Source organism: Mesoplodon mirus, assembly GCF_964341445.2.
Source record: "Mesoplodon mirus genome assembly, chromosome: X".
In the NCBI taxonomy this organism is placed as follows: Eukaryota; Metazoa; Chordata; class Mammalia; order Artiodactyla; family Ziphiidae; genus Mesoplodon; species Mesoplodon mirus.
The window spans coordinates 62,784,563-62,928,062 of record NC_138981.1 but is presented as its reverse complement, the minus strand read 5'-3'; the positions used below and the strand labels follow the sequence as shown (position 1 = coordinate 62,928,062).

Here is a 143,500-nt window from a genome sequence, read left to right as displayed (position 1 = left end):
ACTCTAGGTCCATCCACCTCACTACAAATAACTCAATTTCGTTTCTTTTTCTGGCTGAGTAATATTCCATTGTATATATGTGCCACATCTTCTTCATCCATTCATCTGTCAATGGACACTTAGGTTGCTTCCATGTCCTGGCTATTGTAAATAGATCTGCAATGAACATTGTGGTACACACCTCTTTTTGAAGTATGGTTTTCTCAGGGTATATGCCCAGTAGTGGGATTGCTGGGTCGTATGGTAGTTCTATTTTTAGTTTTTTAAGGAACCTCCATACTGTTCTCCACAGTGACTGTATCAATTTACATTCCCACCAACAGTGCAAGAGTGTTCCCTTTTCTCCACACCCTCTCCAGCATTTATTGTTTGTAGATGTTTTGATGATGGCCATTCTGACCGGTGTGAGGTGATACGACATTGTATATCACATTGTTTTAATTTGCATTTCTCTAATGATTAATGATGTTGAGCATCCTTTCATGTGTTTGTTGGCAATCTGTATATCGTCTTTGGAAAAATGTCTGTTTAGATGTTCTGCCCATTTTTGGATTGAGTTGTTTGGTTTTTTTTATATTGAGCTGCATGAGCTGCTTGTGTATTTTGGCGATTAATCCTTTGTCAGTTGCTTCATTTGCAAATATTTTCTCCCTTTCTGAGGGTTGTCTTTCCATCTTGTTTATGGTTTCCTTTGTTGTGCAAAAGCTTTTAAGTTTCATTAGGTCCCATTTGTTTATTTTTGTTTTTATTTCCATTTCTCTAGGAGGTGGGCCAAAAAGGATCTTGCTGTGATTTATGTCATAGAGTGCCTATGTTTTCCTCTAAGAGTTTCATAGTGTCTGGCCTTACATTTAGGTCTTTAATCCATTTTGAGTTTATTTTTGTGTATGGTGTTAGGGAGTGTTCTAATTTCATTCTTTTACATGTAGCTGTCCAGTTTTCCCAGCACCACTTACTGAAGAGGCTGTCATTTGCAGAAGCCATTCTTTTTCTTTCCCCCACCCCACCCCAAAGTGTTCCCTTCAGTTCACACTATTGGTGCATTTGATTTTGAATTCCTTATAAGTTAACTGTCCAGCATATATTAACTATGCCTGGCTTAGGCCTTATTTTCTGTTTAAAATACCAGTTTATAAATCAGCCTAGAAACTCGAGTGGGCAAGATTCCTAACCCTGACATCTTTGTGGATGACTGAAATATCTACTTACAACTGTTTCAGAGAGGTACTGTGGGACCCACTTGAAAGCACGCTGTGATTTACAGCATCCACCCTCCAATCACCAGTACTGTATACACACTTTGATTGCACTGAAAGGTTAATGTGAGCTGTCAGCATGGCCCTGAAAGGAGGAGGGAAGGAGAGATGCCTATGGATTGATGAATGGACCAATAGGTGTCTTGAATATCTATCTGTTTATGGGTCACTGGACTAGGCTCTTTTTTCCCCACATTTTTCATCTTATTTGATACTCATAACAATTGGGGGGCAATTGGATATTTGCATTTTATCCCTGAAATAAAATCAGAGGTTAAATGATATGCTCCAGGTCCCACTGCTAGTACTGGTCATCAAAAAAAATTTTTTATTGGAATCTATGTCCCAAATACCATTCCAGGTGTAGAGGATACAATGGTGAACAAGACAAAGGCCCTTGCCTTCATGGAGCTTACATTCTAGTAGGGAGAGGCAGATACATTTGTAAATATAAATGAAGACAGTGACTAAATGCTGGGGAAAATAATAAAATGGTGTGATGTGATTGTGACTGAGATGGAATAGGGTGGTTGTAGAAGACCTTTCTGAGGAGGTGACACAAGCTGAGAACTGAATGAAGAGGAAGCAGAACATTGCAGTCCCAGAAAATGAGCTCTGCTCATTATTTAGAGGGAGGAAAAGGATCAATGTTGGAGGGGGGAAGCTGTAAGAGATAAGTAAGGGCCAGTTCATGAGGGTTTTATAGCCCAGGGAAGGGAGATATGATTTTATTCCGAGACGAGAAGCTGTTGGGGTCTTGATCATGGGAGTGAAGTGCTCTGACTTTAACTCCTAAGTGGTAAAATCGAAGACAGACCTGACTCTAGGGTGGCTGCTGCAAGTTCCATGATAGCACAGAAGACTCTCTCTTCCCTGCCCCTCTCCTTCCAAATGTAAGTGCTGGGAAGCTGAGTCCACAGTACCCTGGAGATGGCTCTGCAGTGCTCTAATCTTTTCACTTATCTTTCCTTGTTTTCCCAACAATTTGGCTCTTTGTGTTATTTTATTCTAATCTGATTCGAATGACCCTTTTCTGCCATCACTGAGAAATCCTCAGGTAATGGAACCCAATGCCACAAATGAAGTGGAACAAGCTCTTCTCACTGAAAACTGTGCCAGCATTGCTCCGTTTCTCGTTGCTAATACCTGTAGAGGGCAGTGTTGTCCATAAAATGAACCAAAGAGACAACTGGGTTAATTTTTTAAAGAGCTGACTGTTCAGATACTTTTCATTGGATGCCTCTTTGTGACTCTTTACTTGTCAGTGATTTTACCGATGTGTAGGCTAAATTCAGCAAACTCAGATGAATCTAGGAAAGTTAACATACATTTATGGATTAGCTATTATTCCCTGGCATTTTATGATTGACAGTCACCCAGTTCAACTGCCTGCATCTAGGCAGGTCTACATTCAAACCATCCCAAGAGCTGAAAAACTGGAGACTCTGGATTGAAAGATTCCACTTATTGATTGGATATAGGGCCTTAACCTAACCATGGGAAAAGGAGTCCCAACCTCAGTGTCCAAGTTACTAGTTCATCTTCTGGGTTTCAGATATAGAAGCAAAGGGCCAAAGGAAATAGGGTCAAAGGAAAGGCAGTCTGGGCTACCGCATGGGAATCAGACCAAGCTACATGGAAACTGGCTCCTTTTCCTCTTGTTATGGTGGCATACATTGCTTCCTTAGTCTAGTAGATCCTACTACCTCATCTCTCTGCCATGCCACCACTAACTGTTGGGATGGGTCTAATGGTGACTTCGTAGCCACAATCCCCCTGGACCCAGCCAAGTCCAGAGATGTTCAGGGCGGTAGGTGAGTGCACATGGAGCCTGGCTCATTTGCAGAAGTATCTCCTCAGGCTAAGCAACCAGTTTTGGGAAAAGGCCCTAGTGCAGTTGCTGATTCTAACCTTGCCCTAAGTTGATGAGACAAAGTGTCCTGCAAACAGCATATTTGACGTGGACCCTAGTCCTGTGCAAGAAAGACACTTGCCTAGGAAGATTACCTCCTGACAGCTTTTCCCCCACTGAAACTTCCCTCTGTCTTTGTTCCTTCAGAAGAATCTATTCACCTGGAGATCCACCTGAATAATTAGAATTGTGTCCGGATAAGGACACACAGCCCTAGGAACTTTAAGAGGCAGTATAAGGATAAATATATTCATGCATAAAAACAGGCAATATAAGTGTTCAGGATCTTACCAGTAATAAGCAGCAATGATCCTATTGAGCCAATGGCCCATGGGAGAGGTGATTTGGGGACCTAAAGTTGCAGTGAAAAGAATACAGGTTTACGAGCCAGTTAGATTCATATGCCTCTTACAAGCTGTGTGGTTTTAGATGACACATCTTCTCTGAGTCTCAATTTTCCTTTCTGCAAAGCAGGACTAATGGTGCCTACTTTGTTGGAAAGCTTAGTGATCACGTAGGGAAATTCCCTAGCACTTTAATGGGAGGGACATTCTATTGAGATATTAATAAGATAGGAAAGCAGCATTTCCTAGAGTGGGAGAGGTGGCTGAGCCAACCTCCAATGGCTGTGAAATCTGTACATCTAATTTTTTAAATTAATTAATTAATTTTTAGCTGTGTTGGGTCTTTGTTGCTGCACGCAGGCTTTCTCTAGTTGCGGCAAGCTGGGGCTACTCTTCGTTGCTCTGTGCGGGCTTCTCATTGCGGTGGCTTCTCTTGTTGCAGAGCACGGGCTCTAGGTGCGCAGGCTTCAGTAGTTGTGGCACGTGGGCTCGGTAGTTGTGGCTTGCAGGCTCTAGAGCGCAGGCTCAGTAGTTGTGACGCATAGGCTTAGTTGCTCTGCGGCATGTGAGATCTTCCCAGACCAGGGCTTGAACCCGTGTCCCCTGCATTGGCAGGCAGATTCTTAACCACTGCACCACCAGGGAAGTCCCTGTACGTCTAATTTTGAGACGTTTAAAAAGCACTGAGCTTGTGGTCTGGGAAACCAGCTTCAGTAAAGAGGAATGCATCATCCCAATGTTCTTTGGATGCTCAAAGAAGTCTACTAGGTGTATGAAGGAGACAGGCAGGGGACAGACACAGTTTTTCTAGAATAAGATGGGACCTGTCCATTGTGAGACAGCAGGAAAAAAACAAAAAAAAAAAACCCAAAAAGCCCATGTAATAGGCATCTGCTTTACCAGGTAAACTAGGATTACACCTAATTGCCTGTGAAGCAACAAATCAATGGCTAAAGATTTGTTGCTATGGTAACTTTTTTGTGTGTGCTTATTCAGCATCTAGCCGCTATTTAGAAGCTACAGCAGGGCCTGGATAGGCAAGTAATTAGATATACCAGGTGCAAAACAAATGAAAAAAAAAAAAAAACACAGTCTAAAAAACAACCCTCCAGGGAATTCCCTGGTGGTCCAGTGGTTAAGACTCTGCACTTTCACTGCCAAGGGCGTGGGTTCAATCCCTGGTCAGGGAACCAAGATTCTGCAAGCCGTGCAGAGCAGCCAAAACAAAAACAAAAACAAAACCAGAAAAACCCCAAAATCTTCTGGTAAAATAGGATAAATGGCAAAACTTGCATGCTTCTTTTAAAACTTGCATGTGGCTCAACAAAGATTCCACACATGCTGAGTGACGCTTAAAAAAGAAATTTTTGCTACAGTTGAAAAAGGTTGAAAAAGAAAAGAAATGTGGAAAGTGTGGATTGCTAAGGGCCCAGCAAAAGCTTTTGTCAGAAACCAGTGACTCCCAAAATCTTATCTAGAATTTCTTCTGTTTCCCCTCTCCTATAATTTAGGGGTCCTCTTCACTAGGAGCAGCAGCCCTCAGGTATCTTTTAGCAACATTTTAGACACTATATGTTTTATGCTTTATGTTTGTAATCAGAATCCCCAGGTCTGAGATGAACTGCGATTTTCCTTTGTTCTTCTAAAAGGAGTGAAGGTACTTCTAGGTCAGAGACAGCCAGCAAAAAAACAAAAACAAACAAACAAACAAACAAAACAAAACAAAAACCAAAAAATGCTGAAACAGTTCATCCAGAGGGAACCCCTCCTCGCATTACCGCCCCATCACACAAAGGCCTGCTACTTTTCCTCAACATGCTTGGGAACAGTTCAAGGCTTCAATCATCAGAGATCATAGCTCAAAGAAAAAAGCACTGTTAGACCCTTTGTTCTTCTCTAGTTAACACTGTTTGACTTTACTCACCCCCGTGGTATTTTTCCTTTATGTAAGAATTGTTTATCTTATTACAGAAGAATTTCCCCATGGTTTTAACTATTCTCCATACCCTGATGACTCATCAACCTATATCTCTAAGGTCTGATCTCTCCTTAGAAATTTAGACACTCTTTCCCCCCTCCCCCCACCCCAGTTGTTTGTGGGGCATCTCAATCTGAATATTTTATAGACACTTGTTTTATGTGGAATATCCTCCTTTATTTCTTTAGGTGGTACCATATAGTGATCGACAGTGGATTTGAACTACTAGGCCCAGTTAATGAGTGGGCCATTTCTCAACAGAGGAGATCGTAAAATAGGCAAGAAGCTTCTAAGAAATCTTGAACATGACTGAGCCGGATCTTAAGGTTTAGTGTGAAGAGTTAGGAGTAAGGGTTAAAAAATCCACCTTAGCAATAAATATTTAAGTGTATGGCTGCTAAAAAAGGTTAAGCCATCTAGAGGGGGGAAAACCAGTAAGGAGGAAGACTCTTAAGGGAAATCTGACCCACAAGAAAAACTAGAACTTTGATATAAGAGAATGCAATGGAACTGTGGGCAAGTCAACATTGGAAAGTACACTGGTGAAAGTTGAGTTTTGAGAGTCCCAAAGAAAGATAGATCTCAGGACAGTAATAAAGGTTGCAAGGTCTCAGTGCTGCACCAACTAATTGTGAAACATTGGGCAGTCACCTGCCCTTTTGGCATCTCAGTTTCCCTATTTGTAAAATAAGGGATTTGGATAAGTTTTTTCCAGCTAACTCAAGTTTTAAATTTTTTATTTTTGAAATAATTATAAATTCACAAGAGATTGGAAAGCTAGTAGAGAGAGGTAATATATGCCCTTCACCCAGTTTCCCTCATTAACTACATCTTAGGTAACTGTAGCACAAAACCAGGTATCAAAACCAGGAAATTGATACTGGTACAATGTGCATGTGTAATTTTAAACCATTTTATCACATATGTAGATTTGTATAGCCAACACAACTATCAAGATATAGAACTATTCTATCACCCCAAAGATCTCCCTTGTACTACCAATTTATATTCAGAATCACACCTGCTTCCCCCCACCACCTTTAAACCCCTGGCAATCACTAATCTCTTCTCCATCTCTATAATTTTGTCATTCCAAGAATGTTATATAAATGGAATCATACAGCATGTGACCTTTTAATTGGCTTTTTGTCATTCACCATAATACCCTTGAGATCCATCCAAGTTGTTGCATGTATCAGTAATTCGTTCCTTTTTATTACTGAGTAGTATTTCACTGTGTAGATGTACTACCCTTTAACTACTCATCTATTTTAGGACATTTTGGTTGTGTCCAGATTTTGGCTATTACAAATAATACTATGAACAATTGTGTAGAGGTTTTATGTGGACCTTTATAAGTTTTATGTAGAAACTTTACAAGTTTTCATTTCTCAGGAGTGCAATTGCTGAGTCTCACGGTAAATGTATAATTAGCTTTTTAAGAAAGTGCCAACTTATTTTCTAGAGTGGCTGTAACATTTTACATTCCCACAGCAATATGAGAGATTCAGTTTCTCCACATCCTAGCCAGCATTTGGTATTGTCACCATTTATTATTTTAGCTGTCCTAATAAATATATAATGGTATCTCATCATAATCTTAGTTTGTATTTCCCTAATGCAAGAAATGTTAAACATCTTTTCATGTGACTATTTAGCAAACATATATCCACTTTGGTAAAATGTCTCTTCATATCTTTTGCCTATTTTCTAACAGAATTGTTTGTGGAGTTTTTTTCTGTTGAGTTTTATTTATATATTCTGGATAAGAGTCTTTGTTAGCTACGCAGTTTGTAAATATTTTCTCCCAGTGTGTAGCTTGTCTTTTCATCCTGTTAACAGAATCTTCTGCAGAGCAAGATTTTACTTTTCATAAAGTCCAATTTATCAATTTTTTTTCCTATGGATTGTACTCTTCTTTTTTCTTTATACCTGATATTTGTTTTTTGGGGTTTTTTAAAAAACATTTTTATTGGAGTATAATTGCTGTACAATAGTGTGTTAGTTTCTGCTTTATAGCAAAGTGAATCAGTTATACACATACATATATCCCCATATCTCTTCCCTCTTGCGTCTCCTTCCCTTCCACCCTCCCTATCCCACCCTTTTAGCTGGTCACAAAGCACCGAGCTGATCTCCCTGTGCTATGCGGCTGCTTCCCACTAGCTATCTATTTTACATTTGGTAGTGTATATATGTCCATATATACACTACCAGTCTCACTTTGTCCCAGCTTACCCTTCCCCCTCCCCGTGTCCTCAAGTCCATTCTCTAGTAGGTCTGCATCTTTATTCCCGTCTTGCCCCTAGGTTCTTCTGACCTTTTCTTTTTTCTTTTTTTTTTTTTTTTTAGATTCCATATATATGTGTTAGCCTACAGTATTTGTTTTTCTCTTTCTGACTTACTTCACACTGTATGACAGTCTCTAGGTCTACCCACCTCACTACAAATAACTCAGTTTCATTCATTTTTATGGCAGAGTAATATTCCATTGTATATATGTGCCACATCTTCTTTATCCATTCATCTGTTGATAGAAACTTAGGTTGCTTCCATGTCCTTCCTGGCTATTGTAAATAGAGCTGCAATGAACATTTTGGTACATGTCTCTTTTTGAATTATGGTTTTCTCAGGGTATATGCCCAGTAGTGGGATTGCTGGGTTGTATGGTAATGCTTTTGCACAGCAAAGGAAACCATAAACAAGATGAAAAGACAACCCTCAGAATGGATTGTACTTTTGATGTCATGTCTAAAACACTCCTCTCCAAGCCCTAGATCCTGAAGATTTTCTCCTATGTTTTCTTCTAAAAGTGTTATAGTTTTGCATTTTGCATTTAAATCTATGATCCATTTTGAGTTTATGTTTGTATAAGGCATGATATTTAGTAGGTTGAGATTCTTTTTGCCTATGGATATCCAATTGCTCTGGCATCATTTGTTAAAAAGATTATAAATTCCTTTTGTACCTTTGTCAAAAATCAATTGATCATACTTGTGTGGGGCTATGTCAAGGTTTTGTATTTTGTTGCATTGTTTTATTAGGTTGGCCAAAAATTTCGTTCTTTTATTCCCATAAGAGCTTATCCGAATGAACATTTTGGCCAAACCAATATATATCTAGCCCTCTACTAATACCACACAGTCGTGATTACTATAGCTATATAATAAGTCTTGAAATCAGATGGAGTGATCCTTCTCACTTTATTATTGCTTTTCAAATAAGTTATTCTATTCCTTTATCTTTCCATATAAATTTTAGAATAATCTTGTCCATTTTTACAAAAAAAATTCTTGCTAGGATTTTGAAAGGAATTGAGTTAAAACTACCAGTTTGGGGAAAATTGCCATCTTTACTATGTTGAGTCTTCCAATCCATGAACAGAGTATGCCTTTTGATTTATTTAGCTCTTCTTTGACTTCTTTCATTAGCATTTTGAAATTTTCAGCATACAGATTCAGTACGTGTTTTGTTAAGTATATACCTAAGTATTTCATTTTCTCTGTAATGATTGTAAATATTACTGTGCTTTCAACTTCAGTGTCTGCATGTTCATTGATAGTATATAGAAATGTGATTGATTTTTGTATGTTGATCTTGTCTACTGTGATGTTGCTAAACTTATTAGTTCTGTAAGGTTTTTGTAGATTCCTTGGGATTTTCTATATAGACAATCTTTTTATCTGCAAATACAGTTTTATTTCTTCTTTTCCAATCTGTATACATTTTAGGTATTTTTCCTTGTCTTGTTGCAGTGGCTAGAATTTCCAGTACTATGTTAAATAACAGTAGTGAGAACGGGCATCTTTGTCTTGTTCCTGGTATTAGCAGGAAAGCATAGAATATTTCCTAATAAGTATGATGTTGGCTGTAGATGCTCTTCATCAAATTGAAGTAGTTCCCTTCCATTCTCAACTTTCTGAGAGCTCGTAATCATAAATTAGTGTTTTATTTTGTCAAATGCTTTTTCTGCACCAATTGATAGTATCATATGATTTTTCATTTTAACTTATTGATATGGTACATTATATTGATTGAATTTCAAATATGGAAACAGCATTATATACATGGAATAAATCCCATTTAGGCATGGTGCACAATTCTTTATATTATTGGATTTGGCTTGATAATATTTTGTGGAGGAAATTTGCATCTATATTCATAAGGGATATTGGTGTATAGTTTTCATTTTCTGTATTGTCTGGTTTTAATATCAGGGTAATGCTGTCCTCATAAAATCAGTTGGGAAGTTTTTTTAATATTTATTTATTTATTTATTTTTGGCTGCATTGGGTCTTCATTGCTGCACGCGGGCTTTCTAGTTGCGACGAGGAGGGACTACTCTTCATTGTGGTGCACAGGCTTCTCATTAGGTGGCTTCTCTTGTTGCGGAGCACGGGCCCTAGGTGCATGGGCTTCAGTAGTTGTGGCTCGTGGGCTCTAGAGTGCAGGCTCAGTAGTTGTGGTGCATGGGCTTAGTTGCTCCATGGCATGTGGGTCCTTCCCAGCCCAGGGCTCAAACCCTTGTCCCCTGCATTGGCAGGCAGATTCTTAACCACTGTGCCACCAGGGAAGCCCGGGAAGTGTTTTTTTGTCTTAAGTTTTCTAGAATAGAATGTGTAAAATTGCTGTTAATTCTTCTTCGGGTGTTTGGTAAAATTTTCCAATGAATCCATATAGGCTTTTCTTTTAAAGGAGATTTTAAATTACAAATTCTATTTCTTTAATGGTTATAGGATTATTCAGGTAATCTATTTCCTTTTGGTTGAGTTCTTGTGGGGTTTGAGGAGTTTGTCCAATTTTTCTAGTTATTGAAGTTATAAGTGGAAAGTTGTTCATGGTATTCTCTTATTATCTTTTTAATAGCTGCAGGATCTGTAATATAATCCTGTTTCACTTCAGATATTGGTGATTTGGATCTTCTCTCTGTATTCATTCTTACTAGAGGTTTATAAATATTATTGATTTTTTCAAAGAGCTAAATTTTGTTTTATTGATTTTCTCTATTGCTTTCCTATTTTCAATTTTATTGATTTCTGCCTTTTATTTCCTTCCTTCTTCTTGCTTTGAGTTTATTTTGCACTTCTTTTTCTAGTTTCTTGAGGTAGGAACTTAGATTATTGATTTGAAACCATTCCTAATTTATAAGATAAGCAATCAGTGCTATAAACTTCCCTCTCAGTACTGCTTTAGCTCTGTCCCATGTATTGTGATATGTTGTGTTTTAATTTTCATTCAGTTGTCTATATTCTTAAAAATTTATTTTTAGAGTTCCTCTTTGATCTATGCATTGTTAAGAAGTATATTGCTTAATTTCTACTTGTTTAGAGATTTTCCTGTTGTCTTTCTGATTTTGATTTCTACTTTGATTCTATTATACTGAGAAAACAGATTATGTATGATTTCAATTATTTTAAATTTGTTGAAGTTGGTTTTAGGCTCAGGATATGGTCTGTTTTGGTGTACGTTGCATGGGTGCTTGAAAAGAACGTGTATTCTGCTGTTGTGAGGCAGAGTGCTTCTTTTTCTTAATTAAATACATGTTTATTTAGTTATCTATTTTTTACATATTAGTGTATATATGTCAACCCCAGTCTCTCAATTCATCCCACCGCCCCCTCCCCTGCTTCCCCCCTTGGTGTCCATATGTTTGTTCTCTACACCTGTGTCTCTATTTCAGGCAGAATGCTTCTTAAACTTGATTAGATCTCCCTGGTTGATAGTGTTTTTAGTTCTTCTATGTCCTTACTGATTTTTCTGTCTAGTTTTTCTATCAGTTTTTGAGACACAGTGTAGGAGTTACCTACTATATTATCTATTTCCCTTTTATTTTCTCAGTTTTTGCTTCAACTGTTTTGTAACACTGTTTAGGATTGCCATATCTTCTTGGTAGTCTAACCCTTTTATCACTATGTTTGTCTTTTTCTCTTTTGGTAATTTTATTTGCTCTGACATCTACTGGCATACCTTTTCCCATTCTTTTACTTTCAACCTACCTATCATTATATAATTGAGGTGAATTTCCTGCATACAACATATAGTTGTGTCATTTAAAAAATCCACTCTGGGGTTTTCAGGATGGTGGAGGAGTAGGAGGACATGGAGTTCATCTCTCTCCACAAATGCATCTACAGATGGAACAACTCTCACACTACACCAGCTGAACACTAGCAGAAGACCTTGGACACTGGACAGGACAATAAAGGACCTTGCATAACCAGGTAGGAAAAAAGAAAGAAGGGAGAAAGAAGAGGAGAGGAAGTGGGATGGGACATGCACCCCTGGGGGGGGGGAACTGAAGCAGAAGAGAGGGTCCTGCATCTGGGGAAACCCCTCACTGATGGGGAAATCAGTTGGGACAGAAAGGAAGCATCTGAGGCTGTCAGAGGAGGGTGAAACAGCTGGTCTGTTGCAGACAGGACAGAGTGAGAACTACACAGATGGTCCATGCTGCAGCCCTGCGTGGCCCGGACTGGGACATGTGTCCACCGGTCCACATGGGGGCTGAGAGCTGGAATGTGGGGATTGGAGAGCAAAACCCAGGGGGAGGACTGCTGTTGGCTGTGAGGAGACAGCTTGAAGGGACAGGAGGGAGGAAATCCACAACTGGGAATGCCTGTGGAGGAAACCCGGACTGCCATGGAAACAAGGTGCCACTGTTGAGTGATACGCAGAAGGTGGAGCCACCATTGTAGCCTCTCTCTCCCCATGTGCTGGCCCCTGCCACACTAGCCCCCAGCACTAGGAAAGGGCCCTGCCAGGGCTGGCCCTCATGAACCTGCCTCCAGGCACTAGAAAAGGCTCCCACTGGGGCCGAATCTCTCTCGCCCATGGCTGCTGGCTTCCCTGTGCACCTGTCGCCACTGGGGCTCCTGTGACCCAGGCAGCTGTGCCACATCCATGGCCTGTTCTCACCGAGGCAGACCCGAGTGCTCTAGGGCAGCCTTGGGAGCAGACTCCTGTGGGTGACCCACATCCAGAGGTAGGGCTAAAACCACAGCTGAGCCCCAGGGGAGGGACAACAAAGGAAGAGGAACAAAAATCTTTCTGTCACCCACACAAGCTGCAGATTAAATCCCCATAATTGGCTTGGTAGACCCTGCGCCTGTGGAATATCTGAATGGATGAGTGTTCCCACAAATGAAACCAGTCTAACTCTGACAGCTCTGGACTCTGGGGGCAAGAACACATGGGAGTTGGGCCAGATCAGAATCTGAGCTGTCCCCAAAGAGCCCACAGCAGGTCCAGAGACCAACCTAGAGACATTGGAGGGTCTCCTGGGGAGGTGGAGGTGGGCTGTGGCTCACAGCAGGGGCAAGGACACTGACAGCTGAGACCCCATGAAAATGTTCCTATTACTATTATTTTTCTTATGTTTTGATTAGTTCTGTTGTTTGGTTTTTTAAATTATTATTATTATATATTTGGGGGGGTTGTTTTTTCTTTTTAAATTCTTTTTAATATATTTTTTATTTTTTATATTTCTATTTTTACTTTGCTTCTTCACTGTTCTGTGTTTTTTCCTTTTTTTAAATCGTTTTTGTCTGTTTGTTTACTTTTCTTTGCTTTATTCTTCAGTTTGCATTCTGCTTTGTTTTGGTTTGTGTTTTTGTTAGTTTTGTTTTTAATTGTTTGATTTCGTTTTGGGGTTCTTTTGTTTGGTTGTTCTCCTGTTTTCTTTGTTTTTGTTTTTGTGTGTGTGTGTGTGTTTGTTTTTGTTTGATTTTGCTTTTACCATTAGACTTTTTTTTTAATTGCTGTTGTTGCTGTTTGTTTGTTTGGTCTTTGCTATTTGTCTTGGATTTTGTTTCTCTTTTTATTTTTGTTTGTTTTCTTCCCCCACTTCTTTTCCCTTTATTGTCATGACATGTGGCTTGCAGGGGTCGGGCCTGAGCCTCCAGGGTGGGCGTGCTAAGTAAAGGATGCTGGACCACCAGAGAATTCCCGGCCTCGGGGAATATTAATCAGTGAGAGCTCTCCCAGAGCTCTCCATCTCAAATCCAAGACCAGCTACACACAACTGCCTGCAGGCTCCAGTGCTGGATGCCTCATGCCAGACAACAAGCAAGACAGGAACACAAACCCACCCATCAACAGACAGGCTGCCTAAAGTTGTACTAAGCTCACAGACATCCCAAAACACACCACCTGAAATGGCCCTGCCCATCAGAGGGACAAGATCCAGCTCCACCCACCAGAACGCAGGCACCAGTCCCTCCCACCAGGAAGCCTACACAAGCCACTGGACCAACCTCACTCACCAGGGGCAGACACAACCAAGAGGAACTATGACCCTCCAACCTGTGGAAAAGAGACCTCAAACACAGTAAGCTAGACAACACGAGAAGACAGAGAAATATGTTGCAAATGAAGGAGCAAGGTAAAAACTCACAAGATCAAATAAATGGAGAGGAAATAGGCAGTCTACCTAAAAAATAATTCAGAGTAATTATAGGAAAGATAATCCAAGATCTCGGAAGTAGAATGGAGGCACTGATCGAGAAAATACAAGAAATGTTTAACAAGGACTTGGAAGAACTAAAGAACAAACAAACAGTGATGAACAGCACAATAACTGAAATTAAAAATACACTAGAAGGAATCAATAGCTGAATAACTGAGCCAGAAGAACGGATAAGTGACCTGGAAGATAGAATGGTGGAATTCACTGTTGCGGAGCAGAATAAAGAAAAAAGAATGAAAAGAAATGAAAATAGTCTCAGAGACCTCTGAGAGAACATTAAACGCATCAACATACGAATTATAGGGGTCCCAGAAGAAGAAAAGAAAGAGAAAGGGTCTGAGAATATATTTGAAGAAATTATAGTCAAAAATTTCCCTAACATGGGAAAGGAAATAGTCAAACAAGTCCAGGAAGCACAGAGAGTCCCATACAGGATAAACCCAAGGAGAAACACAGAGAGACACATATTAATCAAACAAACAACAATTAAATACAAAGAAAAAATATTAAAAGCAGCAAGGGCAAAGTAACAAATAACATACAAGGGAATCCCCATAACATTATCAGCTAATTTTTCAGCAGAAATTCTGCAGGCCAGAAGGAAGTGGCAAAATATATTTTAAATGATGAAAGGGAAAAACCTACAACCAAGATTACTCTACCAAGCAAGGATCTCATTCAGATTCAACAGAGAAATGAAAAGCTTTAGAGACAAGCAAAAGCTAAGAGGATTCAGCACCACCAAACCAGCTTTGCCGCAAATGCTAAAGGAACTTCTCTAGGCAGGAAACACAAGAAAAGAAAAAGACCTACAAGAACAAACCCAAAACAATTAAGAAAATGGTAATAGGAACCTTCATTTCAATTATAACCTTAAATGTAAATAGATTAAATGCTCCAACAAAAAGATTCAGACTGGCTGAACGGATACAAAAACAAGACCCATATATATGCTGTCGACAAGAGACCCACTTCAGACCTAGGGACACATACAGACTGAAAGTGGGGGGATGGAAAAAGAGTTTCCATGCAAACGGAAATCAAAAGAAAGCTGGAGGGCTTCCCTGGTGGCGCAGTGGTTGAGAGTCCGCCTGCCGATGCAGGGGACACGGGTTCGTGCCCCGGTCCGGGAAGATCCCACATGCCGCAGAGTGGCTGGACCCATGAGCCATGGCCGCTGAGCCTGTGCGTCAGGAGCCTGTGCTCCGCAACGGGAGAGGCCACAACAGTGAGAGGCCCACGTACAGCAAAAAAAAAAAAAAAAAAAAAAAAAAAAAAAAAAAAAAAAAAAAAAGAAAGCTGGAGTAGCAATACTCATATCAGAAAACATAGACTTTAAAATAAAGACAGTTACAAGAGACAAGGAAGGCCACTACCTAATGATCAAGGGATCAATACAAGAAGAAGAAATAACAATAGTAAATATTTATGCACCCAGTATAGGAGCACTTCAGTACTTAAGGCAAATGCCAACAGACATAAAATGGGAAATTGACAGTAACACAATAACAGTGGGGGACTTAAATACTCCACTTACACCAATGGATAGATCATCCAGACAGAAAATTAATAAGGAAACAAAAGTCTTAAATGACACATTAGACGCGATAGACTTAATTGATATTTATAGGACATTCCATCCCAAAGCAGAAGAATACACTTTCTTCTCAGGTGCACACGGAACATTCTCCAGGATAGATCACATCTTGGGTCACAAATCAAGCCTCAGTAAATTTAAGAAAGTTGAAATTGTATTGAGCATCTTTTCCAACTACAATGCTATGCGATTAGAAATCAATTACAGGGGAAAAAGTCCTGTAAAAACAAAAACACATGGAGGCTAAACAATATGCTACTAAATAACCAAGAGATCACTGAAAAAATCAAAGAGGAAATTGAAAAATACCTAGAAACAAATGACAATGAAAACATGACAACCTGAAACCTATGGGATGCAGCAAAAACAGTTCTAAAAGGGAAGTTTATAGCAATACAACCTTACGTCAAGAAACAAGAAAAATCTCAAATAAACAGCTTAACCTTACACCTAAAGCAACTAAGGAAAGAACAAACAAAACCCAAAGTTATTAGAAGGAAAGAAATCATAAAGATCAGAGCAGAAATAAATGAAATAGAGATGAAGAAAACAATTCAAAAGATCAATGACACTAAAAGTTGGTTCTCTGAGAAGATAAATAAAACTGATAAACCTTTAGCCAGACTCATCAAGAAAAAAAGGGAGAGGACTCAAATCAATAAAATTAGAAATGAAAAGGAAGAAGTTTCAACTGACATCACAGAAATACAAAGGATCATAAGAGACTCTTACAGGCAACTATACGCCAATAAAATGGACAACCTGGGAGAAATGGAGAAATTCTTAGAAAAGTACAACCTTCCAATAATGAACCAGGAAGAAATAGAAAATATGAACATACCAATCACAAGTACTGAAGTTGAAACTGTGATTAAAACTCTTCCAGCAAACAAAAGTCCAGGACCAGATGGCTTCACCAGATTTTATCAAACGTTTAGAGAAGAGCTAACACCTATCCTTCTCAAGCTCTTCCAAAAAATTGCAGAGAGAGAAACACTCCCAAACTCATTCTACAAGGCCATCATCACCCTGATACCAAAACCAGACAATGATATTGCAAAAAAAGAAAATTACAGGCCAATTTCACTGATGAACGTAGACACAAAAATCCTCAACATAACACTACCGAACAGAATCTAACAACACATTAAAAGGATCATACACCATGATCAAGTGGGATTTATCCCAGGGATGCAAGAAATTTTCAATATTTTCAAATTAATCAGTGTGATACACCACATAAACAAATTGAAGAACAAAAACCATATGATCATCTCAATAGATGCAGAAAAAACTTTCAACAAAATTCAACACCCATTCATGATAAAAAAAAAAAAAAAACACTTCTCCAGAAAGTGGGCATAGAGGGAACCTACCTCAACATAATAAAGGCCATATATGACAAACCCACAGCAAACATCATTCTCAATGGTGAAAAACTGAAAGCATTTCCTCTAAGATCTGGAACAAGACAAGGGTGCCCATTCTCACCACTCTTATTCAACATAGTTTTGGAAGGCCTAGCCATGGCAATCAGAGAAAGAAAAGAAATAAAAGGAATCCAAATTGGAAAAGAAGTAAAACTGTCACTGTTTGCAGATGACATGACACTCTACATAGAAAATGCTAAAGATGCCACCAGAAAACTGCTAGAGCTTATCAATGAATTTAGTAGAGTTGTAGGATACAAAATTAATGCACAGAAATCTGTTGCATTCCTATACACTAACAATGAAAGACCAGAAAGAGAAATTAAGGAAACAATCCCATTCACCATTGCAACAAAAAGAATAAAATACCTAGGAATAAATCTGCCTAAGGAGAAAAAGTCTTGTATGCAGAAAACTATAAGATGCTGATGAAGAAAATCAAAGATGACACAAACAGATGGAGAGATATTCCATTTTCCTTGATTGGAAAAATCAATATTTTGAAAACGACTATACTACCCAAAGCAAGCTACAGATTCAATGCAATCCCTATCAACTTACCAATAGCATTTTTCACAGAACTAGAACAAAAAATTTTACAATTTGTATAGAAACTCAAAAGACCACGAATAGCCAAAGTGATCTTGAGAAAGAAAAATGGAGCTGGAGGAATCGGGCTCCCTGACTTCAGACTATACTACAAAGCTACAGTCATCAAACCAGTATGGTACTGGTACAAAAACAGAAATACAGATCAATGGAACATGATAGAAAGCCCAGTGATAAACCCACTCACTTCTGGTCACCTAATCTATGACACAGGGGGCAAGGATATGCAATGGAGAAAAGACAGCCTATTTAATAAGTGGTCCTAGGAAAAGTGGACAAGTACATGTAAAAGCATGAAATTAGAACACTCCCTAACACCATACACAAAAATAAACTCAAAATGGATTAAAGACCTAAATGTAAGGCCAGGCACAATAAAACTCTTAGAGGAAAACATAGGCAGAACACTCTTTGACATAAATTGCAGCAAGATCCTTTTTGACCTACCTCCTAGAGTAATGAGAATAAAAACAAAAGTAAACAAATGGCACCTAATTAAACTTAAAAGCTTTTGCACAGAAAATGAAACCATAAACAAGACGAAAAGACAAACCTCAGAATGGGAGAAAGTATTTGTAGACAAAGCAACTGACAATGGATTAATCTCCAAAATATACAAGCAGCTCATGCAGCTCAACTGCAAAAAAAAAAAAAAAACAAACAAACAACCCAATCCAAAAATGGGCCAAAGACCTAAATAGACATTTTTCCAAAGAGACATACAGATGGCCAATAGTCTCATGAAAAGATGTTCAACATCACTAATTATTAGAGAAATGCAAATCTAAACTACAATGAGGTCTCACCTCACACCAATCAGAATGGTCATCATCAAAAAATCTACAAACAATAAATGCTGGAGAGGGTATAGAGAAAAGGGAGCCTTCTTGCACTGTTGGTAGGAATGTAAGTTGATACAATCACTATAGAGAACAGTATGGAGGTTCCTTAAAAAACTAAAATTACGGGCTTCCCTGGTGGTGCAGTGGTTGAGAGTCCGCCTGCCGATGCAGGGGACACGGGTTCGTGCCCCGGTCCAGGAAGATCCCACATGCCGCAGAGAGGCTGGGCTCGTGAGCCATGGCCGCTAAGCCTGCGCATCGGGAGCCTGTGCTCCGCAACAGGAGAGGCCACGACAGTGAGAGGCCCGGGTACCGCAAAAAAAAAAAAAAAAAAAACCTAAAATTAGAACTGCCATATGACCTGGCAATCCCACTACTGGGCATATACCCAACAAAAACCGTAATTCAAAAAGATACATGCACCCCAATGTTCATTGCAGTGCTATTTACAATAGCCAGGATATGGAAGCAACCTAAATGTCCAACAACAGAGCAATGGATAAAGAAGATATGGTATATATATACAATGGAATATTACTCAGCCATAAAATGGAAAAAAAAGTGAGTCATTTGTAGAGACCTGTATCGACCTATAAAGTGTCATACAGAATGAAGTAAGTCAGAAAGAGAAAAACAAATATCTTATATTAACGCATATATATGGACTCTAAAAAATGGTATAGTTGATCTTATCTGCAAAACAGAAGTAGAGACACATATGTAGAAAACCAACGTATGGATTCCAAAGGAGAAGCAGGGGTGGGATGAATTGGGAGATGGGGATCAACATATATACACTATTGATGCTATGTATAAAATAGATAACTAATGAGAACTTACTGTATAACACAGGGAACTCTACTCAGTGCTCTACAGTGTCCTAAATGGGAAGGAAGTCCAAAAAAGTGGGGGTATATGTATACGTATAGCTGATGCACGTTGCTGTACAGTAGAAACTAACACAACATTGCAAAGCAACTATACTCCAATAAAAATAAATTTTAAAAGGAATGTAGGATTAAGTAGATGACCAGAAAAGTTTAAGTATTTAGGGTTAATTATTAGGTTTATTAAATAACCATATTTCTTTCAAAAAAGTCCACTCTGCAACTCTCTATAGTTGATGTATTTACACCATTTATACTTAATGTAATTATTTATATATTATGGTCTAGTTCTGACGTTTATTGTTTGTTTTCTGTTTGTTCCCTCTGTCTTTCATTTATGAATTTTATTCCTGCCTTCCTGTGGGTTAGAATTCTATTTGATTTTCGAGGGCATCTATTTGCACAGCTTCTTTAGTGGTTGATCTACATATTACATTATATGTACATAACTTATCACAGTCTATCAGAGTCGGTATTTTACCAGTTTTAGTGAAGTGTAGAAAGCTTACCTCCTTTTTTGTCTTTTCACCATCCCCCATTTATAGTATTGTCTTAGTTCCTCTACATACATTGAGAGCTACATCAGATATTGTTATAGTTTTTGCTTCAATTGTTAAACATAATTTAGAAAGCTCAAGATGATAAGAAAAACCTGTTGTATTTTTGCTCTTTTCATTGTAATTTCTTCCTTCCTGACATTTCAAGATTTCTTCTTTTGTCACTTCTTTTCTGTTGGAAGAGCTTCCTTTAGCCATTCTTTTAGGGTAATTCTGCTGGCAACAAATTTTCTTAGTTCTCTGTCATCTGAGAATGTCTTGATTTCCTCTTAATTCCTCAAGGATTTTTTGCTGGATAGACAATTCTGGGTTGATAGTTCTTTTCTTTTAGTACTTGAAAAACTTATGACTTCTTCTAGCTCCGTCCATGGTTTCTGATGAGAAATCTACTGTTGTTCTAATTGTTTTTTCTCCTATAATTAAGGTGTCATTTTTCTCTCACTGCTTTCAAAATCTTTGTTTGTTTGTGTTTAGTTTTCACATTTGACATGATGTGTTTTTGCATAGATTTCTTTGAGTTCCTCCTGTTTGGGTTTTGCTCAGTTTTTTGAACATACAAGAATATGTCTTTTACCCAGTTTGAGGAGTTTTCTGCCATTAAATAATGACTTTGAATACTTTTTCAGCCCAACTTACTTTCTCCTCTCTTTCTGGGACTCTGATGACATGAATATTAGATCTTTGTTGTAGTTTCAGCAGGCCTCCTCTAACAGTGTGCCACTGAGAGAAAGTGTGCACTACCTCATTACTGTCAAGTCGAAGTAGAAGTCCAGGATTCCCACTGGGCCTTCACTGACACCCAGGTGTTGAGGGGCTCCTCATTACTGCTTTGCAGGGGTTGGAGTTCAGGTACCCACTAGGCTTCCTCTGATACACACAGGGATGCAAGGGACTGGGATGCCTCATTACTATTTCCTACATTTTTCTGCATGTCTGGGATGAAACTCTGGGCTACATATTTGGCTTTCTGTGACACCACCATGGTGATGGCGGGGAAAGGTGCTTTGTTATAGCATGATGAAGGTGGAATCTAGGCTCTCCACTTTGCCTTTGCTGGTTGGGGTGGGGATGGGGCCACAATTTGTCCATGGTGTTTGACTGGAGTGGAACTGTAATTGTGTAAAAGTTTTCTGTCTTTCTAGACTGTCCCTTTCCTGATTCTTTGACTAGAGAGAAAAAAAAATTTCCTTGGGCTTTTTATGTCAGTGCCCATTGCCATTTCTGGGTTTCTGGCTTCTCCATCACCAAGTCTGGGATGTGTAAGGCAAAAAGGAAACCTACAGCACTCACCTCATGTGAATCACTCCTCAGGTTCTGCCTCAGGTCTTCACTCCTACCTGGTCTGCCTTCTTCTCTCCAACTTTCAGAGTCATCTTAGGTTTGTTTTATATATAATATCCAGCATTAAACTGTTCTTCATTGGAGGAATAAGGAAAACCAGTCCCAGAAATTTTAGCGGTCTTTGAGGTACCTCTGTGAATCCCCCAAAGAGTCACAGAGTACAGTATGAAAATTACTGGATCTGAAGCTCTCCACCATTTCACCTCTGACCTCCTTTGGGTCTTTGATTTCCTCCTGGTAGAGAACAGCCCTTAACTGTGTTGACCAAGGATTGTGAAGAAAGTACTTAGTTAACCAGAAAAATGGAATTAAGGTAAGTTTCTTTGTAGCCCCTGTGCTCTATCATTATAATGTTTAAAGTGCTCCTGAAGTTCACTAGTTACAACTACGTACACAGCTACTGAACTGGAACTAGCTTTGCCTAGAACTTGACTTTTCTTGAAACTTGCCTCTTCCTGCTTTCCGGGCCCAGCCATTGTGGTTGACAGGTGAGTCCTAACCTTGGAGGGACCTGGCTTGGACGCTTGAAGCTATTTACCCTGAAGGAAAGGCTTAGGCTAGGATTTATTGGGATCTGGGAATTTGGAGCCCACCAAAAAATGTGGTACTGAAGGGTGGGGGCTGCTAGATGACAACAAGCTCCCCTGCAGATATAGGGAATCTCTCAGCTGGGGGCAGGGGAGATGAGGAGGAGGGTAATGGCCACAGTTGCTGAGAGGGGTATACAGGACAAGTCCACCTCAGTGAGGTGTGTGGTCAGGGGTTTAGGCATGTTCTCCACTTTTCCTTTCCCCGGGTGCTATCTTGGGAGCTCCCCTACCCTTAATTGCATGATATTTGCTACTCCCCCCTCCCCACCGAATCCCCTCTCTGTAGCTTGGCAAAGTGCTAGAAGTCTAGATGACAGGGAGCCTCTGAGCTAGCTGTGTTGACCACTTAGACACACGAAACCTTTCCCAAGAAAGCAAGGCCTCCCAGGAAGTGTTCCTCACGTACTCTCCCCTGATAACAAGACCAGACAAAGGGTCCTTTGGGGGGTCTATGGACAGTTAGCAAGGCCCTGGAAATTAGCCCTCAGTGATGATAGTTTTATTGAATAATAAGAGAAGGACTGAGGGAGTAAGGCATAGGAGAGCTCAGTTTGGAGTTTTATACCCATTTTGAGGCAGAGAGAAACTCAGAAGACAGTGTTGTATACCCCCAGGGAAAGGCAGATCAGACTCCTAATTCCTCTTCCACATTCCCCTCCCTGTCCCATTCCCTCCAAGAGAGAGGCTGGGGTAGGTGGGCAGGGGGTGCACAAGGACTCTGGCTCAGCTTTTTCTCCTCTCCATGCCTCCATCTTGGGGCTGTGGTGCCACTCACTACCCAGAGCCTTCCTTGGCTGGGCCTGGGGAACCGCAGGTACTATCTCCAGGAGGAGAAGCAGGCTTTCTGAGAAGTCAAGGGAAAAGAGAGATTCGCTTACTTCCCTACTATCTGTGAAGTGGGGCGGAAACAGCCTTGGAGAAGGAGTTTGAAAACTGGCATGCAGTTCACCTCTGGGGTTTACTTTCCCTATCTGTAAAACAGGCACAGGAGCAGCTGCCTTCCAGGGTTGGGGAGAGGGTCAAGCATGATGAGAGATATGTGAGCACCTATGAACTGTAAATTGAGCGCCCCCCTCCCCCACAGATGAAGGCGCCCTGTTATCATTGAAGGGGGCCTCTGTGTCCAAATATGCTGGGGGAAGGCCCTTGTGTTCTTGGAGCTGAAGGATGACGGGAGTGTGTCTGTGCACGTGTATGGGGGAGGGGAGGCAAATGAGGAGGCAAGGTAGCTGGAAGGTCTTGGACTGACAGGAGGAAACTCTGGCCTTTGCAGGCTTTAAGGCAGAAGGATCTGCAAGGCTGGGATCCTCAGAAGACTACACCTTGTGGGAGGAAGGATGTATGTGGATGAGTGTAGGAGGGCAGAGGAGGTGGTTACCCTGGCCCCCTCCTACACCACCACTTAGGAAGTGGCTGAAGGAAGCAGGTTGATGGAGAGAGGGTGGAAGAGTGTTCGGTGGGGAGCAAATTGAGGAGGGCAGGTCTTAGAGTTAATCTGGTCCATTCCTGGGGCTTTGCCCAGGTTTGGAGGAGGGTTCTCAAGCCTAGGAAATCCCACTAGTTCACCTCTGTGAACCTAGGGCAGCTGGAGGGGGGGGCTCACCTTCACCTTGGGTAGGATCTGGGGGCCTTGTAGTGGGAGAGCAGGCCTGAGCTGAGAGCTCCCACCAGCAAGCATGGTTGCCCCCGGGAGTTCTGGGACAGATTTTATGGGGACAGCCGGCCCGGGGTTGGAGGATGGAGAGGAGGGTGAGGAGGATGGCTGCTCAGGACCAGAGCGGAGCGTTTCCTGGAGGTGGTTCTCGCTCCTAAACCCCTCATCCTGGCAGGCCTCCTGCCTGGAATCACTTAGGTCCTTGGTAGTTGCAGGTCGACCCCGCCCTCGGGACCTCGGGGACAGATCTGGTAGGGGGCCGCCGGTGGGAGGGGGTTGTTGGACTGCGCAGCCCGAATCACCTCCAGGGCTCTGGACCCAACGCTCGATGGGGGCGGCGATGCTGCAATCCCTGGTGGCGGTGGCCCGGGGAAGGGTAGTGGGGGTGGGGGCTTGAGGAGGAGCTGAGCTCAGGACACGCGCAGCTGCTGTCTATCCATCTGGCACCCCAGACAGCTGGCAGGGCCAGAAGCTGGGCCCTCCCGCCTTCCTTCCCACCCACTTCCCCTGGGAGGGAAGGTTTGCTTGTCCTGGGTGGGCCTGATTCCCGTTCGAGTAGCAGGGGCAGATGAGTCTCAGTTGGCGCGCCTCCAGGGTTCTTACCCCTCCCAGGCGGGGAAATGGATGGAGAGCCAGGGAGGGGCAGGAACCGCCCACCACTCTGCTTAAAGTGACCGGAAGCCAGCGGCAGGACCAGGAGAGCAGCCAGGGCCACTGGGCACCCCCAGACCCATCTCCATCCCCAGGCATTCCCCAAGTGTGGGGTGGGCATGGGGATATAGTGGGAAACGGTACCGGTTAGCAACCACATTCCCGGATCCCAGGGCCCAGTAGTTGCGAGGGCTGTGTAGGGGGGGTGTGTGTGGTGGGAAAGGAGGGTGGCTGTAGCCCCGCCCCTTTCTAGTTCCCCATCCCTGGAGCGGGTAGAGCAGGGTGACCGAGGAGGCCCTGGGCCGGGGGCGCTGTACCGGTGCTGTTAGTCCCCATGTTGACTGGCCCAGCAGGAGGGCCCATGGGTTACCTTCCCTCCCCCTCACTGGACACGGGTTGACACTTGTTAGTCGTGAGCAATGGGCTAATTTTATCTCGCTCCAGCTCAGCAGGAAACCAACGCTAAAGAGCGCGTAGTTCTTCCGGGAGGCTGTGGCCGGGGGAGGCCAGTCGCAGGGCGATGGGGAAGGGGGGAAATGCTGAGGCCTCCATCCCGGAAGGGGCGTGGTGGCCCCTGTCCTGCCCCAACGGCTCTAAGGTCCGTAAGCTCCGGGCCGCTGGGGTCCAGAAGAAGAAAAGGTATCTTGGAAAGAAGATAGTTCAGATTCCTTCTTGTGTTTCTTCTCTTTGTTTTCTCCACCTCTGTTCCTTTCATTTCTGAAATCCCTGGGTTCTAGCAAAGTGCCTGACACAAAGCAGGTCCCTAGAAAATATTGCTGAAATGACTTGAAAACCAGACATGGAACTTTGTTTCTGGTGACCACTAGAGAGAGCTGAAAGGCAGGATTTGAAAGGCCTTCTAAAGTAAAGCCTCCTCAACCCCTGCAGGAGTTGCATATCTAATCCCTTTCCTTGTGCCTCTGGAGTCTCCTCTACATTTCAGCTTATTAGAATTCAGAACTTGCTTCAAAGGCTCTGGTTCAAACCAGCACCCACCCTATCTAAGCACCAGCTGTCAGATACCAGGGATTTACTGGGGGCACCTGTAATTCCTGTCAGCTGTCCTGCTCTGCTGCTGTGAAGTGGCAGGGAACTGCTGGCTGCCTCTTCAGACATGAAAAGGCCCTGGGGGAGAGCATATGCTCATAAAAATTATGGGATTCCACAGCTTTGAAATCTAATGATCCTGAGTGATCAAACACAGACTAGGGCCTTGGGGCTACTGGGGGAGTGACTGAGGGGGCAGCAGACCTTCGGTGGGAGAGCCTGGAGCCAGGCAGCAGGACAGAGTAATTAGTCTCAGTGGAGAGAGATGAGGAGGCTGGCAGCTTCAGGATGTCTGCACTGAGTCAGGGGAGAAACAACAATAGCCAAGAGCTGGGTGGCAAACCACCCTCTTGCAAAGGAAACCAGTCTCCTCCACCCCTCTCCTGTTCAGTGTATGGCCATAGGGAGATGAACTTTATTTGTACCTTTTGGGCTGCTGAGGGTGGAAAGGCAGTAGGTGGGACCAGCTGTCCATGGCCAAGGCCACATGAAGGTCTGGAGCTCTTGGAAAGAGAGAACCCCGGAAGTATGTGTTGGTTGGGAGTGAGAGTAATTGTGAAAAGATGGGCTATGCTAAAAGTCAGACATGGCTCAGATTTCTTTTTGCTTGGAGCTGGTTCTGCCAACACCCTTTTGGAAATGGGTTCACTATATGGTTGTTGAATGAAGTGTGCAAGTCATGTTCCCCTGCTTGTGTTGGTTTCTTCATCTGCAAAATGAGGAGTTTGGACTGGACTGGAAGTCGACCTGAGTTCAAGGTTTCAGCCTGCTCTGTCACTGACAAACTGTGTGAGCCTGCTGCAGTGCCTTATATACAGGCCTCAGTGTCCTCACTTAAATTCAATGCAGAGTATGGACAAGGGAGACTCTAAGGTTACTCCCAGCTTTGTCATTGTTATAGGTGTCTCTTCTGTATCACCCTCAATTCCAGGCTGCTGCCTGCCTGTATAACCCAGCTATACTAGCCCATTCAAGTTACCCCATCAATTACAAGCGAGAAGAAAAGGAGTACAGACCCTGGCATAAATTTGATTTGACATGAGATTTCAGTTCTGAAACTAAACTTCCTGCTGTTAACCAGGTTAAGACTATTTCACCCATGTAGGCAACATACACACCAAAGCTGGATTTTTAAGTCTATTTCACCCGTGTAGGCAACATAACACACCAAAGCTGGATTTTTAGATCTGTTTATTTTGTTCCAAACCTTCTGAGGATTTAAATGTCCCAGATCTCAAGCTCCCAAATTTTGTTCGTTCTCCTTGATTTAACTGTGGTGCATAAGAGGCTGCATCTTACCCTAAATATTAATACTGTGCTGCTTTCGCCAACCAACATTCTCTCCAAAAGTGCACAAGCACGCACATGCACGCGTACATGTGTGGAAGAAGTAAACTGACACCCTGCCACGTTATGTGACACCTGATAGGGCAGATTTGGGACCTGTGAATGTCTTTCCTTCATCTGGAGAGAAGTGGGTAAGCACCCTGATTCTTAAGAGCTATCCATACCATGAGCAACAAAGGAGGCCCTGCAGAACTGCCCTCAGGTGACTTGGTGGGAGTGGGCAGGGAGCAATGGAAGCAGGGGCTTTGTTGCTCCAACATTTTCAATGGCCTCTTCTGGGACTTAAAGAGCTCCTGGGGCCCAGCTCCTCCTGTTCCACTGCTGTTTTGGATAACAGGGTTATAATTAGGCAGGCCCCTTCCTATTCACAGAGCCAAGAACCAATGGGTTTTCCTTTGGGGAATTGATAAGAGCTGGACTGGGACCAAGGGAGGGGGCTCCAGACTTTGGCCTTGAATGAAGCCATCAGAGGCCAACCATGCCCCAGCTGCCTGTTTGTAACGGAAAAACTCATGAGTGGGGACCACTGTCTTCTCTGGAGCTCCACAGGGGCAATCTCATCCTCCTGGCCCTGGGATGGCCCTGGCTCGGGGTGGCAAGTCACTGTTAGCTCTAGGTGACAGCCAGGGATGCCTGGTAAGAAGATGATGAAAGGTTAGGGTAATAGGAACACAGCAGAAAAAGACCCAGAATAGGGAGAAATACAAAGAGGCTGAGTGAGGAGAGAGGCTGAGCTCCTAATAAGGTGAGTTGTGATGGCCGGACACGACGTGGCTGGAAATGCTCTTCAGCAAGAGTGCTTCCCAGAGCTTAGGCATAGGGAAACATCTGGTACCTACTTCAGAGGGATGAAGATGGTCCAGAGTCTACCTTTCCTGGCACCTTTAATGCCCACTAAGTAGAGTGGTCCAGGATGCCCAGCATGGGGGACACATTAAGTAGTAAAGGCTAGGATGGTTTCCTCTTCCTAGAAGTTTTCCAACCCTATGTGCAGCTGCTGCCTCTACCTTTGGGGGATCCAGGTTGGGAATGGGATTTTCCCTCAAACAGTTCCTTTTCTGGCCTGGCCCAGGTGGAAATGTTGACCTGTCATGAATAATGAGAGATGGAGTTGGTCCTTCCCCAGGTCCATAACTATTGCTCCTCCCCCCACCATGCCATTCACCCTGTCATCAGTCTTCCTCTGCCTGCTGAGATGAAAGGAATTTCTTCACATTTTGACAGGTAGATATAAGGATGGGGAGCTGGGACAGCCCGCAGGTTAATGCATTGTCCTGGAAAATCTGTAAAAAATCAGTGAGTGGAATTTTATGGTTTTTAAGGTCCCTTTCCTATGTGATATTCTATTATTCCACTATAGGACTATAGCAGCTTGAGCCAAAAAATGAGATGTGGCTCAGCCTGAGATGAGTGGAATTGATGCTAGTGTTAAGGGCGGGCTGGGCCAAGGTGAGGCTTATTGGCCCAAGCTCTGGGTCCCTCCTTTCTTCAAGCACCCACGAGTCTATGACAGTCATAAAAAGAAATAGAGGGGGATGAGAAGGGAGAAGAGGCAGTAGAGGAAAAAAAAGGAGGAAGGAAAGAAGAAAGCAGACTGTTAGCCAACCATATGATGGGGAGACTCTCTGTACACTTGTAAAATGATGTAACCCACACCTCTTGGGAAGCCATAGCCCTCAGAGACTCTGAGGCTAAACAAGGCTCCTCGTCTCATTTTACCTCTATGCCCTTTCCCTCGCACCCCCCGATGGTTCCTAAGGACAGATGGCAAGGAACTCCTCAGCACACAGGCTTGGATCTTCCCACCAGGCTCCTGGGGACACAGTAGCACCTTTGGCAGTTGCTTTTAGTGGGTGACTAACAAGCTGGGCCAGGAGTTCCCATCTTCCTCTTCCCCCAAGAGTTAGAAAAGATATGGAGAGGGTCCAAAGGCGAGGGGGTGATCCCAAGCTTTCCTAGATCCTGGGAGGAGAGGACCCTGGCAAGTTTAAAGGCATTCACAGGGAGAATTTGGTTAATGAGTTTGGAACACCTGGAGCTTTGGCTCCAGGGGGATGGTCAGGTGGCTGAAATGCTGCATGTGCAGGTTTGGGAACAAGTGTGCTGGTGGCAAAAATGTAAATGCTGAGCAGGGCAGGGTGAAGGGAAAGGTTTGGGGAGGAGCACACGATGGCAAATAAGAGGCATTAGATTGGTTCCTCAGGGGTGGGGGAGCCTGGCAGCAGCTCTCCATTGGGGTCTGGGTCAGGGGTCAACATCTTATCCTTGCTGGAATCCCTTTGTTCTTTCTTGAACATCCTTTGATGCATCAGAGGGACGAACAAGAGGATTACAGCCCCGACGATGGGGGGCACACCGGCAAAGTAGAAGGCCACATGATAGTCCCCAAAACAGTTGCGGAGGAGGCCTGAAAAGTCAACAGAGACAAGTCAAGCCCAGCTTTGCCCTCCTGTACAAAGGTGCTCTCTGCCTCTTCTAGGGGCCATCACAATGCCTATCCAGAGACTCTTGGCCTGTACTGCCTTTACCTGAGAGCCCCCTCAGTTTAAACACTCCTAGATGGAAGAAACAAAACCTCTATTACAAAGACAGGCTGCTCCTCCCTGAGGCACTGGGGTTGCAGGCTCTTGAGGTTATGAAAGAAGCAAATGAAGCTTCTCAATTTCTCCATTTCTGACTTTCATGAAGCTACAGCTAACTTCTAGTCACTCCAAGGTACGGAGTTAGGAGGCAAGCTACTCTAAAAGAACTCCACAGAAGATGACCAAGACTTGTTTTGGTTCACAGTGATATACCCTTCCACCCCCAGCTTGGGCTAGAGTGTTCTTGTGGAACAATTCAGCCAAGTTCCTATTTTCCCTTTCTTTGAAGTGCCCATTTGCCCTAAGAGGAGGCTGTATGTGTATCCTTCCTTCCAGTTACAGATATGGTTGGCCCCTCTGGGTTTCCCTAGGTTGCCAATATGGTGAATGTGTTTGGCATGGGATACAGGGCCTTCCCTGCTCACCTCCAGAAGCTAATGTGGGACACCTCATAGGGAGGATGAGCCCAGAAACACTACCGAAGAAAGGCAAGTAGGCCCTGAGGCTGCTTAGGAGGTAAGCAAAATGGAAAGAGATATGGATTCTGGGATCCACCTTTGGGATCAGGAGTTGGGTAGAGTCTCCCCTCCCCCAGTGGACAGTGTGGCTATTGAACAAGGGCCTGAGTAGAAGGTTTTGTCACTGTAACACAGCATGACCAGTGCCCTCACAACACCTTGTACAGAATTAGTATTCAAGGAATACTTGTTGAGCTAGCCCAGTTGGCCAGCCTAGGAGACTCTAGCCCATGAATCAATATTTGCAATAAATCCTAAAGAAAGGAAATGATGTTCTCTTCTTATTAGTTTTCCTTGTTTCCTAAGTTCTCTGGGGTACCAACAATGTCCTTCTTGGAAGTGGAGAGAGAAATTGGGAGTGCTGAAAGATGGCAAGCCAACACTTTGCCTGTTGCCTGCTGGAAGTGAGCCTCATTGGTCCAGTCCTGGGTTGTGTTCTTAATCAAATCTTTTCTACAGGCTCAGTTCAGAAGCTGGTAGAGGAGGAGGGGGTATCTCTAAGTCTTAATAAAACCAGGGCCCACTTTCTCTTCTCTTCCTGCTCAACTACCTTCCAAATAATTACCTGCCTGTAAAGAGAGAGAGAGAGAAGATTCTGGATCAATAGAATGGTCAGGAAGGCCAAACCCATTTCTCTCTCTACCGTCCCAGAATCAGCCATGCTGTCTACAATAAAAGCCCACAGCAACAGATATACAGCCATGAAAAGCCCATCCCCCCAAATGAATCCATGCACATATACTGTCCTTAGTCTCTTTCACCAATAGTGGTAAGGGGTTTCATGCACTCTGACGAGGCTGCTTAAATAGAAAAGAAGGAGAAAAGGGACTTTAAGCAGAGGTGCTTAGGAGATCTAGGTCCCAAGGAAGACAGGACTCCTCCACTCATGCCCTCCCTGCAATATTAACCTCACCTGCAATGGGGGGTCCGGCAATCATCGGCAGGGCCATCATGCCCAGGAGGTAGCCAATGGCCTGTGAAGCCTGCATTGGGCCCACCAGCTCAAATGCGATGGGGGCCATGATGGTGATGAAGAAGCCATCACACAGGCCCAGGAAGAGGCAGACAACGATGAGGCCCCCGAAGCCCCGGCAGAGGGGAATCATCATGGACATCAGGCCCAGGAGCAGGAAGGAGATGACCTAAAGGAGCAACAGCCTGAGGTCATGTTGTGCTTGCCTGCCAAGACCACATAGTAAATCACATCTCCTTTCTCAGGGCCTCGTTTCTACCGTCTGTAAAATGGGGCAAGGGGATATCAACAGAGAGCCCAGTGGACTAGTTACTTAGGCCCCTTCTAAGTTCTGCTTAGAAGGACTTAGGATTTAAAGATTTTAAGAGAGCCCCTATTTAACTTTGATTCCGTCAAGACTTTTAAAAGAGGAGGCATTGCTCCTGTCCTCAAGAAGTTGTCTTTTAACTGGATTCTGAGATAAAGGGAATTGCTGTTGCTGCTTTCTGATTCTGTGTTTGTCTGCCCCAGGCAACAGGGTCTGGGATCAGACCATGCTGGTATTTTCAGATCCATGTTAGATATGGGAAGAGGAAGGAGAGGAAGTGAGGATGACTTGAATAATTGAATAATGATTAGATGGGGGCATGAATGGAAGGCACAGCTTCCTGAAATGAGGAAGGAGCCAGTCCCCATTTTTGTGGGAGACTGCTTTTAGAAAACACCTTGGTATGAAGGAGGCCTTTGGGAGGTTCACCCAGGTTCCTTAGGCTTTAGGACATGGGACACACCACCCATCTCAGACACTCAGACGTTATGGCTCTGGGGGCTTCTGGGCTTGTCTGGGCACTCTGCGAAGGCAACAAAGGGGGCTCTAAGGAGAACCAAGACACTAGAAAGAGGTCTAGGGAGCCTGAAGCCAGCCCAGGGGGCACTGACGAGCCACTGGGCTTTCTTTGGGCTGAGCAAAATGACTCTGAAGTAAAGAAGCTGCCTTTCCAGAGGCTGGTTTTTCCCTCTCAATAGAGATAAGGGACACTGGACACACAGCTGGCCTTTTGATGAAGGTCATCTGCAACCTGTGTCCGTGAGCCAGACTGAAGACCTGGGCTCCACCCACTGTAGCCAGCAGAGCCAGGTTGTCCCAGGGTCAGGGCTAAGGCCTGATCTGTTAACCAAGGCCTTGACAGGATCCAGGATTTTCTAATAGTTCACACAGGCAGGCGGACTTACCCAGGAAGTGTAAGTCACCACATGGTAAGGGTACGTCACCACATCACCACATGGAAGGCAGGTAGGAGGGTCAAGGCTGTTTCAAGCACTAAAGATTTTCTGTGTTGTTGCTGCCAATGGGTTTGTTGGGCTAATTGGTTGGATTTTGGAGAGGATAAGAAATGTCCTGGTCATGCCATCTAAGGAAATCTCTTTGTTGAGGGACTTTTGAACTTTGCCCAAGATGTTTTGGGATAGCTATGCAGAATCTAGGAATAAGAACCCAGATATCCCAGTTTCTCCTCTAGGAGATTCATTTATTCATGTAAGATAAAACCAGACCCACCTATCAACCAAGTCATAATGGTATGGCAATTAAGGAGTTAATACCATTATATAATACAAAGGACCCCATTAACTGATTTCAATTGGCTGTAATTACTACCTACTGTATCTAGCTGCCTCTTAACATCCTCCACGAGGCCTTGCCAAGGTTCAGAAATTAAAAATCCCTCTTGGAACTGAGAATCAGGCCTCAAGAATTGGCCCAAAGTGAGGTTGTCCTGCAGGTTGTCACCATTTCCTTACCAACAGACTGTCCAGGGGCTTGACACCAGACACATGTGCCTGTCTTTGTCAGTAGTAGGAACCACAAAGTCTAGTGGATGGATCTTCAGAACCTGGAGCTGTGTGCACTCCTTTTCTCTCCCAGACCAGTACTCCTGCATCTGACCCAGGGAGAAAGGGAGGCAAATTCTCGTGACGGAGTATCTTGAGTAGCTCAAGAGAGAGAGGTTCATTCATTGTTTTGTGCTCTCAGCCTGAGACACTTACCAGCACAATGAGTTTGAACAAATCACTTTCCCTCTCTGGGCCTCAGTTCCTCAGTTTGTAAAATGGAGAACTTGGACTACAAGTTGATGAAGATATGTTTCAGCTAAAAAGTTCCAAGATTATTTTATATTATTCTAAGTGGTAAAACTGGGTCAAGTAAGAGTGGAAAAGGGGAGAGATTGTTGGGTGGGTAGGGGAAATGGTCAGCAGAAGCACTGGGCCACAAGCCTAGTTCTTCTTCTGACTAGCTAATGCCTCTTCCTCTCTTGGAACTCCCTCTGCACAATACAAAGCAAAAACTGCTTGGGCCCTACCTCTCTCCTAGGGACTACAGTGAGAAATGAGCTATATGGCTAGGCAAGGTCTGCTGCCTTTCCTCAAGATAAAGCCCTGGCCCAATACTAGCTTACCCTCATCTCCAGCACTCTTTGGCATCTTGGAGTTGCTGATATTGACAGGGAAGACCCACAGGGGTGCCATGTGGAAGAGGCTGGGAAAGCCACACACAGTCCTATGCAAAAATCCACCCAGGTAAGGTCTTGCTGATATTGGCACAGGAATTTAAAATTTTATAATTGGTTTATCTCAATCACAGCCTTTTGGTTTGACCTTGGTCTAGTCACTTATGTCTGGGACTTGGTTCTGCCATCCATCACTTAGTATAAAGTGGAATATGAGAAGAGTGCTACATAGGAGTTCAGCTCTGCCATGACTGTCTGAGTCTTTCCCTCAGTTTCTCCATCAGTGTAATGAGAGGTTGGACTGGATGGACCATAATGGCACCCTGAGCTCTGACAAAGCAGATTCACTAGCTCTTGCAAATCTAACACAAAGTTAAACACAACAGGAAACCTTAATCATATCCTCATCCAAGACATATGAGGGTATTTAGGAAAACACTTGGGGCTATCAGAAGACAGAGAAATCCCTGCTGTGTGTATAGTCAGGGCCCCTTGGAAGTTCTTTTAGGACTTCTCCAGGATAGTCAGAACTCAGCCACCTTCCTGATGGACTGTGACCCACATGTTTTCTGGGACTGCTGTTATCCCTTCACAGGGTTCCACACTTGGGCACCTTCTGGTAAACCCAGCTGCTGTAGCAAAAAGCGTGAGCCAGGTGAGAAAGACAATATTGTTGCCCAGTAGACAAAGACAGCTTGAGCAGTAGTCTGTATTCAAGCCAGACCAGAGCCCAGGTCACACAAAAAGTGGCCTCTCGAGCATCCACATGGCTACTGCCCACAATATGAGGCTACCTGTGTCACTGTGAGAAGAATTAAAACTTTGCATGGCTATAACACTTTTTACTTCTCAAAGCCTGTTCACACCTGTATTCCTTTTGATCCTCACCTGCAAGGTGAGATAGGAAAGGCAAGGATTATTCTCATTGCACAAAAGAGGAAAGTGAGGTATAGAGAGGGCAAGTGAGGTCTGGCCTTTTCTGGCAATTTTTTTGTGTCCGTCAAGAGGATGGCATTTGAGAGCCAGTGTTTGGTGCCAAGTAGCTCTGGAGGTATAAGAAGTGATGGGTCTGGGCCTAGAGGAGAGAGACACTGGGCCACAGAGTACTACAGATGCTCAAGACCCTCCAAGAGAGTATAAGGTAGCAATGAGTTCAGTCTTCAGTGGGGGCAGCATCTAACTCCTGGCTTCAGTTTCCCTTTCAGATGGGAGAGCCTTTATTAATAAACATTTTCTTTGAAAGTGTTCTTAGAGGTTCCATTTACACTGACAGCTTTCACTACATCCTCATTCCATTTTGATGAAAGAGGCAGAACAAGGATGATGATCTTCACTTGAAAGCAAGGGAAACAGAGGCTTAGAGAATTTGATTGACTTTCCCATGTCACACAGCAAGCTGGTATCAGAGCTGGGGCCCAGGCCACAGCAATTATACATCCTACCATTGTATTCCAAAGGTTGGAGATAACCTAGCATCTGTGGCAGGCTGTTTTCCCCACAGTAGACAGGGTGGTCACACTCACCTGCAAGTAGATCTTCTTAAGTCCAGGAATGGAGTCACTAACACGGCCTGACACAAGGCGCCCAAGGCCTGAGGTAGCTCCAATACACACCAAGAGCACCCAGGTCTGCTTGATTTCCAAGAATTCCTCTTCCACATACTTCATCTGAAAAGCATAGCACCAGGCCCCCAGGATAAGAGGAAGAAGAAGAGTTGGCTGGTTAATTGTTGGTATACCCAGAACCCTCTACTGCTTACTTCCCTGGACCATGGCAAAAGTTCCTTCTCCTGCAGCTCCCTCCCTTATAGCCTTAGCTCCAGAACAAGCTCTCTGGCTGTTTCTAACAGCTTAAAAGGCTGCATATCCGCTGGCTCTCTGGATTCTGGGTTTCAGAGCAACAGCTGAGGGCAGTGGGTGTCTCTAATCCCCTTCCAAGCCCTGGCAAGACAGAATACAGCCTTAACAACTGAAAAAAGTCCAAGGGTTCCCCTATTATCTCCTCATTCCCTGACCCAGAACTGACAGCCTGGGGTAACAGCAGGTCACCAAGGGAGAAGGATCCACTAACTTCCAGGTAATATTCCAAAAGTGTGCTTTAAGAAACAAAAGGTCTGTGGAAGATAACAGCTGGACTACAACCAACAAATCTTTGGCCATGTAAGTTGGGTGTATGGTGGTTAAACAAAGCTTAATTGATTTCTTTACAGCAGGATTTTGGTACCTTTAAAAGATTGCTACACATTATGAAGCTAGAGAAATCTAGTATATGTTATTTCTTAAACAAAATTACTTGACCCCAAAAACTAGCATTCCATAAGACACACTCTTAGAAAACTCTATCATTGAGGGACTTCCCTGGTGGTCAGTGGTTAAGACTTCATGCTCCCAATGCAGGGGGCCTGGTGATCCCTGGCCCGGGAACTAAGATCCTACATAGCACAACTAAGCTGGCGTGCTGCAACTACTGAGCCCACATGCTCTAGAGCCTGCATGCTGCAACTAGAGAGCCCAAGCACTGCAACCACTGAGCCAACATGCTGCGACTACTGAGCCCATGTGCTGCAACTAGAGAAGCCCACATGCCGCAACGAAGAGACCAGGCACTGCAATGAAGACCCAGCACTGCCAAATAAATATAAAAAAAAAAAAGAAAGAAAGAAAAGAAAACCCTATCATTGGGTCATCTGGGGAAGCCTCCTGTATCCCGGCGATGCTTATCTTCTCCTGAAAATCCATCTAGATTTATCAGTGGGGGAAACCATACGCATGGGCCTCCCCCTGAGGAACTTCCCCCATTTCCCATTGAGGTCTTCCCTCGGCCTGTGCTCTTTCCTACTCTGGGTCTCTCCAACCACTGTTTTGTCTTTCTCCAAAGGTTCCAGGTCTGCCCTTTCAATGTCTTCTGCTCCTACCCTCTGGACTTCAGGCAGATTAAGGGCAACTTCTTGGGGTCAGGTAGGGTGGACCCACCCTGGTATTCCTCACCAAGTGTACATAGGGAACGAAGTAGCCAAGGGCAGCAGCAGCGATCCCGAAGGCCCAGATGCGGTAGGTACGTTGGCGGAACACTCGCATGTTGAAGTACTTCCTGAGCTGAGCCAGAAAGCGTTGGCACAGGGTGTGGACACCTCTCTTGCTTGGGGTGTCCTGCGAGCTGGGCAGGAGGGGTCGGTAGGTGAGTGAAAGCAGCGTAAGAATAAACATAAAGGTACTCAGCACCTGGAAGGTTTGGGCGAGCTTGATCTTAGCCCCCAGCGTTTTGATGAGGAGGGGGAAGGATATGGAGAAGATGCTACTCCCAGCAGACACCACACCATTGGCCAGACCCAGACGGCGTTGGAAGTAATGGCCCAGGATGACGAGAGATGGCTGAAAGGCGAAGGAACAGCCACAACCAAAGAGAATCCCGTAGGTGAAGTAACGCAGGCTTAGTGAGCTGTGGGAGAGACACCAAGAGCTATCCTCAGAAGCCTGACCAGCAATCCACCTGCCCTTCCCCCCCACCCTCCTGAGATCTGCATACCCCCACCCTTAACCCACGGCCCCAGTTACTACTGACCCTCAGAATAGACAAGGAATAGGACCTTCTGATCCCCATTTTGTAGATGGGGAGACAGAGGCTCAGAGAAGTAAAGTAATTTACCCAAGGTAGCATAACTGGGGATCAGCAAAGCTTGGACTTGAATCTAAATCTGTGTGACTCTAGTTTGAATCATAGTACCCCATCAGAGAGCACTGTTCAAAAGAAAGCCAAAACTAGCCTATGCAAAGTCTGGTTGAGGGGCTACAAAGAGTAAGTAAGTCAGTGCCTTAGAGAGAACAGTTACACCTACTGCTCACCTAGACACCATGGTTGGGCTGGTAACCAAAGCTTTATCCCAAGTAACAAGAAAGTTCTGCAAGGAGCCAAGATTCTAGAAGGTTGAGACCCTCCATAGGACTCTTCAGGGTCTTTCTTCATGCTCAGGGCCCTTAATATTTCACAGAATGGTTGATGGTATTCGGAGAGACACCCCCTCCCCAACCATGCCCACAGTCTGGATGTCCAAAGACCCTTTACTCCAGGCCCTAGATAATTTCCATGGGGATCCTAAGGTAAGGAGTTTCTATAACTTCCAAAGCCTGGCTTCTGTTGCTGGACATGATATGGACTAGCTTCCCAGAGTAGCTTGGCTGCTTGATGGGAACTGGAAACTCAAAGAAGTTGTGGGCCTGGCCAAGTAAGAGAGGCTCTGGCTTAAAACCCTTAGGCCCTGCTTTGACTATAAACTTCTATAACAGAAGGCAAAGTATCAGAAGGGAAAAGGCCATGGGAAGGTCAGCTTGGCTGGCCATTTGCCCTCAGATGATACTGGCACAAACTAGTGAAAAAGTTTGTTTTCTTTTTGATGCCTCCACATACTTTGCAATACTTCTTATCTGACCACGTAATAACCTAATACTTTCCACGGTCGGGAAGTTCCTCTCTATAGATAGATCCAGTCCTCATACTAAAGGACTGGACCTATGCTGCAGAGATGAAGTGGTGCTAGTACTCATGATTCCAAGACAGCTATCATCATCATTTCTTTCTATCTGCTTGCATTCATTGGATATGAGCAAGGGCTTTGGTTTCAAAAGGGTTGCCTCTACTTAGGACACATAGCTAAGCCAAGTGCTCCTCTTCTGTTAGATTCCTTGGGGCTTCCTCCCATTAGAATCTAAGTACTATTTGGGATTGACCTGGGCTGGGGGCCTTGTCTAAGGGAGAGGAGTTATGAAGGTCTGAGGGAGACCTTCAGGGAGGGGGCCAGTGGGAGAAAAGCATGGGATTCAGTTCAGGGAGCTGTGTGGTGGATCTATTTCTAGCTGGGCCCAAAGGCAGGAGGCCCCTGAGCAGGCTTATCAAGGCCTCCCCACCCCTGCCTGAACTTTGCCCCAGCTCACACCATCCAAAGGAACTCAGAGCCCTGATTCAAGCAACAGGAAAGATGACTTGGAGTTCTAGCCACAAGCAGAACCATTTCTCCACTGGATGTGAAGCCATCCAGAAACTTTCTTGGCTTTGAAGATGTTCTTGCAGAAAGGGCAAAGGGGGTGGGGGAGGAGCTTAGGGGCTGGAGAACAGAACGCCTACTCCAATGTGCCTAAAGAAGAATGCCAGGAGAAAGCACATCTGAGCTCCTTCCCCTCCTGTAACTGAGCTCATGTGGATTGGAAGGAAAATGGGATCCGTATGTTGCTAATTTGTTTACACTTTGCTCTGCTTGGCCTTAAAAAACAGGCCTCTGCTGTGTAGCTCTGAGACTGGAGCCGCTTCTGAGGCCTAGCTCCTTCCCACAAGGAGCCAGACACGAGCTTGCTGAGGGCAAATGAGGCCGACCACCAGAGGGGTCCTGAAAGGGTTTGGAGCTGCTGCCCTGGGAGGACTGAGCAGATTACAGACAGGATATGGTTTTCCCTGCCTCTGTCCCAGTTGGTTGGGACCAAGCCAAGAAACCATTGCAGGCCAGATCCAAGCTCTGCTGGAGGGTGGGCTGGGCAGCCGGAAATGCTCAAGTCATAAAGAAAGCTGGCTCAACCTCACAAGGCCAAGTTGTAGCAGAACACAATTATCATTCTCTGCTGTGAGTGGAACCTTAGGCCTGGAGAGCATAACCATGGTCCTTCTCTGGGGAGCCAAGCTCAGAAAGCAAGTCTCTGATAAGCTAGCCACGTCTCCAGGCTGGCATTCTCCTACACCAGCCCAGGCAGATTGGAAGTAGGAGGTACCATAACTCCCAAAGTGTCTTTGGCAGAAAGTCATTGGAGTTCTTTAGGAATCCCATATTCCTCAGGCTGTGGTGGAGGGTTTTTACTTCTCTCCTCCCCTACAGACATGCTTCTGGAGAGCTGGCAGAAAGAAAGCAGAAAATGAACTTGTAGCCTGCTCCTTGCCCGGCACTACCAGTTTCTGCCAGTGGGACCTATGGGACCAGAGTTTGAGTTTACCTAGCTTAGGCTTAGTTGGGTAGCTGGGTGCTGGGTCTGTATCTCAGTGAGGGAGGCTGCTAAACATCCCTTCTTACACCCAAGACATGAATCTTTATCTGTTCCAAATCATCCATGCATTGCTATCCAGAAATGGAAAAGGACCAGAAATGCTAAACAGCCTTGGGCTCAGCTGACCTCTTTTTCAGCATAAGATTACCTTAGGAATCCTGTAATGGTAGGTGTTCACATGGGCTTACTCCAGAAGTTCATTTCCAGGAGGGCAGTTGAGGTCATGAGATGTGTGGCATATTGAAGGGAAATAGAATGGCAGAGCTGGAAGACACCTGAAAAGACCTGATCTAATCTCCTCATGTTACAGTATAAAAGTTGAGGCCCAAAGAGGGGAATGGTACTCATGAATTTTTCCATTGCCATTCAGTGGCCAAAACTTGACTTGGGCCCAGCAGTATGAACGCCCAAGCTTTGGCTCCTCCCACCACTTTGGAACTCTTGGGTCCTCTTTGGGTATATTCCCTACCAATGTGTCCTGGGGACCCTACCAAGATGAGTCCCATTGGACAATAATTCCTGGGAGCAGGGTCTTGAGGACCCTACATGGAAAGGGCCACAGGGGATTCTACAATGAGAAGAGTGTCTAGTTGAGGCCCAGAAAGAAGTCAACCCTCAGCCTTGGGCAAATGGTCGGCAACTCTTAGCCTTACCTGGTGAAGGAGCTGGTATGGAGGCCAATGAAAGCGACGGCAGCCCCTGCAGTTGCTGTGATTCGGCAGCCCAATCGATCAGTGAATATACTCACAATGGGAGAACAGAAGAAGATCATGCCCATTGAGAGGGCTCCTACCCATGCTGCGAGAAAAGAAGCACAAAGACACCTTAGTTTAATGTGTTACCTGGTGGTGCGGCTGGTATCTCAGATCTTCTCTGGCCTTTCACTGGGGGCATTGCCTTGGTCTGCACTGCCAGCCTGCTAGTCCCTGATGGTCAGTGAGGTTAGGCAATTTTCAAAGTGCCTGTAACAAAGCAACGTGAGAACCAGGAGTCTAGTTCATAAGCATACCCAGAACTTCAAAGCTGAGGCAGGGAGCCTTTAGAGATCAAGTCTGTGATGGAGACTTCTAGCTAGCTACCACACAGCTACACTACATTTCTTAGCCTGTTCAGCTCTTTGGCTTGACCATGTGACTGAATTCTGACCAATAGCATGTGGGTAAAAAAGACAAATGCCACTTCCAGGCCTGGACCATAAAAAGACTACCATGATGTTTCTGCTTACTTGGGAGCTATAACGGCAGAGTGACCTTGGAAGCCATGTATTAAGACTGGCAGAACTGCCATCAGTTCTGTCTGGGTCTCTGAATGGAGTGAAGTTCCCCCTCTCTCTCCAATCTGGAGCCCCTGTCCTGAATGTTACATAAGAAGTAAAGAAACATCTTGTCCTTTAAGCTACTGAATTTTCTAGGGCTATTTGTTATAGCAGTTAAACAAACACAAACTAAAACGAAGAGATTCCTCTACAACCATTTTACTGATAAAGAAACAGCTCCAGAAATGTGAAGGGACTTGCCAAAGATCACACAGCAAGTTAAGTGGCAGAGCTGGGACTCAAACCTAACTCTCCTTATTTCTAGTCCAGTATTCATTGTATTATATCTCTTACTGGGATGAATGAAGCTTCCCATCATTGGAGGTGTGCAAGCAGAGGTAGATATAAAACAGGGGATTCAAGCACTGTGGTCAGATTTGGACTAGCCAACAATTCAAGCTTGCTTCCAGGGATGCTAAGCCAGATTTATAGCCTTAGGCATTGGGCTACTTGGCTTCAGTGCCAAGGAACATGAGAATTAATTAAGCCTTCAGGAGCTTAGGTAAGACTTGTCTTGGTCATTGGAACAGTCCTGTGAAGATGCTAAGACTAAGGAGTAGGGAGGGCCACAGACAAAGGGCTCCTGGAATTGTACAGGGACACAGGGCAGGTTCAGGAGACACCCAAAGATTTATAAGGACACTGTGCAAGAGGGTCATGTAACTCTCGTGCTGAAATCCTTCATCAGAGCCCATGTTTGGCAAATCCCTGACTCCAAACTCAAATAAGAAGAGTTTATTCTGTTTATAAAGGCTCTTAAGTGTCTGTAACAATCCTTAACAGGGAGGAAGAAATTTGCCCTTTTACTTGGATTCTTCCAGCCCATTTCCCCTTGCTCAGCCCTCAGAAAGAAAGCCCAAGCTTTTTTTGTTTGAAGGCTGTATCAAGTTTCATCGTGGGCCTCTGTTTTCTAGGCTAAACAATTCTTAGTTTCATTAATATTTCTTCTTAGCTTTAATTTCTAAATCTGTATTACTTTGAGAGCTCTCCTCTTAACACGTTCCTAGTCTTCATCATCATCAACAAAAAGTATTCATTGAGTGTCACCTGAACAGGATGCCAGGCCAGCTTCTGGCTCTCTTCAATTGTGGAGCCTCAAATGGGCCAAAGGAGTGCAGTCTGAGGTTAGACAAGTCCACTGTCTGAGTCTCTTTCCTCAGTGCCTAATAGGCTGCTCAGATCTCCACTGGCAATCTTTGCTTTGCTGTGGGTGCCATCTTGAGTCTTAGCTGGCTGGCTCCAACAGTACTGGCCTGAGACTGCAGGAGACCCTAACTCTCATCACAATTTTACCTTATACCTTTCAATTTCACCTCTTATCAGCTATGGGACCTTGAGCAAATCACACAGCACTTCTCTAATCCTCCGACTTCTCATCTGTAAAATGGGGATTAAAATTCTCCATGTGCCTTCCCCGAAGTTTTTTTTTTAATCTAAAGATTATCAGATGTGATCATATGTATGAGAGCTTTATAAATACCAATAGTCACACCATACATAAAAATTAATACAAATGGATCATAGACTCAAATGTAAAACTTAAAACTTCTAGAAGAAAGTATAGGAGAAAATCTTTTTGACCTTTAGTTAGGCAAAGATTTCGTAGATAATTACCAAAAGTGTGATCCATTAAAAAATTGATACATTAGACTTTATCAAAGTGTAAAACTTCTGTTCTTTGAAAAATACTGTTATGAAAATGAAAGGGAAAACCACAGATTGGGAAAAGTATTTACAATACACACATTGATAAAAGACTGGTATCCAGAGTACAAGTGTGAGTTGACTCTCACAACTCAATAAGACAGCAAACAATCCAATTTAAAATACGGGCAAAAAGTTTGAACAGACATTTTACACACAAACACAGGACGTGAATGGCAATTGAGCACATGAAAAGATGCTCAATATCATTAATCATTCAAGAAATCCTTATTAAAACCACAATGAGATACCCCTATACAACCACTAAAAAGGCTTTTTTTTTTTTTTTTTTAATGACAATACCTAGTACTGGTGAGGATATAGAGGAACTGGAAATCTCATACACTGTTGATGGGAATGAAAAATGGTATACCTGCTTTGGAAAACAGTTTGGCAGCTTCTTAAAAGTTAAACATACAGTGGGACTTCCCTGGTGGTCCAATGGTAAAGAATCCACCTTACAATGCAGGAGACGCAGGTTCTATCCCTAGTTAGGGAACTAAGATTCCACATGCCGAGGAGCAACTAAGCCTGCACGCCACAACTACTGAGCTCACACGCCTCAACTAGAGCCCGTGTGCCGCAAACTACAGAGCCCACATGCTCTGGAACCCGTGCGCCACAACTACAGAGCCCATGCACCCTGGAGTCTGTGCACCACAACTAGAGAAGAGAAAACCCGCACGCCACAACTAGAGAGAAGCCCGCACGCCACAATGAAGAACCCGCCTGCCTCAACGAAGATCCCACGTGCCACAACTAAGACCCAATGCAGCCAAAAATAAATTAAAAAAAAAAGTTAAACATACAATTACCATATGGCCCTAAAATCATTCTCCTGGGTATTTACCCAAGATAAATGAAAAATTATATTCATACAAAAAACTGTACCTAGATGTTTTTTCAAATTTTTCATAACTGCCAAAACGTGGCAATAACTCAAATTGTACTTCAACTGGTGAATATACATGGATATACATTAAGACAATGGGATACAACTCTGCAATAAATAGGAATGAACTATTGATACAGGCAACAACTTGGACAAAGGCATTATGCTAAGTGAAAAGAAGCCAGACACAAATGATTACATTTATATGTAATTCTGAAAAGGCAAAACTGTGGGGTCAAACAGATCAGTGCATGCCAGGAGGAAGGGTGAGGGGAAATGACTCATTGTAGATGAGCATGAGGGATCTTCTTGGAGTAATGAAATGTTATATATTTTGACTGTAAGTGGTGATATTCTTTTGTCAAAATTCATAGAACTGAGCATATAAAAAGGGTGAATATTACCATATGTAAGTTATACCTCAATAAATCTGTTATAAAAAAAGAAGAGGGGGCAGGGAAGCAGGAAGTGCCAGTGGGAGATCTCATTTATGATGTATGTATTTTTATTCTGGCTGGATTTTCAAAAGAATTAGTTCAAGCGTATTATCAAAAATGAAAAAAATACTTAAATTCAGTAAATTATCTTACTGTCATTTTATCAACTACAACTCATCATTATCTGGCCCTTCTGAATTTCTAAAATACAATGAAAGCTGATGATTGGGCTTGAAAGTATCTTTTGCACAGTCAAAGAAAATTTAAATTATATTGGATATAGCTTTTTATGTTAATGACATGTATTCATCATTATGGTATCATACAGAATATTTTCACTAATCTTTTTACTGTCTCCATAGTTTTGCCTTTTCCACAATGTTATATAGTTGGAATCATACAGTATGTAGTCTTTTCAGATTGGCTTCTTTCACTTAGTAATATGCATTTAAGCTTCTCCCATGTATTTTCATGACTTGAAAACTCTTATTTTTCAGCACTGAATAATATTCTATTGTCTGGATGTACCACAGTTTATTTACTAACTCACCTACTGAAGGACATCTTGTTTGCTTCCACATTTTGGCAATTATGAATAAAGCTGCTATAAATATCTGTGTGCAAATTTTTGTGTGGACGTAAGTTCTTGATTCATTTGGTTAAACACTAAGGAGCATGATTGCTAAATTGTATGTTTAGTTTTGTAAGAAATTGCCAAACTTTCTTCCAAAGTGGCTGTACCATTTTGCATTCCCAACAGTAATGAGTGAGAGTTCTTGTTGCTCTACATCCTTGCCAGCATTTGGTGGTGTCGGTGTTCCAGATTTTGGTCATTCTAATAAGTATGTAGTGGTATCTCACTGTTGTTTTCATTTGTATTTCCCTGATGGCATATGGTGTTGTGTATCTTTTCGTATGCTTATTTGTCATCTGTATATTTTCTTTGATGAGGTGTCTATTAAGGTCTTTGGCCCATTTTTCAACTGGGTTGTTCATTTTCTCATTGTTGAGTTTAAGGAATTCTTTGTATATTTTGGATAACAGTCCTTTATCAGATATGTCTTTTGTGAATATTTTCTCCCAGTCTGTGGCTTATCTTCTCATTCTCTTGACATATTGTCTTCTGCAGAGCAGAAGTTTTTAATTTTAATGAAATCCAACTTATCAATTATTTCTTTCTTGGATCGTGACTTTGGTCTTGTATCTAAAAAGTCATAATCATACCCAAATTTTCCTAAGTTATTTTCTAGGAGTTTTAGAGTTTCGTGTTTTATATTTAGGTCTGTGATCCATCCTGAGTTAATTTTTGATAAGGATGTAAGGTCTGTGTCTAGATTAATTTTTTTGCGTGTGGATGTCCAGTTGTTCCAGCACCATTTGTTGAAAAGATTATCTTTGCTCCATTGTATGGTCTTTGCTTCTCGTCAAAGATCAGTTGGCTATATTTATGTGGATCTATTTCTGGGCTTTCTATTCTGTTCCATTGATCTATTTGTCTATTCTTTCACCAATACCACACTGTCTTGAATATTGTAGCTTCATAGTAAGTCTTGAAGTCAAGTAGTGACAGTTCTCCAACTTTGTTCATCTCTTCCAATACTGTGGTGGCTATTTGGGGTCTTTTGCTTCTCCATGTAAACTTCAGAATCAGTTTATCGATATCCACAAAATAAATTGCTGAGATTTTGATTGGGATTGCACTGAATCTATACATCAAGTTGGGAAGAACTGACATCCTGACAATATTGAGTCTTCCTGTGTATGAACATAGAATATCTCCATTTATTTAGTTCTTTGAATTTTAGTTCATTAAAATTTTTTAGTTTTCCTCATATAAATTTGTATATATTTTGTTAGGTTTATACATAAGTATTTCATTTTTGGGTGTGCTAATGTAAATGGCATTCATTTTTAAAATTTCAAATTCCTCTTGTTCATTGCTGGTTTATAGGAAAGCGATTCACTTTTGTATATTAACCTTGTATCCTGCAACTTTGCTGTAATTGCTTTTAAGTTCCAGAGTTTTTTGTCATTTTTTTCAGATTGTCTACATAGATGATCATGTCATCTGTGAATACAGACAGTTTTATGTCTTCCTTCCCAGCCTGTATACTTGTTATTTCTTTTTCTTGTATTATTATATTAGCTAGAACTTCCACTACAGTGTTGAAAAGGAGTGGTGAGAAGGGACAGCCTTGTCTTGAACCTGATCTTAGTGGGAAAGCTGCAATTTTCTCACCATTTAGTATGATATTATTAGTAGTTTTTAAAATATAGATTTAAAAAAATTAATCTGAGTTTTTTTTCAACTTTTGAAACAATTATAGATTCACAGGAAATAGCTAAGATAATCCAGAGAAGTCCCATGAACACTTCACCCAGTTTCCCCCAATGGTTACATCGTATATAACTATACTATAATATCAAAACCAGGAAATTGATGTTGGTACAATATGTGTGTATAGTTCTATATCATTTTATCACATGTGTAGATTTGTGTAACCACCACTGCAATCAAGATACAGGACTATTCCATCACCATAATGATCTCCTTTGTGCTACTCTTTCATAATCACACCCAGTCCACTCCCCCACCATCCCTAACTCATGGCAACCACTAATTTGTTTTCCATCTCTACAATCTTATTTTAAGAAAGTTATAGAAATTGAGTCGTATAGTGCGTGGCTTTTTGAAATTGGCTTTTTTTTCACCCAGCATAATTCCCTGGAAATATATATTTGAAGTAAGTTTCTTGTAGACAGCTTATAGTTGGGGTATTTTTTTTTCCTGCTAATCTCTATCTTTTAATTGATGTATTTAGATCATTTGCAAGGAAGTAATCATTGACATGTTAGGGTCATTTTTTTTTTTTTTTTTTTTTTTTTTTTTGCGGTATGCGGGCCTCTCACTGTTGTGGCCTCTCCCGTTGCGGAGCACAGGCTCCGGATGCGCAGGCCCAGTGGCCATGGCTCACGGGCCCAGCCGCTCCGCGGCATATGGGATCCTCCCAGACCGGGGCACGAACCCGTATCCCCTGCATCGGCAGGCGGACTCTCAACCACTGTGCCACCAGGGAGGCCCGTTAGGGTCATTTTAGTTTTGTTTTCTGTTTGTTCCCTCTGTTTTTCCTTTCTCTACTTTCTTTTTCTCTGCTTGCCTCTAGGCTCCCTTAACAATTTTTAGAATTCCACTTTGATTTATTTATAGCGCTTTGAGTGTATCCCTTTGTATAACTTTTTTAGTGGTTGCTCTAGCTATTACATCATAGTTTACTGATGTTGACATTTCACTAGTTTGAGTGGAGTGTAAAAACCTGAACTCCCTCATGTCCTTCCACTATCCTCCATTTATAATATAATTTTCTTAAATATTTCCTCTATATACATTGAAACCACATCAGGAATCATTATAATTTTTGTTTCAAATGTTAAACATAATTTAGAAAATCCAAGAGGAGAAGGAAACTCTATTGTTTTTACCCATAATTTTACTCTTTTCATTGTTCTTCCTTCTTAATGATCCAATATTCCTTCTTTTATTGTTTCCTTTTTGTTTAGAGAATTCCTTTGGCCATTCTTTTAGGGTAGGTCTGCTGTTGACAAATTCTCCTATTTTTCCTTCATTTGAAAATGGCTTGATTTCCCCCTTCATTCTTGAAGGATATTTTCACCAGATATGCAATTCTGGATTGACAGTTTATTCTTTCAGCACTTGAAGAATGTTTTGCCACTTCTTCCTTCTACCCTCCGTGGTTTTTGATGAGAAATCCACTATCATTTGAATGTTTTTCCCCTTAATTAAGGCATCATTTCTCTCTCAATTTTTCAAGATGTGTGTGTGTGTGTGTGTGTTTATATTTCAGAAGTTTGTGATGTGTTTTGGCATGGATTTCTTTGAGTTCACCCTCTTTGGGGTTCACTCAGCTTCTTAATACTGTAGATTTTTCTTCTGCCAAATTTGGGAATTTTTCAACTGTTATTTCTCTGAGTAATTTTTCAGCCCCACCTTCTTTCTCCTCTCCATTCAGGACTCCTCTGATGACAGGAATATTACATCTTTTTTTATAGCACCACAGTTCTCTGAGGCTCTGTTCATTTTAAAAAAATTTATTTTCCCCCTGTTGTTCAGATTGTATAATTTCTATTGTTCTGTCTTCAAGCTTACTACTTCTTTCCTCTGCCCTCTCCATTATTTAATGGAACCCATCCAGTGAGGTTTCTTAAATTATTATTATTTCAGTTGTTGTTTTTTTTAGTTCTAAAATTTCCATTGTTTCTTCTTTGTATTTTCTATTTATTTGCTGAGACTCTATTTCTTCATTTGTCTCAAGTATGATTGTAATTGTTCATTGAAGTATTTTTATAGTGGCTACTTTAAAATCCTTGTCAAATAATTTCAATATCTGTGTCATCTTGGTGTTTTCTCATTGAAAACAACACGTAGTCTTTTCTCGTTGAGGTTGAGATTTTCCTAGTCTTTGGTGTGACAAGTGGTTTTTCTTTTTTTTCTTTGTTTTTTTTTTGCGGTACACAGGCCTCTCACTGTTGTGGCCTCTCCCATTGTGGAGCGCAGGCTCCGGATGCACAGGCCCAGCCGCTCTGCGGCATGTGGGATCTTCCCGGACCGGGGCACGAACCCATGTCCCCTGCATCGGCAGGCGGACTCTCAACCACTGTGCCACCAGGGAAGCCCCGACAAGTGGTTTTTCTATTTTACCTGGGAAATGTTGGATATTATGTTATGAGATTCTGTATTGTATTTAAATCTTGTGTTTTAGTAGGCCTACTATGACACTGTGCCAGCAAGGTACCACCACATTATTTCTAGATGGGGTGGAAGAGATGGGGATGGAAGTCCAGGTTCCCTGCTTAGCCTCCATGGACACCCTGGGGAGGATGGGTGCCTTGTTATGCTGAGCAGGGGTTGGTGTTCAAATCACCACTGGCCTTCCTCTGATACTTAACTGGTTGGGAGAGGTCTTCCTCTGATACTTAACTGGTTGGGAGAGGTAAGAGTCTCTCGTTACTATTCTCCACGTTGCTCCAACTGATACTGTACTGAATGATGCTGAAAGTCCTAGTTTCCTACTTGGCCTTCACTGACACCACCTTGGCACCTCTTCAGGAATGGGAGGAGAGCCGAAAGTTACAGACTGGCAAGGGTGAACGTCCAGGTTCCCTGCATGGTCTCCACTGAAACAACGGATGAAGAATAGGCCTTGTTACAACTGAGAGGATGACATTCCTGGCTCCCTCTTCAGTTTTCTCTAATACTACCTTGGAATGGTAGGCGGACAGATTGGGGCACCTTGTTATAACTAGGTGAGTATATAAGTCAAGGTTCCTTATTAGGCCTTTGTTGGTAAAGGTCAGAAGGTATGCATTTTTCCCCATGGTGTTTGGCTGGAGTAGAGTGGTTATTGTCTAAAAGTTTTCTGTCTTGCTAGGCTCCTCCTTTCTTGGTCTTTTGGGTAGAGAAATCAGGCTTTTCTCAATGCTAATTTTATTTGTTTCTATTGGCATTTCTGGGTTGCAAGCTTCTTCAGCTCCAGGTGTAAGATATATGAGGCAAAAAGAAAACCCAGGTAATTCACCACTGTGTTGTTCCTTGAGCCCTGAGATACCTAGTCCATCAACTTTCTTCTATCTATTTACCTTTTAGTCTTCTTATATTTGCTTTATATAATGGCCAGTGTTTTTGGCCATACTTCATGGGAGGAATAGGGAAAAGTATCTTGATATAGTTTTTGATGCTAAATGAACATTTAAAAAAAATTAAGCCATCCATATATGGTATTCATTTATTTAACAGTTATTTAACATCCTTTCTGGCCCCAATACACAGCTATCCCACAGGTACTGAGATTGCTAAATGTGTGACATATGGTCTTTGCCTTCAAGGATCTCACAGTAGAATAAGGAACACTTTTTTGAACAGGGCAGTAAAATGTATAAATCCCATGGTTCAAGACCACAGTAAAATTTTCTATTTAAAAATTTTCAGAGAGGTCAGACATTCCAAGGGAAAGAAAATTTGCTACGTTAAGGAAAAGAAAGGTAATTTAATAGCTAGATCAATGACTGAAGAAGAATAGAACGATTGTTAGCAGGAAAGGTTATCAGAGGAAACTTTGCAAGAGAAAAATAATCAGCTATAACTATATTTAAAAAAAGAAGAACCAATAGTGATAATTATAATGATAATTATAACCATGTTGATGGTAAAATGAGTGTTGTTGGTTATCCTTTATCTTTCTTTCACTCAATTTCCTTTTTTGGAAAATACAAGGCATGGGTAGAGGTTTTCTAGAACTCTTGACAGTCCTTGGACTCAAAGCTGGGGAGGTGGGCTTCCCCGGTGGCGCAGTGGTTGAGAGTCCGCCTGCCGATGCAGGGGACACGGGTTCGTGCCCCGGTCCGGGAAGATCCCACATGCCGCAGAGCAGCTGGGCCCGTGAGCCATGGCCGCTGAACCTGTGCATCCGGAGCCTGTGCTCTGCAACGGGAGAGGCCACAATAGTGAGAGGCCCGTGTACAGCAAAAAAAAAAAAAAAAAAAAGCTGGGGAGTTTTTGTTGTTCCCCACATTACCCTTGCTCTCATATGAGGAAGACAAAGTGATTTTTTTTAATTCCCTACTGCTGATGACAAAGTGATTTTGATGAAACAGCTGAATGTGGGAGAGTTCAAAGTAGACTTTAACAGGAGGTACAGAGGGCCATCTTTATAAACAGACTTGGCAAAATCAGAGATGGCACACCACAACTTTCCATCAGGCAGAGAGCATTATTTTCAATGCACAACTGTGCTAAGTGCCAAGCATCTAATTTCTGACTAATAAACTTTCTGTCCAGCAGAGCCCTAGGACTTTAAGGATTAACTATGTATAAACCCACCATCCACAACTTTCATCCAATGATTCCCAGAATTCTCTTCAGCCTCAACCACTACCCTCAGGTGAGTTAAGTACTCCCAAAGAGTTGGCCCCCAAAGGCCTGTGCCTGAAGTGAACACAATGTCTATATTCACTGGACACCACCTCCTTTCCTCCTCTAAGCACCCATAGCCAGCTAGGCTTCTGTTGAGCCTGAGCAGTGTGAAAGCAGAACCCCAGCCCTTTCAACTCCATCCTGGACCTATTGGCCCTCAAATTTCCTTATATTCAAAGTCTTTTCACTCAAGTGCCCAATTAGTGCCCTGGCTCCTTACCCAGGCTCACAGTCTAATGTCTTTGAAGTACAGGGAGTCTGCTCAAAAAAGAACTCAAATGCAAGACCAGATTCCCCATTCCTTGGTTTCCAAAAGCCAACTTCTCTGAGCTCTCCCTCTGAGTTGGAAAGTGGGGAGAGAGTACTCTAAGAGCCAAACTCTCTAAATAAATTATAGGCTTTCACAAATTCCTGTTGTTGTGGGGAACTAACAAAAGCTCAAATGAGGGAACGATGGAGCAAAGCCAAAGAAAGGGCAAAGCTGGGGAAGGGTAAAGGAGAGAGAGAGGTGAAAGGGGGTGACACGAGGGCAGAGATATCTCTATTCAGGAGTCCCTGCTTCATGACAAGGTGAACAGTATGATGAAAGACTAGCTAATAGGATTAGGAGCCATGTTCTGGAGCTTGCTATGCAACGCTAAGTGGAGGAAATGTCACTATTAACTGGAGTCCCTGTTGCCAGAAATATTCTCATTTCTGCCCCATCTCCACCCTTCTTCAGAGTCCCCAGAACACAGTAAAGAGACTAAACCTAGATGGGTTAAGTGAGCATGGTCAGAATGGCATAGGTAGGGCATGGGGACCATGTGGGGTTGGTGGCAGGTAGCTCAGGACTGTGCCGATGGTATGCTGGCACATCTAGCCAGTTTATCAGCACACATTAGTAAGATGACTGAAAGCATTGGTGGAATACATTTAAAAGGAGGCAAGTAAAAGCACTTCAGGGGTCAGCTGGGGCACTCTAGAGGAGAAAAATGCAACACTCTGGTCTTCCTTGGGGACTGAGATGGCAGGAGCCCTGCCTTTCATTCTCTCTGTGGCTGACTGGAGAGTGACCTCCAGCTGAGCTTCATTTATTAACTATTTCTCTAGCCTTGTGCTAGGAGTTAAGTGCTAGGTAGTTATTTTTCTGGTGAATAAATATAACAATGTTGTTCAGGGAAGCTGATTCCAAAACTTTTCCTATGGTTTGATAAACATTATGATGAGAAGCTCTTTCTTCCAGCTCTCAGCCTATCGAAGTCCATTTACTTTTGTAGCTACTCACATCCACCGTGTCTAGAATGCTACTCCAGATCTGTAGTAAGCCTTTATTTTAAAATTCCAAAAGTGTTTTCATATTTGTCCTGGCAGTGTTTTATTTTTTCTCTTCATTAGAATGTGGTGGTGTTTTTCTGGGTTGGCACAGAAATACTGGAAAACATTCTTTTCCAAGCATTCAACATCTAAACAAACCCCATTTTTAACCTTCTACACTTTGTCTCAAAACATGCCAACTTTAATGGGCTACCTACTTTTGAGTGTCAAACCTTGTAAAGTCAAATAATCACTGAAAACGTAAGTTGTCTTATTACCCCCCTTATTACTTTATTTGACCTCATTCTCTGTGCTGCTATTGTTTATTTACTTCCAATTTTTGGAGTCAGAAGATCTAGACATCCAGTTCCTAATTTTACAGATAGTCAGACCGAGGCCCAGAGAGACTCACTTAAAGTACCCATGCCGAGTCTGAAAATGCAGTCCTTCTAACTCCTGCCTCAGTCCTTCAGGGATGATGGGCTTTACTTAATGTCTTATGGCCACTGATTTGGCAACCACTGGTTTAGGACAATGGTCAGTTATCTATTCTAATGGCTAAGGTATATTAGAGGTGGTTCTTGAACCCAAACCATCAGTGCTTTGGAAGAATTATGAATTAAAACAGTTTCCTCAGTTTTCTCTGAGGGGCCTGGCTAGCACCTAGAGACTCTGATAGTCAGACACTCACCTGATAGAGAGTATGGAAAAGAGGCAGGAGGCAGAGACAGAAAAGAAATAAGGAGACAGAAAGAGAGATGCATATATCTAAAATAGAAAGATTGATGATGAGCATCTTATTAGAACTGCAAAGTGTTACAAATGAAAGGGTCCTCAAGAATCATAGAGGGGGTAACCAAGATGTCTTCACTGGTGAATTAAAAACATTTAAGGAAGAAATAATAACAAGTTTACACAAACTGTTGCAAAAAATAAAATAGGAGGCAATACTTTCCAACTCATTCTATGAGTCCAGTGTTACCTTAATACCATAACCACCATAAAGACAGCACAAGAAAAGGAAATTACAAATGAATGTCCCTCATAAACAGTTGCAAAACGCTTAACAACATTTTAGCAAATTGAATCAAACAATATGTAAAAAGGATAAAACATCATGACCAAGTAATATTTATCCCAGAAATACAAGGTTAGTTCAACATCCAAAAATCAACCAATGCAGTATGTGATTATTAATGACTACAAAATTTTAAAATCCCATATGATTACCTCAGTAGATACAGAAAAACACTTGACAAAATTCAATACCCATTCAAGATAAAAACTCTCAGAAAACCAGTAATAGGTGGGGACTTTCTCAACCTGATAAAGGGCAACTAGTGAAAACCTATAGCTAACATCATACTTAATAATGAAAGACTAAAATCTTTCATCCTAAGATTAAGAACAAGGCAAGGATGTCTGTACTTGCTATTTCTATTTAATATTGCATTGGAGGTTCTCACCAGTGCAATAAGACAACAAGAAGAAATAGAAGACATACATATTATAAATAAGAGTTACTTATAGTTTTACAACTATCTCTGTTTACAGACAACATGATTGTCTATCTAGAAAACATTAAAGACTACAGAAAAGCAACTAGAAGTAATAAGTGAGTTAAATAAGCTCACAAGGTACAAATCAACATACAAAAACCAATTGTATTTCTATATATTAGCAATGAATAATTAAAAACTGAGATAAAAATACCATTTACAATACCATCCGAAATTTGAAATACTTATGGATAAATTTGATGAAAATATGTACAAGATCTCTACATTGAATATTACAAAATGTTGATGAGATAAATTAAAGAAGACCTAAATAGGGCTTCCCCTGTGGCACAGTGGTTGAGAGTCCACCTGCCGATGCAGGGGACATGGGTTCGTGCCCTGGTCTGGGAAGATCCCACATGCCGCGGAGCGGCTAGGCCCGTGAACCATGGCCACTGGGCCTGCGGGTCTGGAGCCTGTGCTCCACAACTGGAGAGGCCACAACAGTGAGAGGCCCGCGTACCACAAAAAAAAAAAAAAAAAAAAATGAAGACCTACATAAATGAAGGATATATCTTGTTCACAGGTCAGAAGACTCAATATTGTTAACATATCAATTCTCCCCCCCAAGTTGTTTTATACATAAAATGCAATCCCAATCAAAACCCCAGCAAGGTTTTTTTTTTGATAAAATTTGGCAAACTGATTCTCAAATTTATGTATAAATGTAAAGGATATAGAATGGCAAAAATAATTTTTACATTGAAGAACAAAGTTGGAAGACTTATAATGACTTGATTTTAAGACTTACTATAAAATTACAGAAATCAAGACATGATGGTATTGGGGCTTCTCTGGTGGTACAGAGGTTAAGAATCCGCCTGCCAATGCAGGGGACACAGGTTCGATCCCTGATCCGGGAAGATCGCTCATGACATGGAGCAACTAAGCCTGTGTGCCACAACTACTGAGCCTGCGAGCCACAACTACTGAGCCCACACGCCACAACTACTGAAGCCCGTGCACCTAGAGCCCATGCTCAGCAACAAGAGAAGACACCACAATGAGAAGCCCACACACCACAATGAGGAGTAGCCCCCACTTGCCACAACTAGAGAAAGCCTGTACTCAGCAAAGAAGACCCGACGCAGCCAAAAATAAAATAAATAAAATAAACAACAACGAAAAAAGATATTATGGCATTGGCATAAAGATAGACATATAGATCAATGGAACATAACATAGTCCAGAAATGGGCCCACATATATATGGCTAGTTGATTTTCAATTAAAAAATGTTTAAAAAATTCAATAGGGAAGGATAATATTTTTCAACAAATGGTGCCGGGTCAACTGCATATACACATAAAAAAGAATGAAGTTGAACTTATGTCTCACACCATACTCAAAAATTAACTCAAAATGGATGGTTGACCTAAATGTAAGAGCTAAAACTATAAAACTTCTAGAAAACATAGGATAAAATCATAGTGAACTTGGGTTAGGCAAAGATTTCTTAAATAGAGCACAAAGAGCAGAAAGTATAAAAATACATAAAATTAACTTCATCAAAATTTTAAAATTTATTCTTCAAATATACTTTTAAGAGAATTAAAAGACAAGCTACAAGAGAAAGTATTTGCCAATTATATATCTGATATATATCTGATAAAGGAGGACTCATATCCAGAGTGGTTAAGAATAATTTCTTATTTACAAAAACAAGAAAATAAAGAACCCAACTGAAAACAAGCAAAAGATTTGAAGTGACACCTTACCAAAGATATATGAGGGGTAACCAAATACATGAAAGAATACTCAACATCATTAGCCATTAGGGAAATGCAAGTTAAAACCTAATGAGATGCCAATACACACCCATTAAAACATCTAGTATTTTTTAAACTGACCATACCAAGTGTTAGTGAGGATTTGGAACAACTGAAACTCTGAGTTGCAGTTGCATAGTTGCTGGGACTGTAAAATGGTGTCATCAATTTGGAAAACAGTTTGGAAGTTCCTCAACTGGTTACATATAAAGTTACAATGACCCAGCAACCCCCCAAAATGAAAGCATATGTCCACATCAAGACCTGTACATGAATATTTATAGCAACTATATTTGTAGTAGTAAAAAACTAGAAACAACCCATGTCCATCAATATGTAAATGGATAAACACATTGTGGTATATCCATACCAAGAAATGGTACTCAGCAACAAAAAGGAATGAACTATTGATATATGCAACAACTTGGATGAATCTCAAAACAATTGCAGTAAGTAAAAGAAGTCAAATTTTTAAAATACCTACTTTTTATTCCATTTATATAAAAAGTCTAGAAAATACAAACTAATCTGTAGTGACAGAAAGAAGAGCAATGGTTGCCTGTGGATAGGAAGAGGACTTTGGAGGATGATTGATAGATATGCTCATTATCCTGAATATGGTAATGGCTTCATGATGTATACATACATATATCAAAACTTCTCGTACTGTGCAATTTAAATATGAGCGTGTTTATTGTATGTCAATTATAGCTCAATAAAGCTGTTTAAAAATAAAGTAACATTTTCCTACTTTTAAAAAGAGCTGTATATTTTCACAATTGAAAAATTAGAAAAACAAAGAAACAAGGCAAAAAAAAATCCCCACAATTCCAATCACTTGGAGACTAGTATTTTTACCTTGATATGTATCCCTCCAGATTTTTCTATACATTTATATCTATATAGTTTTTTCAAAGACAGTATATATAGTATACATCACTTATAAGCTGCTTTTAAAATTTTCTCATGTTTTAGAGACCTTTCCATGTTAATAAAATTCAACACCATCTCCCCAAAAGAAATACTGGAAGAACGGAAAGAAGGTAGGAAGGGAGAAGAACGAACAATTGATACATGTAACAACATGGATGAATCTCAAAATAATTATGTTGAGTGAAAGAAGCCAGAGCCTACCAAAAAATACATACCCTATGACTCCAGCTATGTAAAACTCAAGAAAAATACAGACTAATATATAGTGAGAGAAAGCATATTACTGGTTGCCTGGGAGTGAGGAGGGGCCAGAGTGGGCTGGGAGAGAATTATAAAGAGACATGAGAAACCTTTTGGAGGTGATGGACATGTCCATTACTTTGATCATAGTGATGGTTTCATGAGTGTGCACATATGTCAAAACTTGTCAAATTGTATACTTGAAATATATGCAGTTTATTGTATGTTAATTCTTCCTCAATAAAGCTTTAAAAAACCATAGATGGGGAAATCGAGGCTCAGAGAGGACACAAACTACTCAAGGAGACACAGCAGGTCCATTGCTGAGTCAGAACTAAAACCCCATCTTTGGACTCCTAATCTAGTGCTCTTTCCACTGTACCGCAATGCCTGACAGGCCTCCAATGATCTGCCAAACCACCAGGGAAGAGCAGCAGGGTTAGATGGCTGATTTTCTAAGCTCTGCTTTCAGCAGAACAAGAACAAAAAACAAACGCTGAAATGATGAGCCCCTTCCTGCCCTGAGACTGAAACTAGATAGGGTTCTGCCCTCAGCTTTGAGAACACTCCTGAGCTAAGGAGGTAGCCAGCTTGGGTAGTTCCTTCAAGTAGGCAGGTGACAGCTCTGTCTCCAGAAATACCTCTCTCCACACTTGCAGTCCAGCAATTAGGAAGGAAACCTTGGATGGTCAGCCTGAGGCAGATGACAAGGTAACCAATCCAGGGAAGACTGGCTGCCAGGATCAATAGGGCTTTGATCCTCAGAGCTGAGATAAACACTAATGTTAGCTACACAGTTAGGGACCTCCTGCTATGGCTTCAGGATGTATCAAAGCCAGAGGAAATCTCACTTCTGAGATTAGGCCATGTTCCTGCCTCTGAGCAGGAATCTGCTGACAATCCCTAGCACCACTGGATTCCTTATTAGAGCAGAGGGATGGAGGTAGGGAAAAGATGGCAGAGGGAAGGACTGGGAAAACATGGGCAGAACCCATTTTTTCAATGTAAAATGCTTTTTCCAGGGATACTGACCCTTTATGTTGAGTGTTTTATGAGAGAGATGGGTAAAATGAGGAAAAGAACAGAGGAAGAAAATCAAATCCCTGCAGACCACAGAATATTACAGTGGTTGGCAACCTGCTCCCCAACAGAGAAAATTCCTTGAGCCTCAGCTTGGCTATCTTGGAACCAGGCCATTGGGACCTGTACCACTACAAGGAAGGTTCTGGGATGGATTAGTCTTTCTGTAATGTATAGGTTAAGAGCACAGTCTCTGAAGTCAGAGAGACATGGGTTTAAGAAAAGATCTATTTACCTGCTGTTTGACTTTGAGCAAATTACTTCATATCTCTAAGCCTCAGTTTCCTCATCTGAAAAATGGATATTATAAAAGTGCCACTAAATGTTTGTTTTGTGAAGATTAAGTGAGGTAATATAAGAGACCTGGCCTGTAGAAATTAAATAATGTCCTGGAGAGAGCAGATGAAGACAGTCACTTCTCTCAAGCTGCTACTGAAGGGAATCCCACACCCAGACACATACACCCCTCCTTTAACTAGCCCAGGTTTGTTGGATGGTCATTATGTAACTGTGTCTTTGTGTGCAGAAGTCAATGACTGTTCAGAGCAGTAAGTCTTCATGGCACCCCATGGGTTCTAGCACACCCCCAAACTTGAAAAGCAGCAACAGCAACAACTAAGAGCCAGACCCTCAGCAGAGCAAATGCAAAGTGCAGTCTGGGCGGGCTGGGCACAGGCTACTTATCTGAGAGGTGACTCTGCAGTAAGGGTGGGAGTGGAAATTGGCAGAGGGATGGAGGTCAAGATTTCAAATCTCTTCTTCCAATTCAATCTGCCAGGAGGAGTAAATCATCATGATGGCAAGGATAGGTAGGTAGACAGGGAAGGAAATAGCCACTCATGCCAGCACTGAGCAAGTCAGAGATCATAGACTCAAGATAAACCTCTTGGCAGCAAGGGGGAAGGTCCCAACACCTTTATGTTTTAATTTCAATACCACCTCACCTTTGAAAAGTCCTTTTATCTTCCAAATGCTTTTCCAGCACTTATTTCATTACATCCTCATGGCAACTGTATAATAACCTAACATAGATAGGCCAGCAAATGTCCTCCTGCAAGTCTTCCTTTTCTTCATAGTAGTAGTAGTAATAGCTGAGACTTGTAGAGTACTTACTATGTGGCAGGCACTATGTTAAATTCCTTATGCATATTAACTATGTCATCTCATTTAATCCTCATAACAACCTCATAAAGTAAATACTGTTAGTGACCCCACTTACTTTCCGTCAAGTAAGTAAACAGACCAAGAGGGATTTGGTGACTAGACTAGGGCACATGGCTAGTAAGCAGTAGAGCTGAGACACCAGCCCAGGTCTGTCTGATTTTAAAACCCTTGCTCTTAGCTACTATGCTAAGGTATATAACCCTATTTTGCAAAGGAAGAAAATGGAGCCAGAGAGCTTGAGTGGCTTGCCCAAGGACACAAAGTAAGCTAGTACCAGAAGGAGGCCTAACTTTGGGCCTTCTGACCCTCAGCCTAGTGTTCACTCCCTTATTCACTTCCCAGCCATTGGTACTACACTCCAGGCACCCTGTGGTCAACATGCACTGGAATGCCAGAGATCAGGTAAGCATGCCAACTACCAACAAGGTCAGAGTTTAATGTTTCATTATTTTATGATACCTGCTCTATAGATGAAGTAACCAAGGTGCAAAGGAGGCAAAGAGCTTCCCCCAGATTTTCCACTGTACCAGGAGTAGAGAAATTCCTCGAAGTTCTTAACTTTCAAGTCTGGGCTTGTTTCACTCGAATACCTATGTGTGTGCCCACAAGGCAGCAAAGAAAGCAGTGTGTATCAAAAGACAATCAGACAAAAGAAACCCAGTATACTCCTTGTCTCCTTTTAGTTGGATCTGTGGAGCCCTCAGGGCTGGGACCAAGAGAGCTGACACAGAAATGAGGTGGCTGAAGAGAATGTCAGGGGTCTGCAGGGATAGGACAAGAGAGGTTTGAAAAATCATATAATTTGGGTAGAGGTAGAGGGTAATGTTAGGGTCTTGAGGCCTTGGAATACCTTTTTGTAGAGGTTCTGTGGTATCCCTTAAGAGGGTATGGAGAAGGCAGGAACACAGGCAGAGCTGTAAGCACATTTCTAACCTGGTCTTCAGCCATGAAAACGACACTGACTAAGAACCTGTCAGGATTTTGGCCAGGTACCAGAGACTGAGGTGACTATTGTGCATTGCAAGCCAAAGGTCTAGCCAGTCCAAGCAGGAAGCTAACATACATGTAAAGGGAACTTGTCCAGTGATCTCAAATGCCAGCCTTAGGACCATACTTATCTGGCTGCATCTGCACTACCTAGGTAATTCAAGGGCATTGTCAAGTTTGGGAAGCTCTGTATTGGCTCAACTAGTATTTTTCAGTGTCAGTGACCATTGTGGGGAGTGGTCAGAAGGACCATTTGGTTGGAGCTCTCATTCAGAAAAGGTCTCCAATGTAGACCTTATTAATCTTGTAATTATCTTGTGAAAGACATATACATACATATATATATATTAACATATTTATTGGAGTATAATTGCTTTACAATGGTGTGTTAGTTTCTGCTGTATAACAAAGTGAATCAGCTATACATATACATATATCCCCATATATCCTCCCTCATGCATCTCCCTCCCACCCTCTTGTGAATGGCATATATTGATTACCTTGTATTTATGTGATGTGTGTTAAAAGCATATTTTGGCAATTCCTTATTTAAGAGTACCCAGAGAGCCTCACAAAATGGATGTGTCTTGAGCCTTTCCCCTGCTCTGCATGTGGAGAGCTATGAATGACAGGGTCAGGAAAAGGACCTGGATCTTTACCTACTGGAGACCCCACACACGGTTCAAGTGGAATGTTAAAAAGATAACTGTGGTCATTGTGTCCGTAAGGGTGTGGAGGCAGGATTGGAAACCACCACTGAGGAGGCCAGTGTTAGAATTTTTTAGGGATGGTATGAAGGAGGCTGGACTGGAGACCTGCCAATGAGAACAGGCTTAAGACTGAACCACATAAACAAGAGTTTGGAAGAACAACTTTTGTGTTCATCTAAACCCACCTCCTCACTTTATGCATGGACAAACTGTGGCCCAGAGAGATTAAACGTATCACCCAAAGTCACTAATTTGTTACAGCCTAAGGTAACATGTTACGTATTTCTAGTACACAAATACTTAAGATATTAAAAAGGGACAGGACTCTTTCTGGAGAGGAGGGAGGAGAGAGCTGAGGAGGACTCAAAGGTTTCAAGTATGTATCTGCATCCCAGATAGTGCCAGAACCCAGGATCCTCCCACCCTGTGGAAGATGAACAGGATTTCAGGGAACACTTCAAAGAAAGTGACTGAGGGCCTACCTCCACGGGCTCTTTCCATGCAGTGGGCCAGGGGTTTGTCCAGTCTCTGGGTAAGGCTCCCCACCTGACAGGTTTTGGTGGAGCATCAGGTATCAGTAAAAGCCAGGCTACTCAGCTCCCATTGCAGCCTGTTCTACTCTTCTATGTGGGTGGCATTCCCCAAGGGCCAGTGTGGGGGCAGGGTGAACAAGCTAGCAAACACCAAGGTGAAGAGGAGCAGGAGCTATTTGTTAAGACATGTGCTCTTTGGAGGGGGTGGCCTCCATGCCAAGACAAACTCCTTCAGAAATAAATATGGCACATAAAAGACTAATTATGGGTTTGGTCTTTGGGATTTAGTAGGAGAGAACTGGCTCTCTTCAGGATAAAGTTTTGCAGTCTGCAGTGCCAGTCTGAAGCAGGGAAACATGAAAGGGCAGGGTGGGAAGGGGTGTCTCCAGTACCCCTCAGCAGGCTCCTCTGGCTAGGAAGTGATGCTTACCTAGGGGGAGACAGTTTTACAAAGTTGGTTTTACTAGGAACTGAAACAAAAGGGAGCCAGAGCAGAGATCGAGCTCATCATAAATGGCAACAGCTGCATTGGATTCTTCCCTCTTGTGCTACTTGCCCAAGGGGCTTCAACTATACCATCTCCAATCTTCCTCCTCAACTGGCTTATGCTGTTACCATCAGTTGCCACGAAAAAGGCTTTTCACCACCAGGCTTGGGGATAATAGCCCTCTAACCCCTCCCACCCCGAGTTGCTTGCTTTCTGTCTTGTCTGCCCAGCCAGGTAAATACTGTGTCCAACATGGCACAAGTGGAAGCCAGGTAGCTGTTCTGTACACAGCCCAGGCCACGCTGGTGAGAGACATTAAAGAATATTTTGATAATCAAATGCCCAGCTCTAGCTTCAGCCTTTACCTTCTATATAACTTCAGACAATTAACACCTTCAAATTAATTTTCCTACTCTGTAACATGAGGGTAATAGTAGTCATATCATAAGGTTAGTATAAGGACTATATAAAATAATGCATATGACTCTCAAACTGTCTCCTGTAATGAAGACAGAAGAAAATTTATTTAAGGGAGAGCAGAATTGCATCCTTTCTCTTTGGAGGTAAAGCACCTTGAAAAGCTGTTGCCAGGCCTCTGGACCCAACAGGACCCTATAACTCTTACCTGAATTGGATTGAGCTGAAGTAAAGAGGTAAAATCCTAAATCATCCATTGAAATCTTCTTAAAAGGGTTCCTGGACACAAGATGGCAGAGTAGAAGGACATGAGCTCATCTTTTCTTATGGAAACACCAAAATCACAACTAACACTGAACAACCACCAACAAAAAATGTTGGAACCTACCAAATAAGATGCCCTATAGCAAAAGACAAAGAAGAAGCCACAAACAGATGGTAGGAGGGGCACAATCGTGATAAAATCAAATCCCATACACATTGAGTGGGTGAGTCACAAAAAGGAAAATAATTATACCACAGAAGTGAAAGTTCTGAACCCACGTCAGGCTCCCCAGTCTGAGGGTCTGGCAATGGGAGGAGACCACAGGAATCTAGCTTTGAAGTCCAGGGGGTTTGATTGTGGGAATTCCAAAAGACTGGAGGAAACAGAAACTCCACTCTCGGAGGTCACACACAGGGTCCCACGCACAGCAGGACACAGGGGCAAAAAGCAGTGACCTCATAAGAGACTGGGCCAGACTTACATGCTAGTATTGGAGGGTAACCTGTGGAGGCAAGGGGCAGCTGTGGCTCACTGTGGGGACAAGGACACTGGTGACTGTAGTTCTGGGGAGTACTCATTGGTATAAGGCCCCTTGGAGGTCACCATTTTCTGACCAAGATATGGCCCCACACAACAGCCTATAGGTTCCAGTGCTGGGATGCCCCAGGTTAAAAAAAAAAAAACAACAACAGAGCAGGAACACAGCTCCACGCATCAGCAGACGGGCTGCTTAAAGTCTTCCTGAGCACACATCTGCCAAATAAACACACTCCCTAACACAGCTCTGCCCACCAGAGGGACAAGACACAGCTCCACCCACCAGAGGGCAGGCACCATTCCTTCCCACCAGGAAGCCTACACAAGCCCCTGGTGCAACCTCACCCACCAGGGTGCAGGAATCAGAAGCAAGAGGAACTACAATCCTGCAGCCTGTAGAAAGAGGACCACAAACATGGAAAGTTAGACAAAATGAGACAACAAAGAAATATGTTGCAGGTAAAGGAACAAGACAAAAACCCACAGAACAACTAAATGAATAGGAGATAGGCAATCTACCTGAAAAGCAATTCAGAGTAATGAATCTTATGGATCCTATGGGATGCAGTGAAAGCAGTTCTAAGAGGGAAGTTTATAGCAATATATTCTCACCTCAAGAAAAAAGAAAACCTGTAGAAACCAAGATGGCGGAGTAGAAGGACGTGCTCTCACTCCCTCTTGTGAAAACACCAGAATCACAACTAGCTGCTGGACAATCATCAACAGCAAGACACTGGAACTCACCAAAAAAAAAAAAAAAAATACCCCACATCCAAAGGCAAAGGAGAAGCCACAATGTAACAGTAGGAGGGGCGCAATCACAGGAAAATAAAATCCCATAACTGCTGGGTGGGTGACTCACAGACTGGAGAACACTTATACCACAGAAGTTCACCCACTGGAGTGAAGGTTCTGAGCCCCAAGTCAGGCTTCCCATCCTGGGGGTCTGGCAACTGGAGGAGGAATTCCTAGAGAATCAGACTTTGAAGCCCAGTGGGATTTGATTTCAGGACTTCGACAGGCCTGGGGGAAACAGAGAATCCACTCCTGGAGGGCACACACAAATTAGTATGTGCATCGGGACCCAGGAGAAGGAGCAGTGACCCAAGGGGAGACTGAACCAGACCTACCTGCTAGGGTTGGAGGGTCTCCTGCAGAGGTGGGGGGGGGGCCTGTGGCTCACCGTGGGGATAAGGACACTGGCAGCAGAAGTTCTGGGAAGTACTCCTTGGCATGAGCCCTCCCAGAGTCTGCTATTAGCCCCACCAAAGAGCCCAGGTAGGCTCCACTGTTGGGCTGCTTCAGGCCAAACAACCAACAGGGAGGGAACCCAGCCCCACCCATCAGCAGTCAAGCAGATTAAAGTTTTACTGAGCTCTGCCAACCAGAGCAAAAGTCAACTCTACCCACCACCAGTCCCTCCCATCAGGAAATTTACACAAGCCTCTTAGATAGCCTCATCCACCAGAGGGCAGACAGTAGAAGCAAGAAGAACTACAATCCTGCAGCCTGTGGAACAAAAATCACATTCACAGAAAGATAAACAAGATGAAAAGGCAGAGGGTTATGTACCAGATGAAGGAACAAGATAAAACCTCAGAAAAACAACTAAATGAAGTGGAGATAGGCAACCTTCCAGAAAAAGAATTCAGAATAATGATAGTGAAGATGATCCAGGACCTTGGAAAAACAATGGAGGCAAAGATTGAGAAGATACAAGAAATGTTTAACAAAGACGTAGAAGAATTAAAGAACAAACAAACAGAGATGGACAATACAATAACTGAAACGAAAACTATAGTAGAAGGAATAAATAGCAGAATAACTGAGGCAGAAGAACGGATAAGTGACCTGGAAGACAGAATGGTGGAATTCACTGCTCCAGAACAGAATAAAGAAAAAAGAATGAAAAGAAATGAAGACAGCCTAAGACACCTCTGGGACAACATTAAATGCAACAACATTCGCATTATAGGGGTACCAGAAGGAGAAGAGAGAGAGAAAGGACCCAAGAAAATATTTGAAGAGATTATAGGCGAAAACTTCCCTAACATGGGAAAGGAAATAGCCACTCAAGTCCAGGAAGTGCAGTGAGTCCCATACAGGATAAACCCAAGGAGAAACATGCTGAGACACAGAGTAATCAATTGGCAAAAATTAAAGACAAAGAAAAATTATTGAAAGCAGCAAGGGAAAAATGACAAATAACATACAAGGGAACTCTCATAAGGTTAACAGCTGATTTCTCAGCAGAAACTCTACAAGCCAGAAGGGAGTGACATGATACACTTAAAGTGATGAAAGGGAAGAACTTACAACCAAGATTACTCTATGCAGCAAGGATCTCATTCAGATTCGATGGAGAAATCAAAAGCTTTACAGACAAGTAAAACCTAAGAGAATTCAGAACCAACAAAACAGCTCTACAACAAATGCTAAAGGAACTTCTCTAAGTGGGAAACACAAGAGAAGAAAAGGACCTACAAAAACATACCCAAAACAATTAACAAAATATTCATAGGAACATACATATCGATAATTACTTTAAACGTGAATGGATTAAATGCTCCAACCAAAAGACACAGGCTTGCTGAATGGATACAAAAACAAGACCCATCTATATGCTGTCTACAAGAGACCCACTTCAGACCTAGGGACACACACAGACTGAAAGTGAGGGGATGGAAAAAGATATTCCATGAAACTGGAAATCAAAAGAAACCTGGAGTAGCAATACTCATATCAGATAAAATAGACTTTAAAATACAGAATGTTACAAGAGACACGGAAGGAAGCTACATAATGATCAAGGGATCAATCCAAGAAAAAGATATAACAATTATAAATTTATATGCACCCAACATAGGAGCACCTCAATACATAAGGCAACTGCTAACAGCTATAAAAGAGGAAATAGACAGTAACACAATAATAGTGAGGGACTCTAACACCTCACTTACACCAATGGACAGATCATCCAAACAGAAAATTAATAAGGAAACAGAAGCTTTAAATGAAATAACAGACCAGATAGATTTAATTGATATTTGTAGAAAATTCCATCCAAAAACAGCAGATTACATTTTCTTCTCAAGTGTGCATGGAACATTCTCCAGGATAGATCACATCTTGGGTCACAAATCAAGCCTCAGTAAATATAAGAAAATTGAAATCATATCAAGCATCTTTCCTGACCACAACGCTATGAGATTAGAAATGAATTACAGGGAAAAAAATGTAAAAAACACAAACACATGGAGGCTAAACAATACGTTACAAAGTAACCAAGGGATCACTGAAGAAATCAAACAGGAAATCAAAAAATACCTAGAGAAAAAATGACAAAGAAAACATGATGATCCAAAACCTATTGGATGGAGCAAAAGCAATTCTAACAGGGAAGTTTATAGCTATACAAGCCTACCTCAAGAAACAAGAAAAATCTCAAATAAACAATCTAACCTTACACCTAAAGGACCTAGAGAAAGAAGAACAAACAAAACCAAAAGTTAGCAAAAGGAAAGAAATCATAAAGATCACAGCAGAAATAAAATAAATAGTAACAAAGAAAACAACAGCAAAGATCAATAAAACTAAAAGCTGGTTCTTTGAGAAGATAAACAAAATTGATAAAACATTAGCAACACTCATCAGGAAAAAGAGGGAGAGGACTCAAATCAATAAAATTATAAATGAAAAAGGAGAAGTTACAGCAGACACCACAGAAATACAAAGCATCCTAAGAGACTACTACATGAAACTCTATGCCAATAAAATGGAGAACCTGGGAGGAATGTACAAGTTCTTAGAAAGGTATAACCTTCCAAGACTGAACCAGGAAGCAATGGAAAATATGAAGAGACCAATCACAAGTAATGAAATTGAAACTGTGATTAAAAATCTTCCAACAAACAGAAGTCCAGGACCAGATGGCTTCACAGGTGAATTCTATCAAACGTATAGAAAAGAGCTAACACCTATCCTTCTCAAACTCTTCCAAAAAATTGCAGAGGAAGGAACACTCCCAAACGCATTCTATGAGGCCACCATCACCCTGAGACCAAAACCAGACACAGATACTACAAAAAAAGAAAATTACAGACCAATATCACTGATGAATATAGATGCAAAACTCCTGAACAAAATACCAGCAAACAGAATCCAACAACACATTAAAAAGATCATAAATCATTATCTAGTGGGATTTATCGCAGGGATGCAAGGATTCTTCAATATACGCAAATCAATCAATGTGGTACACCATATTAACAAATTGAAGAATAAAAACCATGTGATCATCTCAATAGATGCAGAAGAAGCTTTTTACAAAATTCAACACAAATTTATGATAAAAATTTCAGAAAGCAGGCATAGAGGGAACCTACCTCAACATAATAAAGGCCATATATGACAAACCCACAGCAAACATCATTCTCAATGGTGAGAAACTGAAAGCATTTCCTCTAAGATCTGGAACAAGACAAGGGTGCCCACTCTCACCACTATTATTCAACATAGTTTTGGAAATCCTACCCATGGCAATCAGAGAAGAAAAAGAAATAAAAGGAATCCAAATTGGAAAAGAAGAAGTAAAACAGTCACTGTTTGGAGATGTCATGATACTATACATAGAAAATCCTAAAAATGCCACCAGAAAACTGCTAGAGGTAATCAATGAATTTGGTAAAGTTGCAGGATACAAAATTAATGCACAGAAATCTCTTGCATTCCTCTACAATAATGATGAAAAATGTGAAAGAGAAATTAGGGAAACACTTCCATTTACCATTCCAAAAATAATAATAAAATACCTAGGAAGAAACCTACCTAGGGAGACAAAGGACGAGTATGCAGAAAACTATAAGACACTGATGAAAGAAATTAAAGATGATAGCAACAGATGGAGAGACATACCATGTTCTTGGATTGGAAGAATCAATATTGTGAAAATGACTATACTACCCAAAGCAATCTACAGATTCAATGCAGTCCCTATCAAGTTACCAATGGCATTTTTTACAGAACTAGAACAAAATATCTTAAAATTTGTATGGAGACACCAAAGACCCCAAATAGCCAAAGCAGTCTTGAGGGAAAAAAACGGAGCTGGAGGAATCAGACTCCCTGACTTCAGACTATACTACAAAGGTACAGTAATCCAAACAATATGGTACTGGCACAAAAACAGAAACATAGATCCATGGATCAAGATAGAAAGCCCAGAGATAAACCCAGACACCTATGCTCAACTAATCTATGACAAAGAAGGCAAGGGTATACAATGGAGAAAAGACAGTCTCTTCAATAAGCGGTGCTGGGAACACTGGACAGCTACATGTAAAAGAAGGAAATTAGAACAATCCCTAACACCATACACAAAAATAAACTCAAAATGGATTAGAGGCCTAAATGTAAGACCGAACACTATAAAACTCTTAGAGGAAAACATACGAAGAACACCCTTTGACATAAATCACAGCAAGATCTTTTTTGATTCACCTCCTAGAGTAATGGAAATAAAAACAAAAATAAACAAATGGGACCTAATGAAACTTAAAAGCTTTTGCAAAGCAAAGGAAACCATTAGCAAGACAAAAAGACAACCCTTAAAATGGGAGAAAATATTTGCAAATGAATCAATGGACAAAGGATTAATCTCCAAAATATATAAACAGCTCATGCAGCTCAATATTAAAGAAACAAACAACCCAATCCAAAAATGGGCAGAAAACCTAAATAGACATTTCTCCAAAGAACACCAACAGATGGCCAAGAAGCACATGAAAAGCTGCTCAACATCACTAATTATTAGAGAAATGCAAATCAAATCTACAATGAGGTATCGTCTCACACCATTTAGACTGGGCATCATCATAAAATCTACAAACAACAAATGCTGGAGAGGGTGTGGAGAAAAGGGAACCCTCTTGCACTGTTGGTGGGAATGTAAATTGATACAGCCACTATGGAGAAGAGTATGGAGGTTCCTTAAAAAACTAAAAATAGAATTACCATATGATCCAGCAATCCCACTACTGGGTATATACCCATAGAAAACCATAATTCAAAAAGACACATGCACCCCAATGTTCATTGCACCACTATTTACAACAGCCCAGTCACGGAAGCAACCTCAATGCCCATCAACAGATGAATGGATAAAGAAGTTGTGGTACATATATACAATGGAATATTACTCAGCCATAAAAAGAAATGAAATTGAGTCATTTGTTGAGACGTGGATGGATCTAGAGGCTGTCATATGGAGTGAAATATGTCAGAAAGAGAAAAAAAATATCGTATATTAACACATGTATGTGGAACCTAGAAAAGTGGTACAGATGAATCAGTTTGCAGGGTGGAAGTTGAGACACAGATGTAGAGAACAAACGTATGGACACAAAGGGGGAAAGCCGCGGGGTGTGGGGATGGTGGTTTGATGAATTCGGTGATTGGGATTGACATGTATACACTGATGTGTATAAAATTGATGACTAATAAGAGCCTGCTGTATAAAAAAATAAATTAAATTAAAAAATAAAAAAAAGAAAAACCTCAAATAAACAATGTAACCTTACACCTAAAGCAACTAGAGAAAGAAGAACAAACAAAACCCCAAGTTACTAGAAGGAAAGAAATCATAAAGATCAGAGCAGAAATAAATGAAATAGAAATGAAGAAAACAATTCAAAAGATCAATGAAACTAAAAGCTGGTTCCTTGAGAAGATAAACAAAATTGATAAACCATTAGGCAGACTCATCCAGAAAAAAAAGGGAGAGGATTCAGATCAATAAAATCAGAAATGAAAAAGGAAAAGTTACAACTGACACCACGGAAATACAAAGGATCATAAGAGACTACTCCAAGCAACTATGTGCCAAAAAATGGACAACCTGGAAGAAATGGACAAATTCTTAGAAAGGTACAACCTTCCAAGACTGAACAAGGAAGAAATAGAAAACATGAATAGACCAATCACAAGTAATGAAATGGAAACTGTGATTAAAAACCTTCCAATAGACAAAAATCCAGGAGCAGATGGCTTCACAGGCAAATTCTGTCAAACATTTAGAGAAGTGCTAACAGCTATCCTTCTCAAAATCGTCCAAAAAATTGCAGAGGGAGGAACACTCCCAAACTCATTCTACGAGGCCACCATCACCCTGATACCAAAACCAGACAAAGACACCACAAAAAAAGCAAACTACAGACCAATTTCACTGATGAACATAGATGCAAAAATCCTCAACATAATGCTAGTAAACAGAATCCAACAACACATTAAAAGGATCATAGTGCATGATCAAGAGGGATTTATCCCAGGGATGCAAGAATTCTTCAATAATAGCAAATCAATCAATGTGATACACCATATTAACAAACTGAAGAACAAGACCATATGATCATATCAACAGATGCAGAAAAACCTTTTGACAAAATTTGACACCCATTTATGATAAAAATAACTCTCCAGAAAGTGGTCTTAGAGGGAACCTACCTCAACATAATAAAGGCCACATATGACAAACTCACAGCAAATATCATTTTCAATGGTGAAAAACTGAAAGCATTTCCTCTAAGATGAGATATAAGACAAGGATGTTCACACTTGCCACTTTTATTCAACACAATTTTGGAAGTCCCAGCCACGGCAATCAGAGAAGAAAAAGAAATAAAAGGAATCAAAACTGGAAAAGAAAAAGTAAAACTGTCACTGTTTGCAGATGACATGATACTATACATAGAAAATCCTAAAGATGCTTGCAGAAAACTACTAGAGCTCTTCAATGAATTTAGTAAAGTTGCAGGATACAAAATTAATGTACAGAAATCTCTTGCATTCCTATACACTAACCAATGAAGGATCAGAAAGAGAAATTAAGAAAACAATCTCAGACTTCCCTGGTGGTACAGTGGTTAAGAATCTGCCTGCCAGTGCAGGGGACATGGGCTCAAGACTGGTGCTGGAAGATCCCACATACTGTGGAGCAACTGAGCCTGTGTGCCACAACTACTGAGCCTGCGCTCTAGAGTCCATGAGCCACAAATATTGAGCCCACATGCTGCAACTACTGAAGCCTGTGCACCTAGAGTCTGTGCTCCATAACAAGAGAAGCCACTGTAATGAGAAACCCATGCACCACAACAAAGAGTAGCCCCCATCACTGCAACTAGAGAAAGCATGCATGCAGCAATGAAGACCCAATGCAGCCGAAAATAAATAAACAAATAATTTTTTAAAAGAAAGAAAACAATCTCATTTACCATCACATCAAAAAGAATAAAATACCTAGGAATAAACCTACCTAAGGAGGCAAAAGACCTGTACTCTGAAAAATATAAGATGCTGATGAAAGAAATCGAAGATGACACAAACAGATGGAAAGATATACCATGTTCTTGGGTTGGAAGAATCAATACTGTCAAAATGACTATACTACCCATGGCAATCTACATACTCAATGCAATCCCTATCAAATTACCAATGGCATTCTTCACAGAACTACAACAAAAAAATCTTAAAATTTGTTTGGAGACACAAAAGGTCCCAAACAGCCAAAGCAATCTTGAAAAAGAAAAGGGGAGTTGGGAGAATCAGGCTCCCTGACAGCAGACTATCCTACAAAGCTACAGTCATCAAAACAGTATGGTACTGGCACAAGAACAGAAATATAGCACAATGGAACAGGATAGAAAGCCCAGAAATAAACCCATGCACCTATGGTCAGTTAATATATGACAAAGGAGGCAAGACTATACAATGGAGAAGAGACATCTCTTCAATAAATGGTGTTGTGAAAGCTGGACAACTACATGTAAAAAAATGAAATTAGAACATTCTTTAACATCTTACACAAAAATAAGCTCAAAATGGATTAAAAACCTAAATGTAAGACTGAATACTATAACACATAGGCAGAACACTCTTTGACATAAACCACAGCAATATCTTCTTCAATCCATCTCCTAGAGTAATGGAAATAAAAACAAAAATAAACAAATGGGACCTAATTAAACTTAAAAGCTTTAGCATAGCAAAGGAAAACATAAGCAAAACAAAAAGACAACCCACAGAATGGGAGAAAATGTTTGCAAACAATGTGACTGAAAAGGGATTAGACTCCAAAATTTACAAACAGCTCATGGGGCTAAATATTGAAAAAACAAACAACCCAATCAAAAAATGGGCAGAAGACCTAAATACACATTTCTCCAAAGAGGACATACAGATGGCCAAGAGGCCCATGAAAAGATGATCAACATCACTAATTATTAGAGAACTGCAAATCGAGACTACAATGAGATCTCACCTCACACCAGTCAGAATGGCCATCATGAAAAAGTCTACAAACAATAGATGCTGGAGAGGGTGTGGAGTAAAGGGGACCCTTCTACACTGTTGGTGGGAATGTAAATTTGTGCAGCCACTATGGAGGACGTTATGGAGGTTACTTAAAAAAACTAAAAATAGAGCTACCATATGATCCAGCAATCCCACTCCTGGACATATACCTGGAGAAAACCATACTTTGAAAGATACATGTACCACAATGTTCACTGCAGCACTATTTACAATAGCAAAGACATGGAAGCAATCTAAATGTCCATCAACAGAGGAATGGATAAAGAAGATGTGGTATTTACATATATACTCAGCCATAAAAAAGAAGGAAATAATGTCAGTTGCAGCAACATGGATGGACCTGGAGATTGTCATACTAAGTGAAGTAAGTCAGCCAGAGAAAGACAAATATCATATGATATCACATATATGCAGAATCTTAAAAAATGGTACAAATGATCTTACTTACAAAACAGAAACAGACTCACAGACATAGAGAATGCACTTATGGTTACCAGGGGGGAAGGTTGGGGTGGAGGGATAGATTGGGAATTTGGGATTGACATGTACACATGGCTAAAAAAAAAAAAAAAAAAAAAAAAAGAAAGAAAGAAAGAAAAAAAAAAATTCAAATTTAAATTTAGACAAAAAATTAAAATAATGCATATGAATTAAAATGAATGGTATGTCAAGAAGGGGAGCACTTAATGTATCATGCAAATCATGTCAATTTTGAGAGGAAATTTTAATTTCAATAATTAGAATGTGACAACATACATAAACTGGGACATCCAGTTATTCTATTTATAAAGGTTGCCTATTATTAAGAAAGCTGATTTTCATTTCTGCAAATGATCGCTGTGGAACATTGAGCAAACAACCTTCTTTATCTGGAACTCAGACTGTCTATACGTGAAACAGAGTAAACAGGGTACAGTGGTAGTCTCAGAATAACACTGACGCTTATAATTGTTTCTTTGAGATCAATCAGGATTGTGCATTTTACTCCAGAAACTTTAAAATTTAAAACACTGCTTTAAATCACTAATAACTGAGTGAAATAGAGATTTTCATATTTCTGATCACTGTAATAAGTGCAAGAGCCCTGTGTTCTCTGGGTCTCAGTTCCCAGCTCTGAGAAAGAAGGGGCTGGACGCCACCACACCTGTGCTTCTTCTCTCATCCAAAGTCTGACAGGCGTGGGTATGGCATGGGGGCGAGAGGGGAAGTGTGACCCCCAAAGGACTGGAGGCCCACTGGGATCATTGTTTTTCATAGGCACAGACCCCACCCCCCAGGGCCAGTGGCAAAGAGAGACCATATGGACAGAGTCTGTGGGTGGGGGCCCCAGGGACCAGAGGGCCTTTCCCTTTCTGTTCCAAGAACACATACAGCTTCTCAGTGCTTCAGTACTTATGAAACAGCCTGGAAACCAGAAGTCTCAGAAGCCAAAGAACAGGAGTGACCAGGCAGGTAAAATAAGGCATTTCCTTATTTTTTCCCTGAAAGTTTCACTTAAACATCCCTGTGTGTCACTGAGCTCAGTAAGTAAAGAATCCACAGGACATTTTCCCCAGCTTTTCCCCCCTTCTTTCCTGTGTCACTCCTCCAACCCCACCCCCACATACCTAGGAGAAGAGTAGCAGGGATGGAGAAAAGGGGCAGCCTTGCTCCCTGCCCTTTATGTTCATTGCCAAGGTCAATGGAAGCTAAATCACAGACACAGGTTTGAAGAAGGCAATATCTTGGCCCTCTGCATGAGTGGGGAAAAAAGGAAGCTGTTTCTCAGAACAATTGAACTGTTGCCATTTTTGGAGGCCTCGCAACCCACACTTTGCATCACAAGAGCCAGCAAGAGAAAGGGCACCCAGTTCATATTCAACTTCTGCTCAGAAAAGCCACTGAAGACTCAACAGTGAGCTTTGGGGTCCCAAACCACTACTCTGAGAACCCCTGGTGTGATGAAGGGGAGCCTCACCTCTTCTCCAAGCCCCAGAAGTTGCCCAGTTATCAGTGACGTGACAAAAAAGTTCCGGAGGGTCATCCGCACCCCTGACCATGTAAGCCTGGCCTGAAGATGGCTCCCCAAGCATACCTTCCCAACCAGCTAGAACCGACTCCTCCAGAAATGGGCACGGACAGCCAGGAAAGTGCCTGCAGCACAGGATGGTTCTTGAGCCCCTGAGATGGGCTCCGCTGGCTTCCCACAGCCCCTGGCTCCCTTTAGCCTGGGGGTAGCTCCCTGGGTTGGACTCACCTCTCGAGCACTTGCCTGCCTAGCTAGGCTGCAAGCTCTGAGAGGGCAGGGACCACATCCCACTTGTTCACTGCTTGGTTCCCAGTCACTCGGTCATTAGTTGTTGAATAAAAGAAGTAGCTAGGATACTCAGTGGCTCGTGGTGGGTGGTCAAGTTAAGAGTCCCAGCTCAGGCACTTGGTAGCCAGACGTGCCTGTGACCTTTCTCCCTGTGGCGCGCATGCATGTGTGCGTGTGTGCCTGTGTGTGTGTGTGTGCATCTGTGTGCGTGTGTCCTGTATTTGCCCAGGAGAACCCAGGAGCTCCCTGGGGGTGGGTTTCATAAACTGGTTTTAGTTCATGCCACAACTCTGCTCCTCGGGGGGCTGGCTCTCCACTTCACCATCACCCACCCTGCCCAGGCAAGATCCCTCCTGAGGAGGTCTCCAGCTCTTTCCTACCCCAAGCTCCTCCCTGTCCCAGCTCTGTGTAACCTTGGACAAGTCCCTGTTTCCTTGTCTGGAAAGTGAGGGTTTGGGGCTACATGGAGGGCAAGGAGCCAATCGGTGCCACAGTTGCTCATCTGCATGATATCTGAACACTGTCGCCTCCTGAACACCTCGGGGATTGGGAGCAGGGACTTGAGGGCTCTAGAGCCCACTCTGCCACCACTGTGACTTGAGTTGTAGTGATGAAAATGGCTGTCACCTACCCAGGTACTTCTGGGTCAGCCAAGAAGCTTAGACAGACCCAGGCCACGGCCAGAGGAAATGAGGCTCAGAGACAGTGGGACACAGGCAGGAAGACCCTCCTGACTCTAAAGGTAAATAAAATCAGCAATCATTGACCAAGGAATGTTGTGGGTCTCCCTTTCCTGGAGATCACAGAAACGTGGAAGCTAACGGGCCCCTGGAGATCAACTGGTGCAACCCCCTCATTGTATAGATGAGGAAACCGAGACCCACAGGTACAAAGTAGCCCGCCCAGGGTCACAGAGCAGAGTAATGGAAGAGCAGAGACCCAGACCTGCCACCAGGGCTCTCGGGCCAGAGCTGATTCCATTGCTCCAAGCTGAGAGGCCTCCTTCAACCACAGGGCAGCCCAGGCGATTCTCTGGAGTGTCTTCGCTGCACAGATGAAGGCTCCCTGAGGTTCTCAGAGGGTAAATGACCTATGGGAGGGAGGGCTGAGGCCAGAGGCCAGAGGCCCCTGTCCTCAGGATGCCCAAGCCCAGGCTGCTCCCTGGACAATCCCTTGCCTTCTCTGGGGGCAAGAGAGACCCCCATCACTCTGGAGTGTCTGATGGCTGTTCCTGCCTGGGGTCCAGGATCTCTCCTCAAAGCCTTGCCCGTACCTTGAGCCCACTCACCCTCCAGAAGGCCCCTCACTCGGGCAGTCAGTTAGTCAGCTGCCCTTTGGGGAGTGCCTTCCAAGTGACTCTGGGTGAGGCTCAGCTGGGGCAGGTCACAGATATCCAGAAACAAGTTCCCCGCACTTGGGGTGCTTCTGGGTGAGGGAGAGACTGAGGTACATGCACCCAAGGGCAGACACTTGGGAATAGATTGAAATGGGCCAGGGTGGTCAGAGGAGGTGGGAACGCGTGGGTCTTTGACAGATGCTAGGCAGGACCTGGACTAGGAGGCGGGGACAGGGTGGAGGCCTTCCCTGCCTCCTTCCTAAAGCCTTCCCCTGCCTTTCTGGAGGCAGGACAGGTGGAGGTGGCAGAGTGTGTTTATTAGGAGTTTAGGCTCCTGACATGAGTTCCTGGCCTGGTCCCGTGCCTCAGTAGCTGGGTGACCTCGAGCTCTTCATTTCATTGCTCTGAATCTCAGTCTCCTCATCCCAAGATTTGGGAATTAATAATGCCTCACATAACTCAAGGCAGGGCTCACAGGAGGCCTCAGGAAGAGCCCGGGGGTTAGTGGTTTGCAGGGTAATTTCAGTTTCTTGGGATTTCAGTATATTGTAGGGACATACTCGGGACCCAGAGTTGGTATAAAGATTATTTTAGCTGAAGACATTTGAGCTTTGATAGACAACAGGGAAAAAAGCCTTTTTTGTAGCTTCCCTTATCTGACTAAAAACAGCAACTTCTAGGAAATGAGCCTGCCAAAAATTCCTTCTCAGGGCGGATCTACTCCCGGAAGGTAGACTGTGAATAAAAAGTCTACGCCAAATCTTTTCCCCAAGTGAGTTTGTGGCCCTGAAAACATAGAAAGGCCACTCACACCTGTATAGACAAACGTGACAGCCTCTCTTATCAAGGGTTGGCTCTCCTGAAAATCCATGTATCTTTCCAAAAAGTCATTTATACTCCTGGCAAGTGCCTTTCTCCCCCACTTCATCTATCAAGATGGTATATAAGCCCCAAATTCCAACCACTCCTTTGAGTTATCATCACTGAGTTCTGTGTATATGGAAGTTGGACATGTAAATACACTCTGTTTCTTTCTTCCGTTAGTCTGTCGTTTATCAGTTTCATTAGCAGGCCCTAGGTACTGAACCTAAGAGAGTAGGAGAACAATTTTTTCTCCCCCAAAGTATTCAGAAAGGGGAACCTCTAGATTACTGTGTGGCCTTTATTTAGACCTTGACTCAAATAAACTGTGAAATCAGAACAAAAAATGAAAAACAATCAGCACTTCATGATACTGATGAGGCATTTGAAGTTTGAACACTGCCTGGATATTTGATGAGATTATGGAATTATTGATAATTACTTTAGGTGCTCTAATGACACTGTAGTTCTGTTAGAAAGAGAGTTCTCATGTTTCAAAGCGAGATACTGAAATGCAGTTACAATGGTGTGATATCTGGCCAGGGGTTGATAATTGTTGATGCTGGGTGATGTCCACAGGAGCCTCATTATGCTATTCTCCTTGTATATAGGCTTGAAATTTTCCACAACAAAAGGTTTTTAATATGAAATAGAAAAGGGTGGATCAAGGAGATGTTTACCCAAATGTGGCTTAGCTGTCTGCCTTTGGAAGACTTTTCATTATAGAGAACAACAATCACAAATTTAAGAAAAGCCTGGTATCTGTTTTGTGAGCAACAGCGACATATGACTAGAGACAGTGATTTCGCCCCCTCATTTCAGCCCCCTCATTAGGCAGCATCTGTGCTGCTCCTCTCAGCCTGTGGCAGCCCAGTTTGGTTGCCAGGCAATGGAAGCCAGAAGCCAGAAGCCCTTTACTTGGGAGGGAGAAAGGGGGAAAGGGAGGGAGAGAAGCAAGGAGTGGGGAAGGCAGAAAGAAGCTGCCCAGAGGAAGGCTTGTCCCTGCCTAGCGGGCTGGCCCAGGGGGGATAGATGGGGTGGTGGGGTCCCTTGTTGGACGCTTGTTTCCTACAACCCCCACTTTCCATGGTTTATTCCTGGGGGCAGCCTCATTGTCAGAGCTTGAGGCCCCACAGAAGGAGCGGGGTGGGGGTGCACACCTGTGCACCTCCCGCGAAGACCAGTGAGGTCTGCGGTTAAGTAAGATACCAACTAGTACCCACTCAGAGTCAGAATTTCGGACAGGCCTCCCCTGGGGGACGCTCCTGAGCTCTTATTGAGTTAAAAACAATTCTGGGAAAGCAGCTCGTCTAATGGAAATTCTCCACTGGTGATCACCCTTTGCAGGGGCCATTCCAGAAGGCAGGAGGGCAGGAGGCTTCCCCCTTGGGGAGGAGAATTCTGTCCTCGCTGTCTTTTGGGGAGGGAAGGATGAAGCCTCTGGTGCTGTGCAGTGGCCTGGCAGTCTCATGGACGCTGACTGTGTTGGGGAGCCCTGTGTTCTGGCATTGGTTCAGACCCAGCTCTCACTGGAAGGCTGTGTGGGCCTGAGCCCATGTCTGACTCTCAATTTCCTGATCTCTAGAAGCCCAGGGAGTATGGTACCTTGCCTCCCTTCAGGCTCAGATGGGCTGGGGTTACAGTGCACACCCCACCCCCCGACCCTGGGCAGGAATTGCTCTCATCCAGGGTAAAAGGAGCCTGGCCCACTCTGAGGCAAGATGTAGATGGGCCCCAGGCTGAGCAGCTGGAGTTGGTCCCCTGTGGACAGATACTCCAAGATGAAGAGGAGGAGGAGCTGAGCCCTGCCCAGGTAAAAGACAGAGACCACATATTTCTCATTCTCGAGGTCAAGGAGAGTCTCCTTCCCGACTATACATGTGCAGAAAGGCTCCTTGGAGTTCAAAAAGGGAGTGATGTCAACCTACCCATAGGCCTCTTCACTAGAGTCCATATTGGCTAAGAGATGCGCGTGCACACATGGGAGGACCCTGAGATAAACCAAATACGGACTCAGAACCAGGCAAAGCAAGATGATTGGCCAAAGGAAACCCGTTAGAAATGCCCCATATAAGTGATTCAAACTACCACGAGGGCGTGACTCTCTCTGAGCCTACCCGTGTGTGCCTATTCACACGTACTCTTTTTCCTCCTAATAAACACTTGTTTCACTACTTTCTGTCTCTCTGTGGAAATTCATTTCTACACAGCTGATGGGCCAGGGCCTTGTTACTGGCCACTGGTCCCTGGTGGTCTAGTGGCAAGGATTCAGCACTCTCACTGCTGCGGCCTGACTTCAGTCCCTGGCTGGGAACCGAAACCCTGCTTCAAGCCTCTGCAGGCCGAGGCCACCCGAGATCAACTCTACTCCCACCCACCAGGCCAGACTGGAAGAACCAACATAGCCAGCGACCTCTGAGAGACAGAGTGAGGACCCTTCCTAGAGCCACCCTGCTAGGATCATGAACTACCTCCTGCTGGCCTGGGAGGTGGGATTCAGAGAAGCTCTAGGCAGGCAGGATAGGGGGTGAGGTGAGGCAGCTGCCCCAGAGATCAGCCTTTCAAGACCCAGCATCTGAGAGAGGAAGGCTGGCTGTACTCAATGAGAAAACAACATCAGGGAGGCAGTAGTCAGGAGCTGAGCAGGAGCAGGGCCCAGACAGCCCCCTTCCTCTGCAGCATCTTTGTGGCTCCTGCTTGTTAGGAGCAGGCTCTTCCGTTGCTAAGCAACTGGAGCCTGGTGGATTAAAACCAATTTCCTGAGCTCACTGAAAGGGGGAGGGAGAGAAGGCACAATGCAGATGCCCTGGGGAAGCTCATCCCTGCCTCCAACCTTTGCTGGTGCATGCGGGTGGAGGTGAAGGGAAGGTGAGGTGCAGCTGGGTGCTGATCTCTAGGGAGAAGGTTGGGGGTGGGGTGGCTGGGGGAGGGCTATGCACCAGATATCCATTATAAAGACCAAAAGACCAGAGCGAAACTGGCAATTAAGATGCCAATTAGAGCACTAATGAATGCTAATGCTGCTCCTTTTGGAAACCCCAGAAAAGGCCTGCAGTCCCTGGGGTGTTTCTGAGCCATCTGACCAGGCCAGACAGGATTGGGCAAGGTTTGTCCTCCAAAGATGGGAGGATCAGAGCATTTTAGGGTCCACGGGCCCCCAACAGTCCTGGGGTCCTACCTCTTGTTGAATGACAGAGGCCCCTCGACACACTGCCCTCCGCTTAGATAATAACCCCCAGATGACAGGGAGCTCACTTCCTACTGCAACAGCCCTTTCTGTATCTTTCCCGTAGAGAGTGCTTTCCCCCACATGGCCCAAGTCTGTCTTCATGTGGCTCTTTCCTGCAGGAGCCAAGAGAGTCATCCCAATCTGCCCTGCTCTAGGGACATGTAGCCTCTTTCTTCTGTGAGGCCCACCTTCTACCTCTTGCCACTACTCAAGGGACAGAATGGGTGGGGCCTCACCATGACTTGGTGCCCTCTGATCCCCCACCCCCAGCCTGGTCTTTAGCCTCCTTAAGGAAGAAGCCCCTAGGATGGACAAATTTACAAAGAGGACCTGGATCCAATTCCTGCCCAAGAGTCCAGGCTTCTCCCACTACCCTGCTCAGATGATATCTTGGGTCAGAAAGAAGAGTCTATGTCTCTGTTGGGGAATGTGGTGGGGTGTTTATAAACTTAACAGAGAGGGTTCCAGTTCTAGAATGGGGATGTGATAAGCCTTGTGGACCCATTTTCTAGTGAAAAAAACATAATTGGTATAATCTCTTAAACTTATTTAGAAGTTGTTCTAATGTCATATAGCAAATGGAGCAGCATTTATTCAAAATACTCTAATAAATCTTGGTAGGAAAAACAAGAGTCCATGGCATTTGAGCCATGACTTGCTCCCATCTCTGCCCTCTCTTGCTCAGTGTAATATAAGCTCTATTGTAGGTGAGTGTGGCCAACAATAGGGGGCTCTCTCATCCTCCAGGTCCCAGTACTGGGCTACAGTTTGATTCCTGGAAGGATAGGATACAGGCATCTCTCATCCTTCCTTCAGCTCTGTGTTGCAAAAGCTTTGCTCCAGACAGGCAGGTCCAAGTGGACTGATAAGCCTTTCTACCACCCAGCTCCTACTGGTATGGTGAGAGCTCTACTCCAGATATGGTACCTAGAATATTGTCTCTGATAATCTCTGCCCTAATTCACTCATAGGGTAGAGGTTACATGTTAGGAAAGAGAAGTCAGGAAAAGCAGTAGCTACCGTCTTGTCTAGCATCCTGCTCACAGAGTTGGGGTGTCACTCTGGGAGATGTGGGATGCTCTCCCCACCTCCAGCTCAAGTACAGTGAAGCAGAAGTTTCCATCCAGTGGAAAGACAGACTTTTAAGATGTGAGAGCCCCTTTAGCTCTCCCTAATGGGACTAACTTTATGTGGAAAAGAGAGCGGAGAAGTTCTTGCCAAAGGGTATTGTCAGAAACAATGAAGTTCTTGATGTTGAGCAATTAAGAGGGGACTTGGAGCTTCAGAATTTTAGTAGCAACTGTAAAATGTTAGACCAGTTAGAAGTTTAACAGAGAGAACCAGGGAAAGAACTAAGAAGAACTATTCTAGGGTCTGAGCAAGCCTCAAGGACTGATAATACCCTTCCCCTGCAATGGAGCAGAAACTTTAATTGGATCAGATTGTGGAATAATTTATGCCCACAGGCATGATTTAAAAAAAATAGTGGAATTAAGAAGAAATTAGTAGAGGCTAATAGCTGGGTGTGATACCACTAGAGATAGATCAGTTAGAAGCTAAATGGGAATCTCAATGAAAGAAACAGAGATTTCATTTGAAAGCACAGTAATCACTCGTAGTAGTGATGCTGTGTACATATCCATGGCTGTGACTTTTGAGGAGGTCGTATACTGCAGGAAATAGACTTCACAAACCTAGTCCAGAAAAGCCAGTAACAGTAGCTTGAGTTGTTATGGTATATTTTTCAACAAAAAAGTTATGAAACATGCAAGAAACAGGAAAGTGTAACCCATAAACAGGAAAAAAATCAGGCACTAGAAGCTGTCTTGAAGGGGCTAAATGGTGGACTTAGAAGACAAAGCAGCTATTATAAATATTTGCAAAGAACTGAATGAAATCATGTTTAAAGAATTAAAAGAATGCATGATGACAATTTCTAATCACAAAGAGAATATCAATAAAGAGATAGAAAATTTTTAAAAGAACCAAATGGAAATTCTGGAGTTGAAAAGTACTGTAATTGAAATGAAAAATTCAACAAGGAGCTCAACAGTAGATTTAAGGTAGCAGAAGAAAAAAAATCAGCAGACTTGAAGGTAGATCAATACATATTATGTAAATTGAAAAACATTGAGAATATAGAATTAAAAAAAATGAACAGAGCCTCAGAGAAATGTGGGGCACAAATAAGCCCACCAATATACATGCAGTGAGATTCCAGAAAGAAAGAATACTCAAAAATAATGAAAACTCAAATTTGAAGAAAACATTAATCTACACATATAAGAAGCTCTACAAATAACAAGAGGATAAACACAAGGAGAGACATCCCAGAGACCCCATAATCAAAACGTTGAAAGCCAAAAACAAAGGGAAATCTTGAAAGTAACAAGAGAAAAATGACTCATCATGGACAAGAGAAACTCCATAAGATTAATGGCTGACTTCTACCAAATAGAATAGAGGTCAGAAGGCAGTGGGATGACATATTCAAAGTGATGAAAGGAAAAAACTGTCAATCAAAAATATTTGCTATGGAATGTCCAAAATAGGCAAATCCATAGAGACAGAAAGTAGACTATTGGTCACCAGGGGCTGGGGAATGGGGAGGTTGAGAAGAGATAGCTACTAGGAAGAATCTTCTTGGGGTGATGAAAATGTTCAGAAATTAGAGAGTGGTATTGGTTGGAAAAAATTGTAAATATACTAAAAACACCAAATTGTACACTTTAAAAGGGCAAATGTTATGGTATGTGAATTTTATCTCAACAAAAAATTTTAAAAAGTAAAGATCTCAAATCATGAACCTAACTTTCCAGCTAAAGAAACTAGAAAAAAGAGAGCCAACTAAACCCATAGCATGCAGAAGGAAGGCAAAAATTAAGACTAGAACAGAAATAAATAAAATAGAGAATAAAAAGTGGAGAAAATCAATAAAACCACAAGTTGGTTCTTTGCAAATATCTACAAAATTGGCAAACCTTTAACCAGATGGACCAAGACAATAAAAGAGAGAAGACTCAAATTAGTAAAATTAAGTACAAACAGGGGATATCAATGTAACCTTACAGAAATAAAGGAGCATAAGTGAATACTGTGAACAGTTGTATGATATAGACAAATTCATACAAAACCTCTACTCATAGGGTAGAGGTTACATGTTAGGAAAGACAAGTCAAAAAAAGCAGATAACAGATGATATAGACAAATTCATACATTAGATAACAGATGATATAGACAAATTCATACAAAACCACAAACTACCAAAACTGATGCAAGAAGAAACAGAAAACCTGAATAGAGATATAACAAAAGATTGAATAAGTAATTGAAATACTTCTCCCATCCTCAAAAATAAAAAAACCTAAGGCAAATACTTTTCCTAGTGAATGGTACCAAATATTAGAGAATTAATACCAAACTTCACAAACTCTCCACAAATATGGGGGAGCATTTCTCAACTCACGAGGCCAGTATTACCCTGATACCAAAGCTAGCCAAAGACATCACAAGAGAAGAAAACTACAGACCAATATCTTTTATGAATATTGATGTAAAAACCCTCAACAAAACACTAGCAAATTGATTACAGTAATATATAAAAAAAGATTATACATCATGACCAAGTGAGGTTTATCTTAGGAATGCAAGATTGACTTAAAATCTGAAAATCAACCAATGTAATACACTATATCAATAGAATGAAAGAAAAAAACCACATGATTATCTCAAGAGAGGCAGAAAAGGCATTTGAAAAATCACAACATTCCTTCAGGATAAAACATTCAACAAATGAGGAATAGAAGGGAACTTCCTTGACCTGATAAAGGTGATTTATGAAAAACCCAAGGGCAATATCATACATGTTGGTGAAAGACTGATTACTTTACCTCTAAGATCAGAAACAAGACAAGGATGTCTGCTGTCATCATGTCTGTTCAACACTGAACTCAAGGTTTCAGCTAGGCCAATTAGGCTAGAAAAATAAATAAAAGGCATCCAGATTGAAAAGGAAAAAATAAAATTATCTCTGTTTGCAGATAACATGATCTTGTATATAGAAAATCCTGAGGAATCTACCGAAAAAAAGAAAAAAAACTATTCAAATAACCTAGCTCAGCAAGGTTGCAGGATACAAGATCAATATACAAAGATCAGTAGTACTTCTGTACAATAACAAACAATTTGAAAATGAAATTAAGAAAAAATTCCATTAACAACAGCAGCAAAACATAAATTACTTAGAAATAAATTTAACAAAAGAAGTATAAAGCTTATACTCTGAAAACTATAAAATATTGTTGAAAGAAGTTAAAGAAAACCTAAATAAATGAAAAAACATCCCATCTTCATAGGTAAAAAGATGTAATATTGTTAAGAGGGCAATCTCTCCAAGTTGATCTACGGGTTCCATATCAAAATCCCAGCTGCATTGTTTTTTGCAAAGATTGATAAATTGACCCTAAAATTTGCATGGAAATACAAGAGACCCAGATAGCCAAAAAAAACTTGAAAAAGAAAAAGGTGAGGACCCACACTTTCTGATTTAAAATTTGCTACAAATCTACAATAATCAAGGCAGTGTAGTACTGGCATAAGGATAGATACATCTATTAATGGAATAAAATGGAAAGTCCACAAAAATTACATTTATTGTGAATTTACTGCTTGCAAGAGTGCCAAAATAATTCAGTGTAGAAAAAGTAGTCTGTTCAATGAAAGGTGATGAGTCAATTAGATATTCACATGCAAAAGAATGAAGTAAGACCCCTACATAACACCATATACAAAAATTACCTCAAAATGAAGCATAGTCCTAAATGTAAGAACTAAAACTATAAAACTCTTAAAAGAAAGCATAGAAGTAAATCTTCACGACTTTAGATTAGGCAATGGTTTCTTAGATACAACAACAGAAGCACAAGCAACAAAAGAAAACTGTAGATAAACTGGACTTCATGAAAATTAAGAACATTATTGGGGTTATATACCCAAAATAATTGAAAACAGGGACTTAAATAGATATTTGTATACTCATGTTCATAGCAGCATTGTTCACAACAGCCAAAATGTGGAAACACCCAAATGTCCATCAATGGATGAATGGATAAACAAAATGTTGTATATACAAACAATGGAATATTATTCATCGTTAAAAAGAAAAGAAATTCGGACACATGCTACAACATGGATGAACCTTGAAGACATTATGCTAAGTGAAACAAACCAGTTACAAAAGGACAAATATTGTATGATTTCACTTATAATGAAGTACATAGAGTAATCAAATGCATAGACACAAAAAGTAGAATGTTGGTTGCCAAGGGGTCAGAGGAGGAGAAAATGGGGAATTATTATTTAAAGGGTATAGAGTTTCAGTTTGGGAAGATAAAAACTGTTCTGGATATGGGTGGTGGTGGTGCTTGTACAACAACGTGAATGTACTTAATACCACTGAAACATATGCTTAAAAATGGTAAATTTTGTTATGTATATTTTAGCACAATAAAATATTAAAAACTTTTGTACTTCAAAGGACACCAGCAAGAAAGTGAAAAGACACCAACACAATAGGATAAAATATTTGCATATCATTTATCTGAAAAGTGCTGAGTACCCAGAATATATAAAGAACACTTACAATTCAACAATAAAAAGACAACTCCATTTTTTTTTTTTGGCCACACCATGCATGGCATGTGGGATCTTAGTTCCCCAACCAGGAATCAAACCCACGCTCCCTGCATTGGAAGCATGGAGTCTTAACCACTGGACCACCAGGGAAGTCCCAACAACTCCATTTCAAATAGGCAAAGATTTTATGGTCTGGCATGTAAGGAGCTTGGAAGTCATCACTCCATCCTAACAACAAATAAAAAGCTGAACAAACTAAAAAATCAACAACTCTTCTTAGATTCATTAGAGAAGTGAGGTCACAGGGCAAATTACTATACTAAAAATTATAGAGACAGACACCTGAATACAGAGAATCACAACTTACTAGAGCAGAAACCCATGTGCAGAAACTTCCGTGAAACAAGCATCAGGGTAAGAAAACCTAAATTGTAACTGACAAATTGCTGGAGGCTCAGTGTGGACAAGTGTGAAACTTAAAAACTCCAGGGGAGCCTATCATGGTGGGGGTTGCGGGGCAACCCTTTTGTGAATTTTACCTCAGGAGCTCTACCAGTTTCTCACAGTGAAGACTGGAGGAAAATTCTTTCATGTTTCTAGCAAGGAGAGGGGGAAAAGTAGCTATTTTGAAATATATCAGAGCATTCTGTTCTTAACAAGGTCTGTCCACAAGAGAAACTATTTTACCAGAGCCTAAACTGTTGAGGTTTTATCAGAGTCTAACTGACCTGGGGGAAGAGAAATACCCAATCAACCCCTTTTAGCCATCCTGTCCCACCTAAAGGGGAAAAAGAACTGAGACATACTTTTGAAGTTCACAGCCCAGAAGCACAGGCTCACTAAGAGACTGAGACGTAATGATAGGACTATAAAATACTTTCTCTCCCTCCCCATCACACCATATGACCACATCACTAAAGGCCTATTTACCAGAGTTCATTTTACCTAGTACATCATGTCTGACTTTCAACAAAAAATTACAAGCATACTAAAAAGCTAAAAACAAAGTTTAAAGAGACAGAGTAAGCATCAGAACCAGACAAGATATGGCTGGGTTGTTGGAATTATCAGACCAAGAATTTTAAAAAACTATGGTTAATAATATGGTAAGGGCTCTAATGGACAAAGTAGACAACATACAAGAACAGATGGACAATGTAAGCAGAGAGAAGGAAATTCTAAGAAAGAATCAAAAAGAAATGCTAAAGGGACTTCCCTGGTAGCGCTGTGGTTAAGAATCTGCCTGCCAATGCAGGGGACACAGGTTTGAGCCCTGGTCCGGGAAGATCCCACATGCCACGGAGCAACTAAGCCCGTGCGCCACAACTACTGAGCCTGCACTCTAGAGCCCGCATGCCACAACTGCTGAGCCTGAGTGCCACAACTACTGAAGCCCGTGCACCCAGAGCCTGTGTTCCACAACAAGAGAAGCCATGGCAATGAGAAACCTGCACACCACAACAAAGAGTACGCCCTGCTCACTGCAACTAGAGAAAGCCCGCGTGCAGCAACGAAGACCCAACACAGCCAAATAAATAAATAATTTTAAAAAAGAAAGAAATGCTAGAGAGAAAAAAACAGTGTAACCGAAATGAAGAATGTCTTTAATAGGCTCATTAGTAGACTGGACACGGTTGAGGAAAGTCAGTGAGACTGAGGATATGTCAATAGAAACTTCCAAAATGGAAAAGCAAAGAAAAAGAGACTGGAAAAAATGGAACAGAATATCCAAGAACTGAGGGACAACTACAAAAGATGTAACATATGCACAATGGGAGCACCAGAAGGAGACAAAAGAGAGAAAGGAACAGAAAAAATATTTGAAGCAATAAGGACTGATAATTTCCCCAATTAATGTCACACACAAAATCACAGACCCAGGAAACTCAGAGAACACCAAGCAGAATAAATGTCCCAAAACAACACCTAGGCATATTATATTCAAACTGCAGAGAATGAAAGATAAAGAAAAAAAATCTTGAAAGAAATTATCTTACCTAAAGAAAAGATAAGAATTACATCTGACTTCTCCTCAGAAGTCATGTAAGCAAGAAGAGAGTGGGGTGAAATATTTAAAATGTTGAGAGAAAAATAGCACCAACCTGGAATTCTGTACCATGGGAAATTAACCTCCAAAAGTAAAGGAGAAATACTTTCTCAGAAAAATAACAATTGAGAGAATTTGTTGCCAGTGAACCTGCCATGCAAAAAAATGTTAGAAGAAGTTCTTCAGCGAGAAGGAAAATAGTGGGTGGGCCAAGAAGTTCATTCGGTTTTTTCCTTAAGATGGCTCTAGTAGCACCTAGCTGTCTTTCGGCTCTGTGCTTTGTGACCAGCTAGAAGGGTGGGAGGGAGATGCAAGAGGGAAGAGATATGGGGATATATGTATATGTATAACTGATTCACTTTGTTATAAAGCAGAAACTAACACACCATTGCAAAGCAATTATACACCAATAAAGATGTTAAAAAAATAAATAAATTTTTAAAATATATTAAAAAATAAAGTTGGTGAATTTTTGTGTAGCCATTTTAATATTGAAGACGGAAGAAAAAAGCAACATTTTCAGCATATTATGCTTTATTATTTCAAGAAAGGTAAATATGCAATTGAAACACACAAAAAGATTTGTGCAGTGTATGGAGAAGGTGCTGTGACTGATCAAAGATGTCAAAAGCGGTTTGCGAAGTTTCGTGCTGGAGATTTCTTGCTGGATGATGCTCCATGGTCGGGTAGACCAGCTGAAGTTGATAGCGATCAAACCGAAACAATAATTGAGAACAATCAACGTTATACCATGCAGGAGCTAGCCGACATACTCAAAATATCCAAATCAAGCACTGAAAATCATTTGCACCAGCTTGGGTATGTTCATTACTTTGATGTTTGGGTTGCACATAAGTTAAGTGAAAAAAACCTTCTTGGCCATTATTTCTGCATGCAATTCTCTACTGAAACTTAATGAAAATGTTCCATTTTTAAAACCAATTGTGATGGGCGATGAAAAGTAGATACTGTACAACAACGTGGAATGGAAGAGATCGTTGGGCAAGTGAAATGAACCACCACCAACCACACCAAAGGCCAGTCTTCATCCAAAGAAGGTGATGTTGTGTATATGGTGGGATTGGAAGGGAGTCCTCTATTATGAACTCCTTCTGGAAAACCAAATGATTAATTCCAACAAGTACTGCTCCCAATTAGACCAAACTGAAAGCGGCACTCGACAAAAAGCGTCCAGAATTAGTCAACAGAAAACGCATAATCTTCTATCAGGATAACACAAGACCACATGTTTCTTTGATGACCAGGCAAAAACTGTTACAGCTTGGCTGGGAAGTTCTAATTCGTCCGCCGTATTCACCAGACATTGCACCTTCGGATTTCCATTTATTTCAGTCTTTTCAAAATTCTCTTAATGGAAAAAATTTCAATTCCCTGGAAGACTGTAAAAGGCACCTGGAACAGTTCTTTGCTCAAAAAGATAAAAAGTTTTGGGAAGATGGAATTATGAAGTTGCCTGAAAAATGGCAGAAGGTAGTGGAACAAAAGGGTGAATACACTGTTCAATAAAGTTCTTGGTGAAAATGAAAAATGTGTCTTCTATTTTTACTTAAAAAACTGAAGGCACTTTTTGGCCCACCCAACAATATAGGTCAGAACTTTTGATCTACATAAAGAAAGGAAGAGCATTGGAGAACAGATGAGCGAAAGTAAAATAAAAACTTTATTTTTCTTATTTTTAGTTGATCTAACAGATCAATTTTTTGCTCAAAATAATAATAGCAACAGCATTCAATTATGTATACTTACATATAAGTGAAATAAATGACAGCAATGATAGAAGGGACAGCAAGGAAGAATTAGGATTATTTTGTTTTTATAAGATACTTGCACTACTCATGAGGCAGTATAGTGTTATATAAAAGTGGACTTGGATTAGTTGGTGATGACTTTTTAGATATGATCCATAAAAGGAAGAGTTGATAAACTGTACTTCATTAAAATGTAAAACTTTTGCTCTGCAAAAGACACTGTCAAGAAATGAGAAAATAAGCCACAGACTGGGAGAAAATATCTTCAGAGGATATATCTGATAAAGGACTGTTTGTTATCCAAAATATATAAAGAACTCAAAATTCAACAATAAGAAAATGAACAACCCGATTAAAAAATGTGCTAAACATCTGAACAGACACCTCACTAAAGAAGATATATAGAGGGCAAATAAGCATATGAAAAGACGTTACACATCATGTGTCATTAGGGAATTGCAAATGAAAACAACGAGATCCACTACATACCTATAAGAATGGACAAAATCCAAAACACTGACAACACAAAATGCTGGCCAAAATGTGCAGCAACAGAAACTGTTATTCGTTGCTGGTGAGAATGCAAAAAGATACAGCCACTTTGGAAGACAGTTTGGCAGTTTCCTACAAAACTAAACATACTCTTACCATATGATCCAGCAATTGTGCTCCTTGGTATTTAAGGAAATGAATCAAAAAACCTATGTCCGTACAAAAATTAGCACATGATTATTTATATCAGCTATATTCATAACTACCTAAACTTGGAAACAATCAAGATGTCCTTCAGCAGGTGAATGGATAAATAAACTATGGTTCATCCAGAAAATGGAATATTATTCAGTGCTAAAAAGAAATGAAGTATCAAGACATGAAAAGACACGGAGGAAATTTAAATGCATGTTACTAAGTGAAAGAAGCCAATCTGAAAAGGCTACATACCATATAATTTCAACTATATGACAGCCTGAAAAAGGCAAAACTATGGAGACAGTAAAAGAATCAGTAGTTGCCAGGGGTTCAGGGGGAAGGAGAGAGGAATAGGTAGAGCATAGAGGATTTTTATGGTTGTGAAACTATTCTGTATGATACTTAATGGTGGAGTTCGACATTTGTCAGAGTTCATAGAATGTACTGATACAAAGAGTGAACGCAATGTAAACTATGGACTTTGGGCACTGATGATGTACCAATGTAGGTTCACTCATTGTAATAAATGTATCACTCTGGTTTAGGATGTTAATAGTAGGGGAGGCTCTGTGTGTGTTGGGGCAGGGGGTATATGAGAAATCTCTGTACCTTCCACTCAATTTTGCTGTGAGCCTAAAATTGCTCTAAAAAATATAGTCTTTTAAAAAATCAGGCAAAAATAATATTTAGATAGACATTTCTCCAAAGAAGAAATATTGGCCAATAAGCATATGATAACATGCCCAACATCATTAGAGAACTGTAAATCAAAAGAAAAAAAGAGACACCACTTGATACTCACTAGGATGGCTACAATAATTAAAAAGTAAAATAAAGGTTGGTAAGGATGTGGAGAAATTGAAATCATCATTCACTGCTGGTGGGGATGGAAAATGATTCAGTTGCTTTAGAAAATATTTTGGCAGTTCCTTAAAATGTTAAACATAGAGTTATCATATAATCCAATAATTCTACTCTTAGGTATATATCCAAGACAAATGAAAATATATGTCTACAAAAAAAACCTTGAACACAAATGTTCATAGCAGCATTATTTATAATAGCCAAAAAAATGAAAACAACCCAACTGTGCATGAATTGATGAATGGATAAACAAAATGTGATATATCCGTACAATAGAATATTATTCAGCCATAAAAATGAATAAATTAATGATACATAGGAGAACCCAGGAAACATTATGCTACGTGAAAGAAGCCAGTCAAAAAGACCGCATATTGTATAATTTCATTTATATGAAATGTCCAGAACATGCAAAGACATGTGGACAGAAAGTAGATTAGTGTTTGCTGAGATGATTGTATGGCATATGAATTTTGTCTCGATAAAGCTGTTATTTAAAAAAAAAAAAGCTTAATAGAAGAGAAAGTGATCTTTGAATTGAGTCCTGAAGGATAATCAAATAATTACAAATGGTTTGGAGGCTTGAAATACGAATGATACAGTGTGAATGGAGAAGGTATGTGTGGGTGGTTTAGGTAGGTGCTGGGCAGAAAAATATGAGCCTGGGAAAGCAGCCTGGGAACTTGAATGGCATGCTCAGGAGTCTGGATCGAATCTCACCAAGTCAATGGAGACTCATGAGTTGTTTCTGGGCTGGGAACTGACAAAGTCAGATTTTCATTTTTATGGAGTATGTCCTGACAACGGTCAGTCTGCAGAATATATGGGAGGAGGCAAGAATACCAGTTAGGCTTTTGTAAACTGTGTAGTCTGCAAAGGCTGTCACTGGGGGCTTTCTCAATTGTCTTCTCTGAGCTGCCTCCCTCAGGGCCTGCCCTGATCCTCGTTCCCACAGGGTCTCGCCTATACTAAGATTTTATTTTTGGAAAATTAAACATGCACAATTTTCAAGCTCCAAAAGAATTATTCAGAGATGGCATCTCTGTTTCTGAGAGATACTTTGGTGCCAGTGCCAGGAGCCTACCAGGTCAAAAGCAAACCAACCCTAGTGGTGGCCACAAAGTCCAGAGTATGGGTCTTGATCTGCTTTCTGCATGCCGCCCACACACTTAACTTAGGATATTCTCTGTTTTAGAAGCTTCCCTTCAACCCATAGCCCTAGACTCCAGTTCTCAGCTCTACCACTAATCTGCTGTGAGGCCTAAGTCCCTTACTCTTCTAGATCTTTGTTTCTCTGCCTGTATCATGAAGGATTCTGAAAATATTTGCTCTAAGGGTCCTTATCACTTTCCAGCTGAGCTTTCTTTAAATAGAGCTAAGGCTGAGTGGGCAGAGGAGGAACAGAGACAGAGACAGGAAAATAGAGAAGAGGGGTAAGCCCTTAGACCTCTCTCTCTGGCTGAGAGCTACCTGGGTATATGGTGATCTGGTTCAGCCTGGGAAAGGTGGGGACTGTGCCTAAGCCAAACATGCTCCCCTCAACCTTGCATCTGCCCTTTGGGAGTGTTCCACTTTCAAATTCAAAATGTACTTCATATTTTCCAATGTTCTCTGGTTCTCCAAATCTCAGGAGAACATATTGTTTTGGGTAAGATAGGAACCTATAAGAAGCATACCCTTCATTAACAATCTGAACAGTCCACTGAACAATGGCAAGCAGACCAAAAGAAACTTGGAGATCAGGCTTGGCTTAACTGTGGTGAGGATCCTTGCCCTTGTCCCTCTAGCCTGTCTGGCTTCCTGCCCATACTTCACAGAGGCCTTATAACCGAGGAGAAACAACCTAGAGAAGAAGGCCTACCACTCAACAAAGCAGCCACAGTTTGAAAGGCTAGTATGGCAGTGTCACAGAAACTGGGGAGCCAGGTTTGAAGGCAGCAAGTTGAGAGCAGGGACTCATTCTCTGGGGCACCTAAAGGGCTGATGGGAGCTTAGTGACCGTCTATTCCAGCAGCTTTTAACTGAAAATGGTAAAAGGCAGTAAAGAGGGAATGGAGGGAAGGAGAGAAGTCTTTGAATGAATCTGAAACCCTCAAAGAAATTCTAGGTTGACCCAGGATAAGGTGACATACAGCACATGCTCACTAAAGTGTGAAGTTTCTTTCTTTTTGGCTATAATAGTCATTACCTTTACTGGTCAGAAGTTCTGATTGGCAGTTATGACTTAGGCTAATAAGATGAGGAAATAAATTATAACATAATCAATATATTTATTAGTAAAAAAAAAGAAATCTCACAAAATACATGGCCCAGGAGGGGAAATATTTTTAAGGGTGAAATATTTGGGAACTGCTAATGGAATCCAAATATTTAATTTTACTCATGAGGAAACTGGGACCCAAGGAAGAGAAGTAACTTGTCTGAAGTCACATAGTGAGTGGACCTGTCAGTTATGGAGCCCAAACCTCTTAACAACCATCCAGAACCCTGTTTCCTCTACTCCACTGCAGGACTGCCTGTTCCTCCACAATAAAGTAGGTGCTCAGGAAAGGTTTGTTGAATTGAACAAAACCCATCCGTTTTGCCAGGAAAAATGTCTGGCTAGATTGGTTCCATGGTCATAAAGTGATCTGGGTTGGTAGAATTGGGCCAAGAAACTAGAACCCAGGCTAAAATGTATAACACCTCTCTAAGGCCACATCACTAAGTACTGGGTACTGTTGCAAAGCCATGGACTTCTGAACCATGCTAGATCTATGGCAACCCTAATTTAGATCAGGACATCATGGTCTCAATCCAAACCACAAGTTCCAGAACTCCCAGACCCCTCCTACCAGGTGAGTGTTTTACTGTGTCCCCAGTGCCACTGAACTGGTGCTCAGAGTGGCTGTGACTGGGTCGGAGCTTGGTAAAGTAACTCAGGGAAAGGCAACTTTGTTTTCACCAGGCACAATGGGTCAATTTCTTTGTGTGGAGGAGAGGCACAGAGAATGAGAGTCCTAGAAGAAGCATGGGTCTGCAGCAGATCCCAGATAAAATATATTCAGGTGAGAGGAATGGTGAGTATGGAGTCAGAGAAGTGGATGGAAAATGCTGTCGCCTGAGCAGCTGTTTGGCATTTGTAGCTTTTTAGGAGCCAGGTCTAGAAGAAGCTCATAAAGACAATGAAAGTAAAAAATTCACACCAGCCCCAAGCACCATGGCTTTGAAGCATTGGTGAGAGAGTATGGAGTCTGAATCCACCGCCCATCCGGACTCCTGGAACCCTGGGGCCTTGGATGGAGCCTGTATCCTTCTTCCTAGGCTTCCCCCAATGGCGTTGCCTGCTGGGTTTGCAGTTCTCCGGGTTCCCTTCTCATTTCTCCTTGGAGGTGGTATTGACCAGCCCTCTCCCACCAGATAAGGACATCGTGTTCTTCCTGATCTGGGAGAGCAAAGCAGTCCACATTCCCTGGGGTCTGGGAGGGCCGGAGAGGGAAGTTCTAATGTTTGTAAGCAGATCCGTCAGTCTCCTGGGCAGCCCCAGGGGCTCCTGGTCTAGATATCCTCCCCTACCTCCCTTTTAGTCCCCTCCTCATCTTTTTTCCCCTCGCACAGCTTCTGGACTGCTTTGTTCACTGCCCAGAAACTTGCAGCTAGCCAAGAACAATGCATCCCACCTCCCTGGAATTGTCTCTTCAGTATGGGGGTTGGCTGAGGAAGAAAACTGCAGTGTGCTCCTCACTAGGCCTCTCTCCAACTCTCTCCAGCCCTTTCCTGCCTGCCAGTGGGGACTGTTCTGGTGAACAAACACTGTCTCCAATCTACAGGATGGGCTGAGCACTACCTGCAGCCTCCTTGGCAGCCTAGCATAGCAAAAAAATACTATTTAAGCTGGTCCGAGTGGCCTCAAGGTCCAGGGGAAGTATCTGAAGAGTGAGCAAGGGCAGCTAGAACCTGGAGGGCTGCAGTAACTGATGAGCCAGTGCTTTCTAAAGGGTTCTGCTCCAGCCTTTCTCTGTAGTAACTTATTCTCAGGGACACATGCAGGGACTCCAGAGTCCAGGGCAAAGTTTTTGTGCTTGGATTCCCCATTCTAGGCTGCCCCTTCTCACACTGTGACAAAATCTTCTCAAGCCACATTCTCTCCTGGAGTGACAGTCATCCTTGGTTTCCAAATAGTTCCATGAGGCCATTTTAAATTTTGTTAAGGAAATATCAACTAAAATAAAATAAGAATGAAATAAAAGTATGGCCATTTCCTTGGGGAGTCCTGGAGGGAAGACATGAGATAGATACCATATCCCATGCACAGATGCATTGATGCACACCATGCAATCTCTCTCTGAGCCCCTTTCCTGAAACAACAGCTGTTTGCTGGCCATGGGCCAGCCCAAACCTGAAGGCCAGATCCCTCCATGTTGCCATAGTCTCTGGCTCAATGGCAGAACAATAGGTCTGAAACTGACTATCTTAGGATTGTGTTCCCTGTCCCACTCATGGACTTGTAGTTTCTCCTATCTGAAGACCCTAGCCTTTATCTAGGCCAGTGGCTTTAAAAAGAAATTAATTCTGTCCTTTTTTGGTATTATATTTATTGGTTTGTTTTAGTAAATATATAATATTTACAAAGGCTTTGGCTCTTATTTCCCCACCAAGACAACTTTTTATACAAAACGTCATAAGTTTTTCAACTGAAATTCTTCCTACATGGGTTTTCAGAAACCCATTCCTCACACTTGGGGAAGTGCTACTGCAGGGTCAACAATATGTAATAACATCAAAGGATGTAAAATATCAACAACAACAAAAACTGCCAAAAATAGCATTGAGAACAAAAGAGAAACACAAATGCAACATTCGCCAAGTCAGTTTCTGCTAAACACATTTTGAAAATGGAAGTCATCAGTTGAATTAAAAAGCACTTGTAAATGACTTACACAGAAATGTTCATAACAGCTTTATTTTTAATAGTCCAAAACTGGAAACAACCAAAATATCTATCAACAAGTGAATGGATAACTGTGTTATATCCATACAGTGGAATACTACTTAGCAATAAAAAGGAACAAAATGGTGATACACACATTATTTTGAATCTCAAAATAATTATGCTGAGTGAAAGAATTTCTAAGACAGAGCACATACTGTATGAGTCCATTTACACAAAATTCTAAAAAATGCCAACTAATATATAGTGACAGAAAACAGACCAGTGGTTGCCTGGGGATGGTGGTGGAAGGAAAGATATACTGTGCAAGGGCATGAAGAAACTTTTGTGGGTTATATGTTCATTATCTAGATTACTGCAAAGATTTCATGGGTGCATACATTTGCCAAAATTTACCAAATTATAAAATTTAAATGTATGCAGTTTGTTGTATATCAATTATACTTTCATAACCTGTAAAAAAAAAGTAATTAGATATAGAGTAAAAAAGTTAATTGTAGCAGATGCTGTTGGGCTCACTCAATATCTGTTTCAATTCTCTATTTCTGTCACCATTACAGAAGCTACAAAAGCTAAAAGCTTACCTTTCCAGACTCCCAGCTAAAAGTTAGAAAGTTTAAAATCTTTCTAAATCCACGGAATCTCTTTTCCTTTAAGTTTAAAATCTTTCTAAATCAATGGAATCTCTTTTCCTTTCCAATTGCAATCTTACACTGAAGCACATTGTGTAAATCATATAAAAGCAGGGCTGCACTAGTGTGATGAGAGTTCTTGTCGGGATAGTGGAAACTCCACTCAATTTTTTCTCATTTGCTTTCTCCTCATCAATCCTCTCCCTCTGCTGTAGTCCCTGAGGGGTTCTGAATAATCTCTGGAGTCGTACAGATCTTGTCTTTCCCAGACTAGCTACTATCTCACTATCTGTCCTAAAAGAGATGGAGTCCAGTCTCCTCTTTTGATAGGTGGAGAAATTGAGCCACAAAGAAGTGAAGGGACCTGTACATGGTCTCACAAGACAGAAGCAGAAGTTGCTGGCCCAAATATTTTGGGAGTCCCAGGCCAGATCCCTGTGTTGAGCCTGTGGGCTTTTATTTTGATGGGATTTTCTCTTTAGTTTCTTCATAGGTGTCTTGAACCCCTAATGAATTCCTGCTACACTAGTCATAAGCACAACTATTTCTCTCCCCCCTGCTCAGTCCTTTTTCTCTTTGGTCATGGTCTTCCAGACCTGTGAACCCTCCCCCTCCTTTCTAGAGAAGCCCATTCTCCCTGGATCTGCAGCAGGCTTCACAGCAAAGTTGTGACATGCTGGGACAAGAACACTAAACAGCGACCAAAAGCTCTGGGTGAAACACTAGCAGTCAGAAGTCTCCCCAGGAAACAAGTACCTCAGTACAAGTACCACTTTAAATGAAGAGAACCTCAAGCCCCAAAGGAGCCTGGGAACCAGAAAACACAAACAACCTTGATTCCCAATCATTCTCTGGATGCCTGAGAGGGGCTCCACCCAAACTCAGAGGGGCAGCTCCGGACCCTCTTCAAAGACACTGGGTCAACAGAGGTGGGGTTTCCGCCACTAGGGCGAAGAAGAGACAGGAAGAGGGAGTCCAGAGAGAGGGGCAGCTATGAAACGAGCTGGCCTGGCCTGCGCTGAAGGGCTCAGAAAGACACACTCCACTGAGGGTAGGAGAGTGAAGGCCACTGCAGAGCACAGGGTTAGATTTAGAGAAATCAGGAGCTTGGAGCCTGGGCTGAAGGGCTCAGAAAGACACACTCCACTGAGGGTAGGAGAGTGAAGGCCACTGCAGGGCACAGGGTTAGATTCAGAGAAATCAGGAGCTTGGAGCCTGGGCTGAAGGGCTCAGAAAGACACACTCCACTGAGGGTAGGAGAGTGAAGGCCACTGCAGGGCACAGGGTTAGATTCAGAGAAATCAGGAGCTTGGAGCCTTTGCTGCTGGCCTCTCCATATGGGGCTGGAGATGGGATTAAGGCTGAATCTCTCCTAGGAGGAGTTGGAAGTGATTAAGTTTCAAATCTCTGGGGTGGTTTCCGGCAACATAAAGCTAAGAGTTAGAATGTCTTTCAACTTTGTAATTTCTTTAATTTGGTAATGATACCAGAGCTGCAGACACTCTGTTCCATATATCTGTATCTGTCTTTTAGTGGCAGATCCAACCCAGGCCGAGGAACAAGGTAAAGAAGATTGTAACTCCAAAAAGAGCATTCATTCTTACAAAAGTAGGTCACCATGTGTGTTGCCTAGCACTGCGTGTGAGGGAACCGCCAAGCGAAGCTGGAAACAAGCTGCATGGAGGGGATGTCTCTGTCTTTGTCTCTGTCTCTCTCTTTCTGTCTCTCTCTCTCTCACACACACATACACACACACACTGCACACACTCCTTTTCCAACACATTGCTGTCCTTTAGAAGAACTTGAACACCACGATTTGGTTAAGAAAAGACTGAGAAAACAGAGAAAAGGTGGTAGTCACAAAAAATAAGAGCTGAGGCCCAGAAAGGGAAGGTCATAGAGAGTGTAAGGACTTGTTCAAGGTGACATGGTTTGTTAGTGGCAAACCCGGAGATAGATTTCCCTGACTCACAGTCCAAAATGGAGATCAAGATGAAATGAATGCTTCTTAGGCAATACTATAGCTAGACTAAAGAAAGAGCTTCCTATGAAATCTTGCCATTTGTGACAACATGGATGGACCTTGAGGGCATTCCACTAAGTGAAATAAGTCAGAGGGAAAAACATAAATACTGTATGATCTCATTTATATGTGGAATATAAAAACAAAACAAAAACAAAAACCCAACCAAACAAAAAACCCCAGAGCTCATGGATATAGAGAACAGATTGGTGGTTGGCTGAGGGTTGAGGTGGGTGAAGGGGGTCAAAAGGTACAACTTTCCAATTATAAAATGAATAAGTAATGGGGATGTAATGTACAGCACAGTAACAATAGTTAATAATACTGTATTGCATACTTGAAAGCAGCTAGGAGAGTGAATCTTGAAATTTCTTATCATAAAAAAAATTATAACGTTGGTGATGGATGTTAACTGGACTTATTGTGGTGATCATTTTGCATATATACGAATATCGAATCATTACACTGTACACCTGAAACTAATTTAATGTTATGTCAATTATACCTCAATAAAAAAGAAACATCTTCCTCCATAAGAAGTCATATAAGACACTGAGTTAGAACACTGAAAAAAAAAGAAAAGAAACTTATTCATACAACATTCTGATTTGGAGTAAAGCAAGACAATAAATTTGGATCACTCACAAAGTCTCTCTAAACCCTAGGGATTTTCCCCCAATGTTTAGAACCTTGATGACTGTTTTCTAAGGGTGGTTCACGGTTTCTCATCACATATGACCCTGGATATAGATCCAGACTCCAGGCCAATCCATTTGATTTCACATTGCTCAGAACTTGTGTTAGTCTGGGGCTTCCAAGAATCAGACAATAAAATGGAAATAAATGTTTGAGGATTTACTAAGGGAAATGAGAGCATGGGGAGGGGGGCCTGGGAAGGCTAAGAGAGCCATGAGACTGCAGTGTAAGTCTGGCCCTGAACAAAAGAGAGAGGAAGAGAAGGTTGGGTAGAGGTGTCCCAGTCTGCCCTACACTCTAAGGAAGGTTTGGCAAAGCCATCAGAGATTCATGTGACCAATTTCAGTCGGCAGTCAGAGGAGTTCTGTGCCTCCCAGGAATAGGCCTACTACCTTAGTATCTCTGCTATGTAGCAGGTGCCTCAGTGCAAATGCTGGGATGGATTTCAGATCACAGCAGCTAAGGCCCTTGGTCGCTTAAGCTCCTTGTAGTTAGAGGTCATCAAGGCACATTCTCTTGAGTACCATAGAACTCCACCTTTATCTTCTACTGTACCCCTTCTTTGCCCAGATGCATCTGCTTTCCCCACACCCACAGGCCCAGCTGGAACCTTGAGTCTCTAGAGAGAAGGAACAGACGAGAACAGGGACCAGAGAGCCTCTACCTGAAGCACTGAAGTCAGACCCACCTTGAGCCATGGTTCTTTTCTTCCATAGCTCTGCCTTCTGTCATGGAATAACATGTTCATACCACCCATGCTAGTTGTCGATCGAAGGCATTCAGTTCCATCAGCCTTTCCAAGTACCCTGAATGTACAGACTCTTTCTTGCTCCAGGCACATTCTTATCCTTCCTTTCTCTAGCCTCCTAATCACCTGGGTCTGGAGAACACAAAGCAAAGAATGGCCAAGGAGGTGGGTTGAGAGTTGGAGAGAGTGTCACATACAACTGTTTTCTTCCAACAGTGGGTGTGACTATTAGGACCAGGCCAACATTTTGTTGACCCCCCTCCAATATACCTAACCTGCATTACTCTATACATCTGCACTGATAGGTATTAGAATACTTGTTTAGTGGATGAGAAAACTGAGGATACAGGTAAGCCACTTGCCTACAGTCACACAACTCTAAGTGGCAGAGGCACTAAACTTACAATGAACCAAAACCTTGGGGGAAGGGGACCCAAACTTTGCCATTCAGTGAGTTTTTCCTCTTTCAGAACCCCAGGGATTGGCAGGGGTACAGCCGTCGCTGCAAGCTGCCTCCACTGGAGGCCATCACTAATCTACATTTCTTTCTGGTAACTGCCATGTCTTCAACTCAGCTCCAGGCACTGGGGTGGCCACTGTCTCAGTGTCTGTTTCCCAGCATACCTCTCAGCTTCTGGCCTTGATAGGAGGCAGGAAAAGCCCTGGATTAAGATCAGGGTCAGGGATCAGTTACAGATAGAGGCCAGAGCAGATGTCTGGAACTGGCTTGAGGCGATACAGGCAAGGTTCTGGTTAGACAGAGATTGGAGCTTAGCTGGGCTTTCTAGGCACTCCAGTCCATGCACCACTTAATGAAGTGAACAGGATAAGCTATTCTCCCACAACACTGGCCCAGAGGGATTTCTTTATTGCTGTAGCTTTGATTTTACATTTAAAAAGTCCACAGAACACCAGTCCAGGAGATTTAACAATCACATTCTTGGGCACTAAGCCATAGGTGGTAGGAGGTAGAAGAAGGAGCAGAAATCTGACCAAAGGAGGACATCAAAAGACAACAACATAGCAAAGTGCCTATGTTACCAAAAAATTATTGGTAATCCCTTCCAGACTGATTATTTAAAGATAGGTGTATATAGTATGTTGAAAAGGATGTACTGTTTATTCAGTATTACTAATGTATTTTTTACTAGAATATTTCAATAAATCTTACTTTTCTAAAAAAAAAAGAAAGTCCATTTGGTGGTGTGGGAAAAGATACACATATCTACCCCCTCATCCCTGGGCAAGTCAAGCTTACACACAACTATGGGCCCACAGCCAGCAAGACAGCAGGCAGAGATGAACAGGCATCAGGAGTCCCAGTGACCAGTGTCTCTCTTCTCCCTCCTCTGTGCTAACTCTTCCTGAGTCTCTGGTGCATAGGAAGCACGCTCTATGTGTGAGAACTGTAAGTATTGATAGATGGGGTGGAAGCTGAAGGATATTCTAGATAGCATGAGTCCCTGGGAGGGAGCCAGAGAAGAAACATGCCTTGTGTGGGAGGCTTCCAAGAAAAGTCAGAAACTGGGTCAGATTGTTTGTGGGCTTCTCACTGGTGGCAGACAGTCTCTTCATAAGCCTTTGTGATAGGTAAAGAAAGAGTAAGAAGGCTGGAAGTAAAATAGTCCTGATCTAGCACAAGGGGAAAGGTAATGACAAAAGGGTCAGTGGGGCTCAGGACAGTATCACTGATCCTGAAACCCAGACTTCTAGGCCCTCCACATACCAGGGTTCAGGGTCTTGTTGAGGTGCAGGGTGACCGAGAGTCAATTGAGCAGAGGCTGGGAAGCCTGATTTGTTGGGAGTCTGTCCTTCAAGTCTCACAGATGTAAGGTTCGTTTTCTGTAGAGCAAGTTCTTTAAAAAATCTTGACTGTAAATTAGAATCATCTAGAGAGCTTTTTAAAATGCTGCCCCAGCCCCCAGAGATGCTGATTCAATTGGTCTGGGGTAGGGCCAGCCCATCAGCATTTTTTAAAGCTCCCCAAGGGATTTTGAAGAGAACCACTGCTCTGGAAGAAGCCCATAGTCTCAGTCTGATGCCAGCTTAGGTAACAGGTCAAGTGACTGGGAGTTGGTGGAGGTAGAGAGAGAGGAAGTAGCAAGAGATGGATGCTGTGGAAAGCACACACTGGGCTATGTGAGCCAGGAGATCTAAGTCAAGGCTATGTTTCTGCCACTGCTTTACTGTGTGTCCCTGGTCAAGTCCATGTCTTTCTCTGTGCTCCCATATCTCCACCAGTATAAAAAAAGAGTTGGATTTCTAAGTGTCCTTCCAACTTCTTCAACATTCTAGGAATTTACCAGGCAGGAGAAGGGAGTGGGGGATGATTTGCTACTGCTGTGTGGTCAAGCCTTGGCCCGCAGGGGATGCAAAAAAGCACTGCTAACCCAGCCCACTGGGAAGGGCTGGTCTCAGGTACCTACCTATCCAGAGCTCAAATTGGAAGGCCTGCAAACTGTCCTCAGGTCCTCCTCAATTGTGAGCCCACTAGGTAGAGGCAGTGCCTAAGTGCAGGCTCCCGTTGATAGCATCACATACAAGTTTATTAATATTATTTGCAGTAGTAGTAGTAGTGATAATGATCTTAATTTGACATCTAGATTTCCCATCTCATAATAATGACAGCTCAAATGTGTCTGCAGTAACATCCTAAGGAGCTTAAACCACTTCAACTGCATTCTCTTCTTCATTCTTATTATCTCTCCACTGAGAAGACAAAGGCCCAGGGAACCGAGGTAGAAGTGTACATGGTAATTCATATTTCAAGTCACCGTTTTCCAAGCTTGAGCCTGGCCAAGATTCTCAGCCCACACATTGGACTCTAAGAATGGCTTGCTGCCCAGTTGGGAAGGGAGCAAAGTGTCTTCTTCCACCTGCAATCTGTACCTCCTTTCCCAGCCAGTGTTCTCATACCTCCTGGCAGTTTCTTCATCCATTTCCTGCCTCTCCCCCATAGCCCTACTCATGAACGACAACTACAGAACACAATCCATTCAATAACAATTTCACCATGCAACAACCACAACTCACAAGTAAGTCAATTACATAGACTGAAAGCTTCTTGGGAAAGAGATCTTGTTTCCTCTTTCTCCTCAGTCCCCTACAGCTTAACACGGAACTGATCAGTTCAGTGCATATCTTTCACAAGAGGCCAGTTGGCTCATCTGATAAAGTTGCCAGGGTTAATCAATCAAGGATTGTAAGAGCCCAGTGCCGTAGCCAGATATTCATGGATTTTGTGAGTTGATATTTTGGAATACAGATCCAGAGCCTTGGCTTGCCACTGCAGGCTCTCCTTGTTCCTCTCCCACACAGTACACTCCAACCTGTGCCATAGAACTACTCCTGTCTGCTCCCCACATGGCTGCCATGACCTGATGTCTCCTCTTCAGGTTCATTCTCCTCCTGATCCAGGTCTTCTCTACCAGCAGTATAACGTAGGAGGAACAACACTTCACCTCTTCCACTACCCCCCACCCCACTTGGGCTCCCTCTGCCTGGAATGGGCTGACAGACTCTTATCAAGGCCAATACTACCCCATCCATTCCTCATTGCTTCCTCATCACCACCAGCAAGCCTTCCCTACTCCCCCAGCCAGAAGAACTTTTAAATTCCCGGAGGCCTTTTGTTCCCCTCTCTCATGGCCCTTAGCATTTTCTATTCTACTTTTATAATTAATCCTCCAATAACCCTAAGACAGTTCATTTGCTGTATGACCTTCAACAAGTCACTTAACCTCTCAAGCTTTAGTTATTCATCTGTAAAATGGAGATGACAATTCTCACTCTAACCTCCTCCCAGATCACAAGATAACATATGTGAAAACATATCATACATAATCATAATGATAGTTAATAAATATTTATTAACTAATATTTACTAACTAATATTTATTAACTATCATTATATGTGCCAGACACTGTTCTAAGTACTTCATATAGATTAATTCACTTAAACCACCAAGCAACCCTATCCAAAGCATACGTTTATTATCCTGATTTTGAGGAAACTGAGATACAGAGAGAGATTAAGTAATTTGCACAAGGATATACAACTAGTAAATTGTAAAACTGGATTTGAACCTAGGCAGTCTAGTTTTTGAGTCCTCACTTGTATGACTTAGTAATACAACTCCAGTGCGGGCAACAAGATATTAATTTACATATACACACACAAATGCATACATACATATATATTCTTATATAATAAATGTGATGCAATAGACAGGAAATGCAATAGAAATTTAGAAATTCATAGGATAGATCGATGTGATTTAAAGCTATTGAATAAAGTGTCATGGAAGATATAGTGACTTAAGCTAGGTCATGAAAGATGAATTGGAGCAAGGAGGGTATCAGAAGATGAGGGTTTAGTGTAGTCAAAAACCCAGAGTCAGAAGTATGTTTGAGGTACAGGGAGGAAAACAGTGAGGACACCGAGTTGGCTGGAGTTGGGGCATCATGGCAGCCAGACAGAGAAAGGATAGATGAACAGTAAAAGGAATGGTCTGGAAAAAAATAAACATGACCTGCTGAGCAAGAGCTATGTGGGGTTTAAATGTAATTCTCTCCAGGCCAACGAAACAAAATTTATATACATGAAGATGGTCAGGGATGAGATATGTAAGTGGATTCAAAAAACGTGAGTCAAGGTGAAAGGTATACTGTAATAGAGATAAATGACAGTTAATATACTTGGAGTAAGAAGAAACCTGCGCAATTATAGAATGAAGGAGCTATGGCTTAGTAGAAACATATGTGAGAGATACCTAGGAGTTTTAGACAACAATAAGTTTAATAGGTATCAAAGTTGTGATGTGCTGCCTTATTGGAAATCTTGAACTGAGTTGTCCAAAATGTACTGATCAGAACGAAGGAAGAGATAGTTGTGATTTCTTCTGCTCTAAGCAGACTATGCCTGGAGGAATGCTGTGATTCCAGGGCTCCACACTCAAAGACCAACTGGAATATGTCTAGAGGAGAGTAGAGTGAGGACAATTGAAACTATACCATATGAGCGTCAATGAAAGAAGAACTGTATATATTTATATGTGCAAAATATATATGTATTACACATACCTATCTATGTATATGTCACATTTGTGTCAGGATGTAAAACGTATATATATATAACTAATCTATATTTTAAAATATACATATGATATTTACATATACCTTAAACAAATTTCTTAAACAGTAATTACTCCTACTCTGTGTGACAAACTGACATTTTCTAATGCACTGTATTTTTTTAAAATGCAGAATGTGAACTTACTAAATTAATTTCATGACCCACTAATGGGGTATAATGCACACTTTGAAAAACACTGTACTAGATAAATCTAGAGGTCTCCACATGTTCTAGGCCTCTACCCTTCTGTATTGCTCATTGCTTGCTCCCTGGTCCAAAATGGTGCCTGAATTATGGGCATGTCCCTGTTCTTCTTTCCTAGAGCAGGAGCTATAAGACTGCCCCCAGTGGGACAAAAGAGAAGGCCTGCCCCCTCCAGGCTAGTTCTCAAATCCACTCTGCTGAGAGTAGTGGTGGTAATGCTTCAGGGAAGAGAGCTGACCGGTAGTTGGAAAGGTGGTAGGAACTGGCTGGCCCAGCTTCAATGCATGTCCAGCGTGGGGGATGCCTAGGGGGCTTGCCAACTCCATTCTGGTCATTTTACCATGATCCAAGGGGGTCAAGGACCAACCTGCTGCTAGTCATTTAGCTCAAATTGTGCTCTAACAGTGGACAAAGACATTGACTTTTCCCTTCTTCAAATAGAGGGCCTCCTTTAGCCCTTTTCCCAACTATGGGCTCCTCCAAGCCCCTTACTAATGGTAATGCATCCCTCTTCTTTCTGACAGAGCATGACATACTTGAATCCAGGCTCATTCTCTCCTACTTATAACCCCAGGGAGGCTCAAGTACACCAAAAGCATTTGATCAGTGTGGCACATTTAAGTGTCACATTCTCCATTTGTCCCATGACAGGTGTGGAACCCCCAGAGGGATGACATTTCAATGCAAATAGGCATATCACTATGAGAAATTCCCCCTCATACACATTCACACACTTCCTTTATAATCCCTTCTTGAGCTACTGGGCCTTGAGGATCCAGAGTTCTCCTTGCCTCATAGCTTATCCCCCCATCACTAACCATTTACTTTCCATGTCAATTTATAGTCAAGCCTACCAAAGTCTAGCCATGTGACATGGTTATTTGTTCCTTGCCTGGAATAAAACATTGAAAATAATAGGTGTCATTGGCAAAGTGCATTGCAAGTCTGAATAATCTCATAGAGTCATAGAATGAACAGCAGAACTGGAAGTTACCTTAGATATTATGCAGCCTAAATCTGATCTTTGATCATGGAGCCTAACTGTATATACGAGGGAAGGTGGGAGGTATGGGTGCTCAGCTTTTCAATTTATTGATTACACTTTTTAGGCTGCATACATTCTTTGTCCAATGAACATGCTTTGCCTTTCCTTAGAAAACTGCCTCTACCTCCCCTCTGAAACTCACCACATACCCACATACCCACTGCCTAACCCCAACTCCAACCTGATTCATCACACTCAAAGCATATGCGCAAAACAAACTGCCTTTCTACTGGTTACATATTTGGAATCAGAATCATAGATGTCAGGGATTGGAAGGTTTCTTAAAGGTTATCCTTAATAAACAGCATCTTTCAAGAGCATGTGCTTCATCCACAGAGCTCTATGGAAACCCAATCCAGAGGGACAAGAAAGGAAAGACTAACTAAGAGAGATTCTACCTTTTCCAGTTTTCTGCCTGGTTTCCTTTAATCCCAGGCAGGGATATATTTTATGGCTATATATATTTTATGGCTGAATGAGACTTTCAAAACCAAGACAAGGATTTATTCTGTCATGACCAAGACTCCCAGGTCTTCAGGAACCTGTCCACCCCAACCACCACTAGAGCCGAGGGGATACCATTTGTGCAACTTACTTCTCGTGGGCCATCAAAGACAGTGTAGAAGGGGCAAAAAGTGGGGGACCTTGAATGTTGTGACTTTCACTCATAGAAGTGAGATCTAATCAGTAATCCCTATTGTCAGGGAGGGAGGCAGTGCCTTCTCTGAAATTGGTTGGTCCAAAATCCAGAGTTTAGTTCTTTTTTTCCCATTAGCATGAGCCAAATACTCTCTGATAACTAGATGGAAGTTTCTTTCATTTCTTGGAGTGGAGGGGGTGGGCATTTGGTATTAGAGTTCAGATCACAGAGCCTTAAACTGCCAGAAATGGAAGATTCCCTAAGGAACCACTGATTTCAGCATCCAATTCTATAGAGGGAGAGACTTAAGACCCAGAGAGAGGAAGGAATATGCCCAAGGTTAAAAGATGAGTTAGCGGCTGATCCAGGTCTCCTGACTCAGCTAGCACTATTTCCTTTGGTTTTTCGGTCTGTTTAGTCCTCATTTGTTCAGTCATTATTCATTCAACAAATATTTCTTTAGTATCTATTATATGCCAGGCAGGCCTTGTGTTAGACCCTGAGGCGTGCAATGGGGCGTCCATAATTTCTCAATAGGAAGGGCATAAGGAAAGTAATTTGGCTGGAAGGAGGTGACTAAAGGACTTGTTTTGATGCTTGCTTGCATAGCAAGTGCATGAGTTTTACTTAGATTATCGATTTATTAATTATGGCTTTGGGAGATGCTAAAGTTTCCCAAGGTAGCCCTTGTTACTGTAACTGGTGGTAAAGGAAGTGTGGGCCTTCCTGGTAGACCATAGTGCCCTGTTCCAAGACAAAGACCATCCTATTATCCCTTGAGGATTAAGGTGGAGGGTGGGGAGGAGGAGGAGGGAGGGAGGGTTATTGGGAGGAGAAAGGTTAGGCAGAGGAGAAATCCCCGGAGTAAAACTGCCAAAAAGAAGAGTTCCCCACAACAAGATGATCAAGTCCTTTCCAGTCAGAGAAACCACAAGCTGCTGGCACTGAGCTGGTGCCAGCAGGTGACCTAGTGAGAGGGGTGTACGGCTAAGGGAGTCAATGTGCTAAAAAAGTCCCATAAATGTAGATTATGCAAAAGAGAGCCAGGGAGGGGATCCTGAAAAGCGAAGTTAGCTATGTCCTCAGGCTCTCACATCCAGTGGGAAAAGCAGTTTTCTGTTGCACCTGGCTGCCTTCAAGAAGCTGAAACATTCAGAGTGCAGTGGAGCCAGGCTGCACTGAGATATCACCCAGCTGAGGCCCAATGAAGCCAGCACAGTAGGGCATGAACATGTTATGCAAATTGCTCTGGAGGTTAGATCTTGAACCTGGGGTAATAACACATCTTCTCCAAGAATGAACTCAAGATGTGAGATGAATAGGGTACCATGGGGTCAGGGAATGAGCATCACCCATTAGGTGCCCTCTCCCTTGACCCTACAGCTTGGCTCTTAAGTTAGCAGCATTCAATCAAAAGTGAAAGGCTCTGAGTCCAAACTCCTTATTGTGTGGTTGGGGAAACTGAGGCTTAGGGGGTGAGGGCCTACTCCCCAGTCATATCAAGTGAACATAGCAGTGGTGAGGCTAGAACCCAGGTCTAATGACAGTCAGTGCTCCTTCTACCATACTCCCCTACCTAGCCTGACACTGAGCTCATCTCAGTGAACAAAAATGAGAACTACAAGTCAGCCCTGCCTTGCCCTCCACCAACCATCTTTCCATTCAACTTCTTACCCTGGCCCTGAAGAACAGCAGGCCAAAGATGTGGGCAGCCCTGCAGACTTAGAAAGGGTGAAACAGTGCTGTGAGAGTGATAAGCACACCTTAAGATGTGGACATGAAGGAACACCTCCCAGGGTTTGCCTCAATGCTGGGTAATTGACATTTGAGGCATTTTTCAAAGCATGTCATTACCCTTGCACTTAAGGCTGCTGCCGGCGATAGTGTGTTGGGAATAAGGCCAAAATTCCCCGAGATAAACAGACACTTAGCTCCAGCCCGAGCTTTAGGTAACCTGCTGCCACTAGACATTCTGGCTCCCTCAGCACAAGAACTGGGCTCCCAGCTCCCACACAGCTCTGGACAGATTTCTGGCAGCACACACACTTGAAACTTTGCAGCCGTCCCTGCTTTCTGAAGGAAGGGGTCACTGTGGCTCCTGCACCAACCTTTTATCCCTGGAAAAATGAAGGTGCAGAGACTAAGAATGTGCAGCAATTTGAGAGTCTGGCTTCAAGCATAAAACTCAAGGACTTGGAGCTTCAGAGATGGATCTGACTTGGCCCCAGAGTCAAAGTATGCATAATTCCAGAGACACAGAAAGATAAGTAATGGCAGGATGCAGAAGAGTAATATGTGTGTTCTATGCAAAGAGGGGATGGTAAGAACCAAGGCAGAAGGGCTCTGCCCTTATTTTCCTGTCTGGCCACTTTGCTGTAAGCCACTGACCCTCTGAGCCTCAATTCAGCATCTAAAAACAAAAATCAAAGGATTCAACCAAGCAATTCCCAAACCTGGCCTATTATCAGAATCACCTGATGAGATTATTTAAAATACAATACAGGCTTTGGGGCCCCACCTCAGAAACTCTGATTCAGTAGATTTATCATGGGCCCCAGAGAAGCTGTATTTTTAACACATTCCCTAGATAATTTTGATGGTCAGCCGGAGTTAGGAACCACTGGACTAGATGACTGCTGTGGATCTTCTAGCCCCGACCTTCTATGAATATAAGTCAAGTTTGGACCAAGTACTTTATCATGATTATCAGTGTCACCATCCAAAAAGCCTTTATCATGCAACTACCTTCACATGACTCAGGTCTGGGCATTTCACATGGGGAGTTTGTGGGCCTCTCTGAAAACTCACAAAGATTGAAATTGACCACGTGTTCAGACCTAAAGCACATACCTATGGTCTCTTGAACATTGAAACTTTTATTTGAATAACTAAGTCAATAAGTTAATAACCTTATTTAGGATGAGAAGGGCAAAAGCTTATTGAGGGGTGGCAAAGGGAGAGGTATTCAATTACATGTTGGGGCAGGACCGGGTGGGGAGGAATGCATTCTCTATTGCAGTTAGGTAACTCTGTCATTCTGTCATCCTCATCTTCATCCGGGCCCCAGGCCAAAATCTGAACTTCAGACACTAAGAAAATAGACAGAGACCTTCATTTCTCTGTCATGACTGGAGGCAGGAGGCTGAATCCAAGGCATTAGGGAGAACTGTACCTGTAACAATGTCTTAGAATTCTCAAAGTTGAGAGGTTCTTTCTTCTAGATTAATTTTTTCTGCTGCAGGTTTACCTCACCAGTAATCTGGTCTTTGTATGAGAGGTAGGCAAGCTTAAAATACGAATCCCTAGATAATTATATGTCAGAATCCACTTGAACCTGGGATGCAATCTGCTTGCTCCATCCAAAGGTGTCACTGGGCTGACAAGAGAGAATTCTGTCCCCCCTGTCAACTTTTCTCACAAAGGGGAAAGAAAGCAGAGAACTGACTTAGGTTGAGTCTGGAAACTGGGGGTGGGGAGGCCAGGCTGCCCAAGGAAGGACAGGGAAGATGCCTAGGAAATTTATCCTGTCCAGCTGCCCCTGGAGTGCAGACAAGGTAAACCATCTTTGGGAATTCCAGACTAGGCCGGCCAGAGGATGGGTGAGAGTGTACCTCTACTCTGGAATTGAGAAACCTGATTGGTCCCAGGGGAAGAAGGCAGGGTGTGTGTAGAATCTTGGCCTCCACAACTAAAATCAGAGGCCATAGATAGGGCAAGGAAATGGGAGAGACATTTGCCAGCTGTCCAAGAGCAAAGTGAAGCTCAGGGGTTTCCTGTGGGATTTCTTAGGCAGGGGGGCATGGTCAGCAGTCAAAGGAAAAGCCGAAAACTCCAACGACCGTGGCTGTTAAGAACAATGATTTGGAAAACAAATCCAAATACATCACACCTTTAAAGTAGCCTTGCAAATAAGGCCTGAGATGTCAGCGGTGGATACTGAAGTGACAGGCATGAAACATGCCCACAATGCATTAACCTTTCCCCCAAACATGCCCATGGTCTCCTACCTTTGGCCCTCATTTCTTTCAATACACATTTATCACACACTTACTATATATAGTGCATTGTGTTAGGTGCCGGGATCACTACATCATTCTTTATAAATCACTGTACTCAATTGTATGTCTGTTCATACAGACATGAAACATGAGACTTCGTTCTCTAGCTCCCCTTGACCCTCTGATCATAGCACCTAGCAAATGTGATATATATAGTGAAATAAAATGTCTTGTTGTAAGAACCCAAGCCAAATAGAGAAAGAGATGAAAAGGCAGTGCACAGTCAGTATCTTTTTGGTGCACTGCTTAACCTTTTTTAGGATTGCTGCCTGGTTTTATTTGATTCCTGGAGACTGATGGTTATCTTAATAGCTAATCCAGACTTCTCACCTCTCATATGCTTCCAGATGAACTTCCTACCCACCTCAACACACACACACAAACACACACACACACACACACACACACACACACACAACTTAAAACTTGACAATTATCATCTATGTGCCCTTTACTTCACTCCTCTGAGCTTCAGTTTCCTCATCTGCAATAACTGGCTAACAATAACATCCTGAGACAAGCTGCATCTTCCCAGGTAGATTTCTCCTACTGGTTTGCATTGACTTGAGATTGCCACTACTCTTACGGGTGAGATGAGAAAGCATTTCTGTGCAGAAAAGCCCAGCTAAGTTTGTCCCTGGGAGAAGAAAGAGGACCCTGTGCGAACATTGTGATTCTCTGCCAAAGACATAGAGATTCCAGGAACAGATGACTACCTAGTCTTCAGAGCAAACATCGGAGGGGGACAGGACATTAGCCAAGCTGGGTAACTTTGAATGTATGTGTATGGCAAGGCAGTCAGGGAATAGAGGGTATTAACAATAACAACTCCTCCTGTGCAAATAGCACTTTAGAGCTCTCCAAATATTTCCAGTTTATTCTCTCATTCTATCCTCAAAATAAGCAACAGAAATGTCCTAGATGTTTTTGCATACATATTTTTCATTTAAATCCTGAGTCAAACCTTGAAAAACAGTTTGTTTTTTTTCCTGTTCTACAAATGACAGAACTGAGGTTCAGGGCAATAAAGTACATTGTTCAAAGTCAACAGGGAGATAGTGGTGAAATTTGCAGATAGTAGTAGAACCCATGTTTTCTGATTCCTTTCAGAGTGCTCCTTTCCCTGTAACAAATAACAAGGGTGAAGGAGTGAGGGGCAGGATATGGTGTCAGGAAAGCAAGGTTTCAAGAAGGAGGTAGTATAGAGAAGGAAGAGAGAGAGCATCAAGATGAAAGAAGGGGAATGGGAAGGTATCTGAACCACAGCCCCTCCACCCATAGTAATTTCCCAAGTGCTGCTCAGGGCCCTCCTAGGGAAACTCCCCTCCCCAGATGTTGCCTCCACAGTCAACTTGGCTCATGCCAGACCCTGGCCACCAGGCACATCCAGGTAGTCTCTGATTGTGTAGATCAGTACCACCTCCACCAGACCTTGACTAATATCACTCTGTGAGCCGAACTGCCTTCTTCTGCTCAAGGGTTGAGAAAAGGATGGAAAATTCATCATCAGCTTCCAAGAGGAAAAGGTCTGATGGAGTAGTGGGGAAGGAAATATTCATCTCAGCCTACCAAGGGCTGTGGACAATGCAGAATCAAGGTTGATCTTTGTGGGTTAATATCCAAAATATAAAAACAGTTCATATAACTAAACATCAAAAAAACAAACAATCTGATTAAAAGATGGGCAGAAGACCTGAATGGACATTTTTCCAAGAAGATATACAGATGGCCAACAGGCACACGAAAAGATGCTCAACATCATTAATCATGAGAGAAATTCAAATTAAAACCACAATGAGGGCTTCCCTGGTGGCACAGTGGTTGAAAGTCTGCCTGCCGATGCAGGGGACACGGGTTTTTGCCCCAGTCTGGGAAGATCCCACATGCCGCGGAGCGGCTGGGCCCGTGAGCCATGGCCACTGAGCCTGCGCGTCCGGAGCCTGTGCTCCGCAACGGGAGAGGCCACAGCGGTGAGAGGTCTGCGTACCGCAAACAAACAAACAAACAAACAAAAACACCACAATGAGACATAACCTCACACCTGTCAGAATGGCTATCATCAAAAAGAACCCAAATAACAAATGTTGGTGAGGACGTGGAGAAAAAGGAACCCTTGTACACTGTTGGTGGGAATGTAAATTGGTACAGCCACTGTGGAAAACAGTATGGAGGTTTCTCAAAAAACTAAAATAGAACTACTATGTGATCCAGCATTCCACTCCTGGATATATATCTGAAGAAAATGAAAACACTAAATTGAAAAGATACATGCACCTCAATGTTCACTGCAGCATTATTTACAATAGCCAAGATATAGAAGCAAGCTAAGTGTCCATCAACAAATGAATGGAAAAAGATGTGGTATACATACACACACACACACGCACGTGCACACACAATGGAATACTACTCAGCCATAAAAAAGAATGAAATTTTGCCATTTGCAACAACGTGGATGGACTTAGAGGGTATTATGTTTAGTGAAATTAAGTCAGATAGAGAAAGACAAGTACTGTATGATATCACTTATATGTGGAATCTAAAACATACAACGAACTAGTGAATATAACAAAAAAGAAACTCACAGATGTAGAGAACGAACTAGTGGTCACCAGTGGATGGAAGGAAGGGGGAGGGGCAAGAGAGGGGTAAGGAATTAAGAGGTAAAAACGACTATGTATAAAAATAAGTAAATAAATAAGTAAAAATAAGCTACAGGGATGTATTGTACAACACAGGGAATATAGCCAATATTTTATAATAACTGTAAACGTAGTATAGCCTTTAAAAATTGAGTCACTATGTTGTACACCTGAAACTTATATAATATTATACATCAACTATGTGTCACTAAAAAAAGTTTTTTTAAAAGGTTGACCTCTGTCTGCAACTCTTAACTGTACCATAAACCCAGAGAAATGGGCACACAGACACGGACATAGTCACATAAGGCATGGAGGGAGCTTCTCTGGGCCCATTTTGCAGGATTTTCTCATTTGCCAATTTAAGAAGATATTTCCTGTTTCTCACAGAGGGAAAGAATTACAGGGCCCAGGCTTAGAGCCCAGAGCAGCTTCTAGAGGTTGATACAGAAAGCACCTCACTTGGTACTTGGGGTCAGCAGTGCAGTAGCTAAGTTAGAACTCCAGGCCAACAGACTAAGCTGATTGGGGGCCACTTGCTCACTCTTCCCTAGAGGGAAGGGGATCATGACAGGGGAACACAGCAAAGTGACTCAAGGCTGCTTGAGTTTGTGGGGAAGGGTTACCATAGAGTTGCTGACCACTAGAATGTCAAAGTTGGAAGGAGCTTTAGGAATCGTGTAGATGGGGAATCTGATATCCACAGTGGATCAGGGAAAACACCCTAGGCTTGGGAGTCAAGAGGCTATACTAGTGCTATACTAGCACTAGACCTTGGATGACCTAGCATTTCTATTCCTCAATACCCTTATCTGTAAAAAAAGGGAGGAGTATCCTCCCCATAGGGCTATTTTGAGAATTAAGTGAGATAACGCATGGAAAAAATATTAGCATAGTGCCTGGTGTGCAGTGGGTTCTCAATAATTTATTTTAAATGTAAATGGATTTCATACCATTAGTCAAGCAGAGTTGTGTTTGAATTCTGATTCCCCTATTACTAGCTGTTTTACTTTAAGCAAGCTACTTTACCTCTTGGAGTTTCTTACTGAGATGAATCCTACTTCACAGGGCTCTTGTGAAGGTTCAAGGAGATAATTAATACATGTAAAAGTTCAGCATCGTACTAGGCGTATAGTAAATGCTCAATAAATATTGACTGAGTCTGAACTGGCATATCACAACATGAGACCTGGGTTGTTTTCTCAGTTGTGCTGCAGCGCCCCATACTCTTTTGCTTCATCCTTTGTTTGACTGGTCAGGCAAATGTATGCAGCCTGAACAGAGGTTCAAGAAAGCTGGCTTTGTCCAGGTGAGGACTGAATCACGGTTTGGGGTTTGGCTTCATCAGCACTGGGCTAATGCACAGCTTGCACTTGCTAACTTGCACAGGTAACTCCTCAGCCACAGATAGAACATGCTAGAGCTCATGAGAGAGTCACCCATCCTTCTCCTGGGGGCACAAATCCCCATTTCAACAGCCGACCCTAACACTCCTGAGGCCTCTCCAGCCATTTCCTTTGCCCAGAGCCCAAAGTGATGAGGGCAGGAGCTGAAAGGTCAGAGATTAGAAGGGGAGAGGCTTTCCTGTCTTATTGCTCGGTCTGGGGATACTTTCAGCCTATGTCTGGCCCACATCCTGTGAAGGCCTCTAGTGGGTCTTTACTATCCAGGTTTGTCTCCAAGGCAAACCTCATCTGTAGGTTGTATGTTTGGAACTGGGAGGCTTTGTGTGATGCTCAAAACACTGGAAAGTTTCTATTACTTGAAAAGTTCCTTCAGGGAGGCAGGCTTAGAGAACTGGCCATCTGTCAAATCTTCCCCTTGCATTCAAATCTAGCCTTACAGGCACCTCACGCTTACTCTCAAGCTGCTTCTTCCCACACTTGCCAAACGCCTGTTGTTTTCAGAAACCTTAAAGAAATAGCTAGGCTTTTACTCCAATGCATGGATTGGCAGTTGGCTCCCAATCAGGATTTTGTGACTGTCGCTAATCTACCCCCAACCACTGACAAGAAAATAGTAAGTCTCATTACACATGCCTCAGTTTCCTCACGTGTAAAATGAGGTGGTGGTCTATGTGATTGCTCTCTGGAAGTTAAAAAGTTCACAACTTAATGAATCAGGGGGTCAGGTCTGGTGCTCATGTGCACACACACACACACACACACATGCACACACACCCTCATTTATCCTCACCACATCCATGTTCATACACTCACACCTCCATACACATGTACGTGCCCATAGTTACACACAATTACATATACTCATATTCCCACTCCCACTCGTACATACTTTAAAAACTTTGATACAAATACATACACCCAGTACACAAAATTGCACACACACACACAAACATACAATTTCTCCTCTTCTGAAGCTGACCAGGAAATAACATACTTGGGAAAGAGTTCCATTATATATTTATGGACGACAGCAAGAAAAGGAATTCATGTTCAGAATAAACAATCCTTAGTCTCAAGGATGAATCTCCCTGCCTTGCTCCCCACTACCCAACCGCCCCCCTCACACACATTATTCAAGTCATACTTGTGAGGAGCCCTTACAGTTTGCCCTTTCCTGGAAAACTAGAGCAATATGGCCTAAACTTAGAATGAAAATACATTTTGGTCTGCCTGGGACAATCCTAGTTTATGCCTGTTGTCCCACCAGGCTATTGAAATGGGAACTATTATTATTCATAATAATTAATATTATTAATGGTGTCCACTTTCATTCTTAAAAGTATCCCAGTTTGGAAAATAAATGATCTGATAGCCCTGCGTAAAGCTCTCCTCACCCTGGGCCATGGCTAGGCCACCTGGAATGAGGCCCATCACATCTGGCCTGGGCCTGCTCTCTTCCCGGGAACCCATCTTGCTCTTTAACCAAGCTTAAGTTTTCAATTCTCTCACTAGGGATACTTCTTGGTGTTCCCACCCTGCACACAAACAAAACAGTTTACTAATCACATCTAGGTGATTAAGGGGAGGCTGAGGTGCTTTGCCTTTCTAGTTGGCCTCAAAGTGGGCATGAATCCATCTCCTTTTGGTGTCACCCCATTTAATTCCGCAGCTATGTTCTTCCTGCTTATAATCCCCAAAACCCTAACTTTTTTTCTCCTTTCCTTTCTCTTCCTTCCTCCCAAAGAGGAGAGCCTGATGAACCCAGGATCTCTCTGAATCCAATACACTCCATGCAAACACCATCCTCTACCCCACTACGGAGACAGAGAGAGAGAGAGAGAGAGAGAGAGAGAGAGAGAGAGAGAAGGACCCAGGGAAGGGAGAGAGAGAGCGAAGGAGGAGGAGGGGAAGGGGAAGAAGAGGAGGAGGAGGGGAAAGGAGAGGACAGGAGAGGGGAGACTGATTGATTCAACCTCATTTAGGCTCTGTGACTAAGTTTCATTAGGCTTGTTGCTAATTTCTTTTAGCTTCAGGGCATGTGAGCCAGTGACTATTTTCATGGCTAGATTAGCTGTGTTTTGAGATAAATATGAAAAAGCTGTCAAACATGGATATCAATATATTGCGCAGAATAGAGTGCTATTCACAGAGCATACTCTGGATACCACATACTACAGCTTGAATTGTGGCAGTAGCTGTGCTAATCTGCAAACAAAATGGAAGCAAGGAAGGGGCCCCAGCAAGGGCAAAAGGGACATTATCTGTATGAAATGGGGGGATTAACAAACAGGACCTTTCTCAGACCCTTAGATAACTGAATGGTCTGGGGGGAAGCTGAAGGGTATGGTATGCTCACCTGTAGAGCTATGGGGCTGTACATATATGTACATATGCATGTAAAAACATACATAGATACATATACATCTGCCTGTGTGTGTGTATATATATGTGAGAGAAAGAGAAAGAGGCTATCAATATAGATAAATGTGTATCTGTGTGCCTATGGGTATGTGTTTTTAGTTGCCTATGTCATGATTATGTGTATAGTTTTGTACACACAAGTGGTTGCTTATACATATGTGCGTCTTTGGTGATGCCTCAATCCAGCTCTACATGCATGAGTACATGTGCAAATCTACAGATAAACTTATGTACCTGGCAGCCATGATGATAATTCATATGTAAGGCTCAAATCAGTATTCAGAGGACTGTCACATCCATCCTCTCATTTGAACCTCATCGCAAGACTGAGAGATTATTACTCTCCCCCCCACCCGCCATTTTACAGATAGGTAAAGTGAGGCTCAGAGAGGCCAAATGACTTGGCCATGGGTTACAGATTAGGTAAATGGCAAAGTCAGGACTCTAATGTTGGTCTATCTGATGTCAGATCCTGTTCCTTACCCTATACCACACAGCACAAGGAGAAATGATGCAAAAGGGACTTGAACTTCAGGGTCTTCTTTATGACCTCCCATTCCAAACAAATCTTTTCTGTTAGTGCTGAAACAAATTCCATGAAAAGGAGGAGGGTTCCAGGACCTGTGCTATTCTCTGTTGAGCCATGGTCTGGAGAATGGCCTGCAAGTTGCTGGTCCTGCCTGGAGATGTGGCCAAATCCTTTCATGGGACACAGATAAGCCATGGTCCCCTTGAGCAGGTGTTCACTGGTGACACCCTGGAGCCCAAGAGGAGGCTTCCAGGGGTTAGGAGTCAGGACAATAGGTTTGTTCCTTCCCCATTCTCTCCTCTGGCTGTCTGTCTTTCTCTTCCTAAGAGCCGCAGGCTCTCAACATCTGGTCTGACCGGTTCCACTGAGCCTTCCATGTTTGAGATATACTGTGAGGAGGGCAGGGTGCACAGGCTTGGCTAAGCCTGAATGTGAGTGGTGCCATCCCAGGGCAAAGCAGCAAATGAACCTGTTTGGGGTCCTGCTAACTTCCTTTACCCTGGCCACCAGGTCCCTCCAGCTGGTTGACCCAAAGATTTAAGGAAAACTTGCTTTTGGCTAGTCTTTCCATAGGCAAAATCTAGGTCAAAGCAAAAAACCACTGTGGCTCTTGGAATACACACAACTTTCCTGTCGTTCACCATTTGGATGATTAGAACCTGGTCAAGAGTAACAGAGATAATGATAGTAATTCCAAATCTTCAGGATCACTAATTTGAAATCCTTGGAGAAGTCAGGGCTCAGGGAAGGGGGGATGGTCTCCTAGTCATCTGCAGGCAGGAGATCCTCACCATTCCCCATCTCTACTATGACTGTACTCAGTCATCCCAACTGGTCACCAGAATTTTAACTTGCTAATATTTAGAGCCTCCCATAGGGGGCCCTTACTGGGACCTGCTGGTATTTGTCCTCCCCTCCCCCACCCCAAAAGATGAACCCTCCTTCCAAGTAACAGGATGGGAGGTCCCAATGGGCAAGGAGGTCAAGGGGCTTGGCAGGATAAGCTCTTAGGAGGCAGGACACAGAGCACCATGTTGTAGATAGAGCTGTTTGGATTCAAAATTGTTGTATGTGTATGTGTAGACCACTCACAGTCATTGGTTCCCTCCAGAATTTAAGGAGGAGCTTATAGGCTGATGTGGCCAGTGCAGGATTACCCAACAGGTGGACTAAGTATGAGTTTAGGGCATCAATGAAGCAAGAGCACCCAAAAATGAAAAAGTTATAAATTTAATGAATTGCTTCAGAATTCAGCAGTTGGAAAAACAGTGCTGCAAGCCTCTAAAGGTATTAATCTGGTCCTGGGAATGACCAACATCAGAGAAGCCTGGTATCTTGAGAAGGCACCTTTACCTCCAAAATTCCTGAATGAGTAATGCTAAGCTCCCTTGGGCTCACTTGGGGTTACATTAGCTTACTAGACAGATAACAAGAACAGCAAATGCTTATATGTGCCAGTAAAAGCACTTACTATGTGCCAGACACTGTTCTGAGGTATATATAACTCACTTAACAACCCTACTGGTAAGTACTCTTGTTATCCTCCCTTACGCATGACGAACTAGTGGCACAGAGAGGTTAAGTGCCTTGCCTAAGGACACACAGCTGGTAAATGGTGGAGCCAGGACTTACCCAGGCAGTTTGGCTCCAGGGTCAGTCAGTGCTCACTCAAGAGGGCTCCAAGAAAGGAGGACTCTCAGTGGTACTTTTCCCATAAGACACGAACTCCCTTTAAAAAAAAATAAAGCTAAGATCGTATAAAAGTGATATTAAAGTAGAGAATATTCAGGAAAGATGTCCAGGCATGTTGACTCAGCATATCATAATCTGTCCCACCAAATCTCAGTTTCACATTGAGGTACTTGCTCACTTGTGCACACATGCTCTCTCTTTGCCTCTCTTGGGTGGAATTCTTCAAGGAGATAAGATAGAGACCATGGGATAGCTATCATTTCCAAAACTCACCTTTTCTCAAATCAGGGAGGATCTGTTTTCAATTTTCATCAGAGAAGTTGTTCTCTTACACTCACTGTCTCACCATTCCTTATAACCTCTGACCCCTTGCCAGGAAGCACCCAAGACCTCTTTGGTTTATAGAAACCGTTGGTTCTAAGCACCACTACGTTTCTAGGACGTCCAGCTTTTTCATTGTTTAAGTGGAGAAATTAAGGCCCAGAAAGGGAAAGGGACTTGTCAAGGTCACAAAGACAGTAGCAGAGCCAGAAGCAGAAATTGGCTCTCCTGACTCCCAGTCCAGTGCTCTTTCTTGATCCCAGCCAGCAGGCCTTAGCTATGGCCCAGATCCCTCCTTCCATGACACTTATTTCTGTCCCCCTTAGCTTTTTGACTCCCAATTTGTTTCAGGCTGCTATCAAGTTTAGGAAAAACTGTTCCAAGTTTCAGGGAGCTCCTACATCTCTGCCCCCATGGAACATGGAATTGGGAGACCTGGTTTCTAGTCTCAGCTCTGCTAAATATTAAGTATATGAGACGTTGGGCCACTCACTTGCCCTCAATCTGCTCTCCATTTTCTGCAACTGTAAAATGGGACTATGGTTCTCTACACAGCCCTTCCCTGCCATGAACTTTTCCTTAACTAACACAAACCACATTGAATTTTCATTTTCCAGAACCCCTTAACGCACCACTTGTTGTGATCAAAGAAGTTGGCACATAATGAGATTCAACTGAGTATTTTATTTCATAACTGTCTCTGTTGCAAGGATAAACATCAATTAAGATGTAAACTACAAATGTACCACACAGAGAAGGGATTATTGTCACTCAGTTGTCTCTCTCTCTTCTGGGGCTCATAGCATCAGACCTGTTTGGGACTCAGGGTGAGAGGCTGAGAGCTGCTGCCACTTCTGCTCTCAGGCCCTTTATCCCTCTTCTTGGAGCTCTTAGGAAAAGTACCTGGCTGCTGACATGGAAGAGCAGGTGGTGTAGGCTGAGTGGGCTATGCCACAAGCCACTTGTAGGCACCTCATTCTGTCGCCCAATGTCCAGGCATCCCCCTGTCCCATACCCTTTTCTCTAAATGTCCTCAGTATTTTCCTCTCCTCCTTCCCTTCCACTCCACTCCACCTGCTGGGTCAGGGACTTCCAGAGGGCAAAGACCCAGACATTGAGTAACAACCAAACTGTCCAATTCACAACCTTCAGCCGACCACTGCCCAATTCATAGGCTCCTCTCCACTTAGCTAAGTCCCTTTTCAAGTTACAACTCTACCAGCAAAATTTCATTGATTCCTCTGGCCCTCACATTCATCTCTCCTTTTCCACATCACCACAGCAAAATTGCATTCAATTTTATATATACATATTTTTGCTACTTAGCAGTGATCTGTGGTTGTTTGGTATGTTATGTCTTCTCAAAGAAATTATAAACTTCTTGAGGAACACCTGTCCTTCTCTTGTTCATCCAAGGTCCAGCCTCCTAACACATAATAAACACCTATTGACTTGAATTGAACCAACATCAATTGAATTGAAGATGAAGAGTATGGGGAAGGCTTGTGAGCAAGGAGTGAACTATTTACTGAACACTTAGTATGTGTTAGGCTGTATGCTAGATGCTTTATATGCCTCCTCTCATTTACTCTCCACACCAATAATGACAGATGTTATTATTATCCCTATTTTACAAATGAGAAAACTCAGACTTCAAGAAGTTAAAACCTTTGTCAACGCCAGCCATATGGTGAGTATTTGAATCTAGTGCTGTTTGATTCCAAAGCCTATATTCAAAGATTGATTACAGCTTGAATGCTTATTAGCAAAGTGCTGAATAAATAAATTATGACATACCCATATAATGGAATACTGTGCAGTTATTAAAAAAGTGAGGATTTTATGCACTTAATGTGTAATAATATCCAAGATATATATATATATATATTTTGTGTGTGTGTGTGTGTGTGTGTGTGTGGTACGCGGGCCTCTCACTGCTGTGGCCTCTCCCACTGCGGAGCACAGGCTCCGGATGCACAGGCTCAGCAGCCATGGCTCACGAGCCCAGCCGCCCCATGGGATGCGGGATCTTCCTGGACCGGGGCACGAACCCGTGTCCCCTGCATCGGCAGGCGGACTCTCAACCACTGCGCCACCAGGGAAGCCCCAAGATATATCTTGAAGTATAGAAGGCAAGGTGGAGGATATGTGAATTAAAGGCTACCATTGTGTTTTTAAAATAGGATGTATACACACATATACAACTGCTTGTAAATATACAGAATATCTCTGGAAGGACACCCCAGAAAACACTGGTGGCCTCTAGGGAGGGGAAGAAGGTAGGCACAAGACAGTGTAGGAGAGACACTTTTTAGCATCATACCTCTTGAATTCTGTCTCAGATTAAATAAATAAAATTACATTTATTACAACACAATACAATCTCTTTCCACAAAGTAGTGCCTGGGGATTAACTTTAGAAAAGTTCAGGGAAAGATGAAGGGGGCAGGATGCCAGTTATTGAGCTGGGGAACCCCCAAGGTGGCAGACAGCCCACCCCTTACACCCATTCCCCAACTCCTCTTATAAACCAACCTTCACTACAATCATCTACCTGTAATACTGATTGAGGTTACATCTTTCCAGATCTCAGTTCTCTCCCTGTAAAATGGAAACCAAATGGTTAGGAATAGGTAGTCTAAAATGCCTTCCAGTTCACACATTTAAATAACTGAAAGTCAAGATGGTATGTCCTAGTATATTTGAAATATTAGTCTCAAAGAAGGACTTGGGGATTTTGTTTTGTTGTTTACAACAAGAAAGAAAAACATTTTCATTGTGAAATGGTATAAACATTTGTCTACTAAATGGTATTAATGGAAGCTCCATAAGTGTTCACTGAAATGCTGCTCAAAACTGCTATTGTAGAGAAACCAAGATGGAGATGGAGGAGGAGGACATGGAGGTCATCTTAACACAAATGCATCAAGAATACATCTACAGATGGAACAATTCTCACAGAACACCGGCTGAACATTAGCAGAAGACCTTGGACAATGGAAAGGACAATAAAGATCCTCGCATAACCAGGTAGGACAAAAGAAAGAAGGAAGAAAGAAGAAGAGAGGAAGCAGTAAGGGATCTGCACCCCTAGGGGGCAGCTGAAACAGAGGAGAGGGTCCCACATCTGGGGAAGCCCCCTCACCAATGGGGAAATCAGTCGGGACAGAAGGAGAGCATCTGAGGCTGTAAGAGGAGGATGAAATGGCCAGTCTGTGGCAGAAAGGACAGAGTGAGACCTGCACAGACAGTCTGTGCCACAGCCCTGTGCACCCCAGACCGGAACGTGTGTCCACCAGTGCACACAGAGGCTGAGAGCTGGAACGTGGGAATTGGAGAGCAAACCCGGGGGGAGGACTGCAGTTGGCTGTGAGGAGACAGCCTGAGGGGACCAGAGGGAGGAAATCCATAACTAGGAATGCTTGTGTAGGAAACCCAGACTGCCACAGAAGCAAGGCGCCACTGTTGAGTGATACGCAGCGGGTGGAGCTGCCATTGCAATCTCTCTCTCCCCACACGCCAGCCCCCAGCCCTGCCAGGCCCTAGGAAAAGCCCCCACCAGGGCTAACTTTCTCGTGCCTGCCACCAGGCACTGAGAAAAGCCCCCACCAGGGCTGACCTTCTCACACCTGATGTCAGGCACTAGGAAAGGCTCCCATTAAGGCCAGATCTCTCATGCCCATGGTCACCGGCTTCCCCACACACCTGTTGCTGCCAGGGCCCCTGGACCCAGGCATTTCATGCCACCTCCGTGCCCTGTCCTCACCAGGGCAGATCCGAGTGCTCCAGGACAGCCTCAGGAGCAGAGTCCTGTGGGTGGTCCACACGCAGAGGTGGGGTCATAGCTGAGCCCCAGGGCGGGGCGACTAGGAAGAGGAACAAAAATTTTTCCATGCAGTAGCACAAGCTGCAGATTAAATCCCCACAGTGGGCTTGGTAATATCTTGCATCTATGGAATATCTGAATGGACAACAGGTGGTCGCAAAACTGAAACCACTCTAGCTCTAGCAGCTGTGGACTTTGGGGACTAGTACATGCAGGAGTTATGCCAGGTCAGAGTCTGAGCTGCCCCCACAGTGCCCACAAAGGGACCAGAGACCTACCTAAAGGTTTTGGAGGGCTTCCTGGGGAGGTGGAGGTTGACTGTGACTCATGGTGGGGGCAAGGACACTGACAGCTGAAACCCCAGGAAAATATAATTATTACTATTTCGTTTTATGTGTTGTCTTGTTCTGTTGTTGTTTTTTATTACTTTTTAAAATTTCATTTAGTTTTTTAAATTTTTTATATACTTTTAATTTTTTTATTTCTATGCCTATGTTGCTTCTTTTGTTGTTCTTTGTTTTTTCCTGTTTTTTTAATTTCCTTTGTTCTATTTTGTTTTTACCTTTTTTTCCCCTTTGTTCTATTTGTTCTTACCTTTTTTTAATCTTTTTTAAAATATTTTTTGTGTGTTTGTACTGTTTTCTTTGCCGTTTCCTTCAGTTGCCATTGTGCTTTTGTTTTGTTTTATATTTTTGTTTTTGTTAGTTTTGTTTTTAATAATTTGATTTCATTTTGGGATTCTTTTGTTTGTCTGGTTATTCTCTTGTTTATTGTTTTCTCTGTTTTTGTTTCTTATCTTGTGTGTGTTTGTTTTTTTGTTTGTCTGTTTCTGTTTTTTCGGTTTTGCTTTTACCTTTGTCTGGGGTTCCGTTTGTCTGTTCATTTGATTGTCTATTTTTAATTGTTGTTGTCATTGTTTGCTAGATTTTGTCTTTGTTATTGTCTTGGGTTTTGTATGTCTGTTTTACATCATGCCCTTTTTTTCCTTTTCATTTTTTGCCATTTCTGCCAAGCTGTGTGGCTTGTGGGGTTTTGGTTCCCAGGCCAGGGTTGGGCTTGAGCCTCTGGGGTAGGAGTGCCAAGTCCAGGATGCTGGAACACCAGAGAATTCCTGACCCCAGGGAATGTTAGTCAGTGAGAACTCTCCCAGAGGTCTCCATCTCAACTCCAAGAACCAGTTCCACTCAACTGCCTGCAGGCTTCAGTGCTGAATGACACACACCAAATAACAAGCAAGACAAGAACACAAACCCAACAATCAGCAGACAGGCTGCCTAAAGTCATATTAAGCCCACAGACACCCTAAGACACAAAACCTGATGCAGCTCTGCCCATAAGAGGCCAAAGGTCAAGCACCACACACCAAACTGCAGGCACCAGTCCCTCCCACCAGGAAGCCTACACAAGCCACTGGAACAACCTCATCCAATGGGGAAAGACACCAGAAGCAAGAGGAATTATGACCCTACAGCCGGCAGAGAGGAGACCTCAAACACAGAAAGTTAAACAAAATGAGAAGACAGAGAAATATGTTGCAAACAAAGGAGCAAGGTAAAAACCCATAAGAAGAAATAAATAAAGAGGAAATATGCAGTCTACCTAAAAAAGAATTCAGAGTAATGACAGAACAGATGATCCAAAATCTTGGAAATAGAATGGAGAAAACAGAAGAAACGTTTAATAAGGACCTAGAAGAACTATAGAACAAACTGTGATGAACAACACAATAAATGAAATTAAAAATACAACAAAGGGCTTCCCTGGAGGCGCAGTGTTTGAGAATCTGCCTGCCAATGCAGGGAACGCGGGTTCGATCCCTGGGCCGGGAAGATCCCACATGCCATGGAGCAACTAAGCTCGTGTGCCACAAGTACTGAGCCTGTGCTCTACAGCCCGTGAGCCACAACTACTGAGCCCGTGTCTCACAACTACTGAAGCCCACGCACCTAGAGCCCGTTCTCCACAATGAGGGAAGCCACTGAAATGAGAAGCCCATGCAATGCAATGAAGAGTAGCCCCCACTCGCCGCAACTAGAGAAAGCACACGTGCAGCAACGAAGACCCAACACAGCCAAAAATAAATAAATAAAATTAAAAAAAAAAAAACACCTAAAGGGCTGTCTTTTGGTCTTGTTTAAGGTTTCCTTTGCTGTGCAAAACCTTTTAAGTTTCATTAGGTCCCATTTGTTTATTTTTGTTTTTATTTCCATTTCTCTAGGAGGTGGGTCAAAAAAGGATCTTGCTGTGATTTATGTCATAGAGTTTTCTACCTATGTTTTACTCTAAGAGTTTTATAGTCTCTGGCATTACATTTAGGTCTTTAATCCATTTTGAGCTTATTTTTGTGTATGGTGTTAGGGAGTGCTCTAATCTCATACTTTTACATGTCCCTATCCAGTTTTCCCCGCACCACTTGTTGAACAAACTATCTTTTCTCCATTGTATATTGTTGCCTCCTTTATAAAAGATAAGGTGACCATATGTGCATGGATTTATCTCTGGGTTTCTATCCTATTCCACTGATCTATATTTCTTTCTTGTGCCAGTACCATACTGTCTTGATTACTGTAGCTTTGTAGTATAGTCTGAACTCAGGGAGCCTGATTGCTCCAGCTCCGTTTTTCTTTCTCAAGATTCCTTTGGCTCTTTGGGGTCTTTTGTGTTTCCATACAAATTGTGAAATTTTTTGTTCTAGTTCTGTGAAAAATGACATTGGTAGTTTGATTGTGATTGCACTGAGTCTGTAGATTACTTTGAGTAGTATAGTCATTTCCACAATGTTGATTCTTCCAATCCAAGAACATGGTATGTCTCTCCATCTGTTTGTATCATCTTTAATCTCCATCTGTTTGTATCATCTTTAATTTCTTTCATCAGTTTCTTACAGTTTTCTGCATACAGGTCTTTTGTCTCCTTAGGTAGGTTTATTCCTTGGTATTTTATTCTTTTTGTTGCAAATGTAAATGGGAGTGTTTCCTTAATTTCTCTTTCAGACTTTTCATCCTTAGTGTACAGGACTGCAAGAGATTTCTGTGCACTAATTTTGTATCCTGCTACTCTACCAAAGTCATTGATTAGCTCTAGTAGTTTTCTGGTAGCATGTTTAGGATTCTCTATGTATAGAATCATGTCATCTGGAAACAGTGACAGTTTTATTTCTTCTTTTCTGATTTAGATTTCTTTTATTTCCTTTTCTTCTCTGATTGCTGTGGCTAAAACTTCCAAAACTGAGTAAGAGTGGTGAGAGTGGGCAACCTTGTCTTGTTCCTGATCTTAGAGGAAATGGTTTCAGTTTTTCACCATTGAGAACGATGTTGGCTGTGGGTCTGTCATATATGGCCTTTATTATGTTGAGGTAGGTTCCCTCTATGCCCACTTTCTGGAGAGTTTTTATCATAAATGGGTGTTGAATTTTGTCAAAAGCTTTTTCTGCGTTTATTGAGATGATCATACGGTTTTTCTCCTTCAATCTGTTAATATGGTGTATCACATTGATTGATTTGTGTATATTGAAGAATCCTTACATTCCTGGGATAAACCCTACTTGATCATGGTGTATGATCCTTTTAATGTGCTGTTGGATTCTGTTTAGTAATATTTTGTTGAGGTTATTCGCATCTATGTTCATCAGTGATATTGGCCTGTAGTTTTCTTTTTTGTGACATCTTCGTCTGGTTTTGGTATCAGGGTGATGGTGGTCTCGTAGAATGAGTTTGGGAGTGTTCCTCCCTCTGGTATATTTTGGAAGAGTTTGAGAAGGATAGGTGTTAGCTCATCTCTAAACGTTTGATAGAATTTACCTGTGAAGCCATCTGGTCCTGGGCTTTTGTTTGTTGGAAGATTTTTAATCACAGATTCAATATCAGTACTTGTGATTGGTCTGTTCATATTTTCTATTTCTTTCTGGTTCAGTCTTGGAAGGTTGTGCTTTTCTAAGAATTTGTCTATTTCTTCCATGTTGTCCATTATATTGGCATATAGTTGCTTGCAGTAATCTCTCACGATCCTTTGTACTTCTTCAGTGTCAGCTGTTACTTCTCCTTTTTCATTTCTAATTCTGTTGACCTGAGTCTTCTCTCTTTTTTTCTTGATGAGTCTGGATAATGGTTTATCAATTTCCTTTATCCTCTCAAAGAACCAGCTTTTAGTTTTATTGATCTTTGCTATTGTTTCAATTGTTTTTCATTTATTTCTGATCTGATCTTTATGATTTCTTTCCTTTTGCTAACTTTGTTTTTTTGTTTGGTTGCTTCTTTTTCTATCTCTAATTGCTTTAGGTGTAAGGTTAGGTTGTTTATTTGAGATTTTTCTTGTTTCTTGAGGTAGGATTGTATTGTTATAGACTTCCCTCTTAGGACTGCTTTTGTTGCATCCATAGGTTTTGGGTCGTCGTGTTTTCCTTGTCATTTGTTTCTAGGTATTTTTTTATTTCCGTTTTGATTTCTTCAGTGATCTCTTGGTTATTTAGTAGCATAATGTTTAGCCTCCATGTGTTTGTATTTTTTAGTTTTTTCTTGCAATTGATATCTATTCTCATAGTGTTGTGGTCGGAAAAGGTACTTGATATGATTTCAATTTCCTTAAATTTACCACGGCTTCATTTGTGACCCAAGATATTTGCAAATGAAGCAACTGGCAAAGGATTAATCTCCAAAATATACAAGCAGCTCATGCAGCTCGATATCAAAAAAACAAGCAACCCAATCCAAAAATGGGCAGAAGACCTAAACAGACATTTCTCCAAAGAAGATATACAGATTGCCAACAAACACATGAAAGGATGCTCAACATCACTAATCATTACAGAAATGCAAGTCAAAACTATAATGAGGTATCACCTCACACTGGTCAGAATGGCCATCATCAAAAAATCTAGAAACAATAAATGCTGGAGAGGGTGTGCAGAATTGGCAACTCTCTTGCACTGGTGGTGGGAATGTAAATTGATACAGCCACTATGGAGAACAGTATGGAGCTTCCTTAAAAAACTACAAATAGAACTACCATATGACCCAGCAATCCCACTACTGGGCCTATACCCTGAGAAAACCATAATTCAAAAAGAGACATGTACCAAAATGTTCATTGCAACTCTATTTACAATAGCCCAGAGGTGGAAACAACCTTAGTGTCAGATGAATGGATAAAGAAGATGTGGCACATATATACAATGGAATATTACTCAGCCATAAAAAGAAATGAAATTGAGCTATTTGTAATGAGGTGGATAGACCTAGTGTCTGTCATACAGAGTGAAGTAAGTCAGAAAGAGGAAGACAAATACTGTATGCTAACACATATATATGGAATTTAAGAAAAAAAATATGTCATGAAGAACCTAGGGGTAAAACAGGAATAAAGACACAGACCTACTTGAGAATGGACTTGAGGATATGGCGAGGGGGAAGGGGAAGCTGTGACAAAGCGAGAGAGAGGCATGGACATATATACACTACCAGACGTAAAATAGATAGCTAGTGGGAAGCAGCCGCATAGCACAGGGAGATCAGCTCGGTGCTTTGTGACCACCTAGAGGGGTGGGATAGGGAGGGTGGGAGGGAGGGAGATGCAAGAGGGAAGAGATATGGGAACATATGTATATGTAGAACTGATTCACTTTGTTATAAAGCAGAAACTAATAAAAATAAATAAATAAATAAAAATTTAAAAAATAAAAAAAGAACCACCATATGACCTGCAATCCCAGTCCTGGGCAAATACCCTGAGAAAACCATAATTCAGAAAGAGTCATGTACCACCAAAATGTTCATTGCAGCTCTATTTACAATACTCAGGACATGGAAGCAACCTAAGTGTCCACTGACAGATGAATGGATAAAGAAGATGTGGAATATATATACAACGGAATATTACTCAGCCATAAAAAGAAACGAAATTGAGATATTTGTAGTGAGTTGGATGGACATAGAGACTGTCATACAGAGTGAAGTAAGTCAGAAAGGGAAAAACAAATATCATATGCTAACACATATATTTGGAATCTAAAAAAAAAAATGGTTCTGAAGAACCTAGTGGCAGGACAGGAATAAAGACTCAGACCTACTAGAGCATGGACTTGAGGACACAGGGAGGGGGAAGGGTAAGCTGGGACAAAGTGAGAGAGTAACATTGACATATATACACTACCAAATGTAAAATAGGTAACTAGTGGGAAGCAGCTGCATAGCACAAAGGAGATCAGCTCGGTGCCTTATGACAACCTAGAGGGATGGGATAGGGAGGATGGGAGGGAAATGCAAGAGGGAGGGTATATGGGGATATATGTATACATGTAGGTGCTACACTTTGTTATACAGCAGAAACTAATGCAACATTGGAAAGCAATTAAACTCCAATAAATTTCTTTAAAAACTACACTAGAAGGAATCAATAGCAGAATAACTGAGGCAGAAGAACAGATAAGTGAGTTGGAAGATAGAATGGTGGAAATCACTGCCACAGACCAGAATAAAAAATACTGAATGAAAAGGATTGAGACCAGTCCCAGAGACCTCTGGGAGAATATTAAACACACCAACATTCAAATTATAGGGGTTCCAGAAAAAATAGAGAAATAGAAAGGGTCTGAGAAAATACTTGAAGAGATTATACTTGAAAACTTCCCTAACATGGGAAAGGAAATAGTAAGTCAAGTCCAGGAAGTGCAGAGAGTCCCATACAGGATGAACCCAAGAAGAAACATGCTGAGACACATATTAATCAAACTATCAAAAATTAAATACAAAGAAAAAATATTAAAAGAAGCAAGGGAAACCAACATATAACATACAAAGGAACACCCAGAAGGTTATCAGCTGATATTTCAGCAGAAACTCTACAGGCCAGAGGAGTGGCAGAATATATTTAAAGTGATGAAAAGGAAGAATCTACAACCAAGATTACTCTACCCAGCAAGGCTCTCATTCATATTCAAGGGAGAAATCAAAAGTTTTACAGACAAGCAAAAGCTAAGAGAATACAGCACCACGAGACCAGCTTTGCAACAAATGCTAAAAGAACTTCTCTAGTAAGGAAACACAAGAGAAGAAAAAGACCTACAAAAAGAAAACCAAAACAATTAAGAAAATGGTATTAGAAACAAACATATCATTACCTTAAATGTAAATGGATTAAAGGTTCCAACCAAAAGGCACAGACTGGCTTAGTAGATACAGAAACAAGACCTGTATATATGTTGTCTATAAGAGACCCACCTCAGACCTGGGAACGTATACACACTGACAGTGAGGGGATGGAAAAAGATATTCCATGCAAGTGGAAATCAAAAGAGAGTTGGAGTAACAATACTCATATCAGACAAAATAGACTTCAAAATAAAGACTGTCACAAGAGACAAGGAAGGACACTACATAATGAACAAGGGATCAATCCAGGAAGAAGATATAAAAATTGTAAATATTTATGCACCCAACAGAGGAGCACCTCAATACATAAGGCAAATGCTAATAGCCATAAAAGGGGAAATTGATAGTACCACAATAATAGTGGGGGACTTGACTCTCCAATTACACCAATGGATAGATCATGCAGACAGAAAATTAATAAGGAAACACAAGCCTTAAATGACACATTAGACCAGATAGACTTAATTGATATTTCTGGGACATTCCATCCCAAAGCAGCAGAATAGTTTCTTCTCAAGTGTGCATGGAACATTCTACAGGGTAGATCACATCTTGGGTCTCAAAGCAAGCATCAGTAATTTAAGAAAATTGAAATCATATCAAGCATCTTTTCCAACCACAATGTTATGAGACTAGAAATCAATTACAGGAAAAAAAAACTATAGAAAACACAAACACATGGAAGCTAAACAATACATTACTAAATAACTAAGAGCTCACTGAAGCTATCAAAAAGGAAATCAAAAAATACCTAGAAACAAATGACAATGAAAACATGACAACCCGAAACCCATAGGATGCAGCAAAAGCAGTTCTAAGAAGGAAGTTTAAACCAATACAATCCTACCTCAAGAAACAAGAAAAATCTGAAATAAGTAACCTAATCTTAAACCAAAAGCAACTAGAGAAAGAACACCAAACAAAACCCAAAGTTATTAGAAGGAAAGAAATCATAAAGATCATAGCAGAAATAAATGAAATAGAAGCAAAGATCAATAAAACTAAAAGCTGGGTCTTTGAGAAGATACACAAAATTGATAAACCTTTAGCTAGACTCATCAAGATAAAAAGGGAGATTTTAATTTCAATAAAATTAGAAACGAAACTAAACGAAATTAGAAACAAAAAAGAAGTTACAACTGATACCACAGAAATACAAAGGATCATAAGAGACTCTTACAGGTGACTATATGCCAATAAAATGAACAACCTGGGAGAAATGGACAAATTCTTAGAAATGTACAAACTTCCAATACTGAACCAGGAAGAAATAGAAAATATGAACAGACCAATCACAAGTAATGAAATTGAAACTTTGATTAGAAACCTTCCAACAAACAAAAGTCCAGGACCAGATGGCTTCACCAGCGAATTTTATCAAACGTTTAGAGAAGAGCTAACACCTATCCTTCTCAAGCTCTTCCAAAAAATTGCAGAGGGAGGAACATACCCAAACTCATTCTACAAGGCCACCATCACCCTGCTACTAGAACCAGACAAAGATATCCCCAAAAAAGAAAATTACAGGCCAATTTCACTGATGAACATAGATGCAAAAATCCTCAACATAACACTAGCAAGGAGAATCCAACAACACATTAAAAGGATCATACACCATTATCAAGTGGCATTTATCCCAGGGATGCAAGGAATTTTTAATATTTGCAAATAATTCAGTGTGATACACCATATTAACAAACTGAAGAACAAAAACCATATGATCATCTCAATAGATTCAGAAAAAGCTTTTGACAAAATTCAACACCCATTTATGATAAAAAGTCTCCAGAAAGTGGGCATACAGGGAACCTACCTCAACATAATAAAGGCTATATATGACAAACCCACAGCAAACATTATTCTCAATGGTGAAAAACTGCAAGCATTTCCTCTAAAATCAGGAACAAGACAAGGGTCCCTACTTTTCCACTATTATTCAACATAGTTTTGGAAGTCCTAGACATGGTAATTAGAGAAGAAAAAGAAATAAAAAGAATCCAAATTGGCAAAGAAGAAGTACAACTGTCACTGTTTGGAGATGACATCATACTATACATAGAAAATCCTAAAGATGACACCAGAAAATTACTAAAGCTCATTAATGAATCTGGTAAAGTTGCAGGATACAAAATTAATACACAGAAATCTCTTGCAATCCTATACACTAACAACAAAAGATCAGAAACAAATTAAGGAAACAATCCCATTTACCATTGCAATGAAAAGAATAAAATGCCTAGGAATAAACTTACCTAAGGAGGCAAAAGGCCTATATGCAGAAAACTATAAGATACTGATGAAAGAAATCAAAGACGACACAAACAGATGGAAAGTTAGACCATGTTCTTGGATTGGAAAAATCAATACTGTGAAAATGACTACACTACCCAAAGCAATCTACAGATTCAATGCAATCCCTATCAAATTACCAATGGCATTTTTCACAGAACTAGAACAAAAATTTTACAATTTGTATGGAAACACAAAAGACCTCGTATAGCAAAAGCAATCTTGAGAATAAAAAGAAAAAGAGCTGGAGGAATCAGGTTCCCTGACTTCAGACTATACTACAGAACTATAGTAATCAAAACACTATGGTACTGACACAAAAACAGAAATACAGATCAATGCAAGAGGATAGAAAGTCCAGAGATAAACCCACGCACCTATGGTCACCTAATCTATGACACGGGAGGCAAGAATATATAATGGAGCAAAGACAGCCCCTTCAATAAGTGGTGCTGGGAAAACTGGACAGCTACATGGAAAAGAATTAAATTAGAACACTCCCTAATACCATACACAAAAATAAACTCAAAATGGATTAAAGCCATAAATATAAGGCCAGACACTATAAAACTCTTAGAGGAAAACATAGGCAGAACACTCTTTGATATTAATCGCAGCAAGATTTTTTTGACCCACATCCTAGAGTAATGAGAATAAAAACAAAAATAAAGAAATGGGACCTAATTAAACTTAAAGCTTTTGCACAGCAAAGGAAACCATAAACAAGACGAAATGACAACCCTTAGGATGGGAGAAAATATTTGCAAATGAAGCAACTGACAAAGGATCAATCTCCCAAATATACAAACAGCTCATGCAGCTCAATATCAAAAATACAAACAACCCAATCGAAGAATGGGTGGAAGACCTAAATAGACATTTCTCTATGGAAGACATACAGATGGCCAATGAACAGATGAAGAAATGCTCAACATCACTAATTATTAGAGAAATGCAAATCAAAACTACAATGAGATATCACCTCACCCCAGTCAGAATGGCCATCAACACAAAATCTACAAACAACAAATGCTGGAGAGGGTGTGCAGAAAAGGGAACCCTCTTGCACTGTTGGTGGGAATGTAAATTGATACAGCTACTATGGAAAGCAGTATGGAGGTTCCTTAAAAAGCTAAAAATAGAACTACCATGTGACCCAGCAATCCCACTACTGGGCATATACCCTTAGAAAACCATAATTCAAGAAGATACATGCACCCAGTGTTCATTGCAGCACTATTTACAATAACCGGGACATGGGAGAAACCTAAATGTCCATCAACAGAGAAATGGAGAAAGAAGATGTGGTATACATATATACAATGGAATATTACTCAGCCATAAAAAGGAATGAAATTAGGTCATCTGTAGAGACATGGATGGACCTAGAGACTGTCATATAGAGTGAAGTAAGTCAGAAAGAGGAAAATAAATACCATATATTAATGCATATATGTGGAATCTGAAAAAATTGGTATAGACAATCTTATTTACAAAGCAGAAATAGATACAAAGTGGGGGGGGTGAATTGGGAGATTGCGATTGACACTTATATACTATTGATACTATGTATAAAATAGATAACAAATGATAACCTAGTGTATAGCACAGGGAACTCTACCTAGTGCTCTCTGCTGATCTAAATGGGAAGGAAATCCAAAAAAGAGGGGATGTATGTATACTTACAGCTGATTCACTTTGCTGTACAGCAGAAACTAACAGTTTTAAAGCAACTATACTCCAATAAAAAATTTTTAAAAACCTGCTGTTGCAGTCCTCCTCCACATCTCTGGCTTTCTGTGGCCTCTGTTCTCTGGGGCTATCCTGTTTAGAACATAAGGAAATTGGCCCACTCCGAAACTGAATACAAAGGAGCAAGGCCCCTTCTTTGCTTAATGTCCCCTGGCCCAGACCTTCTGACCCTAAATATCCCTTTCCTTCTTCTCACTACCTGCAGGAGAACAGAGGCTCTGTGAGAGACCCTCGGGAGGAAGTGACACCCTAACTCCACCCACCATCTGCCCCCAATGCGCAGCAATTCCTATTTAAAAACTCAGTCCTTGACTCAAAGGAGGTTTGTGAGCTCCTGCCAAGAGCTGTAAATATTTCAACATGCCTTGTTTCCTTGAATGTATATGACCTGGGATCTGACCCCTCCTCTCCCTGGGCTCCTAGAGAATTGAGGAACAAAGAAAACATTGCCAGTCCTTAGCTACAGGATACCCGGGTAAAACTGCAGAAGAATACAGAGGAGAGATGGGGAAGAGATGGCGTGGGGAGGTGGAAGGTGGAGAGGAGGGGTTGATTCCTCTTCCAGAAATATTTAGAGAAAGGTATAGCAACTCACTTTCTAGGAGTTGGAAAAGGTTACTGGATGATGATGATGATGATGGCGATAATAATAATACCAACCCCTTCACAATTTACAAATGTCTTTCACATACAGAATCTCATGTGACCCTTCATAGTCCTATAAAAGTAAATGCTGTCAATCTCACTATGAAGATGAGAACACTGAAGCCTTGAAAGGTTATGTGACTTATTCAGGCTAACCAACTAAAAAGAGACAGTTTCTCTGGCCCTGTTTTGGACCCAAGGACCATGACTCTGGGTAGAGTAAGATGGGTGGTTAGAAGAGTATGTCATGTATCACAAGACTGTGAGACTTTTGTTTACTAAACCCTTTCTTGGTCATCTCTTTTTATCCCTTAGTCATAAGGATGCCCTGAGGCTACAGGAATTGAATACTCTGCAGCAGTCTTCCTTGGTAGCTGTGCTCCTCCCATCTTTAGTATGTATTAGGTGATATCTAAAGGCAGGAGTTCTGGTCTCATACTCTGGGTTCAAATCTTGGCTCTGCTATTATTTGCTATATGAGCTAAGCAAGCTACTTAACTCCTGTGCATCTTTCTCTTTATCTGTGAAATGGAGGAAATAATAGTACCTACCTCATAGAGTTGTTCAGAATTTAAATGGGTTGGTACATGTAAAGTGCTTAACATAATGCCTAGCACAGAATTAATTGCTAAATCCTAAATAAATGTTAGCAATTTCTATTGTTATTATTACTATTATTATTACTACTATTAGGGTGCTTGATGGAAGTAAGAAGCTAAATGTCAAAGAAATAACACTGTAGAAGAGCAGCTATCACTAGGTTGTATGCTCTGTGTCTTTTCCCCCATAATAGGGAAAGCTTATAGGGAGCCATCTCCATACTTCTACCCAGTCCTCTTGGGATCAGTGGCAACCCCACATGAGGGGCATGGGTGATGAACAGAAGAAGAGTTCTTTTCTTTGTGAGAAGCTCAGTTACCCAAACAAGTGACTGAACTTGTGACCTGAGTCTCATCGGCACTATGTTCTAAGCAACTGTGCTAATTGGCCCAGACAGACATCACACACCCAGCTATACACACGTACACACAGGTCTGGACACATGGGTGCATGCACATACCCTTCCAGCCTGGGTTAGAAGGTGGGTGGACAGATCCACAGGATAACTTAGACAAGGAGACTGTGTGGGGACTGCTAGTTTAGTGACCTTTCCTTTCCTTTTTTCCCTTCAGCTGCATGGAAGCAGGGAAGCAACTAACCTGGGAGTTTCACTTCCTCCCTCTCCATCCTCACTTTTGACTCTAGTTAGGACATGGGTGTCTGTCTCCTCCCCCCTTCGACTCCTCTACAATCGATTCTGCAGTATCTTTTGGCAAGAAAAGAGATGATAGGGGCTCAAACTAGAATGAAGAGTTCTATTCTATCGAGAACCCCTGAAGCTACTGAAAACCAATCTGAAGTCTCTGGAAGTTCAGTTGTCTGAGGAATTGAGGGACAACAATAGTGAGGATTTGAAGAGGAATGGTACAACTGACCAGGACATTTGTTGAATACTATTGAGTAAGACCTGCTACAATGCTATCTCTTTGACTGGGGTCCTGGGGCTGTGAAAAAAGGAGGTGTGGAAATGATGAAAAGTGTTTCATAGCAGCTATCTTACTGCAAAAATCCAGAGGTGATAGCTTCTACACTCTTGAGTGCTTCACAGGAAGTCACCCTTCCCCAAGAAAGTGGAGAATAAGAGAGGAGAAAGGGGAAAAGGGAAAAGATACTTCCACAGGATGTGTGGGAATGGGCCTGAGATCCAGTCTGGAGTGAGGCCTGTACAACATCCAAACCCCAGTTGTTCCTCTAATTGAGTGAGGGAAAGAAGAGAGAACAATACTGGGAGCAAAGGGATGGCGTATGAGCAGAGGTATTACAAATGCACTGTGAAAATAGGAGGAGCCAAGAAAATGTGTGGTTGGGACAGCCAGTTTTAGCCCTTCTTCTACCAACCCCAGAAACAAGCAAACAAGAGGACAGAGAAAGACAAGACTCCCAGGGTGAAGAACATGTACTTCCTCAAGCCACTTAAGCAGGCCACATTCCCTACCCACAAAATAAGCGCCAAGTGATTTCACACTGGTAATCATAGTACCTTGACTTCAAGGCAAATTATTAGACATCCCTAGGCTTAGTCCTCTGTCATCCTTAAAACGGGAGAGGGCTGGAGTATTCTAAACCCTCTTCCCAATAACCTTTCAATACCAAGAGGGATGCAGGATAAGGAGAGGATGGAAGCAGAAAGAAACTTACAATAAATGTTTCCAAGCCCCACTGTTGGGGAGTTGCAAAGAGTCCATGCCAAGAGGTACAATCCAGGCTGGCCATATTCTCTCCATCACTCTTACCTAGCAAGTTTCCCAATCTGGGCCCTTTGCACTAGTCCCCCACAACCCCTACAGAAGCTTCTGTTACATTAAACCTAATTCTGTAAACAGATGAGAAAAGACTTTTTTCAGATAGAATACTCATAATCCATGGCTTGAGGTGTAGAGTGTGTGTGTGTGTGTGTGTGTGTGTGTGTGTGTGTGTGTGTGTTTTATGAATAAAGCTTTTTCTCTAAGGTTTACTCATTCAATCCCAGGTGAAATAATTCCTTTCAAAACAGGAAATCCCACTCCATCTTTCACACAATCTGAAAAGAATAAATGATTCTTTCTTTTCAAAATGCAATAAAACAAAAAGATGTTGATGGGAAAGGCAGCATACCCTCCTGGGAAACTGGTCTGCTCAAAAGGTCCAGATGACATCCTTTATATATTTCTGTAAATGTTGATACTCCATCTGTTTGTTTACTCTTCATGGCACTGCAGGAAATATTTCCAAAGCAAGTATAAATTCAGGGAAAAGGAGAGAGAGCTCTGTGCCTGCTACTTCAGTAGCCACACTCTCAGCTAAGCCCTGAGTGAAGCTGAAGTTGCCCAGAAATTGTGAATACTCAATATGGCCTTCTCTAGGATGGCAAGCAGCAGCCCTCTCATACCCACTACAAGGCAGCAGGCCTTAGCCAGCTATAAAGATGCCCTGTCTGAAGCCCCCTGAAGGAAAACACCGTATTGCACTTAGGAATACTGGTTTACTCTTCTATCCTGAAGTAACAGCAAACCAAGATCATACTAACAATGCATTTTTTTTCTTTTTTTTACATCTTTATTGGAGTATAATTGCTTTACAGTGGTGTGTTAGTTTCTGCTTTATAACAAAGTGAATCAGTTATACATATACATATGTTCCCATATCTCTTCCCTCTTGCGTCTCCCTCCCTCCCATCCTCCCTATCCCACCCCTCTAGGTGGTCACAATGCACCAGCTGATCTCCCTGTGCTATGCGGCTGCTTCCCACTAGCTATCTATTTTACGTTTGGTAGTGTATATATGTCCATGCCACTCTCTCACTTTGTCACAGCTTTTCTGAGAAATGAGAATGAGCTGTGGAAAATTAAGTTTCAGGAGAGACACATACAGCAAGGACCCAAGCCAAAGTAGTCTGTGACCCTGGGGACATACCAAATTCCTCTCTGTTCTTCCCTGACCTATACTCACCATAATTTAAACTGGTAACCCCAGCCCCTCAATGGACCTAGTCTGTGTCAGAACACACACCAGCCACACCTCTGCACAGCTCACTGCTACCCCCCCTTCCCAGCTGCACTGTGATGTCTTGACCGGAAAGTCTCAGCCAGCCCTCCCCCTGAGTCCCCTATGATCACCTACTTTGAAGTTTGTTCACCAGCAGTGAACCTCTTCCTGGTAAAATAGTGGTTTTTCCAAGTTTTATTACACACTCCTAAGGCCCCAGCTCTAGGCCTGCTCACATCACATGAATGCCAGGGCCTAGCTTCAGCCCACCCCCCATTACCTCCCATGAAGTTTTACCCAGACTTTGCCACTAACCCCGAAGGCCAACAGCCTGCCTTTAACCACAGGGCAATGCTCAGCAGGTGCCCTCCAAGGTAACCTAGGCAACAGCCAGAGGCCCTACACTGGCTTCCTTCCCAAGAGCCCCTGAACCGCATCAAAGCAGGGAAAATGTAGTCCCAGGGGTGAGTGTGACAGTGACCTTCCGCCCAAATGTTGTTCCATACAGTCAGGGACCCCCTCCACTCAGGCGTCAACGCAGCCTGGGCAGTCCCGAGATTGCCTTGGACAGCCATTGCCGCACAATTGAACTTTCAAGTGGGGCCCGCACACTAGAACGCCAATGGATCACAAGGTCAGAGGCACCAAGAGTCCCAAAACCTCTTAAAGGGCAGCCTAGCAAACTAAAAAAAAGAAAAAAAGAAAAAAAAAAAAAAGAAAAGAAAGAGTCCTTGGTTGAGAGCCGTAGGAGAGGCTCTCCAAGGGCCCAGGGAATCCACAGGTGGATGCCCCCAGAATTCAAGGTTTCTATTCACTAAATGATCCCCAGGCTCCCTCAAAGAGCAGCAGAAGTACGTGTTTGGGGGTGGCGAGAGGAGGGAACCCTTCAGTTCCAGGGCAACACTTATTCTGAGCTGCGTTTTAAAAAGCCACGTATTCTAAGCTGCAAACTTGCGGCGGGTCTCCAGTGGAGCTGTCCTGAGGAACCACAAGAGGGAGTGAGCCTTGAGGAAGACGGCATCCCAAGCCCCTCGGCTCGCTCCCGAGACTCCTCATGAGAACGGCTGAGGGGCTTCGCCGGCGGCTTGCTGAGAAAGCGGGATGGCTACTTTGACTTCTCCGAGTCCACAGTCAGGCTCAACGGGAGGAGCACACAAGCCTGTGGTCCTGTGGACGCGGGCCTGAAGAGCGAGAGCTATGCCCCCAGCCCTGCTTGTCTTAGGGAAGAAGACCAAGTCAGCACCACACGAAGGCAGGAGGGGTGGAGGCCGGCATTCCGGCTAAAGACTAACGAGTCACCCAGCGGATAGCGGAGAGGCGCGGGGCGCCAGGCAGGGCAAGGCTGAGATTGGGGGCGGTGCGAAGTGAGCCTCAGGGCCCAGTCTGCCAGCCGCCTCACGCCTCTCTGGCAGGACCGCGGAGACTGCCTCCCTGCCTGCTTTGGGGTTCAGCTCAGAGGGCACAGAGATCCGCTCGCTCCCTCAGAGTGGCAGAGGACGGCCGGGCCCGGTTGGGCCGTAAGCACCTCGGGCAAATAGACGCGCGCACACCCCCCACTCGCACTCCTTCCCTCCCTTCCTCTCTCTCCTGCAGATACACACGCCTGCCATGTGTTAAGAGTCTTCGCTCAGCCACCAGGATTCCTACAGTGTTTTTGACAGAAAACACCTCCGCGCCCCGTACAGGAACAGGGGCCGCTGTGGAGATCTGCGGTACAGTGTTTCTCTCAAAGTCCTCCCAACCTCCAAACTCTCTCCTCTCTCCATGTCTACGCACTCCACACCCGCCCCCCAAAAAAACAAAAAACAAAAAATCCACAACAACATTCTGAAAATATTTTCCCCCAGTACACACGCTCAGAGTACTTTAAACAAACCCGAAAGGTGCGTCTGGATATGTCTCAGAGCAAAAAAGTTCATTCCTTGCGTATGATCAATGAAGGTCCCCGGTCCCACCCCCGGGACTTCTTGCGCCTAGTCTCCACAGCCGAGGCTGCCCAGAGCCCGGCAACCGGCGCTCTAGCAGCGCCACGGGCAAGGGGCAAGGGGGAGGAGTCCAAGCGGCGCGCTAGAGGGGTGCCTCGGACCAGGAGGTATAGGATCGGCGGCAGCCGGAGCGGACACCCTTGCCTAGAGTGCCAGGTGGGGCGCGCGGAGCTGCTCACCTGCTTGGAACTCCACTTGGCGATTTTTCTCTCTTTCCTCCTGCAGCAACATGGAGTAGAGAATCCCGAAGGAGTTCTGGATGCCAAAGATGGAGCCGTTGCACCAGGTGGCAGCGAAGACCACCATCCAGCCGAAGCCACCTTCGGGGGGCTGGAAGCCGCGCGCGGTGCCGCGGGTCTCCACGGTGGGCGTGGGCTCGGGTTCGTGCACCGGCTCAGGCTCAAACTCCAGCTCCGGCAGTGGTGCAGGGTCCGGTAAGGGCTGGGGCTCCGGCTGGGGCTCTGGCTGGGGCTCGGGTGGGGGTACTGGCACGGGCTCGGGCTCCGGCTCCGGCTCCGGCTCTGGCTCGGGGCTACCCACCCGCTCCTGCTGTTCCTGGTCTGCCTCCCGCCAGGGCCCCTTAGCTTCCTCGCTCGCCGGGCTTTGCAGCGCCATCGCGGCCGGGGGACTGTGGCTGCTCGGGCCGGAGGAGCCGCTGTGTGGCTGGTACTTGTTTCTGCTGCTGCTGCTCCAAGCGCTGCTACTGCTGCCTCCTCCTCCCGGCTCCGCGCCCCAGCTGGCCAGCCTGTCCCGAGACAGACGGTCCCTCGAGCCCTCTCCTCCTCCTCCCCCATCCCCCCTCCTCCTCTCCCCATGTCATCTCTCTCCTCCCCCTCCTCCTCCTCTCCCTTCCCCCCAACCTCTTCCTCCCTCAACAGACAGCCGCTACAGCCTCTCTCTTCTCCCCAGCCCTTCCTCCTCCTCCTCATACTTGCCTACCTACTCAATCCGCAGCTGTCTCCCTCAACTCCCTTTCCAAACTACTGAATCCTGTTCTCCTTGTCCAGAAGCCCAGTAGAGGGATAGTTAAAATGGAAAAACGAGAGCATAAACTATCCTGTTCCTCTGCCCCCTCCTCCCTGCAGGCTCCAAACGAGCACTGATCAACCCAGAACCCCCAGGGAAGACCCCGCCTGTTCCTTGCTCCCACTCTCTCCTTTCTCACAAGTAGCCTGGAACTGGGGTGGCCCCAGGGACCCCAGGACGAGAGGTGGCCCTTGAGAGACCCCACCCCGCCCTCAGTAGTGCCTATGCCCCGCCTTGGGTTTGAGGGGGACTTGGAAGGGACACCCAAGCTTGGACAGAGGGTGGGCACAGTCTTCTCGAGCCCGGGGGCTCAGCCCTCCACAGTCCTGCGCAACACCCCCCCCCCATCCCCGTCTCTCCCCCTCCACCCCCGCCCTTCCCGGCAAATCCCTGGCGGGGCACGGATGGGAGGAGGCGGCCCGGCAGCGAGGCCCGCCTCTCCGGGCAGTCAATCAGGGCTTTGTTTGCGCCAACCTGGAGCCCAGAGGAGCCGTAGAGGGCCGGGTCTGGGCCGGGGGCCGGGCCAGGTAGGGAGGGAGGTGCAGTGGCACCGGAGGGAGCCGGGCCCGGGCGGGGCGGGAGCTAGAGCTCAGCTCAGGCTCCTCCCGGCTCTCTGTCCCGCATTGGGGAACTGGGAGTCAGGGCCATGTCCAGCCGCCAGTTCGGGCAAGGGCCGCTCAGCCCCCAACATCCCAGCTGGGCTGGTCCCCCGGGCCTCCGCCGCGGCTTTTCGGGCGCTCGGGAACTCGGCCGAGGCGCTAGCCGAGGGATGTCTTCCCAGCACCCACCGCGCCCTTCCGCCCACCTCGGGCATAGAGACACCAGAATCCCGGTGAATGTCCCAGACTAAGGCCCTAGCCCCGCGAGGGTATGGGAGAGTTTGCTCCCTACGGAGTGCGCGGCTCCCGGGAGGCGGGAGGGGTGATCTGCCCTGCGGGCGGCTGGGCTCCCTGCCGCAGTGCACGGCTGTTTCCAGCCTCAGCCCTCGGGGCCGGCCCCAGCGATCCCGGGAAGCTCTGCCTCCCCTAAGGGCCCGCGCGTCTAATGCACTAATCATGAGTTCGTGGTGTGGTTACCAAGCTACTTCGCTCCCCACCAGCGGGAGGGCAAGCGCCAAGCCCTTTCTACCCAGCATCTCATTAACCTTCTTGCTGGGTGAAAAGACTGCATGGCAGGTGAAAATGCAGCTCAGGGCTGTGACAGATGCCCAGGAACACAGTCATTAAGAACCTGAACGCGGGCTGAGCTGAGCGGGAGGGTAGGGGTGTCCCAAGTAGCTTGCCGTGCCGTGAAAGGAATCGGCCATAATTCACAAATCACGGGGGCCATGCCAGTCAGCAAAGCAGGCATTGCTAGAGGAATAGAGCATTCCCTTATTGCCCGGAGGTGAGTATTTTTATCACCTGCTTTTTCCAAGCAGGAAGGCAGAGGCTCAACGAAATCAAGGCGTTTATTAGCCGAAGGTCCTGGGAAAAGTCAAGTACAAGGTGGAATTCAAGGCAAAGCCTCGTGCTCCCTGAGCTTCACCACAGGCGGCTGGGGCTTGGTGCTCCCCGGAAGAGGGACAGAGGAAGGAAAGGCAGGATGTGGCTGAGTTATCACAGTAGGCTTCCGGAGCACATAGTGGCCTAGATGGGCCTTGAATCTTGAGAAGG

The 143,500-nt window shown here is 42.7% G+C and overlaps 1 protein-coding gene across 2 annotated transcripts; it reads right to left on the bottom strand.

The window, feature by feature from the left end:
* Positions 1-26,063: 26,063 nt before the first annotated feature.
* Positions 26,064-141,588, bottom strand: SLC16A2 (solute carrier family 16 member 2). Of its 2 annotated transcripts, none has more exons than XM_082609882.1 (6): positions 140,999-141,588; positions 39,742-39,886; positions 36,053-36,503; positions 34,589-34,732; positions 30,520-30,748; positions 26,064-28,913 (listed from the first exon to the last, which is right to left on the bottom strand). In XM_082609882.1, exons 1-6 carry the CDS (start codon positions 141,432-141,434, stop codon positions 28,693-28,695), a joined length of 1,626 nt encoding a protein of 541 aa, XP_082466008.1. In that variant the 5' UTR covers positions 141,435-141,588; the 3' UTR covers positions 26,064-28,692. The 2 variants fall into 2 exon arrangements, with proteins under 2 accessions (XP_082466008.1, XP_082466009.1); XM_082609883.1 differs by having other exon boundaries at positions 36,053-36,221; positions 140,999-141,530.
* Between the last annotated feature and the right edge of the window lie 1,912 nt (positions 141,589-143,500).

Excerpts from the sequence above, each read along its gene's own strand:
- SLC16A2 (XM_082609882.1), bottom strand. The coding sequence starts at position 141,434 with ATGGCGCTGCAAAGCCCGGCGAGCGAGGAAGCTAAGGGGCCCTGGCGG. Across the intron at positions 34,733-36,052 it reads TCGTTCCCTATGTACACTTG|ATGAAGTATGTGGAAGAGGA; the intron begins GTGAGGAATACC and ends TATGCTTTTCAG. Across the intron at positions 30,749-34,588 it reads TTAAGAAGATCTACTTGCAG|GTCATCTCCTTCCTGCTCCT; the intron begins GTGAGTGTGACC and ends TTGCTCCTTTAG.